Source organism: Astatotilapia calliptera, chromosome 10, assembly GCF_900246225.1.
Source record: "Astatotilapia calliptera chromosome 10, fAstCal1.2, whole genome shotgun sequence".
NCBI lineage: Eukaryota > Metazoa > Chordata > Actinopteri > Cichliformes > Cichlidae > Astatotilapia > Astatotilapia calliptera.
In genome coordinates, this window is record NC_039311.1 from 1,376,487 (window position 1) to 1,505,985 (window position 129,499).

The window sequence follows — 129,499 nt, forward strand, 5'->3', positions numbered from 1 at the left end:
TAACAACCTGTTTGATTAGATTGAATGTTAAGTTGAACTCCTCTAAATCAGAAACAATATCACAACACTTGTGGGATTGTGAAGGTTTTTTTTCTTAAGGCTTGTGTGTGTGTGTATACAGGAAATCAATCATTAACTCTTTGAACTTATATTCTTATCTCATTACCTTAGATTTAAATTGTGCACTTAAGATACTTGATTGTGCATAATCAGGATCATAATGAATGAAACAGCGGTTTTGTTTTCCACTTAAAAAATAAAATAAAGGCTTCTTGTTTGTCAAGAAAAGTGTGACCGTGTCTTGCATGTGCTGTAACAAACTCACAGTTCTGATGGGGGTGATAACAGAGTGACATATATTTTTGTCTCTACTACAACAGTAACGATCAGTGATTGCTAAATCTGAAGTCCCAAACGTGATGCAGGTGCAGTACGAAACCTTTGTTGAAGAGAGGAAATGTGTAGGAACATGTTGCGCACGTTACTGGACGACCCTGAATGTTCTTCTGTTTGTTTTGAGACATTTCGTTTTCTGTGGCTGGCTAAGTGCTCGGTTTGTACTGCTATAAATGTTCAATATGCCACCCAGCTGCGAATATATTGTCATGTTTTGCCTCTAGGGGGTGCTATAGTAAAATAAAGCTCTATGCAAGTCATTTCAGCTATTATACACTAAAACCGGCACTGCTTAAAAAATACTAAGGGACCACTGCACCATCTAAAGGTCTGGCAGGCAGTCTCAGAGGTACATGCCTGTAGCTAACAGCAGTCAGGGTACCGCTGGCCAGCAAGTCTGGTCTGTTTGGCCATCCAAGGATAAACCTCTCCAGACCATCAATGACCTTCTGCCAAATGGTCATGTTGGATATTATTGCTGCTGGCGTAACCGTTCACCATGAGATCTCCTTTGTTACAGGTGCTCAGTGTGAACCTGCAGTCATCTGTAAAGTGGAGGACCTGTTATCAGGTGAACGCCAGATGCACCGGGCTGTGAGGTCATCCCACGCTATGTCGGGATGTCACGCAATGAGTGTGTGTCCAGCAGTTCAGTCAGAAACATGCACAAGTAGGCTGCTGAAGGGGATTTTGTGGAGCTCTGCATTTACAGTGGGGCAAAAAAGTATTTAGTCAGCCACCGATTGTGCAAGTTCCCCCACTTAAAATGATGACAGAGGTCAGTAATTTGCACCAGAGGTACACTTCAACTGTGAGACACAGAATGTGAAAAACAAATCCATGAATCCACATGGTAGGATTTGTAAAGAATTTATTGGTAAATCTGGGTGGAAAATAAGTATTTGGTCACCTCAAACAAGGAAAATCTCTGGCTCTCACAGACCTGTAACGTCTTCTGTAAGAAGCTTTTCTGTCCCCCACTCGTTACCTGTATGAATGGCACCTGTTTGAACTCATCTGGTAAAGACCTATAGTAAACGTTTGACCTCTGTTATTGCCAACAAAGGTTATGTTACAAAGTATTGAGTTGTATTTTTGTTATTGACCAAATACTTATTTTCCACCCTGATTTACCAATAAATTCTTTACAAATGTGGATCATGGACGCACTTCTGTTATCCGTAAGTGGCGGGTGCATAATAGTGGTCAATTCAGTGGGGATTGCCAAGGTGGTGCTAAATATTTTTGCCCACAGACCTTGAGTAGGGATATAAGTGTCACCTTCGTTTTTTACAGTGTAGAAACATTGCTTATGATTAAAACGTGAACGTCTTTTCCCGACCCGGAAAACACGAGGTCAAGCAAAGAATCGCGGTGCTCAGACAACATGACTGCACTCACGTTAGACTACCTAATGATGTGGCAGCAGATGTTACTGTGTTTCATAAAAGTGGGCAGGCAGACGCAAAACGTTATCAGGGCTGGAATTTTTAAATACGTAGCACAACAGTGAAACATTGGTTGTATTTACACACATGGCTCTGATCTGTAGCCTTAAACTCAGTTACATGAATGTATCCAATTGTCTTTGTCACTTTTCTAAACTCACATTTCAAGTGTTTCACACTGAAACGGCTTCATACGAAGCAGATTTTAATACAGCAGCGTTACGAACACTAATAGCGTGACATCTCCTTTCTAGTCAGCGCATCTTTCTTTACCTTCTAGAGAATTTGACCAGCTCATGACTGACGTGTAGACAAAAGCTTTTCTCATTTTAAACATGTTAAAAATAAGGTGATTTTCTGAACTGCTGTTCTGTAAAACCTCCACCTCTGCTTTGTAACTGTGGCTTTCATCAGCAGCACCCCATCAATTAGTTTTCTAGTTACAAATAAAAAAAATTAAAAAAAACCCAAAACATTATTTTATAGGAAAAAATAAATGCCATTGAGTCTCAGCACCATTGTGATGTTACATTCATTTAAGCTGCTCTGCTGCTTCAGTGCAACATCACAGTATGAGTTCCTACAAATCAATCTTCTCATTAGCAGTACATAATTTGGACAAAGGTTATTAAATCATCATATTTCTGAGCGTCCCGTTGATGTGAAGAACTGCTCCGTGTCACTGAGCTATCACAGTAAAAGTACAAATGTGTCATTACTGAACTAAGCCCTGCAATAAAACTCCTGGTAGCTCAGCTGAAAGCTGGATCTCTAGTAGAGCTTCAAGTCTCCAGTGACACTGTCGATCAGATCGGCCAGGCCCGGGCCGATGCCCAGCACGGTGCGTGAGCCCGGTGCGATCTGTGTCCTTCCTGCATCCTGGATCAAGCTAACGGGAAGTCCCACTTCCTTGGCGCGGCCTAGCAGGTCAATCAGGGTGTCCTCGTCAGGCGCCTTCACCACCACTTTGGGCTGGCCACAGTATTCCCACTGTCTGAGCAGCTCAGGGTTCCTGCGTTGGACCTGCTTGTAAGCCGACACAGCAGCATGGGCACACTGGGCAGCAACTTTCCCTTTGCCCATCTTTAGGTCATTCCTGACCACCAGAATCATTTTGAACTCGCCTCCTTCTCCCATCACGCTTGCTTCTCCAGAGCCATTCCCTTTCAACAGACTTTTGGATGTTGCGCCAAAGCGGGCCCCAAGGCGCCAACCAAGAAGGAGCCCACAGCCAAGGCCAGCTGCTACACCCAAGACCAAGGGGCCATACGACAAGTCCATACTTTAAACCTGGAAAAATCAGAAACAGGTTAGGGCTACACACACACACACACACAGGAAATACACTGTAACTGCTCCAGAGGAGGTCTCTGAATAAATAAGTCTTCCCATTTTAACATAAAAAATGTCCATATTCAAATTTCCATTTTGCGCTGTAATTCGGGAACTTTGCTTCAAAGAGGTTCGAAGGCGGGTTTTTCTCACTGGTTCACGTGCTGTTCACGTGCTACACTCGCTGACTTTGAGCCTCCAGGTTACAAACACGTTTGAAAAGCAGGACTTCAGAATGACACGAACAGACGCACACGGTAGAAGAAAGGAGGAAACAGCAGGACCACACCGGTCACATTTCATACCTGTGCTCGGCAAGAAGCGTCTTCTGCCTCACTTCCCGTCGCTCTGTGATGACGTCACACAACAGCTGTTTCGTCTTTGTTAACGATGCTCCGAAGTTGCATGAAATGTACCAGCTTTATCCATCGTAATCTCTTTTAAACTATACACTGTACCTATTCAATCTCCTTGTTATATTTCATTTATTACTAATTTTTATTAAAATTATTATTTTAACTACCGTAACCAAACATTTTCCCAGGTATTTCTTATCTAGCCTGAAGTAAACTTGTGCTTTTTCTTTAATCAATAACCGAAAAAATTACGAAAACCAATTAAACAAAAACCAAACTGCGTGCATGTTCTTCAGAAACACATCTGCTGACGTCGTTAAGCCAACAGGAAGCGGTTTCGTTTGCACAGCTTTTGTTTGTTTTGTTTTTTTTTAATTTATTGAGCAATTGAAAATACAAACGCTCAAAGACGATGACAGTGATAACAATACAAATGACAAAAGTACAAAATATAGAATTAGAGGAATTATGAATAATAGAAAAAAATACAATCTAAAAACAAAACAGAAAAGATTCATATGGCAGGCATTTAAATTTTGCGTAAAGGAGAGCAATGAAAAAATAAAATAAGATAAGTCAAAATAGCAGGAGACGGGCAATGCCCTGATAAATATTTTTGGCATATTTGCTCTTAGTCTTTTTAAGCAAAGAAAAAAAAAACTTTAAATCATTAATAAAACAAAGAAGGCGTCGAGTTCCTCGATTTAGCACAATGGATATGATATTTAGCCAACAGTATGATGATGTTAATAATGTCTGAGACACCCAAAGCTAGATGATCCATATAAGAAATAATATGACATAGTACGAATGGTTCAGGATTCAAAGATTCAAAGTCTTTATTGTCACGTGTACTGAAGCATTTCTCTGTGCAATGAAATTCTTCCTCTGCTGTCCAAACACAAATGCCAGGTTAGGTTGAAGGAACAAGATAAATAAATAAGTACAAAAATAAGTAAGTGAAGACAAGTGAGGTATGCAGATGTCGATGGACGTACAAAGGAGCTTAATGTGCAGAATGAACTTAGGTGGTGGCAAAAATCCAATTTGTTATGTCATCACCAAAAACATTGTGATAGTTTGCACAGGTCTTTGATTCACTCACGCCACATAAATGAGGGAGGAAGCACACTATGAAACTCACCCATCTGAAGGGTGTGTCACAGATAATACTTTGTAAATATTTGATATTTTATTAAAGACTGAAATCACCAAATGTTCTCATGTGTTCCTCAGAAATAACGTCTTATTTCAGCTGAACTGAAGCAGCTATAAATGCTTCAGTCTAAAGCCTCGTTAGTTCAAATCAGTGTTGTGAAAGCTAGCATATTAATGGAACAAATACATGACCATATAAATATGGAAGAGTGTCCTAAAATGGTTTGAATGGTGGAGAGTTAGGATGTTATTAAGGAGAGAGGGTCTTCTTCTTTTTATAGTTGCTCCCATTATGGGCCACCATAGTAGATCCTTTGCCTCTATCTCACCCTACCCCTCCAACTGTCTTACACCAGCCCTCTGCATGTCCTCCTCTACCTCATCCATGAGCTTTCTCTGTGGTCTTCCTCTTTCTGCCTGCCTGGCAGCTCCATCTTCAACATCCTTTGCATCAAATAAATTTCCTTCCTGTTGTCGCCAAGTGGAATCCAGTGGTTTTCAGTGTTTGGAGTAACACTCGAGGGTCATCTTATTGTTGGGTTTTTTTGTTTTCTGTGTTCGCCGTATCATCGTAGGGTCTTTACATTACAATATAAATCGCCTGGAGGAAACAGTTTTGTGATGTGGTGCCATAAAATAAAACTGAACTGAACTGAACACGGCAGCACGGTGGTTAGCACTGTTGCAAAATTACAGACATTACTCAAAGTATGAAAGTGCCATTTAAAAATCATTCAAACATCAGAGAAAACACAGCCGGGGAGCCTCCTTGATCAGGATCTCAGTGCTGCGTGTCTCAACAGGCTCAGGTTCAACATACTTTTACAAAATAAATAAATGAAATCTTCAAAGTCTAAGTTTTCCAATTTTTTACTCTTTTATTTAACTTGAAAGCAACGACAGAGCGCTGCACGAAGAGAGCCACAGATGAGAGAGCCCCGTTACTGGCTGATGTTAATGCTACTGCGTTAGGTGGCGTGTAGACTCATATGAATTCCAGTTAGTTGTTAACAAACAGGATGGACGCTGTGTGCTGCACAGTCGGATTCCCGCAGGTTGGAGGCGGAGTGACGCAGACAGAGGCCACCAAAACGAGCACACCGAGGAGGAAGCCTCCTAACTTTACTCCCCACACGACCTTGACACAGTTACACCACCAACTAAGCACAAACACACAATACTCAAATCAGCAAAGCACAAGGGACCTGTTTTAGTGTGATGTGTGGTTAAGTACCTCATCTCTGTCTTTTCATTTTGTGCCCAAATGTTGTGATGTTGTATCTTATTTGTGGCATCTGTGCAAAGACAAAGGCACAAAATCAGCAGCTTGTGGCAATACGTGTTATGGTTGCGCAGGAATGTTCAGTGTCTCGTTATGAAATAGTCCCAGTCATGACCCACAGATATGAGATGTTAATTCATTACCGTTAAAATGTGAGTTTTATTGCAAAACTAAGGACTGTAAACCCCTCTGTTTGCAAACAGTCATTAAAGTGGACGCACTCAAACGCAAGGAAGCACTTCCCAAAGAGTGGAAGGCGAGGAAGAGCTAGCGGCGAAGCTGCTTTTAAATACATTTTCCATAAAGATGCTAAACAATGACGCTGTGCTATGTTTACCATAGTCTGTGTTTCTCCTGGACTCCTCTTGGAATCGCAGTGCAGCTCTGTGAAAGTGAAGAACGGACAGATGGGAGAAAAGTCAGTGTAATATAGAAACTGAGATCTGCTCATCAAAGACTGCAGCGTGCTGCAAGTAGTTTCAGTTCATGTCAGTTACTGGTTAAAGGTGTCACTGAGTAACGGAGACTTTTTTAAACCAGCATAAATGATCACGTTGCTTGCACAGGTTCATTTTCCTGCCTGGTATCCAGCTGCTTCTATAACTCTCGTTGCTCCTTTCTTAGATCCTGCAGACAAAAGATGAAACGTTTGAGCGCAGGCGGCAAACTTTATTCATATTTAAGTCTCTGACTGACTTTCCAATCAACTCGTCTCTGACAGCAAAAAGACTCGTAGCAGACGTGACATCCGAAAGATGATGAAGCTGTTCATACCTTCAGTGTTTCTTCATCCTTACTATGTAAGACTATCTCCTCCAGTTTGTGGTACAGGACACAGAAAATCTTTGCTACAGCTATCAATGTGCTATTTGGTCAAAGAAGCAATTTGAAACAAAATTACCTTCAGTTTCTGCATAGCTGACCTCATTTTCTGACCTTTCCCTCTGAGATAATACAGCTGAAAGAGGAGCAGAGCATGACTGTTTCTGACTTAGCTGGAAATTCTTTCAGCTTTTACACGACTCCAGCCGTTAGAGACAAAATGTGGTGTTACAACAAGTATACTTGGAGACCCAGACGTCGCCTCAGCAGGCAGATGTTCATTTTTCTGTCTCAGCCGCTGATTCTCTGCCTCCAATCAGTGATTTGCTTTTGACATCAATGAAATCTGCGACGTTTAACAGTGGCCAGCTGGTCACAGGGTTGTGAGCAGGCCTGAACTCTAAGGTGAAACAGCGTCTGTCCCGATGTCTTTTGGCTGAAGTCAAAAAAGGACACACTTGTGCATGCCTCTCACCATTTCTCTTATTAATGTTTTTTCATATTCCTGCTTCCAGAGTTTTCTCTTTATTTCCACCTGTTGCTGTGACCTGGATTCACAGTCAATCATCGACGATGTCATCATAGCGGTGACATAACTTATTTTGAAATGTTCCACAGAGGAGTGACGTGCACAGCGTTATTCCAGTTTGTGAGACTACAGCCCATGAACAGTGCGTATATAAAAGTCCCTTCTTTGCCATTAAGTCTAGTTTAGCTGCTAAGGTTTAATATAACAAGCTCTTTTTTTATCTTTGTTATCTTCTCTCCAGGTATCGGCCCGTCCTCCAGCAGAGCTCCTTCTCCTCTCTGCAGTTGCTTACAGCATTGGAAAGTCTTCTCCTGATCGCTTCCACTTCACTACACACACACACCAGGACACGAGCTGTTATACCAACAGGTGCCATATACTGTCAAACAAGTGCAAATATTTGCGCCCTGTTTTAGCACTCACATGCTTTCCTGCTTCTCTCCATCACTCCTGAAGAGCTCCTGCATCATCCTGCTGAATCTCCAGGTATCAGCTTTTTTAAACATGCTGGAGGTTTAACAGGTTAAAATGTAGTTTAACAAACAAACATGTCTCTGCTTTCCCACGGAGAGCTAATCAAACCGGTACATCCCACTTTCTAAGTGACATTAACTGCCGCACAGGGAATACAGACATAACATAATCCTGGGACTTCCCCAGTAAGCCCAGTGAGGTTTTTAAACTTCAAGGTAACACTGCCCCCTATTGAACAAAACAGCTAGTTTCTGTTACAAGCAGCTGTACATGATCTGACAGTAATCAGATTACATCCTGTCCACTTGCCCACATCACTGAAATCAGACTGCAAGCTGAGACGTGACAGCGTTGTGTTATGAAGGATTGTGTAACTATAAGCCTTTCATCCAGCTCGTTTGATGAGTACTAAGGAGCACAGTATTACAGGTTGATATTTTGCTTGTATTTCCCATCAGACCTTTGTAAAACAGACAATATTTCATCTCGAAGATTGTGATTTAAACACAAAGACAAATGAAGAACACAAATATGTTCCATATTAGGAAACAAAGATCGGAGGTCTACGTGTACAAATGAAATCTCCAAATACATTTCTGTGGAAAAACTTTTCATTTGAAACTATTATAATGTTTTTGTGCGTCTTTAAAATATGAACTAAATGACCTCTGACATGACTATAACTGAACTCAGAGCTACCACGTCCAGGCAGAGGCTGTACTTTGTCATTTTAACATCACATGTCGTGCGGTCGGGTGGTAAATGACACCTGCTCTGCAATCTTCCCATCATTCCGCTTTCTTAACAAGATCCCAGGAGACAGTAAACCCGGACTGTGTTCGAGCCCTCGCAGAAACACCTTCCACCTGTGGGAGAAGAGTGGACAACTTCTTCTTTTAACTCTGGCAAATGAGATGAGACAGGAACTCAGACACGCCAGCGGACAGCTGAGGGCTCTACTAATGACCTGAAAACTGCAATGTCCTTAGTTTTGGAGTTGTTTTTTTCTAATTTGACACGATGCCGTTCATGCATCCTCAATGTGAAACCTGCAGAGGACTGAGACGTGTTAGAAGTGCGCTCCAGGAAAGTGATCCACTTATTTATAGAGTCTTAATTAGACTGCCTCTCTGGAGGTTTGACCAGGCAAAAGATGAAATCTCTCCCTCTTTCTGTGTTTGTGTGTCCCCCCCAAGAAACCCAGCATCACTGCTCTATCCCTCACTGGCCCCCTTCATCACCACACCCTGCACTCGAGTTATGATGCAATTCGTGGGGACGCGTGCTCTTGCCCTACATTGCTACTGGGGCTCCACCGCAGGGTTTGTTTTCTACAAGCTCAGAGCTGATTGCAGACGAGACTCCAGCTGAACGGTGAGTTTCCTCTCTGTGCATCATGCATTTCTACAACAGACTTTGGTGTCATATTTAAGGCCTTTGTTTTTGTTTTGCACTCAGTCCATAACCCGTCTCCAGTGTGCAGCTCTCATTTGTGTCTAACAAAAGTGTGAATCGATTACGCCGTATTGGATTTCTCATCTGGAAGTGTGTGCGCTCTGTCTTGGATTTCTCATTGTCCCTCGCAGTTACTCAACAGGTCTGAGTTGTTTTGGTAGAAGCGATTGCGCAATCAGGCGCTGGAGCAGCGCTGTGCTATGAGCCTCACATAAGCAGAAGTGTCGTTATGAAACTGTTTACTGGGTGCTGGCTGTGACGCACAGTTTGCAGTTTAACTCCTGAACAAAATAGCTGTTCTGCAGAATAAAGCACACATCTGTGGCAGCAAAAGTTCATGTTTTGCACAAACAGACCGGTTTGGCACAGATTTCTATTGTCGGGATTGTTCACAGGATATGATGAATAGCATGGTTCTTGGACAAGGCTCTGTTTTCTCATGTGCAAACGAGCAAATGATTTGTTGCAGCATTGAGTGAGTGCTTCTAATGAGCACATGTCCTGAAGGTTTGAAATCTGCCACTGAGTCTATGTGCAGTTCTTTATGTATAAGAAGGACATCGTTTTTTGGTGTGCAACATCTCAGTAGCACAAAATAGCCTGCCAACTATTCACAGCTGCCAGTGTGAGCCGTTTCAGCGATCAGGAAGCGTGTTTCCAATGCTGAACATACGTTTGTGTTCAGGTCCTTGAACCTTCAGCAAGCACTGAGTGGAAGTCTCACAAACTATGTACTTCACATTCATCTGGGAAGCATGTGCTGTGCAGTTTTATTTTTGCAGATTTTAAACAGCCAGAGGTGCACAGCTAGGGCACAGAAAGAGGGATTAAGCTCTGAGAGTATGTGTGTGTCTGCAAGAGGAACTGGCAATTCCAGCAGATGGTGAGCTGCACACCTCAGTGTCAGAGTCCCCATCTTGATGCTCACTGATTCCTGAGAGACACGAGGCTCTGTAGTGACACACTTACATGCTTGCAGGCACGAGCACGGAGGTGCGTGGATCTCCTGTGAACAAACGAAGGGAGGAAGCATGAAGCACAACACCGTCTTACACCGTTAAATCTATTATTTAAACATATTGAAACCTCTCAAAAGTTGTCTGCACAGAAAAATGAACAAGATTTGCATGCGCTCCCAGTATCAGCGCTAATTAAGGTACTTATTAGGTCATGCACAGGCCTGACTGGGTTACTGGCGCTCTGCAGCTGTTTACCCCGTGTGCAAGTGTGTATGGAGACATGCTTGAGAGTGGAAAATATTCGGGGGTTCTCCGTGTTATTGAAAGCGACACTGTGTTTGTTTGGGACCAGTAGCGCTTTCAGATCTGGCGAGCAGATCAGCATGCGCGACGCTGCGCTCAATGCCCGTCTCTTGTCTCAGCAGGACGCCTTCCAGATGAATGAGATGGCAAAGTGTGGGGCCGAAGGTGAACTGCTTCAGAGGCGACTGGGTGTAAAGGAGCAGCAAAATGGGGAGCTGGGAGGTAAAGTCTAAAAATGCTTAATGACACTATAAGTGAACCAGTATATAAATGGTTCTCCTGCGCGCCCACATTTGTTTGTGTGTGTTCTTGAATGATAGAAGACTCGGGGCTCCCTGCGGATGGCGGGAGACAGACGGACTCGGATGAGCGCGAAGCCCTCGTGTTATGGAAGAAACCTCTGCTCACGCTTCACTACTTCACTCTGGAACTGCTGATCACCCTGAAAGGCTGGACGTGGAGGTGAGACTGCACTGTCTCTGATCTGTTCCTGCCTGTGGCTTCATGAGCGAGTGCTCAGTCAATAAGAGCTTTAACATTAATGATACAGTGGGGCAAAAAAGTATTTAGTCAGCCACCGATTGTGCAAGTTCCCCCACCTAAAATGATGACAGAGGTCAGTAATTTGCACCAGAGGTACACTTCAACTGTGAGAGACAGAATGTGGAAAAAAAATCCATGAATCCACATGGTAGGATTTGTAAAGAATTTATTGGTAAATCAGGGTGGAAAATAAGTATTTGGTCAATAACAAAAATACAACTCAATACTTTGTAACATAACCTTTGTTGGCAATAACAGAGGTCAAACGTTTACTATAGGTCTTTACCAGGTTTGCACACACAGTAGCTGGTATTTTGGCCCATTCCTCCATGCAGATCTTCTCGAGAGCAGTGATGTTTTGGGGCTGTCGCCGAGCAACACGGACTTTCAACTCCCGCCACAGATTTTCTATGGGGTTGAGGTCTGGAGACTGGCTAGGCCACTCCAGGACTTTCAAATGCTTCTTACGGAGCCACTCCTTTGTTGCCCGGGCGGTGTGTTTTGGATCATTGTCATGTTGGAAGACCCAGCCTCGTTTCATCTTCAAAGTTCTCACTGATGGAAGGAGGTTTTGGCTCAAAATCTCACGATACATGGCCCCATTCATTCTGTCCTTAACACGGATCAGTCGTCCTGTCCCCTTGGCAGAAAAACAGCCCCATAGCATGATGTTTCCACCCCCATGCTTCACAGTAGGTATGGTGTTCTTGGGATGCAACTCAGTATTCTTCTTCCTCCAAACACGACGAGTTGAGTTTATACCAAAAAGTTCTACTTTGGTTTCATCTGACCACATGACATTCTCCCAATCCTCTGCTGTATCATCCATGTGCTCTCTGGCAAACTTCAGACGGGCCTGGACATGCACTGGCTTCAGCAGCGGAACACGTCTGGCACTGCGGGATTTGATTCCCTGCCGTTGTAGTGTGTTACTGATGGTGACCTTTGTTACTTTGGTCCCAGCTCTCTGCAGGTCATTCACCAGGTCCCCCCGTGTGGTTCTGGGATCTTTGCTCACCGTTCTCATGATCATTTTGACCCCACGGGATGAGATCTTGCGTGGAGCCCCAGATCGCGGGAGATTATCAGTGGTCTTGTATGTCTTCCATTTTCTGATGATTGCTCCCACAGTTGATTTTTTCACACCAAGCTGCTTGCCTATTGTAGATTCACTCTTCCCAGTCTGGTGCAGGTCTACAATACTTTTCCTGGTGTCCTTCGAAAGCTCTTTGGTCTTGGCCATGGCGGCGTTTGGAGTCTGACTGTTTGAGGCTGTGGACAGGTGTCTTTTATACAGATGATGAGTTCAAACAGGTGCCATTCATACAGGTAACGAGTGGGGGACAGAAAAGCTTCTTACAGAAGACGTTACAGGTCTGTGAGAGCCAGAGATTTTCCATGTTTGAGGTGACCAAATACTTATTTTCCACCCTGATTTACAAATAAATTCTTTACAAATCCTACCATGTGGATTCATGGATTTTTTTTTCACATTCTGTCTCTCACAGTTGAAGTGTACCTCTGGTGCAAATTACTGACCTCTGTCATCATTTTAAATGGGGGAACTTGCACAATCGGTGGCTGACTAAATACTTTTTTGCCCCACTGTAATGTTAAAACAGGCAACGTGGTAACATTAGACTTTTGGTGAATTAGTAAGATACAATGCACAAACCGTTTCAGTATAGCTTCTTTGCATCTGCTCAGCTGTTAATGATGAATAAAAGGAAAAACTTGAAACATTTATGTCCTGTGAGTTTGTTTCACTGGGAAATCAGCACATAGATTTGTCCTATTTAAGCAGTAGTTTTTTCAGTATTATTTATAGTGACAGTTGCTGCTTTCATTGCACAAAAAGAGGAAGAGGCAGCACTATGCAGTCCTCACTTACACAAGAAGGATATAAACACCACCAGATCAGATGTAACGTTGATTGTCTCAGTTAACTGTTGTTCTATCTTCAGTCTTCAGCACAGTGCAACAAAAACACCACAGGATCTGTTTACATGTGTATATATTTTCACTTTGCACTCCTCTTCCTTTCTACCAAGAAAGTCTTTCCGCCACACACACTGGCATGATCCCACCAACAAAGCAACAACATCAGCTCAGACTCCGTCAGAATTTGTCTTGACAGCATGTTCCCTGTGGTGGAAAACGTGTCTTTGTACACCTAATAACAAAGAACCCAGAAGAAGGTCAGAGTGTACTCTCAGGGGGGCCTTTGCGGTTAAGCGTGTCAGGACAACGTGTTTATTTTCTAAAACTACAAGAGGATGTGGTGAGCCGCAAGCACCACGAGCAGCGCTGTGACTGAGAGAAGCTGCTACTCCCCAGCACACATGCAAACACATTAGGGCTTTAGTGCACTCGCATGCAGAGAGGTTTATCCTGGATGTTGTTAAAAGCGGTTTGTAATTTACAACATGTGGGAGTCCTCAAGGCAACAGACTGTCCTGTCTTGTGGCTATGCACTTGTTGTTCTTAATATGTAGGTAGCTTGTGAAACAATGCAGGATTAGGATAGGGGAGGGCATGTGGTGAGAAATCATTACGGTCAAATGAATGGAAATTCTGGTCTTAATAAAAACACATTTGCAGTGTTTTTTTCTATTCTTGGATGTGTGTGATTTCAAAGACGGGATATCCTCGATACTGTCATGGCACACACATAAGCCCCACCCACCTACGGTTTAAACTTCAAGGCAAATTAAATCATGCAAAGATACTCTAACACAGCCCAAGAGTAAAACCTGGACTAAATCCTAATCTCATCGTTAGATGTCACCAAATTGCAGATCACTGAATTCTGTTTTTTACCAGGTGTACGACAAACGATCACTGTTCGTCTGCAGTAAGTGTAGGCTGTCAGTTCACTGTTTACCTCAACTGTCAGTATGTTGTTTACTGTGAAGGAGGCTTTAAACTTTGTCAAATGAATCGTGTGCCGGTGGATTACTTACTTCTGACTGATGTGATCTGGAGTTGAGGTGTTGCAGCTATTCTGAGCTTTTCAGTAAATGCTGCTGTTAGCTTCGCGTTAGCTGCTGTTAGTCTCAATTAGCTGCTCTTTGAAGTGGGTGTAACACAGTTGGACATTAACTAGCCTAATGTTAGCTTGTGACCAGCTGTTGTTGTTTAGCCAGCTCACTGTCAGAGCCTTGAGTTAAAGAGATGAGGCTGGAGGTGAGTCGGAAAATGAGGGAGAAGAAAAACATAAGAAAAAGAGATGTGAAAATATACATGCACACATGTTAAATGGCTATAAATGTAGCCGGTCTTTAGTAACATACGTAAAACAGCGACATCCATCTCCGACCGCTGTATTGAAGTTGGAGAGGTATGGCTTCCACAAACAGGCAGCTGCCCCTAGGTATTTTTAATGGATTAATTCTGAGTTTATTAGAATGCTTCCAGTTCTATTCTATTCTATTTCTATTAGCTAACCTCTAATTAGCTACAAGAGCCAGTTTTCCATGTCAGTGCTAATGTGGTGTGCTCCAGTACCTGAAATAAGTGAGTGAAGCCGACAGCACATGGAGACAACTGTTTGCTCTGACCTTCTCACTGGGGGCTAATTTCATGCTACTCTGACTTTTCCTTTAATCAACCCTAATTATTTGCACCTGGGACCAGCGCGCATGCGCTTCTGTTCACTCCGTGTCAGTTTGGGCAGTAAATATGTGAAAGAAACGGTTTTAACAAACGCACAGACTGTAATGTGTCAGCTAGCCAACCTTTTCTACAGATGTGCACGTCCTGGTCACTGGGCAAACAAACAAGGTTAGCTTAGCATCAACCATAAATCTGATGATAGCATAGTTAGCTTCTGTCGTTTAGTTTTTTCATAAAACGTTTAATTCTAACATTCAAAATAAACACGTGAGCATTATCTTTTTACGGTGAGTGTACGTGATCGTCTGTACAATAACTTATTTTTCAAAGTCTATAAATGTCTTTGCGACTGTCGCGAGAGTTTCTGCTTTGGATTCATTCTGCTCTGTATTAAGTTGCTCGAATACTTTCTCCCCTCCACACATGCAGTGTTGCCAACTCCTCAGTAAGGAAAATCGCTATTGGTTGTCCTAAAAGTCTCTAGAAGGCGCCAAATGACGTCATCGCCTAATTTGCATAATTGGTCATGCTAATGTAACTGTAACCTACGCTGTTTTAGAGAGAAATAACATCGTGGAAGAGACAAAGTGAGTAAAAACGTCCTAAATGCATTTAGAATTTATTTAGAACTACGAATTTAATTTCTTTTAGCAATTATTGTTTTTTAATGTCACAATTCCAACTCTGCTCCTTTATCCAGGCCTGGACCGGCAAAAGTGACCCGAAATAGGCGCTCTGGTGGAGTTACTGTGTGTGTGTGTTTATAAGTAGTTTTAAACCTTGTGATCCACAAAACAGCACAACAGTAAAAGAACTGACTGCGTTACAGTCAGTGCGGAGCAGCGGCTTCGCTCATGCGCGATTCATTTGCCGTTTGGACGCACAGGTGTGAACGTCTCCTGCCCGGACAGCAGCTGAGGAGGACTGTCCTCCGCCCGTGAGCGCTTTGGCACGGGTGAGGTGCCCACAGCAGCACCGCTGCTTGGTGAGAGTAAGAGCGATCCGCGTTTTCACGTCAAAAAGTCGTCATAAATAAGTCTCCAATAACACCAGAAAAAGTCACCAGATTTGTCGCTAGTCGCTTTTTAGAAAAAAAGTCGCTAAGGGGTCTGAAAACTCGCTAAATATAGCGACAAAGTCGCTAAGTTGGCAACACTGCACACATGTTAACGAGGTGACAGTAACGGCACTTATGGCCGAGCACGTGCTTTTATAGGCTGCATATTACTCGGATGTGTTCACCATCTGGAAGCACGGCCTCTATGGGTGAAGACCTGCGGTGATTTGATTAGCTTCCAACAGATGTCTCTCTTGTCCAAAGTTGAAATCCTTTCCTTTCACTAAACGTGCTTGTTGACGATCCCTCTGGCGTCAAACTTTCCCTATTAAACATTGTCTTTCTGCTTTGTTTTCCACCAACTTCCGTCTCAAGTTTGTCTACCTTCACTCGCTGCTTCTTCACCCAGGCTCTGGCAGCAGAGACAGACTGTGTTTGGCCTGCTGACCCTGCTGACCCTCCTCTCCATTGCCTATCGTATTGAAGGAGCACACACCCAGGTGACTAAAACTCTGCACATATTGCATTTCTTGGCGTATCCTAACTATTCATATGCAAGGAGGTTATTAACGTAGTTGGTCCTGTGGCAGTCACTTTTTTGATGATTATATTTCCTCACCTTTAGCCCACCGCAGCACTGAATGCAACATGTATATTTGCTGCAGGGTTGTCCTGCCCGTGCATCCACATCAGCTGTAGAGTGCCTGAAATCTGTGGTTTCATCTGACAGTAGTATGTTGTTGTCTGACAGCTGATATTTGCATAAACGTGCTTGGTTGTATCTGCCAGTTTCTCATAAATATGCTTCTAAATGCCCAGATGCAGCATGCCGTGCTGTACAATCCCCCAGAGACGGCTCACATTTTTGCTGTTTTTAACGCCCCCTGGAATACGGGGGAAGAAAATCAGCGTTATTTACAGTCATGGAGTTGTGTAATCACTTCTCAGTAACTACACGTAACAATCTCCTTTGGCTGGCACTGCTTCCCCGAATCCTGCCAGTAAAGCCAGAGAGCGTATGTGCTGTTGTTGTGTTCCTGGGTTTCCTGGGAAATGGAGTCACTGGTCAGAGCCCCCACCCCACCTTCTCCCCCCTTCCCGTAATCTACACACTCCATGCTTCCCCCTGAAAACAACCTGCCCGGGCTTCCAGGAGGCGGTGTAAACAGCAGCGATAGATGGAGTGATAGTGGGGGATGAACAGAGAAGGAGAGATCTTGGCTTTCTTCTGTTTGCTTGTTGTGTAAGAGCTGGCTGCCACCAGGAAAGAATAATGGTGCTCTGTGCTGAACACTCCTACCCTACAGCTCTGTCCTTTAAACTCAACAACCTCAGGTTTCTCCCTCACTCTCCTTCCTCTCCCTCTTTCTTTCTCCCAGCCTTTAGAGGACCCTCTGTTTCACACACTCTCACCTCCTCTCACTCTGTCCCTTCCTTGCTCGCACTGTGCACACCCCCTCCCTCCCCTTCCCCTTTTCTTGTTTTCTTCACACTCTGTGCATGTGTCTCTGCCATGTGGTTGACCGTCCCTCTCTCTGGCCTCTGCAGTATGTGTGCTACATGGAGAAGAAGACGCTGTGGTGTGCCTACTGGGTCGGTCTGGGCATCCTCTCCTCTGTGGGTCTTGGCACTGGCTTGCACACTTTCCTCCTTTATCTGGTAAGACGGCATTTTGTGTGAGTGTTCACTCTTTCACGCTGCAGTTATTCACTTGTCTGTGCATGCCTGTGACAGGGCTCAGAGCCGCTGGATGATGGTGGTGCTGTGACGCAGGTATTAAAAAAGCTGGTTTTGATGCTGCTGTCAAGTAGTTGTTTTTAATAAGAGCACTGATAAAGAGATTTTGGCGTGAGTGTGCTAATGTGTGTTTGCGTGCGTCTGCGTTTCACAGTGAATAGGCGCTTTGGTAGCCACGCTGTTTTGACAGGCAGTCCAGGAACAATCGCACTCAGTGACCCCTCTGACTGAGTGCACATGAGGATAAAAACACTCTCCCTCCCCCGATCTGAGCTCTTTCTCTTTCCTTTCTCCCCACTTTCCTGCTCCCTACCGTGCCGCTCACTCTCACTTTCACTCCCTCTTCTTACTTTCTTCTTTGTGCCTCTCCTCGCCGCACACTCCCCGTTTTCTCTTCATCTCTCTTTTTAATCTAGTGCCAGGCGTGTTGGCTTTTGCGTCTCTAGCGCTGACGAGCGCAGGGTCCCCAAACATCTGCTTGTTTGACTACTCTCAGTCCATCTGTCATCAAGGAGTCCACCGTCACACTCTTGTGCCCTGACCCAGTGGAGCTGAACTGGAAACTTTGAAGTGCGTGTCCTCCATGCTGCTGTTTTTAAAAGCCAACTCTGGTGCTCTGAAATGTAATTTGAGAGGCGTTCCTCTGGTTTCTTTTAGTCCAATAGCGGTCCGGCTCACTTTCTTTGCCAGTAAGATGTCACCATCTAGTGAGCGTGGTCGTTACTGCAGGCGGTGGTGTCACCGGGTTCATGACAGAACTTGATGATCCTTGCTGGAGCGGCTCGTGCGCATTTTTATAGAGATTTGACTCATACTGTTGCTCGAGAGCTGATACTGTGATTTTTAACCAAAGAATTTCATGACTTAAAAAACAAATGTACAGAATTTCCAATAAAAATAGTTTGAACAGAATTACTTTTAAGCATTTAGTGTTTCACTGTAGGAAGGAAGTGCTGCTTACTGACAAACCTGCAATTTGTGATATGACTCCAACACTGACAAAAAACATCGTGATCAGGCAAGAATATTCAAACCAATGCAAACAGGGATTTGCCAACAGATTACTTATTTCACGTCGCATTTGTGTCATTGGCTCCTATCCAAATTTAAATTGGTGTTGGCCAATCCAAAAAGTACAAAAGTGGCCTTGGAGAATTATAATTATGCGTCTTCTTTTCTGTAGAAGCGCTGCTAAATGAGCCGCGTCGATTACTCTGTGATTTTCTAGATTTCTGGGTCCTGAAAAAATATTTTTGACAAGTGGTAAGTGAGCACTGGAGAAAGCTAGCAGGCTTCTTGTTCTGTTTTTAGGAACTGGGTCAGTGATAGTAAGTGGGTCAAGTGCAAAGCACTCGCTAAGATGCCTCCACAAACTTTTAAGTCCAACACATGCTGCGTGACCTTTCTGGGCCTAGTTTCCATTGTGTTTATAAGCAGGAATGACAATTTGAAAAGGCAGAACTGGAGTTCATGTGAGCTCTCAGTGTTGATCACTACCAACAACATTTGGGAAAGACGCCACCGCTTGTAACGGAGGTGCTTCCTGTGACGAGCTGATAGATCAACGATTTTATGAAAGGATATTGATGGATATTAAACGTAGCCTTATTTAAAGAAAAACAATGACAAATATGTATTCAGCTTGTAAAAAGTGTGATGTTTACTCGAGTGGTGCTCTGACACATTTAAATTGTTGTCTAAAAAGACGAAATCAAGGATGATGCCACTTAAGGAATTTTAGACATTTTTAGATCTTTTCTGTCCTTTTATAGATTAAAATGATTCAGTAATTAAATCGTTGTTAGATGCAGATGATAAAAGTAATTGTATGCCAGCAGCTCTGCCTGAGAGCTGAGGTTATTTTAGTTCAAATTTAAATCTAAACATTAAAATTCAAATTTTTTTACAAACAATACTTTCCTGCTGTTTCAAAACAGCGCTGGGGGAACTACGGTGTGACTTTGTTTTTATTAAGTGTCAGTAGGTGGTGCAAGCGGCCTTAACATGTCTGTAATGCAGGAAAAGTCACACACATTCAGAATAGAGTTGTAATTTTGTATCCAGTTTTGCGGTTGTAAAAAAACATATTGTAAAACATTGTAGCTTCCTCACATATTCACATGAATGATGAGAAGTGTAATGTTAATGTAAAAAACGGTCTCTATAAAGAATAAACTGGACACTGATCTATTTATTTACTTAACAAATGTTTAACGGTGTCGTGTATATGAGCAGCCAGCGGGTAAAAATCACAGGACTGTAAAAGGTGCATCTTTATGTGAATTTGTAGAAAAATGTGCCTCCTTCAAAGTTTAAATGCCACCGAGGTCCCTTTCAGCACTGCTTTCATGTGACCCCACACATGACACTGTGGTTTCTATAACTTTTCTTTTTTACAAGTATTTCTCCTGCAGTAACTGTTACATTTTCCCATCAGCCACAGTGTTTACTCTGATGTAGGAAGTCGAAGAGGCAAGCTTTCGGTTGATATGCCGGTCCTATACTGCTAATAGATTAGCTGGAAATAAAACACCACATCATATATTATTAGGCTACTTCCTTCGAAATTGGCGAGAGGCAGTCAACATTGTGAAAACAGCACGGAGGCTCCAGCAGGGGGGGGGTACTGAGCCTGTATAGGCAAACCAACCCAGTCAATGAAACCAGAACAGAAGTGGCAGCTCCTCTGTTCTCTGACATGGCCAATTGCTACCCCGTGTCTCCACTCTGTTTGCATCCTGCTGAGACTGTGGGAGATCATTGTGCGTGGTTCAGCACTGGTTAATGGAGAAAGATAAAAAGCTGCAACTCAGCCGTAGAAAAGGGGGAAAGGCACACTTGGCACATCATCAAGTGTACTTTATCCAGCTGCTCTGAGAAAGGAGGTCGTGGGTGGGTGCTCACAATGCAGACTATGAAAGCGGCCGCAAAGGCGTTACAAAAATGCACGTGTGTGTACACTTTAAGTCCTGCACCTGTGCACACGTCCACCGAAACGACTGTGGCGATCGCTGTGACGAGCGGGACCAGCTTTCGTCCCGGCTCACTTTTTAAAGTTATGAGTGACGAGTCTTGTCACTGCTGTGTGAGTTCTCACTGAGACGGGGTTCACATAGAAAGCTGGGGAACGTCGTAAATACTTTAGAAGAGAGCTCATCTGAGTCATCCACCATTAAATTACCTTCAGTAATGACTGTTGCCATTAAGTCATTATGGGCAGCATGAAAATGATTGCGCTCGATGTTAAGTCAACAGAAACAATGAATTAAAGTCATTATAATCGAAGCACATTTCTGTTTTCATAATAACAACTCGGGTCGTCTTTTTTTTGCAGCTTCTGTCTTTACTTTGTGACTGAGAGGTGCAAACACGTGCACACATTTGAGCAGTTAGGAGGAGAAACGAGTCGACAACAAAAAATACATGTTTGTATACGACTTATCATTTGTTTTCCAAACAATGTGAATAAATAAAACCAGCGGATCGTCTAAATAAATGAACATTGTGTAGTTTTCTATATTGAGATTCTTCTAGGATTGCTAAATTATAGGTTGCACAGGAGGTTTGTGCAGAATATACAGAGTTTCCCCAGCAACCCTCCTAAAATTAAGTTTTGTCTGTGGGCAATTACCAGGAGCAAAGCTTTAATTAGTGCCAACTATCACTGAGTGCTGAGCAGGTCTGCGAGCGTGGCTTCCACACACTGGCCCGAGTTGTCGTCGCTGCCACTGTCGCACAGTTTTATGGATCAGCTGCTGTTGTATAGTTAAGTGCGGTCCGCTAATAAAGCCAGTGTACTGAGCTAATAACTGGGTCGTGTGTTCCTGAGATACCGTAGCGCTCACTCTCCTGGCCACTGTGGAGCTGGTGCATGATGCGAGTCCTGCTGTCATCCAGCAAACAATAGGAAACCTTCACCTTCACCTAGACAGAAACCTGGGTGCTTTGTTTGAGCTGTGATTCACGCTGCTCGGCAGTCGGACCTGGTCTAAATTTTCCACTGCTTGTTTTTTTTTTTCCCGTGTGTGTGTGTGTGTGTGTGTGTGTGTGTGTGTGAAGCTGTTTGAGAGCTGATTAGCTGAGGGAGCTCCTGGGACAGCTGTAAAGGTAACCTTCTAATTCGTGGGGTTTAATTTGTATGTAAAAGTTGCCATGAAAGAAGTTGCTTGGCTCTACCCACACATGTTCAAACATGACCGGCACATTATTTCTCTGTTCGCCAAAGAGACGACTGATACGTTGCATACTCATGAACCAGAACATGGGTGACACATCAGGATCGAGTTCAGTTTCTTGAAAAGGTGCTGTTGACTCACTGCTGCTCTGAAGTAATGGATCTTTCCCTTTAATTGCAACGCCTCTTAAATTTAGTTTAAAGCCATTCATTTTTAACTACATCTCGATAGTGTGTACACTGCAGCTGTTACAGAAATGACTGAAACTGGAATATAACTGCAAACAAGACTTTTACTTCCTGTGGGGAAAAAACGGGAAAAATTTGTGAGAAGTACGCAGCACAATTGCTTTCATTCATGACTTTTAAGTAATTCGTTTCCTTCATTAGTTTGGAGACATAAATATGCCCAAACATCTTGTGACTTACTCATCTTCACCAAAGTTTTTCAAAAATGAATACCAGAGAGGGGTGGGTGGGTGTGTGTGTGTGTGTGTGTGTGTGTGTGTGTGGTATTTCTAATGGCTTCTCTGTCCTAACTGTCTCACCTCAGCTATCTAAAGCATGCGTCTCTCTGTGTCTTAGAGGCCCCAGGAGTCCTGGTAATACTAAGTACAACAACTATTCGTTCTGAAACGCACACACACGCACCCACACACAGTCGCACCCACACACAGCCACAGGAAGCAAACCCTGGGCCAAAGTGGGCTTAGTGTGTAGCCAGTCTGGAATGGCACCAACAAACCCCAGAACAAGCCAAACCTGACCAGACCAAACCAGAGCTCTGCTGGCAGACTGGTTGTTGAGCTTTTTTCAAGCATAGTTTTGTTATGAAATTCTTTCATAAAGGTCACTCGGTGCTTTTCATTCGTGCACCCTCAGGTGGATCTGTTGGGCCGGCGCTCACTCGTACTCCATGTTCTGCAGATAAGGACTCTCTCTGGGTACCAGGAGTCTGTCTTCCTGCGTTAGTGATATTTGTACATCGTGCTTTAATTATAAATGACAATGAAAGATACATTTTAGTTGGTGTTGGTGTGGAGAGTAACCTTCAGTAATAGTAATAAATCACACAGCAATAGTTCATTCATGTAGCTGTAAAAAGCATGGTAATATGTTAAGTAATCCAAAGTGTTCAGAATAGTTACTCTCACTGAATAACGTAACAGAATACGTTACAAAATACATTTTGGGGCATGTAATCTGTAGTGGAATACATTTTAAAGTAACCTTCCCAACACTGGATTATATAAACAAATAATTACAATTTCTCCACTATCAGTGATACTTGTGATATGGGCCAATTAAAATCTTTCCAAATTAAAAAACGCTTTCATTGGACTCTAAACTTGGTTACTTTCGGTCAGATTTAATATTTAATTTAATCAATTTTAATGTGATTTAATTTCAAGTGCAAAAGCAAAAATGCAGCAAACTTGTTCTTCATTCTGAACATTTGTTTTGCTGCTCAGACGTTAGAAGAACAAACTCCTTCAACCGTAATCGATTTAAAACAACAAATCTGGATCCTGGTAAAAATATTGAATCCAGCGTATTAACTATAAATTTAGTCTAAAAGCATTTGAATTGATTGAAGCTGATTCTGTTTAAACTTTGTTTCTGTGAGTGTTTCTCAACACAGAGTCCTGTGGTTGGATGTGTGTGTGTACTCCCCCCCTCCCTGCTCCATCACTGGCCTCTCTCCCGAGCTCTCTTGCCTCCCTCAGAGATCCCGACCACGGCTTCTTCAGAACGAACTAACCTCTAATGTTTGTCCTGCGCTGCCTCCAGCAGTCTCCACTGTAAGAAGCGGTGAGCAGGTTATGCTGGCTGGACCATGTCTAATGTTGTTAAATGGCCCTCAACAACCACAGTGACCTGTTAATAACTGGACTATCGTGCGGTCGTGGTCACTGAAAAGTGCTCAGTTTATGGTCACCCATTAATGTCCTGTTTGGGCCACGAAAGCGTCTGCATTTGCCACTATAGACCAACAAGGAGTCGGCTCTGTGACTGGTGGCTGGAACAGTGATTTGACATTTGATTTGTGAGAAGAAAATATGCGATTTTTATTAGTGAACAATTTTAAAATACCAAAAATGGAGGAGAAGGAGAATAATGTGTGTTTATATATGATCTGCAAATGTGCTGGTCGTGTGTCGCTGCGTGCTAATGGGAACACAGTGTTGTCATGCACTGTGACGAATAATGAAACTTATAATAATGTACCGTTCGCTTATGAATGAATAAAACGTAGAGTCCACTACATTCTCACATGAAGTCATCATGTTAGGCTCTCTGCATACATTCTTCTATGTATATATCTGTGAACCACAGACTACATATAACAGATATCAGCCATTGTTTATGGGATGCTACACTTTGCTGCCTACATTTTGTTTTTCTAACTCCAGAAATATTTAGGTTTAACGTAGCAGGAGGCAAACTGAATGACTGACCACACCTGTGCAGGTTGGTTTCCAGGCAGGCTCAGAGTTTGATGCTCTGAATTCCACAAAAACATGACACTAAGCTGAGTTACAGTTACAGAACTGGTGTCTGTGCTCAGACTGTCTGTGTCATCGTTCTCTGGCTGTCGGTTTATGTTATTTGTACAGTTATATTATTGTAATGACAATAAAAACTTTCAATTCAATTAAAACAAACAAAGGGCTCCTAAAAATATCCAAGTCTCCACTTAGAATGATGTTTGTGTCTTTGTTACCAGCATCAGGGGTAAAAAGGGTCTGCGGCTCACACTGACTTTAGATTTTAAAAATCCCACACTGATATATTTTGTTTCATTTGACACTTGCTCTATGTTTGGACCGTGCACTCCCACTCCCTCTATATTTATGATATGGTCACCACGCATTCAGACACACACCCCAGATCCAAAGCGAGTCCAGTCTCATACCCAGGAGTGGGGATCCCAGGCACTGGTTTCTGCACGTCACCACAGGAATGCCAGCAATGCTCCAGTATGGATCCCATTGTGTCAGAAAGGAGCTTTGTCAGAACCGATGTGTAATATGGTGGCTGCAAACGTCTTCAGCACTGGGCAGATGTCAAAACAAACATGGAGGTAGAAGAGTGACTTGGGTAGAATTATTTGTTTAGTGTTATCATTGTTAACCTGCTGAGACCTGAACTCTTTCGTGGCATTTTGACTTTCTCTTTGCTGTTTGGGCTGATTGGGGCCTGATTCACGTAAAAACAAAGAATTACCTGATTTCTTTTTTTTAACTTGATTTTTGTTTCTGAGAGAAATGAGATCCACATACATTCACTTTAACTTTTGATCGCACAGGGGCAGGATAACGTCCTCGTAAGTGGATATCAGGCCCTTGTAGAGCAAGATTTAGTATTTTGGTCTGAACAACCCAAAATGTGACGTCCACATACGTGGACGCAGGTCCTAGGAGGTTAATAGTGATCGGCACAGAAGAACGCTTTCTTGGGAAAATTCCTGTGTATTTACTACTATCGGCATATTTGTTCATATGTGTCATCGAGTCAAAGGCCAAACGAGACGGAGAGCAGCTCCCTGACAGTCGTGGGTTGGGCCGTAGATTAATATTGAATCACCTGGACAACATGAGAGGACTGGACTTTTGTGTAAGCTGAGAAGCGGTGACACAGCAACGGCTGAGAGCGAGAGACTTCTCGCAGTCACTCCGTTGGCAGGCTCTCTGTGTGTGTTTGGTAAACAAACGTTACCCAAGATAGAGCAGGGAGGTGTGAACAAGAGGAATTTTTTCTTTCCTGTCCACAAAAACATCTTGCTTGATGACTTTGTCTGCACACATGAGTTGTGTTAAGTATCTGAGGCTGGAGAGTCGGTGAGGCAGGAAATGAGCCAGGGGAGGATCCAGGCTGACTGGGTCAGTGCTGGGAGTTTCTAGGCTTCTCTTTCTGGGTCACTAAAGATTTTCCTCATTTGTCTTGTGCTTTGGTAACCAGTGCATGAGCATCCATTTTCCCCTGCAGGTCCTGGGAGGCTGATATGAAGTGTTAGTGTGACTAACATTTGTGTCATCTAAGAGGGCACAGTTCCTAGAGAAGACATGGCAGCTTCCTGTTGCCTCACACACGCCGCTCTCCTGCCCTCCCACGTTCCACTCTGTCCTGTCCTGCCTTGTCCCATGCAGCTTCGGAAGTTCCACCCCCACCCTGGGCTTGCCAGATTGCTTTTGTGCTGCATTGCGTGATGCCAAACTGCCCCTGTGCGTCACTGGGAGCACCCTTCCTACACACACACACATACATTGTAAATACATGCTGCTTTGTCACACCGTCCTACTCGTGGGCTTGTCTTTATTTGTATTAGAGAGACGGTTGGGTAGTAACTGGTAATGCAAAGGTTTTGCTTTATATCACATGTGCATATATTAGTGGGAATTTTTTTTTTAAGTTCACTTGGTGACCTACAAAGTAACTGACTGCATTTTTTAAAGTTAGCCGTCCTCTCCTGTTTGTAGAAAACTGGATCAAGATGATCTTATCATCCTGTACAGAATAACCACCAACCCTTTGTTTCCGTGTCATTTTCAGATAGCAAACTTTAAAAAGCGGATTTCTTTCACACTTTTTGTCTTCAGCCAGCAGAGCCTCGGCAGAACAGCACGTCGATTCAAACAGTAACAAAGTCAAATGAATCCTTTTTATTAAGAGCTCTTTGCCTTAAATTGCTTCTGTCTAAGTCAAATGTCATCATGACAGAAATGTGGTGAATGTTTGTTTTGATATTACCGAGTTTAAGTCTCAGTCTCCACAGGAGCATTCTGGGGGGGGCAGGAGCATTCTGGGGGGGGCAGGAGCATTCTGGGGGGGGCAGGAGCATTCTGGGGGGGGCAGGAGCATTCTGGGTGCTGGGGCAGGAGCATGCACACGTCTCTATACTCCTGGAAGCCTCACTGAGGCAGAAATGGAAACCAGAGCAAAGACGGCAGGTCGCTCCTGTCGGGCAGCAGCACATCCAGAACGTGGGACGATTTTCTTTTTCCTTCATTATTATTACTTAATTATTGTAATTGCGCGTGTACAGGTATGGCTACACGTTACTGGATGTATTGATCAGTGGGAAACGCTGGTCACCAGCTTAGAAACTGTTGTGTTAATGAAACACACCAGAGCTGCTCTCTTTTTGTTTCTTTGAATACCACAAAGCAAACCCTGTAAAAGTTACTGGAACAAATAAATAAAAAAGTGTTTTTTGTTTTGTTTTTTAATGTTGTTTATTTTGTCCAATGAGCTGTTTTTTGTTTTTTTTCCAAAGCAATACTTTGATCTTATTGGCGTTTTTTCATTTTTGTGTTTTTCTGGATCCAAAGTTGAACCCGTGCACCACCAAACTCATATAGTTGGCCACATACAGCCCACTTTAATCTTTAGTGAGCAGACCAGTGAAAATCATCTTTCTTTCACTGTACAGACGTTTATTTGCACATTTAATACCGAAGATATTTTAATATTAGAAAAAGACGTGCAAATGTGTGCTATTTCTGTACACGGCAGAGAAATGCTGCTGTAGTTCATACATTGTAAGAAATGTGTGAAACTGCAGACATGTTTACATATTGACTGTCATAAATAATTATGAAACTGAAAGTTTTTATTAAAAATAACTCTCCCAGTAAAACCACATTTTTCTGCCTTTAATTGTTCATCTATTATCTACCTCCTGTGGTTTGGTATGAATGAGCTCTTTGTTTATCAGAAAAGCTGTAAAAATGATGAAAATACAGTTAGAAGAGCAAAATGACTCGATTGGACGAGTCAGGCTGACCTCGGGGTTTTTTACACGTCACCCTGAACTGTTCCCAAAATCGTTCATCTTTTTTTGCGCTGCCAAACTTGGTGGGTGAGTAAGTACAGAGATGTCGAGTGTGTGCGCACCAAACGGTTTCTCAGCTTTGGTTTCCACCTTTGATCGTTTCCATGTGGGGCCCTCCACTCTGGTGCTGACACTTTTAGTTTGAAAGGGCAACTCAAACGTGATCATAGCTTTGCTTTTCAACATTTCCTACTGGCATCACACAGCAAGGAAAGACGGAAGAGTCACTCGTCATGCTAGTTTGCAGTCAAACGTTCTCCATCTTTATAAAACACAGGAGCGATACTGGCCCACGGATAACTGCCTTTCTGTTCCTCAGTATTTGACTCAATCTATCAGTCTATGCTAATAACAAAGGGGTCTTCCTCTCTGACTCAGGTAGACTTACTCCCACTCTTTTTTCCCTTTTCACTTTATCTTCCTTTCTTCTCCGCCTCTATCTCTGTCTTTCTCTTTTTCCAGGGACCACACATAGCATCGGTGACCCTGGCGGCCTACGAGTGCGGCTCTGTGGATTTCCCCGAGCCACCGTATCCAGAACAAATAGTTTGTCCCCAACAGGAAGCACCAGCATCAGATTCTGGTGCTGAGCAGGTGGGTGTGGAAGCTGTGGGGTCAGAGACGCTCCAGGGAAAAGTCTCACTGTGGACCATCCTCTCTAAAGTCCGTCTGGAAGCTTGTATGTGGGTGAGTGTGTGTTACATGTCAGGCACCGTCAGCTGTGGACATTACAGATGAGAACATTTTAAAAACCTGCAGAGTTTGGCTCCTTTCGTTCCGTTTCAGTCACAGTTTGCAGCAACCTTTCATATTAGCCACAGCTCGTAGCAGTGTTCAGTGTTTGTGATGCTTACAGGGGGATATCTCATGTCTGCTAAATGTCAGTTTCTCATGAACTAAGAAAAAACCATCTTTGTAGACGTATTCAGTGGGTGTCGTTACGCAGAATCGCACCAAAACCTGAAGGACAGCACGCTCAAAACTTGGTGAAGATCGAATCCTAATACAGACTATTTAAACTCTTTGGCGCCATTCTGGCCATATCAAAGGTTATGCTAATTTATGCTAATTAACTTGCATTTTTTTACCTTTCACACTCAAAGCAGAAACGACACAAAGGTGCATTAAAACTGGGTGCAAATGTATTCATTGATAACTGGTCTGCTTGGAAAACCCCTGCTCCTTCCTGTGAATTTCCCCTAACCAGCATCGATGGTTTCACACCTCTAACCAACCCTGCGGCTGCAAAGACCAACATCTCTTTTTTTCAATCGATGAGGTTTTTTTCAGACGTGCGTCAGAAACATTTTTATCTCTTTATATGAAAACAGCTGCTTTTCAAACACTTGGAGGTCTCGTATTAGCAGCGTCCACTTCCAGAGCGCGTGGGTCTGCGTGAGTTTTTATAAAGTCACTGACGATAACTTGCACACAAAAACACAACAGTCACGCTCGATTATGTGCGCTTTTGTTTACGTTTTCTCAGTGACGTGTGGACCTGCTGAACATTCGGAGAATAGAGAACTTGGCGTCTGACACATTAGATGACTTTGATCATTGTTGTCCATTTCCCTTTTCCTCTTAATGTGGAAGGTTCAGAGATGAGGGGGAAATGCATGTTATCAGCTACGAGGCTTTACTGGAACTGGGCTCCCTGCTCAGACCGGCGTTCGTTACGTAACTTTATTTTATATAATTATGCAGTTATGGTCCTTTGACTTGATCTTTATTTGATCCGTTTTCACTTTAAACGTCCCCTCCAACCTTCCACTTTGTGTTACCATATATGTGTACACACACCGATCCAGCATGTAAAAAAAAAAGGTGTGCATGTTTTATTAATTGGTGCAGCACGGTCGTTTCTCTGCTTTCAAAATGGAGTCGCATTTTTCTCCCAGTCGAGCTGCAGCATCGTGTTACGAGCAGCGATATCCAAGTGTGTGTTGGCGGGGGGGGGGTGCTATCCAATCCCCTCGGATGCATAACCACCCACTACCAACCAACCACTGCCCCTTTGTAACCTCAGCCTGGCACGACCTCGGCCGAGGCTTGTCGGCGATTCAGTTGGAAACACCTGTCGCACCCACGGCTTCAAAGCGCCCACGTCAACATTTCCCCTCCTCCTCCCACCTTGTGGATACGTCGCTGATGAGACACGTGTGATTCCCCTCCTACCTTCTCTGTCCTCTTTGTTGTCTCTTCTTCTCTGTGCTCGGTGGACAGAGAAGCTCAGAGGTCCGCTTTAAGAGCGGCGCCGTGCAGGTAGACGCGTTTCGCTGCCCCCCACACAAACCCACACGGCCACAATGCTCACACACAGAGGCAGAGCTGCTGAATGGAGCAGCTGCCAGGGAGATTAAGACACATCTCCATTATGAGGAAAAAAACTGGCACATTTCATCAAAGACTCCAGTGTTAACAAGAGAACAGGGTGTCCAGATTAAAGATCGAGTTTGCCAGGTTTGGGGATAGCACCGCCTCCCGAGAATGATTGTTTGGGCTTGTTGTTGCTGCCATGGTTGCTAACTACCTACTAATCATCTTCTGGCTCCAGCCATCCAGCAACATACAAGTAATGTGCCTGCGATTAGTCAGTTATATCCTTCTGGGGGAGAAGTTGTTTTGTGTTCCAACGAGACGACTGAAGTGCAAAAGGATTTTTTCTTCTTTTCGTTGCTGTCGGTGCATCGAAGGGTGTCGGGATGTGGTAAATCTCGAAATCACCCATTTGTCATCTGAAACTTAAACTAACTGTATCTTCTTGTCCCCGGCTTTGCGCATACTTTTCCTTTGTGCCTGGAAACATTAAAGTAATGAGCTGTGAGCAACTCCAAAAACGCAGCATTTCTTGGCGGCTGTTTTCATTGTGTTAATTAAGTCTGTAACCCTCACCCGCTCTCTCCCCCCTCCGAACTCCTGCCCTGTTCTCATGTTTTGGTGGATGAACTTGGTGAACCGACTGAAGTGCTGAGGATTTATTTCCCCCCCAAATCACTTCCGCTTTCTTCCTGTTAAGCCCCCTACAATCACACAATCATATGGCTACAAGCTCATTGTCGCTGTCGGACTTGGATGTTCTGGTTGCTTGGACGAGCTCCCTCTCCCCCAGATTTGTTAGCGCATCTTAAATTTTCTTGAAAAGGTTGCAGATTGGAGAGGAGGAGCCAGGAGTTTCACACACCCTGGACCCGTGTTTAACGTATCCATGATTGTTTAATAATCTGCCGGATTTATTTCTTGTAAATCTTTTCCGTTTTATTCCCATTAAGCGCACTGATCTCAAATCCCCGACCTCAAGCATCGCAAGCTGCTTTGCATAGTGGATATTGATATTTCATGTCTATTAACCGTCTGAAGGCAAGAAAAACATGGAATGATTTAGCGTAGCAAAAAGTCATTTCACAGCCAGATGTCTTGAGGCATAATTAATATTTAAAGCTGTGGCATCACTTAACCGCAGATCTTGGATACAGTATAAGTGTTTTTAATAACTGCGCTCTACATCTGAGATATCTGTCCAGAAGCTCTGTCGATTGCAGATTTTGACATAACAGAAGTGTGTGTTATATATGAAATCACACGATGAGTATAAACATGAATGAAACGTGTGTGAACAGGGTGTGGGCACAGCCATCGGAGAGCTGCCTCCGTACTTCATGGCGCGAGCGGCTCGGCTGTCTGGCACTGAACCCGATGATGAGGATTACCAGGAGTTTGAGGAAATGCTGGACCAGGCAGAGGCCACGCAGGTGACACGCTGCTCATCTCAGACTCATCATCTTCATCATCATTCTCTGTAATCAAACTTCCCCTCTCCTACCTCCTTCTTTCCTGCATCGCACATCTTTCTGTCGTTTCCTCTCCGCTCGTTTGCCTTCATCACTCCATCACATTTTTTTTGCTCTATACCAAAAGTCACGTCTGATGTGGCAAATTTGCTTTTGTAACCTGCGTGTGTTTGTGTTTGAACCTCCCCTCGGTGTCTCAAGACTGCAGCGCTTTCACAATGCTGTGACTAAGGGAACAGCAATGATGCACTAGAGTAAAATGTTCCCGCGATATCCGGGCCCTCGTTGAGTAATTTCCTGTTTGACTTTGGGTTTTTTGGGTTCTCATGTCTAACATCTCTGCAAATGTTTCAACAATGCCTAACAACTCTGTCTAAATATTTATTTTTCCACCCTCTTGCGATTATGAATAGAGGGAGAGGAATGAACAGAAACATGCATGTGGATTTCCAAAGGCTTGTCATGTGTATGTCCATCGTCAGTCAAAGGCTGCGGTAGGTCAGGTGGATAAAACGACCAGCAGCTGAAGCGAGCTGCAGCCGACTCACTCATTTTCTCTGCTTTGAGCTGCGAGCAATAACTTTATTTTTTAATGAGGGTGTCTCAGATATTAAAGGACTGCTACGTGTTCAGTGTCCGTTTCATCTTTTGAAGCATGCGTGTAGGATCTGTGACTTGTTCAGCCACAGTTGCATTCTGGGTAATTAAATAAGTAAGTAAAGTTTATTTATTAAGCACTTTTCATAGACAGGTAGTCACAAAGCGCTGCACACAGAGATGAAAATAAACAGTACGATAAATAGAAAAATGCACAATATAGAGTTTAAATGTAAATTAAAAATATAAAAATGTAAAAAGCGTTGGTCAACAGAAAGCTTGTTTAAACAGTAAAGTTTTAACTGCTTTTTAAAGGATTCCACAGAGTCAACCAAACGTAGTTGTAGAGGCAGACTGGTCCACAGCCCTGGTGCCACAGACTGAAAGGCTCCGCCCCCTTTCCTCTTCAGACGAGCACTGGATTTAATTGTAACATGGCCGACATACGGACCTCTGGCCATAACTGACAAAATGCTTTTTAGCACTTTTTTTTTTTTTTTTAGCACATTTTAATGAATTATTTTTCATCTGTATTTACAAAAATATATTTTCAAAGGTCACCATATTTTTTTCTGTAAGGTATAGAGTAATTGTTTTAAAATAAAAGGTTAACCTCCTAAGACCCGAACTCTTCCACAGCAGCATTTTTAATTTCTCTCTGATATTTGGGCTGATTGGGACCTGATGAATGTAAAAACATGAATAAAAAAAATTAATGTAACCTCATTTTTGTTTCTAACAGAGCCACATCCGAGGATATTCGTTTAAAATTTCGATAGAACAGTAGCAGGATAACGTCCTTGTTAGTGGATATCAGGCCCTTGTAGAGCAAAATTGAGTATTTTGGTCTAAATAACCCAAAATGTGACGTTTTTTTTTTTTTTTTTTAAATGAGTGTACGTGATGTGTTGGTTGTATGTTTGTTGTTTGTTTTGACATACTGCGAATCAATTTCCCATCAGGGACAATAAAGTTACCATTGACATATGTGGACGCAGGTCCTTGGAGGTTAAAAATTGTTATTTCCACCTTATTGAATTTAAATCAGGGCCAATTTGTTGTAGTTAAACACAAGTTGTTTTTGTTTTTTTTAAATGAGCAATTTAAAAATGTAATTTTTTTCTTTTATATCAATTTAATAAGTAATAAGTTGCAGCTTTCAGCACTATTGTAACACAGAGGAGCTACGCAGGTTTGAACTTTGATCTTTCTTTTTCTTCTCGTTCTACCTGATCAGCTTAAACCACGTTGTACCTGTTACGCCTTCAGCTGGCTGAAGTAGTAATCGGTGATTAGTTGTCACAAATGAACTTTGAAGTCAATAATTACAACATATTTAACGACGTGTGGTTCCTGAGACGAGCCGCTGTTTCCATTATCAGCGACTTCAACAAATGTGGACGAGGGCTGCGCTGACACAGACATCAAATTCGTAAAGCTCTGAATATTCACAGATATGTACATGTGCTTTCTTTTCATGAGCTTTATCATTCAGATTTGTGGTTTTTATGAACTCAGTGCTTTTCCTTGGGCATAAATATATTTAGACTGGAGTCATTTAGCATATAAATCAAAGTTTGTTGTCAGTGCAACAACGGCGCAGCAGCACGCTTTGATCGAATGCTGAATTTTGCCGTTAAAACAGAGAAAAGCAAAACAGCAACTTCAAAATATTTTGATATTACAATGAAATGTGTTTCAGTCATGAAAGCATCCAGTCTGCATGTGGATGCACTCGTTAGGTCAATGTGAGCTCAGGAGTTTCCTTTTGCACCACGTCAGGCTGTTCTCCTCACTTTGCATCTCTCTCTCCCCTCCTCTCTTTCTCTCTCGCTCGCTCTGTTCTGTGATATGTGGTAACTGTGTGTTTGTGTATATATGTAATGTGCACTTTGATAGCAGCTGGAGGCGGGTTGCTTGCACCAGCACAGACCTGCTGCATACGGAAACGTTTTTTCCCTCACCGGGGCTTTTACTGTTGCTCGGATGTTCTTGGGATTCCCTCTTTGGCTCACGGACATCCCACAACACGTCTCTTTTTTTTCTTTTTCCTCGTCCACCATTTAGCCTTTTATTAACTGATGTCGTTTTATTGTGGACGTTGGCGTTCATCTGCTGTGGAATAGCTTTTTTAAATGATATATTACCAGCTGAGCATTAACGGCAGCGGTGGAAACCGACTCCACTGCGACTGGAAGGGACAAACTATCACTGCATTGTTTATGAGACAGGAAGTGGTTAAATTTTTCATGAAGGAAGTGACCCCCTCTAACCCTTACCCCGTTCCACATACGTACCCCCCCACCCGCCTCCCAAAAACCCCAAACACACACAATAGCACACGCTCCCCCCTGTGGCAGCAGAGTCGGACTAAGATGCTTTGTACCCCCCATCAGTAAGACAGGTTTCTCAGGTGCCAGCATTTTGACTCAAACCCGCTGGTATTTCTCCCACCCTGCACGTGCCAACTTCCTGCCACAAGTGCACGTGATGCGCAGCAACAAAGCACTCTGGGTTTTTCCTCATTCATTCAACAGAAGAATAATGAAGTCATGCCTTTTCTAACGGCTCCAGACGCTGATGTCATGAACATCAGTTTTTTCCCTGCTTAAATCAAGCTCCGTGTGAGTGAGAGCACCAGAGAGGAATCCTCAGCACTGACACGGACCGTAGCAGAACATCCTGCTGGGCTTGGATCTCTTATAACTTCATTAGAAATGACTTCCTGTTGAAGGGCTTTTTTTCCTTCGTCTGGCATTGAAAGCGTTAACAGGCTGCGAATTCTTGATTGCCAACTCCCAGGATCCTATCTCCTGTAACTCAAATCAGGGCCATCTGCGCTGGGCGTATGCCTGCCTTCCCCCCTGGCCTACTGCACTCAAAGGCTCTCTGTGCTGTGGTTTGCCCAGCCTTGTCACGTGACTTCTCTGAAAGTGCCCCCTCCCTCCTCCTCCCTCTTTATTTCCAGTAAACTGTTTGAAAGGAGGGGGGTGAGTCAGAGTAAAACCAGCTTCCCTTTAACCACAGCTTGTTAAAGAATTTGTCAACGTGGACTCAGGGTGTGTGTTTGTGCGTGTGTGTGTGTGTGTTGTGCCATTGGACAGATTTGAATTTGTACCTCTTGGTTTTTTTGTTTTTTTTGAAAGGCGACTATAGCTTCGATTGCATCAAGAGTCCTTAATCACTTCACTTCCTGTGCCAGACAGAGCGGGCGCAGGCTTGTCAGGAGTTAATGAGATGAACTTTAGCCGTCTTCATGTCGGGGGGCTCGCGAGCGCTCTGGAGATGTCTTCTATGTAGAAGAAAAAAATGTGCGTGGGTGTTGACTTGTGTATAGGCTATGCATAGATTTTTCCTTGTGTGACACTTTGATTTTCCACATGGAGCAGATTGCCTGGTCACTGCCTGCTTTTTGTCCATCTGAACTCTGTCCCTCAAAAGTCAAAACAAAGTGATCGCTTCGTCGACTTTTCCACAATGAAAAGTCCGCAGGACGTCAGACCATGTTCACTAAAAACAATGGAGCGATCCAGTATATTATAATATTATTCTTATTATATAATGCTCTCTCCTTTCGATATCTAATTCAAAAAAGTAAACAGACTCAAACCAGCTTGAACTGAGTGCAGCTGAGTCCTTACGTTTGAGGAGTTTCTTTTTATTTGGCCACCTGCTTGAATTATCTGCAAATCATCCACAATATATTCACTGGTCAAATCATCTTAAGGCTGTAAAATGTAAATGTTCATAAAACATTACAGACCGAAACCTGTGAAAAGAGGCGTCTGACTCGCCTATAATTTGGTTCTTAAACGAGGACTTGACTGGTCGGATCATCTCGAGTAACAAATCAAATGTGGTTTTGTGTCCTTGTGTGGTGACTGAAGGTTGCTGAGTAAAGATTTGTGCTGAGCAGCCAAAGCTGGAACCAAAGCTCCCTCCTTTCATGACGCTGCACCCTGACACCATCTCAGCAGATGTCACCGCTGCTAAGCCAGCCTGGCAGGTCGGAGGACGCTGTATGTGTTGTTAATAAGCTGCCAACAACAAAGACGGGCACTTCCCTGGTCCAGAAACAGAGTTGTGTCCATAGTTGTGCTACAGTAAATCAGTGTCACAGCCTCTCCTCACCTCCTAAGGGACCCTCTGTTCACACTGATATATACTCTGGTAGTGCACACCTAACACCTAACAGCACCTAATGTAAACAATGCGTGCGTCAAGATATGGTGAATGAACGGGACTCGAGGCTGCGTGTGTGCGGCGCCCAGCGGCACTGTAGGATGCATTAACAGCCACAGATGTCAGGTATCCAGACACGGTCGTCAGCAGTTCAGCTATAAACCAGCCGTACACATTCCTTCCTTCCCTGTCTCCCACCAGCTGAGCATTTCTCTCTCTCTCTCTCTCTCACTCACACACACACACACACACACACACACACACACACACACACACACACACACACACACACAGGCTAGAATTAAAACTCCGGGGTTCATGATTGGACATCAGCAGAGGCAGAAATTCAAACTGTGAACCAATCAGATTGCGTGTCCGTTCGCTCCCCCCTCCACCACCTTATTAGGCGACCTCCCATGTCTCTCAAATTTCCCGTCTGTTGGGTTGCACCCAGTAAAGAATGTCATCAGCACTGTACTGGTTTTGTTGACCATATTAGGTATGATCATCTATTGCAGGCCCCCCCACCCCTCAATTTTGAAGCTGCTGTGTTTCACAAACTGAGGCCTTGCTTTCAAAAAATAAACCCAATTTTTAGCCTTTTCATCTGATAAAATTCCTCTTTTCAGATAAATTTGGTTGATTTTTGTTTTGTTTTTTTCAGGTGAGGAAAAAATGTTTTTGCTAAAAGAAAATAAAGTTCACAAACATTTAACACAGATCGAATGAAAATTTGACTGTGAAATATGCATTTAATAACCTGAGGAAGGTTCTAAATGTGTCATTTGTTTTGTTCAGGAATTATTTGTCTTTACAGGAATTAGTGGTTTGAAACCAAAATAATTTTGTCCACACGAGCAGATCGAGGGCTCGCTCACTGTAAAGAAGTGTTTTTAATTTTTTGCATGAAAATATTCCCACAGATATCAAAGGAGTTGAATCTAAAAATCACAAAGACAACCTCTGTGACACACACACACATTTATATATAACACACAGCAGCCTGATATTTCAAACTAATCAAATACTCTTAGAAAAAATATCTATTTACATCCATATCGCTCTCAGCCAGTAATTGACATAATTAATATATGTAGAGCCTGTAAGTGTTACATGTTTACATCCCCCATCTATGACAACAATTACACTGATTTATAAACAAATATTATTTTGTTTGAGAAGCTGAGAAAATGTGGAAATAATAAAGACAGAAAGCAGACTTTATTTTCTAAAACCAAAAGATGAAAATATTAAAAATCGACTTAAAAGCAGTAATTTTACCAGCTGTTATATTGCTGTTTGTGTTTGGCTGTCAGTCGCAATTTCTTTTGAAAATGTAAATTTTCACAGATGTGGATGTTGTAGAAATGCTGATTGTAGTAACGTTTAGCTGCATATTATTGTGCCGTCCTGCATCTGAGGTTTCCTTTTAAATTCACAGTTTTCCCAGAAGTAGTTCAAGTAAAATCCAAACAGAGCTTCTCTTCCCAGAAAACACATCGAGGTCAAACCTGTCTCATTGCTGTGAAAAGAGGCTTTTGTGGAGATGTCAGTGGTGCCGAGCGAGACCAGCAGCAACGAAGAATTAGTCACTGGAATAACACGTCTGTTGTCTTCTCACATTTTCACAAAGGAATTAATAAGTTGTGCTGTAGGTAAAGTGCAAGCACGACAAACCAGTTTATTCAGTTTTGTAATTAAATGAATTTTCATATGATAAAAATCCATGTTTACAGCAGCCAAAGCTCATCTAAATCTTTAAACCCACCTTTCCCCAGTCAAGCTTTTAAATAAGCAATACAACAAAATTCTCCTTTGTAGAGTTTTTACATTTATTTTGATTAAAGTGTATGAGTGAGAATTATGCTCATGGAAATATTAAATATAAAACCATCCTAAGTGCAGGTTTTAGAAGGCTCTGTGATTTTTGAGTGTTTGGAAACTAAAAACTGATTTGAGAGGTAAAGACAGCTCCGAGCATTAAGTCTGCTCTACTAAAATCCTAATTTTGGAGGATTTGCTGTGTTTCTGTAGAAACACATTTGCAGCAGGTAGAAAATGTTCCTGTTGCAGCTGCAGCTTGTTTGAACTCGTGTAGAAATCAGCAGAGACGAGAAAAATCAGGAATTATCTCATTTTTCGTTTCGCTGGACGCTGTTTTTGTTTTTAGATTAAAAAAAGGCAGAAGGTTGATCTCTGCTGCACCAACACTGAATTATAAAGAGGAGAAATGACTAAAGCAAGGCTCTGATTTTAAGATCTAAATGCATCCGTTTTTTAAATGTGACATTTGAACAGTTTTCCGAGCAGTTGTTAAAAAGCTCGTTGGAAGCAGCGCTGCAGCCGTTTGTTTCTCACAACTGTGAAATTTGTTCTGCTTCAAAAACAAATTCCCTGAAACTTCAGCTTCTTCTCATTTCAAATGAATTTTACCAGCAAGTAAAAGGCAACTGAAGAAAGCAGCAGTGATCAGGATGATTATCACTGAATCGGAATGAAGTATTTTAAAGACATTGTGAGATCTGATTTTTAAAATCAACGCTGATAATTAGGAAATGATTTAATTTGACTGTTTTACCTTTGAGTTAAAAGAAACTGGCCTGTAGATCTGACATCAGCCTTCGGTTCATTAACAGTGTGTAAATGAACAAATCTGTGGAGGTGATTTATTTGCACATTTTTCTCTTTTTTTTTTTTTAGGACTTCTCCTCCCGGGCGAAAGTCGGCGTACAGAAACTGATCCAGAAAGTGGGATTCTTTGGGATTTTAGCCTGCGCCTCTGTAAGTCCCACACAAGCTTATTTCGATTCTTTCTGTAATAAAACGCCATAAAATAATCCTCCTTATTCTGCAGACGTCCACACTAAACACACACGGATGCTTTTCTTGACTTTGATCGTGCTTCTGATTCCCCTCAGATTCCCAATCCCCTGTTCGACCTGGCAGGAATAACATGCGGACACTTTTTGGTCCCCTTCTGGACTTTTTTTGGTGCAACACTGATCGGAAAGGCGCTCATCAAAATGCACATTCAGGTAAGCGACATTAAAAAGCCCCGTGGATCTCTGTGGCTCATAGAAATAGAATAATAGAAGAGAGCTGTGTGAATGCGCAGCGTCACATCTGTGTGTGTGAAATGTTCGATTCTGTGCTGAAACAAAGCGTCGCAGAGATGCAAGTGCGTCTTTAATGGGGACAAATGCATGAGATAGTCGCACTGATGCAGTGACTGCTCTGGAGTCGGCTCCGGAGTGAGGAGGCCATTTTGTGCAGCCAAGCAGGGGGGAGTCAACCATTTTGTGAGTGCAGCTGCAGCAGCACAGAGCCTGTAGTGTGTGTAGATGGTCCAAAGCTATAGGGGGAAGCAGCTTCGTCCTGCTTTGTTGAATAAGGAGCTGTAGGTAGGAGACTTCCCAAATACTTGTTCTAATCCTGGAAAATCCTCAGTTTGCGTCCAGGAATTTGTGGCATGTCTGCGATCACCGTCGGGGGATCGACTTGTTTTCTAACCAAACGCAGGAATTTGCTCACTGTGACACAGACGGGTTAAAAACACGGGAAGCATTTCCACAGCAGCTGTGTGACTCGGTGAGCACCAGCAGATAAACATCTGTGGGGGGTAAAGGAGGGCACGGCAGGAACACTCACACACAGAGTGCTAGATTACACCCGGCTCCCAGGGGCCCCCCGCTGACAGAGGTGTGGCCCTCTGTGTCACGTAAAGAAGGACCCCCCCCCTCTGCAGGCCCCCCTGGAGCTGCTCGCTTTAATTGTTCTGAAAGTTTGTTTCTCATGCAAATGATCTGAGTTTAACGTCTTTGTGCAGAAAACAAGAAGTGTTACGAGACGGCCGAGCAGGTGACAAAGGGGGATTTTAAGGCTCTGTGTGTGTGTGTGTGTGCGTGTGTGTGTGTGTGTGTGTGTGCGTGTGTGTGTGTGTGTGTGTGTGTGTGTGTGTGTGTGTGTGTGTGTGTGCGTGTGTGTGTGCGTGTGTGTGCGCGTGTGTGTGTGTGTGTGTGTGTGTGTGTGTGTGTGTGTGTGCGCGCTTCAAAATCTGGGGTTGTACCTGTGCTCAGGTGTGTTCTCTTCATTCGCGTCTTATTTCTGCTTCCTGCTCATTGAGCTTCAGGTGTGAGAGGTTAGCGTCGGTGGCTGTGGGACGCAGCGGAGGAACGTGTGTTTGTGATGGTCACATGGCAAATATTAAAGTATTCTGAAAACAGTTGTCAGAACATGCATGTACGTGAAACATGGCTGCTTCCCATCAGACGAGCTGCTTGTCCCATGTTTGTGTGCCTGTAAGGTTCATTTGCACTGGAACGGGCAGAGTTCAGCGTTTCAGGCGTGTGAGAGCAGACGTCACTCAGCTTTCCTGTGTGTGTGTGTGTGTGTGTGTGTGTGTGTGTGTGTGTGTGTGTGTGTGCGCTCATCAATGCTTTGTGTGGGAGAACAGATCAACTGTCAGCTGTGGGGGCACAAACGCCTCAGTTCAGGTTAAATAATTTCTGTAACTGTCACAAACTCCAGATCTTACCAAGTCTATTTGTCTCATTTCTAGTCAAAAAAATCTGCCAATGAAACAAGTGATCCAAGCGGCAGTGTGGAAAAAACACGAGTGGACATATCTGAGTGAAACGTTACTCTGTAGCTGAGAAATGAGACAAATTTACTTGGTAAGATTTTGAGTTTTTGCTGTTTGTTTTGTGTCAGATACAAAGTTTCAGTTTATACATAGTTGTGTATTTATTTTTGCAACATGTAACATTTTGACTGCGAGCCTGTCATTTGTTCAGTTTCTCCTCCTGTGATGCTCCGAGCTGAGCACTGAGTCTAAGTGCAGCCGGCTCAGCTGATCACGTTTTTAAAAAATTGTATTCACCTATCAAATGTTTGCACTTTGTGTATTTCCCGTGGTTTTGTCAGCACATTTATATTTTCCAAATGGTGTTGGAGGTGAATAGTGCGATTTCCAAGTGTTGTGTTGGTCAGCACACTTTACATCACTGCAAATTGTGACTGTGTTTTTTAAATTGTTCTTATTTAAATTGACGGCGCTGTTCTTGCCCCTGATATAGAAAATGCTGGTGTATTTCTCTATAATTTTCAGTATATATTTAGTGTCTTCTGCAAACTGTTTCTGTGGGTTTGAACGATCCTTTGCTGCACAACACGAGTTTGTAATGACGGCTCGGCTGCTGTAGTCTTCCTCATGGTGAAGGCAGGCGAGAGGTTCGTGGATCAAACAAACACATGCGCTTTTAGAAGAACACACTAACAGACAATAACTGAAGGACCTTGAAAAATTAGTGGTCAATTATTGTCTGCATGCCCCTCCCACCAGCACCAAAGCTGGAATGACCGGCAGTCGCCTGTTTGTCGCCTCTGTGCTGGTGACTAAGCAGGACCTGGACAGGAGCCGGATGCAGGCCCCTGTGGAGCCATGACACATCTGATTCTCCATGTCTCTGTCAGTGTGCACGTTACACACCGGCTGTTCTAACGGCAGCCGAGGTGATACGCTGACGTGTGTCGCGGGCTCTGATTTCTTGCCCTTTGTTTCTGCTTTCACACCAAACCTTTTTGGTTGTGTGACACACATGACTGGGGAAACTGAGTAGTGAGTGTTTGTGTGAGAAAGGAGGTATTAAAGGATCACCGGTCAAACTATAATGTTTTACTGCTTTTCCCGCTATTGCTGACCTCACGCTTCAACGACTAACGTGTTCTTCCTCCGTGTGCTTCTTTGTCATACAGAAACTGTTTGTGATCATCACCTTCAGTAAGCACATAGTGGAGCAGATGGTCTCCCTAATCGGGTGAGTAACCCTCACCGGGTGTGTGTGTGTGTGTGTGTGTGTGTGTGTGTGTGTGTGTGTGTGTGTGTGTGTGTGTGTGTGTGTGTGTGTGTGTGTGTGTGTGTGCGCGGCTGTTTGGTCACCAAAAGTACTACTACGCACCAAAGAGTGAATGCAGAGCGTGATGAATGAGGGACTTTTTGGGTGGCGATGGGGCATTTAGGCCCCACTGTGTCAAGTGGGCCTCCTGCTCTCGGAGGTCCTGACAGACGCTGTGTACAGTGGCTCTGAGGGACTCGCTCCTCGCCCCTCGCTCCTCGCTCTGCTCTGACAGTCTGTGTGCTGATTAAGGGCCTGGATTTTTCCACTGGATGATGACTATGAGCATGAACATGTTCTGACTGCTTCACAATGAGCTCTTGACTATGGCAGAAACCTCGTCCCTGGTTTATCACATGTTTTGCTTCCCGTGTGTCTGCGTGATCATAGAGAGCTGCTGCTGGTACGAGGAGGCCTTTCATGTGCGAGCTGACGGTGCCAGGGGTTGATTGACCTGCAACCCTGTGTGGAGGAAATGCTGAGTTTCTGGAGGAGGTTGGAGAGACAGGTTTTATCTGTGCAGTGGACATCCTGTAAAAATGAACCACACAGTAAATACGGGCTTCTTGAAATTAAGGCCACGATGAAGCTGAAAGATCCTTGAGTTGGGAGTGGGTGCTGGCGGGGGCCGTGATGGGTGTCCTTGTAGCGATACGGGGGCTTGCAGCTGGAAACCGACACACCTGCTGGTGGGAGTGCCATTTATATTACACGCACACACCCGTAGGTGCACTCACACACATGCTGAAAGGAGGAGGTCAGGTTGCATCAGCTCTCTTCCTCACTCTTATTGTTGTTTTGTACATTTACTGTGTGTCTGCTGTGAGCCTGGACGTCTGCAGTCAAAGTGTTTTTTCACTGTGTTTTTAGTTTTTATACAGACTAATTAAGTGTGTGTGTGTGTGTGTGTGTGTGTGTGTGTGTGTGTGTGTGTGTGTGTGTGTGTGTGTGTGTAATTTGTAGCGTGAATTGTGAAAGACATGTGGCTGCTAGCAGTCACTGTTCATTGAACTGCAGACTGAAGGCAGCAGATCATTGGTTCCTGACCGGTTTCAGTCTGACTCGCTTCTTCTCTAAAGGAAGTTTCACTCATTACAACTTGTCAACCGTCGGCTTCCTTCCTCGCCGAGCCCTTTCTATCCTCACCTCTGATTCTCGATGCTGCTCTCGCTCTCAGTCACACGTCACCTTATGAATGGGTGACAGCGTTTCCAATTGAACCCTTTCTGCACCAGCGCTCTGCCACGTTAACTGTGGAGGTGCTTTCAAATAACTGTGCACCTTTCCACGCACCAAATCTGCAGTTGCCCCCACCTGCTGTGCGCTTGCACGGTGTGCACACACTCACACAAACTCAACCATTTATCCTCTGGATGCCCTTTTTCTCAAAACAAAACAAAGTCACACTACTCCATGTGTCGCGTTCAGTATCTGGTGGTCGGCAGACAGACCTGAGCTCCTACATAACACTATTTACATATTTACTTTTTTTATTTGGACCTTTTATATATTATTTGCACTGCTTTGGAGATGCTCTGTATCTCATTGTACAACTGTATAGTGACAATAATAGCATTCTATTCTATTCTATTCTATTCTATTCTCCAAAATTTCCTCCCCCTGCTAATATTGAATCTTTCAAAGCTGACCTGTTGCTCTGAAAGCTGATTTCTTACATTTCTTTTCTGTTCATGTAAACAGTGAAATTCTGACTTGACATGATCAGACTTCAAAAGTTGATTGACAGCCACGTCCCCAAAATACTTTCAGTGAAACGCACTCTGGACGTGGGGTTCGCCGTCGTTCGCGTCGTGATTTTGGATTCTTAATATGTGTCTTTGTTTTGGTTTGACTCCGGTGCCAGCCTTAGTGGGTGAATGACCGTTGGACTTTGGCTCTAGTGATTTCATCCTCACATGACATAATACAATACAAGTCATTTCCTGCTCTAGGTGAGCTCGCTGGCATGTGCACACAGACGACGCAGAATCAGTGGCTGCAGTCTCTCTGGGTGCAGCACCTCAAGCCTTTTTGTACACGTCACTTATTTTATTTTTACACCTGGTAAACTGATTTTATTGCCACGTATCAGAGTGTTTTATTTGACCTCTTCTTTTGGATTTATACTGAAGTTGATAAAGGTTCAATTCCAGTATTTAGCTTTCTGACAGAGTGGAACATTTTTCAGTGCCGGTGAATCCGAGCATGGCTGTTATTAAAATAACAATGAACCAGGTGAATTCCCTGAAACATTTACTGCAGTGCGAAAAAGCCTCTAGTTTCACAATAGTCAAAATGTGCATTTTTGGTGATAAGAACAAAAGTGTGTGTGTGTGTGTGTGTGTGTGTGTGTGTGTGTGTGTGTGTGTGTGTGTGTGTGTGTGTGTGTGTGTGTGTGTGTGTGTGTGTGTGTGTGCACCTCTTTTTGTTTGTAAAATGTGTTTGAAGACGAGAGTTTTGGCGTGCTCTCTGCTGACCGTCATAATCGAGTTTTGAATGAGCTTCTTTTTAAAGATGTTTTAGTTTTCGGTCGTCTGCGATCAGTTTAAAACAGGGAAGTCGTTTTTCTGTGAATGACAAATGGAAAGTGTTGAAATTCATTGACTGAAATTCAGTTTCATAAGAGGATCACGAGGCTCTAAAACTGTCAACAGGAATTTTTATTACCTCTCAACCAAAAAATGACCAACTTCAGTTTTTCCTTCGTTTATCTACCGGCTAGAAATAAAATGTGCCTTTATTTATTTATTTATTTATTTATTTATTTATTTATTTATTTATTTGTCTATTTATTTATTTATTTATTTGTCTATTTATTTATTTATTTATTTATTTATTTATTTATTTATTTGTAAGATAAGATAAGACTTTATTGATCCCACAACAGGGAAATTTTTGCGTCACCTCAGCTCAGGTACAGATATATGAAGGAAATACAAAAATACAATTAAGTACAAATAAAGTACAGTTGTCTATTTATTTATTTATCTATCTATTTATTTATTTATTTATCTATTTATTTATTTATTTGTCTATCTATTTATTTATTTTTAAGAATGTGCACAAAATATAAATGATTAAAATGCCATTACACGTTTGCTTTTCTGCTGTTCCTTTTGAGTATTTACGTTTGTTGGAAAAATAATTTTTCATTTCAACTATTCAGTGAATTTCTTTCTTTTTCAGCCGTTTCTCTAACTGCTGTTTGGGGAAAAGGTCAGACAGGTCAAACCTGGTCTATTACTCCTTCATTATTGTTGAAACAGTTTTCTGGCAGATAGTTTTCACTCTTATCCTGCTGAGCCGAGCATTCAAGGCTACATCCACAGGTTTCTGTCAGTAGCAGCAGGGTAATGATGAAGATAGTTTTGCTTTGAAGTGCAACAGAGTCAGAATAAAACCCTCCTCAGATGCCTTCAGGGCTGATAAAAGAAGCAGATAACCAGGTCAGACAGGCTGAGGGCCTGATCAGACTTGCTAGGTTTCTTTCATCCTGTGACTAATGTTCAGATGTCTGCTCTGCACGATGAGCCGTGTGGACAGTCGTTTAGGTCAGGAGGAAATTCTGCAGACTCACGTTAAGTACATAGTGCTCCTGTTCTTAATTAAAAGGCTCATTTTTCACATCCTTGCACATTTTTTGCAGATTTTCTGATGTCAAAATTTTCCTAATTCAGGAGTTTTTTGTTTGTTTGTTTTAAACTTGCTAGAAGTGACTTTCTGACAGAGTGGGAAACACCCTGATTCTAGGCTTCGTGTAACACCTGGACTCTGTGTCTGTTCCTCCTTTTCTCCGTTCTCTTATCTCAGCAGCAGCTCAAAATCACCCAGCACATGTGGCAGTGGAACAGGGAGCTTTCCTGTGTTTGAATCCAAGTTTTCCATCCTCTCGTTGATCTTTTGTAAGTGTTCGGTGAACAGTTTACTCTGATTCGTGCCATTTCTTCATCAACAATTTGTAACCGATAACTGGACAGGACGTAAAAGACGCTTTCTCTAATTGGAAGACAAACTGCAGCGATCCAGTTGTGTTTATGCTTGTCACTGGTCCCTGTGGTGGAACTGGATGAACTTTCTCTAAACGCCAGATGAGAAATTTGTTTCATATTATCTCATCTTCTGACTTCACACCCTGTTCTTCACAAAGTCAGCAGTAGGTTGTTTTGTATGGAGCTCGACAATTCCTTCATAGCCATGGATGAAGGGAAGGGTAGTCTTTGTCAGACTCTGAGAGAAAACCATTGACATGCAGAGAGGAGTCGAGACCTGAATAGGTTGTGCTGTAGAAACCGGTGTGCTGAGGCCACGGGGAACCCCAGCACGTCTTCATAAGAATGCACCTATTTCCATGCGAGTCCATCTCTAAGACATGAGTCGATTACCAGCACAATGGGCCTCCACATGGCTGTTTCTGCTGCATAAGGCATTGGGAGATCCCAGCATGCAGCCCTGCTCGGGAGGAGGAGGCACAGGTCAGAGCAGGCCGGTGGGTGATAGTGGGAACCACTGGTTGAATCATAGAGGAGCATTTCAAGTTAGGCTTTGCATTTACATGCAGTGTTGTGCTACGATTGTAATGTATTAGGTACTCCTGGTGGAATAACAATGAGTCGGTAAACTCAGCTGGATTATGTCTCAGATTATTTTCAGCATTTACTTTTTGTTTTGTGACAAAAAAAATCCTTCTAAGCAAACACGACCAACGTATTTGAAAATGGCAAAGTGATGGAAGTGAGACTCAGTCGCTTGTGAGGAACCGTTTAGATTCAGTTTCCTCTTGAGTGCAGGGTCAGCGCAGCTTCCCGTGGACGTTAACTATAAAACAACCAAGCTGTGGCTGCTGGAGAAGTTACTGAGAACCATGCAAATCAAACTATTCTGGGTGTTCACAGAAGGGCAGTTATTTATGCACACATACTCAACTTCTGGTGTTTAAGGTCTGTTACTGCTTGTTTCCACTGAATTTCACTTGCGTTGAACACTCGCGCCTCGTTCATATAGAAACTAGGTTTGTGTGGTTTCGTACTGAATGACGGGGTGTCTGGCGTAAAGGTAGCTATGGTGCACTCGCAGGCAGGAAGGGATTGAATCATCTGGCACCGCATTAGTCTGATTGAAGCAGAAGGTATCCAATTGTGGCAGTGAGATTTCTTGCAATTTTAGAAAGAAGAGCGCATTGAACTGCATGTTTTGCTGTGATGTTTTGGACCTTGAACGTGTAGAAAATGGTGAACTGTCATCTCACCTCACTGCACCTATAAATAGCCCTTATTGAGCATATGAGCAAAGTCTTCCTGTTAACCCAAAGTGCAGGAAGGGAGTATTTTCAATACTATGAGTCACTGGCTCTGTTGGTCACCTGAGAACTGTACTGACAAAGATGGCATTGATCAGTCTTTCCACTGCCAGGCCTATTCACCCAAACGCATTCATGATGCGATCAGCCGGGGCGAGACAGCGAGACTGAGCGGTGGTGTGGTGGCAACTGTCCTTTTATACGCCATCATTAAATTTGATGTGTGGCTCAGCAGAGTGTACTTTTTTTTATTTATTTTTTTAATCTTCACTTCTGATTACCCAGATTTGCACCTGACAGGGAAACAGCGGCAGGAGCAGAGAAGTCCAAAGGTCTTAGTACAGCCATGTAAAATAATAATCTGTCGCTCAAGACTGTAGGTCCTGCAGGCCGGTTTGTGTGTGTGTGTGTGTGTGTGTGTGTGTGTGTGTGTGTGTGTGTGTGTGTGTGTGTGTGTGTGTGTGTGTGTGTGTGTGTGTGTGTGTGTGTGTGTGGGGAGAGGTCATATGTGCTGCAGGTCTGGTGTCATATTATGAGCCTCTGAGGCATCATGTGTGTGTGTGGCAGGACTTCCTGCTCCGTTCGGCTGATTCTTTTAATGCCGAGTCGTTCACCGCACATGCTCCACACTCACCAAATCATCCCTACTATTACTAATGTATTCATCAGGGTGGCAAGTGGCCCGCATGTTGTTTTAGGAAACAGTACGCCATTGATTCACTTTTAGAGCGGCTCATTTATCAGGGGAACACAACGTGACCTCCAGCTCTTAATCAGCATCGTCTACTGGGAAGTGTATTGTTTTGTAAATCCTGTAAACATTTTAATGTGTGCTGTAATTTCACCATGTCATGTCATGAGGATGTGTCTGTGAAAGGAGTCATGCCAGACAGGACCTGAGTCAGAGGCCAGCTGAGCAGACGTCCAGGACCCTCGTACTCCCAGCCGCTCATCCGTCACACCTCAGTCAAAACAGACGCATCATCTCACATCAGCCTAAGTAATGGGAGGACAGACTGCAGAGGGTTGTTTCTGATAGTTCTATCTGAACGATCACCGCTGTGAAAAATAGCTTTATTGTCCAGGTTTGGGTGTTTTTAAGACCTCAGACTGAAAACCAGGGAAACGACTCATTTTAAATGTGACAACACAAATAAATATGTACAATCAAATTTCAAGTATACCAAAAATGCACTTGTACAGTGTCATTTTTGCAAATCTGGGGACTAAATTACAGTCACATTCAACGTTAATGTAGTGTGCGTGTGTTTGTTCAAGAATAGAAAAGCGTGGCAAACGTTCATAAGAGCTTCACTTTCCGTCTCTGACCACAACCTCGAGGGCGCATCGTCATAAAATAATGATCTGGATGCTTTCACGGTGCTTTTTCCTGTTTTGCTGGTGATGTCGTTTGTCTTGTACAAACATCATTGGCTCCTTAACTAACACGTCTAGAGTGGTTCATAGAGGGGATCGGACATTTGCGGTTGTGGCGCCGAAAATGTGGAGCGATCTACCTCTCCACGTTTTTCCCTTTCTATACCGTACGAGAGTTACCAACTTTTTATTTGAATTTTCTTACCTGTTTGATGTTGCTAAAGTTATTGTTTAGTTCTCTGTTGTTATTAAATGTACTTTATAAATAAATGAAATGAAACATTGTTACAAAAACACTCCATCTTCTCAAACTTTTGGGATTTCCTTACCTGGATGACAACAATACATCTCATTTGCTAAAACTTTCACTCTCGCAACGTATAGTTTTGAAGCGGAAGCTATATAGCATCCTGTGGCTTTTAGCAGGTAGCTACTAACCTGTGTGGTTACAAACTACTAGCATTTCACATATATGACACACCACAGAGGCACTGTATAGTTCCCCAGTGTACTGTACACACATATACCTTGCTACTCAGCGACTGATGAGCTGCTTTGACTGATGATTGTCTCATAAATATGTGACCTTGGAGAGTTTCTGTTCTTCACGTAAACCTAGCGCGGTGTGACAGATTCATTTCCCCACTCTGGTATTTTTGAGGGTTTTCTTAAACAGAGTTTCCCATTTGTAACTCACTTGTAAGAGCTAGGTGTCGTCTCATAGGAAATAATGTCATTATAGATCCCGCTACACAACCGTCCCCACAAGCCTGACATCACAGGTTAGATGGAGACACCTACATCTCTCATCTTCTCATGCATCTGCTGCTGTAGCCTGAACAGTTTGACTTGTCTGGATGCGTCTCAGTCAAGTCTGACTCACTGAATAACACCGGGTAACCAGGCGGTCCAGGCCTGGTTACCCGGTGCCCCAGCAACTCCATACATCCCCAACACCAAGAGAGTTTGTGTAGGCACGCTGACCTGAACCTGGGGTGGGTGGGTGGTCACAGGGACTACAGCAGTGTTTCATGTGGGAGGAATAATAGAAAGCTATAACTGGTCCCCCTAATTTCCTGGCAGCTCTGCGGAGAGGAGAACACGAGTCTATGCTTCTGTATATGTAGGTGTATGTATGTGTGCTGGCTGCCACAGATGGCTGCAGAGCAGGGATGTGATAAACACCCTGGGCAGGGGGATCTCCGTCCAGGAGTGGGCTCCATGCTTTAGTGGTGAAGTCATTGGGAAAAAGCCCGGTCGAACTGGAGGAGGAATAGACACGCACCCACAGGCACACACAGATTGCCTTACAACATTTGCACGTGAATCGAAATTTTCCCGACTATTAAATGAATCGCACTCCTCCCCTAATTCCGTTATTCCAACACTTAATAAAGTTCAGTTGGAACAGTAGCAATTTATTGAGGCGTGTAAGCCACGAAAGCCGATTTAACGAGAAATTTGCAGTGTCAGTGTTTCGAAGAGAGACGAAGAGGTCAGAGTGCCTCAGGTTAGCGCACCACCTATCCACGCTGTGCTTCTCGCAGCGTCGGCGCTGTTATGTTAGGTGTGAACTGTGGCCCTGTGCAGCATTGGGTAACACCAGCGATTGCCTAAGCCAGTTGTTGTGCTGGTGTTGTAACCCGTTGGACCTGGCCAGGGTTTGGCTGTCATGTGAGCCCTTGTTCTCTATCTTCCTCTTCCTGGACGCCGGGCACGTGTGTGCCTGCTTGTCATTGTGTGTGTGCTTGGAATTAAATTAGCATTAAGAACACAAATTGTACATTTTAAGAGGATCTGTGTTCAACTGCCTTTGGAGGTGGCGGCCTATGGAAGGGGCATACATGTCAAAGGTCACCTGTGACTCACTGCCAGTGGAATGTGGGTGTGGGGAGGGGGGGTTGTTTCTCTTTCTTTTGTCAGTTTTTGTCTCTTTTCCCTTTGCAGCATTAGAACATATTGCTCTTTGAACAGAAGGAGTAAATGATAGTTTATTAAAGACAATTTAAAAGAGGCTGAGATTGGGCTGCTAAAATGAACCCAGCAGAATGAATCGGCTGCAGGAAGCTTGAGAGATGTGGGGGTTTCCTTGTTTTCTCAGAGCCTCTTTCCCCCCCATCCTTTCTTTCCTGATTATTGATCAGGCTGCACCTTGTTCACAGTTAAAGAACAGACACGTCGCAGGTTGTTACAGGTTTAGTGCAACTGAAAGTGATGACATAAATTTCTGTATGTTTTAACTTTTATCTTCTATTTTTATCATTGTGTATATTTCCAGTTTTTATCTGTTGTACAGTGTCCTTGGGTGCTTTGAAAGGCGCTATTTAAATAAAATGTATTATTATTATTATTATTAGCACACATGTGGTTTTTTGTTAAATTTGCATATTTGATGCGATGAATAATTTCAATGTTCATGTAATCCAGCAAACAAGTTTTGTGCGTCACCCACATTCCTTCGTTTTTCCAGGTGTGAGGATTAAATAAAGATTTTCTTGATGCACTTCAGAGACAGAAAACGTTATTCTGTTTTCTTTTACTCTCCATTATTTTTCTAACATTTAGCATTAATATAATTTTTACCTGCTTCAGCAGAATTATAAAAATGTTCTTTTTAAGTCATTGAATTTTTAAATCATTGAAACAGATGAAGAAGTGTGTGTGGACGGTGATGGCAGTGGCTTTTCCCCCAGAATGAAATTGGTACCTCGACTGGTGTTTGATGTTCTAACCTAAAACTGAGTTTGTAAAGGGCAGCACTGTTGGATTTTACCAAACACTCTGATTGTCAGTGTTTTGCCTTTTGTCCATGTGTTTATTTTACACAGATGCACAGTGTGACCGCACTCACAAGTATTTGGAAAAATGGAAAAAGTGATTTGGTTTAGTGGTTTTGTGAGAGGATGGCGGTGCCCTGGTTTCTCCTGTATCTCTGGACGAGCTCTTCACGGTCAGAAATACCGATCAGCTTGTGCACAGCTTGATTAAAAGCATTCTTGAAATAAAGGCAGCAAAGTAATAGTTTTGTTTAAACTCGTATCATATAAGAGCTCCAAACATTTAAGTCTTGAACTCTGATCGCATGCAGGACATTTCCAAATGTGGATTTTCTTTCAGCTGATGAATAAAATATTGTACAGTGGAGCTTTCATGCATTCCTCCTGCTGCGCCTCTTATTGTCAAAAGTTCACAACACAGATGATAATAAATGAATTTAATTCTTTTACATATTTAGTATTTACTGCTGTATTATAATAACTTATGAAAGGATGTATTTACTCAGTTGACTAAATGGAAACTGTTTGATGCTGATTGTTAATAAGCTGATGATTTAGATATAAGAATACTCTGCCTTCATTTGTGCTGGTGTATGAACAGCAGCTGCTGTGTGAATATATCCACATAACACACAAAACAAACTTTAAATTTAAAGCCCAAATTACTGAAAGCCTTTATTTTTTATTTTTTTGAAGGGAAACAATTTAATTCTAATTATTGTTGCTGGTGTTCATGCATGGAGCCTTCTATGATTGAAAAAGCACCTACATTTTAGGACTTAATAATACACAATTTTTCTTTAGAAGAATAAAGTAACAAAAGTGCCGTCTTCTGTTTCATTTTTGTTTTGTTCGTTTTATAAACGTGTCACTGCTGTTCGATGTCTCTGAACGTGAACACACAGATGATTTTCATGTGAAATACACAAAACTTCTGCTCCAGTTTTTATCATTACATGATGACAAGCTGATGGACAAATCTGTCATTTTATTGTTCACATGTTAAAGCTGATTATTTGAATAAAATACAACAACTTGAGGTATTTTATAGTTTAATGAGCTGAATTATTGCTGACATGCAGTTTTACTAATATTTTTACTAAATAAAGGTGACCAGAAAATGTAGACATGGCCAACAGTTTTAATGAGCATTTTCTACTCGATATAATAAATTGACAGGAGCTTTTAATGTAAAACTGAGACTCATAAAAAAGTCTATTAGGTAGTTGTTTTTTTTTTAATTACATTATTTGCTCATTGTTCGAGGCCTCAGTGCTTCTGAGTTTTCTTTTACTCTTCACTGCTCGCAGAATTTCAGCAAAGCTGCTGCTAAAGTTTGTTCAGGCTCATTCTTTGCCACATTTAATCCTTTTGCTGTTTTTCGCCAATTTAACTCATTTAAACATCTCTAAATGCAACTTTCACAACTTTGGCTAACATGTATATAATTCATGCACAGGTGACACAAATCTTTCATTTATTTTAGGTATCAGAAGGTCATTAATCTTCTACACTTGTTGCACACACTCACACACACTCACAGGTAAATTACAAACACACTTACAGTAGGAATTCTTAAATCCAACAATTTCTCAGCACCTTGTGTCGGAAAGTGAAAATATATTCCCCAAAAAACACAAAGTCACTTGATATTTAATGGGAAGACGAAGAGAGCGTCCTCACTCTGGCATTAAATTCTTGTTTTAGACTGAAGCTTTGAGCTTCTTTGTTGGTGGATTTGCCCTGGCTCATGACTCAGTGTTGCTCATCGTGTAGGAGATGATTCGCCCGCCATTTCTGAAAACTGTTTCTTTCCTTCTTTGTTCTTGCGTGTTTACTTTTATTTGCTTTTAACTCCTGTGTTTTCTAGTTGTTGTGCTCAGATTCAGCGTCTCAACCAGGTTTTATGTTTTAAATAAGTTTGGTAAGATTGTGTGTGTGTGTGTGTGTGTGTGTGTGTGTGTGTGTGTGTGTGTGTGTGTGTGTGTGTGTGTGTGTGTGTGTGAGTGAGAGAGAGTGAGAATGTAAGAGGAATTTTGTGACATGGGGGATGGGAATAGCAGAGGCTTTGTTTCCCTCCAAAAAGATTTTTGATAGTGTGTGTCCTTTGCATTTTCTGTTGTGTAATTTAAAGCGTGATCCATCTGTTAGACTTCCTGTCTGCTTTGTAACCATTCACGTGTAGGATATCCATTACCCGTTATAAAGTTAATCATTACTAAAAGGCTTCCTCGTTGTTAACTCAATCATTTAACACAATCTTTTCTCTTTTTTTCTCACCCTCAGATAGCAGATAGGTGTGTGTAGATTGTGTGCGTTTGTACGTGCGTGGAGGTAGGGAGGGACGGAAATGACAAGCCTCCTTCAGAGAAAGTTATCAGCGATAAACTCAACCGTATGTGACATGACTGCCCACGTAAACCTGTCTGAAAATCTTTGATGGGTCTCTGAGCTTTGAAGATGCCTTCCCAGTACGAACAAAAGACAGAAGTGGAGCAGAGGGAATGCTTTGAAACGAAAGCTCAGAGGATGTAGCTGACGGTGTGTAGCTACAAAACAGAAGAAGTAAAGGTCTTTAGTATGTATTTGTTCAGTGATTAATCACTAACTCCAGCCAAGGGATGGGCCACTGATTTGCTATTCTAGGGCATTCTCTGCAGCCTCTCACGTCTTTTTTTTCTTTTCGTGTGTGTGTGTGTGTGTGTGTGTGTGTGTGTGTGTGTGTGTGTGTGTGTGACAAAGAGAGAGGGAAGGGGGTTCAGTAGTATCTTGTAGTTGGTGGCTAAACCTTGTAAAGGGTTTTCCTAATATGGGCCGTCTTACTGGAGTTCCCTCCCCCTGTGGGCCATCCCCCAGGTCTCAGCCAGTGATGACACAGCGTGGGTACGACTCACTTCCTCATTAATTGGCTGAAACCAGTTCTTACAGGAACCGCCTGCGATAAATGTGAGAGTTCTGAGAAGTCATTCATTTCTCCTCGCTGCAGCGGCAGAGGAGGCACTGCAGGGGAGTTGAACGAGTTCACCGATGTGTGTGTGTGTGTGAGCGAGAGGAGGGGAAGTGTGTGTGTGAGGAGAGAGACAGCGGAGTGGGAGAATGTGGGTGACTACTGCTGCCGCAGCTGCCGACTGCGAGCCGGCCAACTTTACTTCAGCTGTTTTAATCTGTTTTTTTCCTTTTGTTTTGATTTTTAAAATTTTCAGTTTGTTTCCGAGTGCTGCTGTTTTTTGGGGTTTTTATTTTCTTTTTACAGCTGTGGTAGTCTGTTTTTCTCTGTGTGGGGGGGGGATGAGCAATGAAGGGATCGCACTCGCTGCTCTCCGTCTTTCTCTCTTCTCGGAGAGAGGAAGCAGGCGAGGCCGACACTGTACAGGAGACAGGACAGCGTGCCTCCCTTTGTTGCTGCCCTTGGGCTGGTGAGTAACAATGATGTGATGTGATTTGTGCCCCGCAACCCCACCCCCTCCCTGTTCTTTCCCCAATGCATCCCCCCTCCACCCTCTACCTCTGTCTTTCTCTCTCTACACCCCCCTCCCCCCACTCTTTTTCCTCCTCCTCCTCCTCCTCCTCCACCAACACCACCAACCCCCACACCCCTGTTGGTGGAAACAGATCTGTTCCACTGCTGGGTGCGGCACTGCAGAAGCCCTTCAGGGAGTACTTGGAGGCCCAGAAGGCCAAGCTGCACCATCTCACTGGAGAGGGGATCCCAGCTGTAAGTACAAGGGGCCTCAGTGCCCAGCTTCTATTCATTCATGTTTGCAGCCTAACAAAAAGTGGAACGCACCCCACTTTCTCCAACCTTTTTTGTTCCCTTTCCCTCCACTTATGCCTAACCCATTTTCTCTAATGTGCGCACCTGTTTTACTTGACTTTTTATTCGTTTAAAAAATCATTATTTCATAATCCAAAGTTGTGTGTGCATTGTAATCTGTAGAAATGACACGGGCCTGTTTAGGGCTAGAATGACAAAGTAGCTTAGGGCGGGCTGGGCGGGCTTGAGTTCAGGGAGGAGAAAGAGGGGGGAGAGGGGCCAGTTTGGGGTCTGGCTTCACTTGCTGTATTGAAGTGTACTACTGTAGCACTGCTGACTCATGCTCGATCTTACCAATTGGGAGAGTGCGTCCGAGCGTGGTCCCTCCCCTATGTGTCACACACAAACACTTGCACTCAGTGCCCCGCCTGAACCCGGCACTGACTGTGGAGCGGGGCGCCCACCCCCTCCACTAGTGACAATCCATCAAAACCCCCATCTGGGGGAAAAAAGAGCCAGTTGTAGCTTATTTGTCTTTGAAAACTTTGTTCCTCCGGCTCTTTATTTCCCACTTTTGTCCCGTTCTGTGTGATTCAAGTGATTGAGTGAAAATATTTTTCCTTTGAATTCTAGGAAGGAGGAGGAAAGGATCGACGTTGAGTTGCACAAGGACAGATTAAGGCATTTCTAGAACAATGTTCCTTTTTTCTTGTAACTTGAGCCTTCAGCAGTTACAGGGTAGAAACGAGGCAATTTAGCTTGGTGGAGGCAGGCTGCAGGCTGGGGTCAGCGGGGGCGTTAAGAGGGAGGACGGTGGGGGCTGCCGCGTGTTTTATTACCCCCGATCTCTATCTGTCCTGCACATGGAGCTGGATCCCCACCTAGCCTACAGCATCAGGAGCAGAAGGGAGAGCAGTGTGTGGGGCAAAGAGGGGCTTGTTCTGGAGCTTACTGACAGAGCTCCTCTCTCTTCTGTTCTCTCTGTGGTTCCTGGCAGGAGGAGAGCTGGCTGTCGTGGCTCTTTGAGAAGGTTGTGGTCATCATGGTATGCTTCTTTGTCTGCTCCATTGTCAACTCCATGGCTCAGAGCTACGCCAAGCGCAAACGGCAGGAGAAGTATTCGGAGAGCAAGGCGGAGTGAAGGCTGGCTCGAGATCAAATCGGTCCATCACCTCCAGGCTGCTACCACTCCTTCCCTCCTATCTGCTCTTCCTCCTGGCTGATCCCCCGCTGTGTATTTAGGGAAATATGAGCCCCATCTGGTTTCTCTCTTGTGGTATTAGTGACTTGGACTTCTATTTGCTTGTTTTTAAAAGCTTTGCATTTGGTAGGTGTTTGCTGGGCTGCATGTGAGCGCGTGGAAACTGCATTAATGTTGGTGCTTTTAGGAGCTCCACGTGATAATTCTCGCCAGTAGGCCTTAAGCTGCACTGTTTATTCCACTGGTGTTTATTCCACTGGATTTGTCTAATCTGAATAAGCTAGCATCGTTGCAATGGTATCTTATAAAACCAGCACAGAGTTTGTTTTATTTGGTTAAGAAACAATGACTTATTGTGTATCTCTGCCAGCCTCGTAGGAATCCTGTATTTATGCTGGACTGTAGCTCGGTGTCAGGCAATGGTAACTCTTCTTATTTCTAAATATTGTTGAGCTCCAAGTTAATTGTAGTAGAGATGTTAATAGATGGTTCCAGTTGTAAATGGTGCTTTAGACAACTACTTCTTTTGTGTGTACAGTAAAGCGCTCTGTAGTACTTTTGGAGAGAAATGATAAATCAGCCATGAATCACCCGCTGGTCCCTTTGTCTGCCCTTATTGTTCTGCTTCCAGGAAGAGAGCGCATGACTCAGCCCGGGGCTACTTTACCAGATGCAGCCGTATATTGAATCAGATCTACAACTGTGCGCGTGCCTGTGTGTGAGACTGAGAGCAAGACGGAGATAGTAGGTCGTGTTGGCATGGCTGCCACATTTGTTGCTCTCCTTTTTTGTTTTTTTCTTTTATGGATTAAAGCAGACTGCGCTCCACTCACAGCCGGGGAGTCGGAGCGATAGCCGCCGATCCCTCACACTTAGAGACGATCTCTGTTGTGATGTCAGATGTTCTTCTTTGTCTTCTTTTTTAAAGCCCTCTTCTCCCGCACGAGGACGCCAGGCTCGTGTTTGATATTACGCGAGCAGCTCTTAAAGCAAAAGCGCTTCCATCACATTTTTCTCTTTCTTTCTTTTTTTACTCGCTGGATAACGACAGTTGGCTCTCGGTGTCCGCGGTATCTTCCTTTTTTCAGTAATTGCCAGTGAAATGTGCTATTTCTTCTCTGTACCGCTGTTGTGCTACGCTGGACTGAGCGCAGCGGGTGCTAGAGCAGGCACAAGCAGCGGGGGAAAAAAAACCCTCAAGTGCACAGTGAAAAGCGTCTGTGCCGTTACCTCAGCTGAACCCTCGAATGAACTCGTTGCACTGCCCGAGTCACGGAGCCAGGAGACGAATCACTCGAGTAGATTCGAAACAGAGGGGCACTGTTGAGCAAGCTGAAGCCTGCGCTCTGCACCGGCTCCAGTCAGAACATTCACATCTCCTTTCTCCTGTCGTGGTAAGTAGCATTAGGGCTCTTTCTCTTTTCCTTTTTTTTCTCCCCCCCCTTTCATTGTTGTCGTTCTGTACATGCATACGTCTCAGGCATGTCCGTCACACTCTCGGCCTGTCAGATAGCTTATCAGACTGGTGTTGGCTGTTAAGATTGCAAGGCGACAACAGTCTGTAGGCTGTCTGACATTTCGGGCTCTTTCATCTGACCAGCATCCTGTTTTGTCCTCCTTCTGTTATTGTCATTGTTTCAGTTAGCATCAGTTCCCATTTAGAGGTGTGTGCCACGATGTCACTTCCCTTTATCCCAACCGCTTGTGAAACGTCGGCGATACGGGTCTGTTATTTATTTCCTCCGTGCTGACGTCTGTGAGGGTTTTTCTGTCGGTCTGTGTGAGGAACTGTGAATTCACATGTTTGCAAATGCACACGTAATGATGTCAGCGATGTACTTCTATGTGCACGTCTGTGTGAGTGTGAGAGTTGGCTCTTTCCTCTTGAATTTCCAGAGAATCCAGACAGCGTACACCTTATTGCAACACATCATATTGTGACACTCGGTGCTAGGTATGGTACATGCAGTGCTTACCCAGCTTTCCTTCCCTTTCACACTTCCCTGTTCTGTTTTACTGAGAACTTTCTTCTGTTGCTCAATATGTACTTTTTCTTTTGTGCCGAGCTGCATTTTATTGGAACAGCTCTTTGAGGGGGTGTTTTTTTTGTTTTGTTTTTTCCAACAGCCACACATCGGTAATTACGCAAAGCTGAAAATCATTGCTTGACCAGTGAATGCTTGTGCTGCACAGACACATTTTATTTTAGGTTCGTCTTTTTCGAGAATAGAGCAAAAGCTGCAAACGTACTCCCGGTGAAGCAAAATCACGCTGGAATGGCTCGCTGGCTTAAAAAGTGCTTTTCTTGGCACATTCAGGACGTCCTGTTCCATAAGGGAGCCCCCTTTTGGCAAATACAGTGTGCGTGTGCATGTTTGTCTAGAAATGCTATTTCTACGTGGAAGTGCCTGTATTTCTTGTTGAATATGTCTGTACCTGTGCTATTTTTAAAGGTGTACACACTGTTTTTTATTCTACTTTTTCTAAATAAAGTCTATTAAAAGGAGGATTTGTATTCGGTTCATTATTCGATAAGTCTCGACTGCCCAGGTTGGCGTTTACCTTCAGGCCTCCGAAGAATCTCACGTGTCAGCCAAGAAACTGGGACTGGGAGGATACAGAGTCCATCACAACTCCGATTTCCACGTCTGATGTTTCAGATCCAAACTGTTATCACATTACTGATTTGCCCTCTACACTGACATCATCTCCATTTCAGATTCCAAGCTAAGCTTTTGCTGAGTTTGGGCTCTCGTCACAAATGAAGTCTACTTAATCTGAACAGCCTCTCCATGAAGTAGTAAAATAATACTGCATCAGTTTTAAATTATTATTAACACTCATAACCCTATACTGCATACTAAATACATTATACCCTGTGCTTTGGAACAGACAGCTGCAGGATTTTAAAGCCATAAATAATATTTATGAAATGTCACATGACTTCTGTGTGGTTATGAAAAAATAAGAACCCAGTGTTGGTGGGTGTGTTTGAACACAGCGTGATCTTGTGTCCTGAGGTCAGGCGTGTGACCTGTGCCGAGTCCTGTCCCGTTCCCAGAGCAGCCACACCCAGAGCACCATGAAGATGACTATTTCCACCCACCCCACCCTTCCCCTGGGCTCTGTCTGAAAACCTAACATGCAAATCGTGCCTGTCTAAACAGGTTGGGGGACTGATAGTTAAGCAGTGACACTGCTTTTGTCCTCTCGCTGGTCTCCCCATATGCTGTATAAACTATATTACAGTTAAATCTGGTGGCGCTGCTTCTTTCCAGCACCCTCCTGCCTGCCTATGGCTCGCCACCCCCTCGCTGTCTCTAGCTCTCCAGTTTGTGCCCCTCCTTTCAGCACGCTGAACACCCAGGGATGCTGAAATATCACTGACTTCATCCAACACCCGCCCACCCGCAAGCCCACTCTGCATTTGGTTATCCACTTAGTTCCTTTCACATTCTGTCTCATTACATTATGCTGACAATGTGGATTTCTTTTCATTCTTTCTTTCTTTTTCTAATTCAGACTCACATTAAGGTCCTTCGTTTTTGTCAGCAGCGGTCACGGGATCGTGTCAGACCACAGTGGAGTGAGCAGGCGGACCAAATGGTACAAAGATGCCTTGCAAAGAAAAGTCACCCCGTTAAAACATGGAAAAGCCGAACGAGCTCCAAACCCTATCGTCAGATCGCAAGAGAAGGATTTAGTGACATAATGCCCTGTTTAGGACGACAGCTGTGCTACAATATGCCGTTTATAGACAGAATGTGATGTCAAACTTAAACCTGGAGAAGATGTGTCCTTCCTGCCAGGAAGTAGGAGACATCCTGTGTTCGATAGTTAACTGTTTTAATTTAATACTTTTAATAATTGAGATGATTTTTCTTTTTTTTGGACATAAATTATTATTCAGTGCAGAGTATTTTACATCTCACAGATAAGCATGTTGATGATGTTTGGCAATATTAGATTACAAAAATATAAATGTTACGCAGGTTCGGTGTTGGATATATGAAGTTTTAAACTAGATAAATATTAGCATACATATTAATACAGCTACATTTAAACAAAATGCAACTGGACTCATTTGCAGACCTTGTGCCTGCTTACACACACACATAAAGGCAAATGTAGAAACAAAAGACACACAGCAACCACCCAAACTTTTTCATTTTCCAACTTGTTGCATTCAGAAGCCTCGGTGGTCTGACTGCACCAGCATATTCATTTCGAGGACTGACCAGTTCAACACCGTCTCCTTAACCCTGCCGTACACGTTTCTAAAGGCCTTTGTTGTGCTTTGGTATGCCAGGATCAAACGGGCTTATCAGCAGCTTCAGACTCCTCATAATTCACTCAGAGGAGAGATATGGGCCTCGACTGGTCGAGGCGGAGCGTCTAGCTGAAGTATCAACACTTGCTCGGCTGGCCCCTGGTGTTAATGATTTACAATTACCTAAATAAAATGGCTCAAACAATTACCACGTGATGATGTATTGTTTCTCAGATGGAACAAAACACATCTCCGTGCCCCGAGCTGAACCTAAATCATGTGTGGGTATTTTAACAGAGCATAATTTGGCAGAAGCGTCTGCTTTTCCTGCCCACACAGTGCCAACGGAGCAGACAGCCTAATGGCTGACGCCAGGTGGCCACCGTGACGAAACACACATCCTCTGCTCTTCCGCCTGCCTTTTCCTCAAGCCTTTCAAACCTCAGGACGGACTTCAAGTCAGTGCAACGTTTTAAAAGGATCTGAACTTTTATATTGATCGGTGAATTTCATTGCGCGCTCTCTACTTATATGCAAGTAAAAAGTAAAGAATAAACTTTGTTTTTATTACACTGTTAAAGGATCTTCAGAGCAATTTGGCACTGATCGGTCTTTTGTGTACCACTGTGCCAAGGCTGCTCTCGCAAATGTGCCTACTGTGGTAAGAGGGCAGAGAGGACTCGTAGTAAACCTGCATGAATGGCTCGTCACGTTTTTCACAGTTTGTCCTACCTTCATGTCCCAGGAATTCTGCCAAGGAAACTGCGTCATTCAGGTGTGGCATACGTACAAAGCGGACGTGAGCGCCGTGTTAAGATTAGGAAACACAATAAGGCAGAGCATGCCTGAGAGTAGAATGGGCGTAAAATCGCCGAAATGTACCACACAGCCCAGCACACACTGTTCGAAACTGCACACCCCCTTTGATGCGAGTATCACTGAGTCAACCTTTGGAATGCCGGAAATCTGACGGCACGGACTCTCCTCCGCACGGGGTCTGATCCGAGGGCTGCTTAAGCTCAGCTTTACGCGTACGTGCAGGTGTCTGTCATGACATGATGCCATCTAAGGAATATTACAGGAATGCCTCACAGTGCCTTCCGAGCATACCATTCATGCTGTCCTTTTTCATTTCAAATTAGGCAACGCTGGAAAAGAACCAGAAAAACCGCCAGTAGCTGATTTTGAAGAAAGTGCTGTAGGGTGAGGCGACACGTTCACTTACTGGGACGGTAACGGAGACAGGTAACGATCCTGGATGGGTTTATCAGAACCACCTTTACTGGTGGCGCTACAGAGGAGGTCAACAGTCCTGGATGTTAGCAGGATTACCTCCTCACTATGGCACTGCTGTCAGGGCCTGTGTGCAGGCTGCTGTGTGCATTACAGGCAGAAAGCCCGCCTGCTGTGAAAGACTGTTCTGTCAGAGGCTTTTGTTCAAATCTAAAGATCGGTTTAACATGTTACACACTAGCTACTGCTGGCAATTTAAAAAGGAGCTTCTGTTGATGTGTCAGGAGCCAAAAACATGTGACACCACAGCCCCGGTGCCTAGATTTTGACATTAAAATCACGATATTACTCTCTAAAACCTAAACTCTCATCTTTTGTGCCATTCTGCTCAGAGCTAATTTTAGTCTTGCCCTCATTCTCTGTATGTGGCCTCTTTACGCATGCGATGTGGTTATATGAATCGTGCCCGTTCTGCAATCAACCACACACAGCAAACTAAACCGGACACACACATGTCAGACTCCACCACTCCAATGTGCTGTGTGCCCACATTCATGTAGATCTCTCAGCGATATTCCACTAAAATAGCTTTCCGTGGCCTGTCTGCCAGTCTCACCTCCAGATGCTTTCCTCTTGGGTTCCTTCGTAGTTTCAACACTGAGCCCCGCAGTATTTATCACTATAACTCCCCTTTATCTCTGAACAAGGACCATGGAGCTTAACTTTAGGCGGTCTAGTTAATAAATTTGACAGGAAGTTCTCAATTATTTGCTTATGCCAGTGTTTGACTGTAGTCTATCTTGTAATACAATCAGTATCTTGGGGGAAATTACATTTCTTCAAGGAAATTAAACATTTATCGTCTGACTACTTTTTGCATGTTCCACCAAATATTTGGTCTGTGGGAGCCCATTGTTAGGAAAAACACTTCTGATTACAAAATCCCAAATTTTTGGTTGGATTTTATTTTTTTGGGAGGGTACAAATAATCTTGCATAAAGCCTCCACATTTGCAATAAAAACCTATTTGTTTATAATAAAAATGCTAATATTTCAAATTAGCCATCTCTAAATTGCTTTTTTGTTTGTTTTCATCCTGATGAATCACAAAGTCAGAATAACATTTAAATATAGTTTATCTTGATTTTAATTTCAAAGAAGGAACAAAAAAGCCCCATTTTGATTGCAGTTATCAGCAGGTACTATACAGTTATAGGGGAATGCCTGCCATTATAATAAGAAGTCTTTAAAGGGCAACTGTTAGTTAAATTAGTATTGCACTGGTGTTTTTGGCTTCTATGACTCTGACTTTCATCAGCGACGGCGCTAACCTGACGCAAACACTGTGCTTGAACCCACACTAGTGACTGGTGGCCCTTTGCTTTGCTGCAGGTGCGCAGATGCATAGATAGCTGACTTTTCAACGTTCACTTTGCAGTCTGGACTTTCTTTTGGAAAATAAACTTCCCCACCCTCTTTTGTGCGTCAGTGTGTCGGTTTTGCTGTCACCTTTTCACACAGCTTAGTCACAATATGAAAAATTGGCGTCAATGACAGGGCTACTGCCTGGTTATAGGGGAACACCTGCCATTTAAACGAGAATCAGAAAAACGACACAGTTTTCTCGTGTTGCAGCCGTTTATTGTTCACATAAAACACATTCAGACTGGAGTAGAGCCCCCGCCCCCCTCGAGCTTCTCAGTAAACCACAGGTGTATGCATTCAGCAAAAAAAGAAAAATGAAGACGCTGACAGCTTTAACCTTCAGTTTTTAAATTAATGGCCTTCCATATTGACAAAGTCCAAACACGAGAGCACAACCCAGTCAGTTGATATGCTAAGTGATTTTGAACAAACACAATCCCGACCTCAAGTCACCACGCAGACCCACAACAGAGCGCCGTGACTTTCTACCAGTGTCTCTTCTGTTCTTTTGTAAACATAAACAAAGCTAAACAATAGAGAGAACACACACACAGAAATCCTATTTTGTTACCCGGTGCAGCTGGTTTTGATCACTGGGTAAAGCAAAACAAACTATCAGATGGATTTGAGGCAGCGCTCAGAGTAACGCTACCCTGCGAGGGGCATTTCCTCAACCCCGCAAACCGCTCCGGCAAATAAAAGAAGGCTGACCTTGTGGCTCCTAAAGTGAAAGACATGCTGGGAATTTCGTCTGTAATCATTGTCACTTTTCCTGTACTATGCAGGAGGTCACGCATAGTTGAAGCGTTCAAAGACGCACTGTCTTGCAAGAGGGAGCACATTTATGCTAACTGCTTTCACTTTGTCTGAGCAAAAGTGACCGACTGATATAAAGTGTATATTTTTAGCCCTTTATCAGAGAAATAGGTTGAAAATCCACTTTTACCATCCACTGTTTAATTTGCGATATGTGATCCTAATAGTTTTGCTGTCACAGCAGATGCATGTGGGTGGATTAACTTTCAGTCTTCCCTTTCTTGCTGTAAGTGCACCGTTTGACACTGGAGCGACTTTTTCCTGTCTTCACCTCATATTTAACACTGGGAAAGTAATTATGAGCCAATACAGGATACAGAACATACATTAAAGAGGCAGATGTTTTCCTCTACCCTGTAGTGCTAATTATTCTATTAGACTGTTGTGGTGTGGGTTTCCCAGTTGTACAGCTACTGGTTGTAGAACTTCTCTTGACTAAACTAAAAGCAAATGGCGCTTTCCTTACGCTGTTCAAATCACCCAAAACTCAGCAGCAGTGTCTCTTTCTGCTAATAAAAATGAACTTTTCCTGAGCCCTTTAGGCAGGAACTGTTTTTTTTAAACCAAACTACACCTGTCAACCACATTACCACAAAGGAGGAAGTGTGCATCTACCTGTGACGGTGTGACAGAGTGCAAACTCTGGTATTGTTCCTCTCAGCTGGCTGAAGGCACCTGTTGGTTGGCCAGTGTAAAAAGGAGAAAGAAAATAGTTCCCACATAATACTTCTCACAAAGTTTGGGTTTTTCTTTACCTATTCATGTGGTTCTGTCATATCCCAGAAAAGGAAGACGTCTCTACAGCTGATATCTCCCAAACCAGGTTGTTCACACCAAAGTATTTTTCATAGATAGCCAGGGTGAAAACACAACAGATGAACTGTCTCTTTAAGAGTGAATCTGTGCGGTCCTCAGTAAATCTGATCATTATGGATTTATTGAGCTTTAGTTTTGATACCTGGCTGACACTGAAACAGGTGAAGATAAACACACCATATATTCATGCATTTTACTGTATATTTACTGCTGTGACAGATCAGACAGGGCTGAATAAACCGCTACGTACTGTTAGCCTTTGCTTCCAAAAATGTTGTCGACATTAAATTTATTTTTTTTAACCGCTTCCCCGACACACACACACACACACACACACACACACACACACACACACACACACACACACACACACACACACACACACACACACACACACAAAAAATCCTTTCAAGGACAACATGATGATGACTCACGATGAAGACATGGAACAGTGTGACACTTCTCACCAAAAGGACAAAAGCAGAAGTGTAGTAGGCTTCTAAATACAATGTGAGGAAATAGCAACAAGTTCTCATTCCGCTTCTTTCTACAGGTACCGCAGACATCACAGGGTAGCATGCAAGCTTCTCTCAATATAGCGTCGACAGCATGGCCATAAACGGCCTCAGGCACAGATGCTCGTGTGCTACCTCTGTGTGAGCTAAAACACCACAGGGTTTCCTGTCTGTGTACTCACAACAGGAAGGTACACTTACCTGTACTGCTTTGATATCTCTGTATCAGTGTAGACAAATTCTAGAAGACATCCTGAAGCTCTAAGCCAAAGGCGGCACAACATGTTTCCTCATCAGTACGATACCAAGAAATTCAAATATATATTAGCATTTGGTGCATTTTGTAATGGTTTTGGATTGGATGAAAGCGCGGCAATACAGCATGAATAAACAGGCATTTTTCAGGATGAATGAATGAGGAGAGAAGAAAAAAAGGTTGCCTTTTTCTTGCTGCCACCTACTGGTAAGAAAAAAGGGGGATTGTATACAAACCCTGATGTGAAATACCTGAAGAAGTCGCAAAGAGCAGAACATGAGCGTCTTATACTTGGGAGCCTTTACAACAGCAGATATTTTGACTCAGACGAGCAATGATGACTCATGTAAAAAACAAGTGTGTCAGTCCGACAGAATGATACTGAATCGTCTGGATGGAAGTCATCATCATCATCATCATCATCATCATTATTATTATTATTCACACCCCTGCCCAAAAACCTGTGCAGGCTAAACACGCGGTGCTGAGCAAGTTTATTAAACCACAGCCCAATGGATGCTTCATGCCCCAGCTGTCCTCAATTAGGAATAATTAATAAAATGACTTTTAAAAAATATTTCTGTATTGGTTAATCCAGGAGTTTGTGCAAACTCATTAATCTAAATGATATTTTTATCTGTTAGCTGTGAACGTTCAAATTTACTGTTATACACAAAAGCTGGTTTTAAATTGGAAAGCATTATATATATATATATATATATATATATGTGTGTGTGTGTGTGTGTGTGTGTGTGTGTGTGTGTGTGTGTGTGTGTGTGTGTGTGTGTGACTCATTCACACCTCCAGCCCTTTTTCCTGTGTCAGTCTATTTAAGTGCTTTCTGTGTAACATTCACATGCATCTCCGTACTCTGATGGATGCATTGGAGGGCAGCTTGGGGTCAGTTGGCAGACTGGAGCTGGGAGCACACAGGGATCGACCCATAGACCGTCGGTGACCTGCTCTACCCCCTGAGCTATGTCACCAGCTGAGCTACACCACCTGGTGGTCAACCACCACTAGTTTTAGTGGTTGAATTTTATGTTTGGTCAATTTCTGATTTCTCAGAGAAGTCCAGTGTCACTGGACTGCATGACTCGTTTACATGATCAGATTATGATGAATATGACTGTCTGTACTGCAAGTTTGGAAAGCAGCAAAAGGAAGATCTGTTAAGTCGAGGACTGCAAATTCTTACAATCTGCTGTTGTGAGTAGGCTAAAATAAAAGAGGAGCTTACATTATACATCTGACCTTTGTTTGATGAATATATAAAGTTAGTGTTAGATTATGACTTGGGTTCGGCATGGAGCACTACTGTGTCACATGACACAATTTCTGATTTTTGTTCTGACCCAAGTCTAAAACTATCATCTATATTTTTGGAAAAAACACAGGAAATGAAATACATTCTCTCATAAACATGTACTATAAATACGTTTTTATGCAAATCTTTAAATACAATTCAAATGTAATTTGCACAGACTGGGAAATAAATCATCCACCTATATTTATTCGTTCATTTATTTATTTTTCTTATTAGTGTGTGTTTGTTTGTTTATGTTGGCACATCTGACCACTTTCCCTCTTTCAGTTACTGGATTTATTTTCCTGATCTGCCGTTACTGGAACTCTTTCCTGATGTTTTCGTCCAGCCTGAGCAGAGTAGTGCCGCCGGCCGACGCTAGAGGCTCTTTTTGTTGCTGCTGTTCGATTCCTGTGTTGTTTTGGTTGGTGAGCCCATGCTTTCTGCTGTAGCCGGTTGTAACGGTGATGGCTCTCACATGAGGTGACGGATCGGGCCTGTGTTTTGTCATTTAACGCCAAGTAAGGTGTCGCGGCCATGGCCGCGGTTTTTGACATCGATTTGGATCAACCGGATGAGAATGTCTCTGACGAAGAATTTGAGGATGGGGTGAGTTGATGCTAACGCTAAGGCTAATGTCCCTGCTGTTAGCCAGTTAGCTAGAACTAAGCAGCTCCGAGGCCTAAGTTGCTAACACCGGTGCCCATGTATCCATTATCGGACACGTCATCTTTCACTCTTTTCCCGCGTATTAATGTGCTTTCACATACAACGTTAGCTACAATGAAATTAAACATTACAGTTACATTTTCTGGATTTTACTTAAAGTTTTGGACGATGGGTGGCTTAAGTTAAGGTGGCCAGCCCTCAAGTACAAGTAAGGTTATTCTTCAGTTGAAAGTGTACAAGCAGAGAAGATATCAACGCCAGAGGGTAAAGAAATCAAAAATAAGGTAAAATGTCAGGTTAGAAATAAAGCATAACGAAAGCTAAACAATAGCAATTGACGGTGTAGTAGCTAGGGCGTAAGGGGTTGTCCGATTATGGAGCTATGAGCGGCAACGCTATTAATCGGTATTTTCGGAGGGATGCTCTTATTGCCGTGTAACTAGCTACATTAGCTGCACATGAATGCTATATCTGCGGTTTGTTAGCTACTTTAATTTAATCAGTAGTGTATCCCTTTCTGACCGTTTTTAGAAAATAATAATAATACAAATAAATTATACTCCAGCCGACCAACAACAGGCTGAAATGCTACCGGTGCTAGCATCACTGCAGGTAAGAGGATCACACTTTTGCTAGCCTTCCCACCGCGGCGTAACGTTAACGCGAGGCTACGAGTCTGCTGTCGTCGCTGCGTTCCTGGTTATCAGTTTCGTTTAAAACTGATAGTGTTAGACATACAGCACGTCCCTGCTTAACTATATTGGTTAGCCGTGAGGCTGTCCTAACTTTGAGTGAACTAGGCTAATAAAAATATATCGCTAGAAAATGAAAAGGTCTGTAATGTACCTCCGATTGATTCAGACTCCCTAGTAAAGAACAGTTCTCCCTCGCATTCCTGTGTGCCTAAATGTTGTGTCCCGGTGTCCCCTTTTGTTTCCAGGGGCAGCTCAGTGAGTACATGGAGCAGTGCAGTAGCTTTGATTTGTGAGTATAAGCGATGTTGTGATTCACTGTGTTTCGAAAAAGGGAACAAACCATTTTTCTTAATTGGATGCGTGGGAGTCAACATTTCAGGATCTGGGAAAAACCTAAATCCCGTCATAGCTGTTTTTAAATTGGTAAAAGAACTAACCAATTTTAAGCGAACTTGATTGTACTTCTGAGCCATAAGAAATTTGCAACTAAACTTAATGGAAAACTAACATACGTTATGTAGTGCCAGACCATAACAACCCTCTGTAGCAGGGTTGTTTTGTTTTCTAATGCTGGGTTGCCCATTAAAGTGAACTGAAACCTGGTAGCTTTGAGAGCCGTTCATGCATCCAGGTGGAGACCTGTGGTGCTGTGTGAAGCACCATTTAGCAGGTAAAACAATCATTGTAATCTGTGATAATCCTGTTTGGCTTCTTTGTTCTCACTTGGAAATATCTGAGGGATCTTTGTGTGGAAGTGCTTTAGCAGTGGGCACTGATCTCACTCAGCCAGTCCCCCCACCCCAAACAAAATACATAAAAATAAATAAATAAAATAAAACTAGCATCAGAAAAAGTCCAGCCATTACCCAATGTTGTCACGGTGCTCAAGTGTTTGTGGCACTCATCCTAAAATGCTAACAGTGTTGTGCAAAATATTCTGAACCTGTGTTTCATCTTTACTTTCTTATCTTCTTTATTTATTTTTTTGCTTTGTTTTGCCAGTAACATGGATGACTGTGAGAAGTTTGAAATTTCAGAGAACAGCGTGAACAAAGGAACAGAGCAGATCAGGCCCGAATGCTTTGAGCTGCTGAAAGTTTTGGGAAAAGGTGGCTATGGGAAGGTGAGGACTCAAGACTCTCAAATCGACATTTCTCTCTGACACGTTTTCCCTCCTCCTTTTATTGACCCCTCTTGACTTGAAAGTTAGGGTTTGAAAAGGCTTAACTTACATCTTCATATTCATATGCATTTGATGCAGAGTTAATTTAAAAACAAAAAAAACCTTTGTTTTTAAAATCGTGTAAAATGCAACTTATATTTCTTAGCCTGGGACCTGGTGTCAGTATGTGTGGGAGGCATTGCAGATGTCTTGAAATTCCAGTGGGTGGAATGGGAAATTTGGCAATAGTTTACAGTGTCATTGTTGTTTATCAACAGCCCTCCAATTCCCACAAATATCTAGCAATATTTTTCCTGTGGTAGGAAGAAAGAAATCCTGTTTCACCTTTACCGTAAGCTCTTGAAGCAAAGAAGTAGAAGCCTTTCTTTGCATAGACATAAAGCATCAAAGTAATCCGTCTGCAGCTGCTTGTATCAAATCTTAGGACAAATGGAGATTTTAAAGATGAGTGCACATTGTAGGTTCTGCCTTATTTTTGTGGATGTAGAGCTCTGGAACTTCCCTGATGTTTCGTTGCTAAACTTGACAATGACAGAGCACATTAGTTATTTTGGAAACATTTTTCACTTAGCAAGCAGATGCATGACTTGCTCTGTCTGAAGTGGTTTTGACGGAGATGACAACAAAGTCATTTTCCGTAACTTGGGACTTACTTAGAATTATGAGATAACACAATCGTATTAAGAAAAAAGAAGAAGAAAAATGTAGCACATTGGCAGCTGTTTTGATATCGTCGTCATGTTGCATAATTTGGCAAAAGTTTCTCTGTATTTTTAACTGAGGGTCAGAACTCAAGCCTTTCCTTATACGAAGTAAGAACAGATGATTTTAGTCTTATTTTTTAAGAGTAAAGACAATGATTTTCAAATTCATACCTGAGCGATTGAATTTGTGTCTCGAATGTATAATTTTTCCAATTCAAAATATCTGGACCCCACAGCCAAAGGATAGGTGACGGTACATTCATCGTAGTTTTTGAAAAGGTGGTATTAAAAAGTCTTAAATAAGCTACAAAAGTCACATGCTTAAGCAATAATGTTAGCTATAAAATCATCTTATATCTCTCTGGAAGCTGTCAGCCGAAGTTCAAGATATTCAAACTAACATATAGATACAGTCAGTAAGACCCAGAGGCAAGCATTGGCATTACGTTCACCTGCTCTCACTGCGCAGAGTGAGAGCAGCGTTTCATTATGGGCGTTATGACCTTAGCTCCATGCCAGAGTGCGAGGGAGTGCTGCACATATTTGATGTTACATTAAAAAAATCTGTGTTGTATCACTGCTGCTTGTCTTTCAGGAAATGCATTTCTTTCTTTGTGCGCTTTAGTCTTAGATAAAATTTGATGAACCTTGTAGCACTCCTCCTTAAATGTCTTTATACAAATGTAAATTATTTTTGCAGGTGTTCCAGGTTCGGAAGGTATCGGGTGCCACCTCTGGGAAGATATTTGCTATGAAGGTTTTAAAGAAGGTGAGTAAATCTGCTTGCATGTACTCGAGTCGGGTTCATTCGTAGAAACTGGCCCGTGTCTGAATACACAATCAGTCTGGTGTTGCAGAGTTGATGTCCGAGTTCTCCGTATCAATAGCTACGAGCCGGAGCAGGTGATCTGAATATGATATCCTCTTACGCTGAGCTACGAAGCCAGAAGGACAAACCGACCTAAAATAATGGCACCAGGCGTTTTTCTCATGACACCTCAGAGCTGCTGCTTCTGTTCAGCTTGCCTCCTCTCTGCTGTCGACACAGAGCTCATGTCTGGCTCTCCTTGAAAAACCAGCTCATATTCCCCGAAGCCTGAGGTTTCGCTTAATGACTGTTTATTAGCTTAATGAGACTTAGCTGTAGCTACCATCTTGGCGTCCCGGTTCCCGCTCTGCCTCTGCAGCTGATGTTTTAAAGGTTTCGTGCCAGCTAATGGGGTAAGATTTATTGCCCAAATAGTTTCACACCCCTGCACTGTGCTTTTCTGTCCAGGCCATGATTGTGCGTAACGCAAAGGACACCGCCCACACCAAAGCCGAGAGGAACATATTGGAGGAGGTTAAACATCCGTTCATTGTTGACCTGATCTATGCCTTCCAGACGGGGGGAAAGTTGTACCTCATCCTTGAGTATCTGAGCGGTGAGAAGGAATTCCCAGTCATTCTATCAGTGCAGCTCCTCATTCCCAGTGTGAATACATTTGAACGATGAGTTTTCGTATGTGGTAACTAGGCGGGGAGCTGTTCATGCAGCTGGAAAGAGAGGGAATCTTCATGGAGGACACAGCATGGTGAGTTGGTCTGTTGCTGGTAAAACCTCGATCGTCTTCTTTTTTTGGTTGAGTTCAGTTTACTGCGCTCACAGTAAGCGCAGCTGCAAGCTTTCATTATCACGAACAAAGCCAGTGTCCAATGAAAACAGGGACAAATGTAAATATCATCCCTAAGAATCCTTACGTACCACGTGTGACAAACAAATACATCTGACATGTTGTGCACACACCGTACGCAAACATGAGTAGGTGGAAGTTGGCACTTATTAATATCCACTTTCACCAAAAACAGAGATGACCATCTGAGTGACACCACTGAGAGGAACGTTATCTACATTCATACAATTTGTTGTTTTTGACCAGACGTGTGAAGTTGTGTGTTTTGTTTGTTGCACACACTAACTCCTGTGACTGTGATGTTTCACATTAGTCCTTCCTACCAGCTTGCTGAACAGATTGATTTGCTGCTTTATACAGTAGTTGCATCTTTACATTAACTTGCATGTTTGCATATTACATGATCAGCACCATGCATTTAGGATGTTAACCCACAGAAGAGGCATCTTAACACCCAGTGATGTGACTTTATGATTCACATTCAGTCAAAAACAGGTTCTCCAAAATATTTCTAGGAATACAACAAAGAGACAAACAGTAGCTGCTTGTGTTCTGATTGGAGCAGACGGACATATTTAAACTGGAGCCCCAAAAAGCATCACGAGGAAAAACAATCACATCGAGGAAATTGGCACACGGGGGAGTTTAAAGTTTGAGGAACTGACTTACGTGAAGGGAGGCACGTAGGTGACTCTGTCTCTCAGACACTGAGCTGGAACAGTAGGACTGTTCAGCTGGAGCAGGGACTGAATGCTTGCAGTATGAGTCCTTTTGTCTTATAAACACAGTCTGTAGATGGAGACTCCATGAACCAAAGTGCTGAACAAATAAGGGTTAGTAGTGTTCCTAGAATAATGAGAGACACTGAGTGCAGAAAGGCACAGGAGTGTAAACATTACATCATAACGTGGGCAAGAAATGTGCGTAAACATAGAAGAGTAACGAGGAAAAATGGATAGAAATGTCAATGCATTCGACTAAATATGGGACCTGCGTTGTGTTTTTCTGTTGACAGTTTCTACCTGGCCGAGATCTCAATGGCGCTGGGTCACCTGCACCAAAAAGGCATCATCTACAGGGACTTAAAACCTGAGAACATCATGCTCAATAACAACGGTACTGAAACACTAGGAGCTGCTTACTAAACGTCCGACCTAGATACATGTCCTTCACCAACTGAGATTTTCTTGCAAATATCTTCTGCTTGTTTTGCATTCAACTATTAAAACACAACCTTGAACCTTCTAACGTGTCCTCTGTACGCATCCACCTTCTAGGACACGTGAAGCTGACGGATTTCGGCCTATGCAAAGAGTCCATCCATGATGGAACAGTCACCCACACCTTCTGCGGCACTATCGAGTACATGTATGGCAAACAGTCTGATGATTTGCATACACATCAGCACATTCATGCCTCTGGTTTGACACGCCTTCTCCTCTGCCTCTTCTTCTTCAGGGCTCCAGAGATCCTGATGAGGAGTGGACATAATCGTGCTGTGGACTGGTGGAGTCTGGGAGCGCTCATGTACGACATGCTGACAGGAGCAGTAAGTACAAACCAGTCAACATCTTAATAACTAACTAATACAAGTAACCGGAACCGTTACTCACAGCGTCCTTATCCAGTGTGTGAATGTGTGTGTGAATGGGTGGATGACTGGATATGTAAAGCGCTTTGGGGTCCTTAGGGACTAGAAAGGCGCTATATAAATACAGGCCATTTTATCGTGCTGCTCAGCTAATGTTTCCAATCTGCTGCTGTCCCTCAGCCTCCGTTCACCGGTGAAAACCGAAAGAAGACCATAGACAAAATCTTAAAATGTAAACTCAGCCTTCCACCTTACCTCACGCAAGAAGCCAGGGACCTTCTGAAAAAGGTGAGCTGTTAAAGCCTTGCTCCTCCCCACGCGCTTCACACGCCTGTCTCGTTAAAAAGCACTGATCTGCTGTCAAAAATACGAATATTTATGTTTTTTCTAGTTGCTGAAGAGAAATGCCTCGTTGCGACTCGGGGGCGGTCCAGGAGATGCAGCTGAAGTCCAGGTAGGCATCGCTTTTCAGATGGAGCTTGAAAAATATGTTTTTAAAAAACCACGCAGACACAAAATGGCTGTCATGTTTCCTAGGCCCATACGTTCTTCCGCCTTATAAATTGGGACGAACTCCTTGCTCGCAAAGTAGAGCCTCCATTTAAACCATTTCTGGTGAGTTTGTCTTCCACACAGAGATGTCCTGTGTAATGTGGCCATGAAGGTCATTAACTAACCTGATTACTATTGTATTTTTACAGCAATCAGCTGATGATGTCAGCCAGTTTGATTCCAAGTTCACCAGTCAGACTCCAGTGGACAGCCCCGATGACTCCATGCTCAGTGAAAGTGCCAATCAAGTCTTCCTGGTGTGTAACTGGTGCCTCACTCACCGGCCACTTCATTAGTTACACCTTGCAAGTGTTAGTGAACCTTCTGAACTGACTGGTAACTCAACAAGGTGCCGGCCCACATTGACAGGATAGCATCACACAGCTGCTGCGTCCGTGATGCGACTCTCGTTTCGACACGTCCCAAAGTGCTCTGTTGGGTCGAGTCTGGCCAGCCTTCTCCGGCATTAGCAGAGAATGGCTGCTTACTGGATTATTTTCTGTTTTGGACCACTCTCTGTAAACTCTGGAGATGATGGTGTGGGAAAATCCCAGCAGATCAGCAGTTTCTCAGATATACTCGGACCAGCCCATCTGGCACCGGCAACCACATTCAGAGTCGCTTAAATCACCTTTCTGCCCCATTCTGAACCTCACACGTCATCTTGACCATGTGTATGAGTTTAGCGTGAATGAGCGAGTCGCTGCTCTGCCATTGGCTGATTAGTTATGTGCACTAATTAGCAGTTGGGACAGGTATACCTGACAGAGTGGTGGGTGAGCGTATAATAATGTTGCAGGGTAAGATCTATGGAAGACGACTCATAACCTGCGTGTCAGTGTTTTGTAGAGTTTCGTTCGGTCATCGTTTGTGGTCAGATGATGTGAGGTAGGAAAACGCTAAATATCTGGTGCAAAGCTGATGTTGCTAAACTTACGCAGAGTTTTTAATAGAAAACGGTGCACTGACTGTTTGTGTTGTCTGAAAACATGCAAACAGCAGCTAGTTCTGGACATACTGGGTTTTTTTCGTGTTTTGTTTTTGTTCCCTTTTCTTACGAGAACCAGTTAATGCGTCCCATCTGGTTTAATCCTGTTGGTTTTCCTGGAAGCTTCACTCACTTTTCCACCGCATTGCATGATATGGTTTACTCAGCATTTCATTGCTCATCATCAGCTGTGGGTTGTTTTTGGAAAGATGGTCTTTGAAGTGGGCTGAGATCTTTCTGTTTTTGTCCTCCACCCCTTCCCCAGGGTTTCACATATGTAGCCCCATCTGTGCTTGAAAACGTCAAAGAGAAGTTCTCCTTTGAGCCAAAGGTCCGCTCGCCGCGAAAGTTCCCGGGAAGCCCGAGAACACCTGTGAGGTAACGGCATGTTGTTTTTCTCTGCAGATCTGTCCGATTTCACTGGTCATTTAAAAAATTTCCCAAAACAAGTCTTCATCCTGATGACTCACTCGCTGACCTTGTGAATAGCTTAAATTTTCTTGGCTAACAGTAAGGCATATAAAGTCATTAAAGCTTAAATGAATTGAATAAAAACATGGATAGGGAAGGTGAGGGGTGTTTTGGGGGTAATTGTACGCATCCCTTGTACGGAAGGTTTCATGAATAAGAACATTAAATAAAAAAACAACCTCAGATGAACAACAACACAAAATAATTTGAAGCCAGAATGCAGAATCAGTGGATCACAAGACCATTTCCAAATAATTTCAAGTGAATCGTTCTACTGTGGGAACGATTATTCCCAAGCAGGAAATGTTCAGCACAACTGTCATTGTACCCAGGAAAGCCACGTCAGTCCGTGCACTCCCTAAGAGCCACATCTCAGACTCGACAGGGAAAGTTCATAATAGTACAATTAGAAAAAGGCAAAGGTTGCAAGGACAAGGCTCTTTTCTCTAAAGAAGAACACGGCAGCACGGCTTAGATTGCAAAGTCGTATCTGTACACGCCACAAAACCTCTGGAACAATGTTCCAAAATGAAGATGTCTGGCAATAACGCCATAAACCACCGGCCGAGCGTGGTGGTAGAGGGATAATGATCTGGGCTCGTTTTGCAGCAAATGTGGAACTCCTGTGTACCAAAGTATCCTTGAGCCAAATATGCAGCTTTCTATCTGACAGCTAAAGCTTGGCCTAAATGGATCCTTTCATAGGACACATCAGGGAACCTACATCCAAGTGTCTCAAAAAGAAAACACTAAATGTGGTTTAATGACCCGGTCAAAGTCCAGACCTCTGACTGAAGAGAGCTGGAAGTCTTACTGAACCGAAGCAACGTTGTTGTTGTGTTGTTTATTCTCAGGTTGTATTTAAATAAACAAGTTTTCTTCGTAAGTCCTGGTGTGTGATGGTGTGCTTTGGTGTACTTTTTCACGACTGTAGCCGTGTGGTGCACATAACAGCCTTTGAGCCTAATCAAAGTATGTCATATCTTCTTACTCAGTCCGGTGAAGTTTGCAGGGGGGGGCAACTGGCACCGGGGACCTTTGATGACTGGCAGCCCATCTCTGCTTTCACCCAGCAGCTCGATGGACCAGCCCATGGAGGTTTCAGCAGTGGAGCAAATGGACACGAGCGGCAGCGGCTTCACCGAGGCTTCTGCGCCGCTTCCCATCAGGCACCCTTCAGGCATCAGTGTAGGGCCCTACAAGAAGCAGGCGTACCCCATGAACTCCAAGCGGCCCGAACACCTACGAATGAACCTATGACGCTCGGCTCGCCTATGAACGCCGGCCCTCTTTGAGTGTCCCTTCCTTTTCCTTTTGTCCTTTCAAAGAGACTTGTAGGATTTCTTTTTTACTTTGACTGACGCTGTCAACGCCGATCACCAGCTCTTCCAGCAGCGCCTTCCCCTCCTTAACCGCCTGAAACCTCCTGACTTAGCCTGGGCCTTTTTTTTTTTTTGTAACTCGCCACAGCTAATCAGCAGTTTATAAATTAGCAGAGCGGTGTGAGAGGTGCTCTTTGACAAACTCTGTTCGAACGTGTGCTGAAAAACGCCAGCTGACGAGTGGGCTCAGGTGATTGAGATGTACTCAACTGGCATTACTGTAGGATTTACTGGTGCTCTTTTATCTTCGAGTCTAGGGTAACGTTACTTGTAGTGTTTACGGCGAGTCTACTCCATCACAGTGAGAAAAGGATCTCTAATAAGGAGCGTTTGTTTCTTCCTCATCGTGACATTTTATCTGAACAGTCACTCTGTGAAATTTCGGATCGCGCTGTCAGTCAGTGGATTTATTGGATCATAGTTTCACAGGGTTAGGTCCTTTATATTTAAAGGACAGAGTCAGATCGCCTTCGTCACTAGAGCTGAGAGCAGGTGAAGAGCGCGCCTGAAGGAAAGCAGCTATAAAAAGACAAGTGAAATTTCAGCCAAGTGCATCACTTCCACCACAGTCGATACCAAATGCTGGCACTGCTTTGTGTGACTGGAAGGCTTCCTGCGGGACGCCGATCCAGAAACACTGATCGTTTTCTTTGTGTTGAATGTAAACAGACTCCAAAAGCCTTTGTGTGTCACTTAAATCTCCTGCTCTTATTTTTTAACTCATGCAGTCTCATTGCCACTGGCATGGTTGGAAACCAACAAGCATGTTGACCCAAAATACTCTGAGCCAGATTGGTATCACTGCCTTTTTTACTGACATGGGCTGCATTCATGTCTAAGGTACTGTGAGTGTGCTTTTTGTGCATTGTAACATGGCTTTAAGCGTAAGGGCGTATTAACACACACCTGTGTGAATAGACCATCTATTAAGAGTGCGATGTTTGGGATGTTTGTGCGACGTAAAGCTGCTAGATGAGCCTTTGGAGTCAAGCCATTGAACCCTGTCATCCTAAAAATGACCAAAGGTCGGATTCCGATTCCCATAATGCTAATGAAAGCTAAACGAGTGACTTCTGTTGTTGTTTTTGAAATTGTTCCCTGCAATCCACAAATGCTGACTTTAACGTTTGGCCAAAACGAGCTGAAGCTTTGGGGATTTTTCTGGTAATCATAAAAATGAAAACACAGGAAGTTTGCGCCTTTTTCTACAAATGAACTGTGTAGGAACTTCTTTTGGTTCATGTTTTAGGTTTTACTGACTGAGCCGATGTATTTGGATCATTCCTGTAAAGCAGCTGTGTTTAACAGCCGTCACTCCACTCGCTTACTTTGTTTATATTTATTTCAAGTGCCATTGTGGTTCCACTTCGTTGTCTACACTATGCAAACTATGTATTTATTATGTAGTATTATTCACATAGGGCAGCAGAATGTGTAAAAAGTTGATTTGACTTCTGTTGCAATTATAATCGTGTACAGTGTAATTTTATTTCCATAGAAAGTCTTACAAGAACCTCAGATGCAGCTTTTTTTAATGTTTCAAAGGCCCGACGTCTTACAGTATTTATTTCGAGGCATAGTTTCACTTTGAAACCTTTTTTTTCTTCATTTTAGACTTTCCTTGCCAAAAACTTGAAGTGTAGTTTTTCTTTTGCAGTGGAAAGATAGATGATGTTATGATGCAAAAACCAATGGGAATGGCACTGTGCCTTTGCTGACAGAGTACATCATGTATGTACAGTTTGCTGTATATTGTAGTTGTGTGAGTGCGTGTGCGCGTGTAAGGCTGGGATTGATTACCACCGCTGACGTCATGCCTTTCTAGGATGTGTACATCTTTGATCGTGGTCTGAGTGGGAGGTTTGGTGTGACTGTTGTGTCTGAGACACGGTGATGTAAAAGTGGTGCATTTTGCTTCTGTTCAGGTATGTTTAAGGAGCATTTTACACACAGATGTTTGAACCATACTTTATCAAGCTTACTTGATAACATGTCTCGAGTTGAAAAGGATATTTTAGTCACTGGTGACATTTGTTGTGTCGATCCTTCACCTGAACTGTATCATGTACATAATGAAGTTGAAATAAAACATAAATGAACAGAGCCTGTCTGAGTCCTGCTGGTGCAACAGAACATTTCAGCGTATCTCAGTGATAACGTCCAAGTTTTTTCCCATAAACTGGAAGCTGTTCACCAGGGAACTGGTCCCAGTTTGCTCCACAAATCAAGCCAAGAACTCTTAACTTAAATGTAGATCTTTAATCAGAGTTCATGGGTCAGAGCGGATAAAAATAACAGTGAAATGATTTTTGTACATAAAATAGATGTTTCTCCCAGTCTTTGGTTTTTACAAAAACGGGGCAACGTCAGCCCTGTAAAAAAATAATTTGTGTAAATCAGTATCACAATCTGCAGTCCCCCAAAAAAGCTGAAAGCAAGAAGTTTACTGTGTGCACATTAATGAGCAATTATACCTATGAGTTGTTCCAGAAGGTCAGCTCTGCAGCCTGATTTCAAACTGAACGATACAACTGAAGCAGATGCTTTTATTTGGCGCATTCGTTTGGATGAATCGGAATAGTTGCGATCAGAAATTAGGTAACACTAGACAAGACGGGGGATCAGGTGCTGTGTGTAATTCTCTTATGCTCCTATATTCACAAAACATTAAAAAAAAAACGTGGAAGTAATGAAATTTTCATTCTCGAGGAAAGTTTCAAAGACTAAAGGTGAGGAAAAGCAACACAAAGCAAAACTACTTAAATCAAAAAAAATACTCGAGGGTGAGAAAATAATTTCTGTGAGAAGAAGAAATTCTTTGCTGGAGATTTAACAAGAGAAGCCAGAAACGTGCCTATGGTTGTGTACCTTCACTGGCCCCGGCCAGCAAGGAGCCCAGCCTTTAACTGACTAATGAAACAGTGTGTACGACGTTATCTGTCAGTGGGGCTTGACAGCCATGAAAAGTCACATATTACATACAAAATAATACCAATATCCCACACCTGAACCATTAATAAATCTGCAGGTGTGGAGACGTGGCTCCATCTCTCCACTTGTAGACCTTCTCTGTGATGACTGTGCGGCAGAGGGGGCAGCTCTTCTCCCGGTTGAACCACATAGCGATGCATTCGTCACAGAATATGTGCTGCACAGCGGAGAAGTGAAAGCACATCAACACATTTTACACTCAAAAGTGCCTGAAAAGGGCTACTGAACTTCTTCAAGTTTGTTTTAGCTCCTTCGTCACTCTTTACACCAGCTTTGTCCTGATTGGCCGCCCCTTGCAGACATTTTTCAACAGCAGGTGGGGCGCACTTCTATGCTCAAGACTCCATAAATAGGCGGTTGTAGCTTTTGTAAAGTAAATAAAGCCGATATAAAGGTACCCTAAATTTGCATTCCTCTAACGCAGGGGTGGGAAACTCCAGGCCTCGAGGGCCGGTGTCCTGCAGGTTTTAGACGTGTCCTTGATCCAGCACAGCTGATTTAAATGGCTAAACGACCTCCTCAACATGTCCTGAAGTTCTCCAGAGGCCTGGTAATGAACTAATCATGTGATTCAGGTGTGTTGACCCAGGGTGAGATCTAAACCCTGCAGGACACAGAGTTCCCCACCCCTGGTTTATATACAGTCTATGTCACAGAGCTGTGTGCCTGATATAAAATCTGACAGGGAACATTTGTACACACTCTGACCTCACCATTTAAAAGTGTTTTACAGAAGCATCGAACACTGAGGCAGCAAATACAGGACTGTACTCAAGTCCTGAGCCACCCCTCATTACTTGATTTTCTATGAACAAGTAAACTTTTTATAGATTCAGCTAAAGAAATGGGAACAAATGTTTTGAGACAGGCTGGCAGCAACAAAGTCCCAACAGAAACCATTTCAGCTGGTTCACTGTCGGGGTGTCTGTCATGTGAAGACTTAACACTGATTCACTGGGCCTTGAGTTGGGTGCCTTCTTATGCTTGAATGACTTAGAGTTCAGCCTTAAATTGCTTAATAAACAAAAGAAATTTAAAAAAAGCATTCCTCTGAAAATGATCAGGTACAAGAACAGGACTGAAGATGAGTAAAAAGCAGCCAGTGTTCAAAGAAAAGTCTGGCTCCTTTGGAGCAAATCATAAAGAAATGAGGGGGGACTCAACACTTTTGTGGCAGCGTACAGCAGGCCCTGGAAGTGTGCACGTGTCGTTTTACCTGACAGAGAAGTGCACGTGGCTCCCTGTACTCTCCCTGACAGATGGGGCAGACATCTCCAGCCTCGTTACACTGACTCCTCGTGGCTGCTGTGCCTGTGCACTGAGAAATAACATGGAAACACACTTCAATACGGACACTTCAGCACAATCTGCATTTACCTTTAATTCACAATTTAAAGATAAAGCTGTTTAACACTGACCTCGACTCGTAGGAACAGCCTCCCAGTTTTCATTAAAGACGTCCACTGACCATACAATCCTAAAAGCTAAAAGGGAGAGAAAACAACAGTTTTCGATGTAATTGTCAACAGGAAACAGAACCCTTTTAGCATTTATACTACAAAAATATATAAGCTGTAGGATCACACCTTTAGTATGAGGTAGAGCAAAGCCAACAGGACCCCGAGTGTAAGTCCAGGGGTGCCTTCTGTCTCCTGGTAGGTGACTAGGTAGCGGAACCACAGTGGAACAGGCGCTATAGTCTGGTGGACTTGACCCAGCTCCTCAGTCAACATGAGCCACCGGCCCTGGAGAAATAAACTTAAGCTACTGAACCAGCCCTGCCAACAGGGCTTTGGTTTTCTTCATTAAGTCAACAATGTCGAGAATAAATCCACAAATCAAACCTGAGTTCGATAGGACACCAGTGAAGAGGGCAGCAGCAGAATAAGGCACTTGATTCCCATGCAGAGGAACTTTATTACAAAGTTGGTGACGCCGACTGCCCAGAGTGTCTCCCAGAAACCCAGCCGCTCAATGGTTGGACTGAGCAGGATGAGGCTACGAGGAAGGGTGACAGTCGGGTTAAACGGCATAATGCTCTTCAACAAATCTGATCACACTCCACTTTTAGGTCGGACACTATATTTCTAGTGATAAGTGAGGTGACACAATGGATCGTGCCTTACCAATGATAAAGTGTCTCTGTGAGAAAGGTGTAGTAAAGCAGTAAGGTGCAGGAGATCAGGAAGAGCAGCAGCCATATGCACTGCAGCTTTGAGTGACGATCCTGCACACAGACAACGTGTCGTATCAGGGACTTAATTAATATTCATAAACGCATCACAAATCAACAGTTTTTCAGCTGCTGACTCACCTGAAGAAAGACTTGAGTTTGAATGTTTTTATTCACATACAGAAAGGTCGTGAAGAGGCCGATCCCAACTGCTAAACCTGGTAAAGGAAGAGAGACACGATGACATGCGTTCTTGTGTTCACAGCTGTGGTGACACTGTTTTCTTCACTCCTGCTTACCCAGAGCATGTTGGATCACCAGCTTAGCGCACAGTATGACCAGGAAAGGAAGACTCTTTTGGAGCCAGCGGAAGAGACAGCGTAGCTCAGAAAGAGAGGCGCTGGGTTCTCCAGAGTCCAGATCAGGGTCGGGCGGGTCAAGCTCGGGCTCTGAACTGGAAGGGGGCGCCCGATTATGTGCGTGTGAATGCGTGTGGCTGTGGGAGTTGATCCTGCATCTCCTGGATGACGCACCTCCACTGGACTCTCCGGGACCACCGGTCATGGGTACTCGTACCTCACTGCTCTCAGGGCTGGAGGCAGCAGCACCACTGACAGGTGCCCTGGTGAAAAGCTCTGGCTGCAGAGTTAGGGATAAACCATTTCCCGCGTGACCTCCCCGCTCAGTTGAATTAGGCTGCATTACAGTAGGAGACTCCCTCAGTTTCAGTACTCTTCTGGAATCAGTCCTAAGACACAAGAGCCTCGGTCAGAGTGTGTCCCGCTGCAGCTACGATCACGGCCATGTTTACGTGTCAACTGACAGAGAGAACCGACGTAAAGACGTTAATAAAGTGTTAAGAAGTAATGAAGGGTTTAGCACTGTTTATGCTAAAACAGCCGAGACTCCTCTCTGACAGTACTGTGGTACTTTGGGGCACGAATGCGACTGGAGATCTGCTTTTTTAGGTTGGCTAAAGTTCACAAAAGTGAATTACTCTGACATTATTTCCATATAACTCATTTCATTATACCAACGTAACTACCGTTAGGTAAACCCCCCAGACATTTTCAAGTAATAGTAATAAAAAAAGGTCCAAAGCAGCTTAGTGACCGCTAACAGGTAAACTGAGCGTTTCCTACACACAGCTAGCCGTTAGCATTAGCAGCTAGCATGTTTCTTCTTAGGCCCCGTTTAAACTTCAGCTCACCTGTCATTCTGGACCCGGAGTTTCATGGTAGGCTCTGGGTCTCCATCTAGAACAAAAGCCGACCCGCCAAACGAAACAAAAACAAAAAAAAACAAAAATAAGATGTTAGCTTTTAGGCTAAGCCATAAGCTGCTTGTACAGACATGACGTTGTTTTACGACTGCACACGTCACGACGTTTTTTTCTAGTTCAGGCGGTTTTTTTTGTTTTTGTTTTGGTAAAATGACGCAACACCTCCACCTACTGGGATGTCCCAGAACTGCAGTCACATGACAGGCATAAACCCTTTAGAGAAAACACACATGTGTCGTTATGTAGGCGGCTCAGTTTCCAGAGCAGGTTTTAGTTGCTCACAGAAATTGAGATGGTGAATAAAACGTTTGCAGCTGAACCAGAGGATTTAGCCCCTGATGTGTCTTTGAGACTGCAGCTCCAGTGTTGCTGCTGATTCTGCTGCTGTAGCCTTGGTATCTCTTCATAATCGGATGTCTTTAAAGCACTTTGCATTTTGTTGTTAGAGCCTGAGTGGTTGCAGTACTCTTTTCCTGATCTCAGCTGCATCACTGATCTGATCACGGATTTTTATCACAGTCACAAGTAAAAAGTCGACCAATATAGAGGTTTATCATTTCATCTTGGCTCATGATCTGGATTTCAGATCACAACGTGGAAGAGTGGATCCAGCAGATTCCAAGCACAGCATCCGAGGTCTCTCTCCGGAAGAATTCAATCCTAGGAACAGCTAAGATACAAAGATACAAACGTACACCTATCTGGAATAACCCTGACATATTACAAAACAATAATATGATTAGTTTCCCTGAATGGAGTTGTAAAGGAATTAAATACTTAGAACATATATTAGAGGGAACAGAATTTATTCCATTTGACAGACTAGTTACACAATATGGGATCAACAAGAAAAGATTTTTAGAATATCAACAAATTAAATCCATAGTAAAAAAGAAATTTAACCTCAGTCAAGTTGAATTACAAACACCACTAAGTGCGGCACATTTTCTTACTCTTAAATCCCCCAAATTATTATCTAAAATATACAGAACACTTTCTAAATTAGATGAATCAATATCCCTTCCTATTGCAAAATGGGAAGCGGATTTATCAGTTAACTTAGACCAAAACTTCTGGTCTCAGATTTGCTTAAAAACCTTTCATCTAATTAGAAATCCCAGTCTGCAATTAATTCAATACAAAATACTACATAGAGTGCACTATACAGGTCATCGGATGTTCAAGATGGGCTTTACGTCTACCAACAACTGCTCACACTGTCAAGGCAATTCACCGGACAATTATATCCACGCTCTTTGGTTCTGTCCACCAGTTCAGAAGTTTTGGCGTGAGATATGTGAAGACTTATCAAAGTGTCTGAAATGTAACATTCCAACTTCCCCCTTAGTGTGTTTGTTGGGCAGCTTAGATAATGTCACTTCAGAAAAGAATATCGCCCATATGGTTTTCACTGCCCTATGCATAGCCAAGAAAACAGTCCTCATGAACTGGAAAAATAAAAATAATCTTAATTCTAACCAATATAGAAATTATCTATTAGATTACATTAGTCTTGATACAGCCTCGGCCACCACATCAGATCAATTGCTCTGGGCTCCTTTGATCAGCTGCATCACCTAGTGGGGGTGGGGGGTTGTGTGTTGCCGGGGTTGTGGGCGGGTGGGTGCATGGGGGCCCATTCCTGGCGCAGGGTGCCGCCGGTGCATCGAGCCACCTGGGGGGCTCTTCAACTGGTGGGGGAGATTGTCACACCTTGCAGGAGCTTTCCTCTCTTCAGGAACTCTCTGCAGGAGGGGGAGATACAGGAGAGGTGGAGGAAGATCTCAGCCTGGGCGTCTATTGTCTTGTGTAGTCTGGAAGATGAGTGGATGGTGGGGTGGGTGCAGTTTTCTCTGTGGTGGGGTTGGGTGGACTGTCCCGGGCTCTGTTGGGCCGGGGGGGGCGCTGCTGCACTGGGCCCCGGTCTGGATGGGCCTGGGCCCCCTTTCCCTGGCGGGTCGCGGAGTATGGGGGTGCCTACTGGGGTCAGCGGGGGAGCTGGCCCCAGGGAGGGGTCACTTGCCCCTCCCTTACTTCCCTCCCCATCTCCAGCTGCCTCCCTCTTCCCGCTCCACCACAACCACCCACACATGCAGGGCCTTGGAGTAGGGGTATGTCACCAGGGTGCAGAGGAGGCTACCCCCCCCCCCCCCCCCCCCCTCCGTCCCCTTCTGGCTGCCTCTGCCTCAATTTTATCCCACAACTTAGACATTCACATTACTCACACTCTCATTACACATACATATAGGATCTTGGGGGTGGGCACGATACACGGAATCCAAAGTACCATCAGGGTGTACACCTCACCCCTGGCGTCGTTGCCCACCTCTCAATTTTAAATACACGTAGACATTGAGGGCTAGCAGGAGGGACCATGCGCTTACCTGCTGCTCTCTGGTAGGTAGCTCCATGCCCTCCTGGGTTTTAAATGCACCTTAGAACACACATGCATCAACACTACAATGAGCGGGTGGAGGGAGGTTTGGAGTCTTCTCTCACCCCCATTCTCTGCGGCCTGCTGGAGCGGGGGGGCTAGGAGGAGGAGTTGGCCGTCCGACTGCGGTCTGGGGTGTGGGGCCTCCCTGCTGCTGCGGAGTCGGGGCGGTCTGCCTCTCCCCACCGCAGGGAAAAGGGAAACACCACCTGGGTCTGGGTGCAGTTCCCCCTCCAGGGGCAAGGGTACCTAGACCCGGTTTGTAGAGTACGCTTGGGGAGTGTGATCGTGTGTACAGCGTCTCTTTATGTCTGTCTCCACGTTGGTTGAGTGTGGAGTGAGTGCATATGAGAGCATGAGGGTGGGAATGGATGTTTGTATCTGTGTGTGCCTGTATGTCTGTGTCTATATGTCAGGTTGGGTATCAGACGCCACCTCTCTGGGGACATCTCAGGCCCTCCAAGGTTTGGAGGCCTATCTCCACCCACCACCACTTCCCCTGCCGGTGGCGGACTCCCTCAGACATCGGTGCGTTGGTGGTTCTTTGTGTCCGGGGATGGGCGTCCAGGTACACACCGGCTCACTCCTTGGCGGCCGCTTATCGGGGCCTGGAGCCTGGGGCTCGCTCGGGCCACTTCGGAGGTGGGGTGCCCTCGGCCTCTCGGCCTGGGGCTCGGTCACTCAGGCACGGCTGGCTGCCGGCGGAGCTCACGGGCGCGTCATTGCAACTCCCCCTGGCTTCTGCTCCGCGGCTGCTGAGTGAGCCCTCATCTGGGACTCTCCTCAGCTCTTACTGGGACAGTGGCGCGGCTGCCCCTCTGTTGGTCTTCCTTGGTCTCTTGTGTTCTGGGGGCCTCTGGATGTCTGGAGTTTTGATCTCCTCCACACCTGCTTCATACCCTGGAGGACGGGGCTGTGGCCCCCCCACACTCCCTAGCAGATCGTTACATGGAGAAACCTTTGGAATGCAAGCATGCTGATCCACACAGGTGTGCACACAGGTATTCACAGACGCGGACTACAGCTTTCTTGGCTGCTGCCTCAAAGCACATTATGCGCTGTCTATCTTGCGTGCTGCACAATATCGTTTAATATTTAGTATCTACTGATATCTACTGCTAGCTAGTTTATTGTGATGGTGCCGTTTTTTTTATTATGTTGCTCTTTGTTGTTGGTGACCCAGGTGTTTTTTTTTTCTTTCCTCCCCCCTTCTCACCGTCTCTTCTCCCCTTTGGTTTTCTTTCTCTCCCTCTCTTTCTTTCATTCTTTCTCCCTGTCCTATCCCCCAGTCATGTTTGTCCCGTTTGTAGCAACTGAAAATAAAATAAATTCATAATTATAATAAAGGTCAATCAAGTGGACCAATATGGCAAGGCCATGATGATCCACTTGGTAAAATAAATCCGCTTGGCATCTTTCTTGGCCTTAAGACAACAATTCTGATGCTAAAGATCCAAACGGGACACAAAAAAAAAAAAAAAAAAAAAGGAACAGCTAAGATAATGTGCAGAACACTCCCAGAAAACTCCCAGGCATCTGGTAGTGTCCCCAAACTTGAAAAACACACATACCCCTCAGGGGGTGAGAGAGAGATTTTTATAGATATGCAGTAGAATGAAAAGCAATTTTCCAGGATTATGGAGCAAATGCAAAAATGTGAGATGAGTGCAACACAAAGAGATTACACCGAACAATAAATAGACTGAACATAAACTGTGAATTGTATTTTATTCCCCCAAGAATGTCCCATTCAGTTAGGTCCATATGTTTAGATACAATTTGTCTCTGTATGTCATTACAGTGGATTTTAAACAGTAAATATGTGACTAAAATGCAGGCATTAAACTTTAATTCAGTGAGTTTAACACTGAAACTGTTTCAGAACCACTGTCATTTTTATACAGTATTTCATTTTCAGGGGCTGAAAGGTAATGGAACTACTGACTGACGAGCCATTTCATGAGAAGATAAAAAAATCTGGAGTCTGGAGTTGGACCTAGCTGTTCACTGCGGCTCTAAGTAAGAGAGATGACAAAACCAACAATCTGGTACATCCTTAAAAAGAATGAATGCACTGGCTATCTCAGGAACATCAAAACACCCGAAAGACCGTGTAGGAAAAAAGACACCTTCATGAAGTACAGAAGGTTTGTGATCCACAGTCAAGAACAGCAAGGCCTGAGATTAGACTGTCAGCAAACAGCAACGTTGTAGAACCAGTTCTACAGCTGCCAGTAAGACCAGGTCACTAGCGTTGAGTGATGATGGGATTGCTGATAGAAACAGCAGGATGAATTCTGAAGTGTACACTGCTCGGATAAATGCTGATTAGCCCTTTAAACCCTAACCCAGGGGTGTCAAACTCCAGGCCTCGAGGGCCGGTGTCCTGCAGGTTTTAGATCTCACCCTGGGTCAACACACCTGAATCAAATGATTAGTTCATTACCAGGCCTCTGGAGAACTTCAGGACATGTTGAGGTCATTTAGCCATTTAAATCAGCTGTGTTGGATCAAGGACACATCTAAAACCTGCAGGACTGGCTCTTAAATCTTAACTCACGCATCAGTGCAGCCACAACATCAGGCTTCCTTTGCCACCTCTACCTTCATCTAATAGTCAAAATAAAATCACTTTGATCTATTCTCCTGTCCTTCTGTCTGCACCTGTTTGTAGTTCCTGTAACATATGAAGATGAACCCAGGTGCAGTGTAGAACTCATAAAGACACAGGGGGAAAATGTGTGCATGTAAATCAGTTTAATGGAGGCCAGCCTCTTCGTCTCGTTCTGCCCAGAGGTTCTCATCAACAAAAACAAGGATCTGACATGTAACTGCTCACTTGCAGTTATACGATATCTGTATGTAGCATATCCTGATACATAAGGCAAAGACAGTGTCTTTCAGATATTGGAAAGTACATTAATGAAAAAGGGGGATTTAGAAAGGAAGCACGTGAACTCAACAGTCGCATGCATGAACCAATGCATGTCTGCATTTTTAACAGCTTTTCTGTAAGCTGGTTCATCAGAGCTCTACAGGGCCGTGCTGCGGCTGCACCAACAGCATGAAGACCTACAGCATGATAATACAGGATAGCTTCTGTATAGCTCAGTTTGTAGAGTGGTCGCCCCGTGATCGGAAGGTTGGGGGTTTGAATCCACCGAGCCGCTACCCTGAGGTACCCTTGAGCAAGGTACTGTCTCTACACACACACTGCTCCCTGGGTGCTGGATTGGTAGCTGCCCACTGCTTCACTGAGTGAATGGCTTAAATGCAGAGGACAAAATATGCCATATAAGGGCTTTGGAAATAAATAAATAATAAACATGAACATGTGCTGAAACAGATTTTGATACTGTTAATAATCGTGTGTGTTTTTTATTTTTGGCTTAAATAAGTGTAATAGAACAGACACAAAGTTTCAAACTTCATCCATCCATCCATTCGCTTCCGCTTCTCCTTTTCAGGGTCGCGGGGGGCGCTGGAGCCTATCCCAGCTGTCATAGGGCGAAAGGCGGGGTACACCCTGGACAGGTCGCCAGTCTGTCGCAGGGCCAACACACAGGGACAGACAACCATTCACACTCACATTCACACCTATGGGCAATTTGGATTATCCAATTAACCTATCCCCACAAGCTGCATGTCTTTGGACGGTGGGAGGAAGCTGGAGTACCCGGAGAGAACCCACGCAAACACGGGGAGAACATGCAAACTCCACACAGAAAGACCCCGGCCTGATGGTGGAATTGAACTCAGGACCTTCTTGCTGTGCGGCAACAGTGCTAACCACCGTGCCACCGTGCTGCCCAGTTTCAAGCTTTCAAAGTTTTATTTTCATATGGACAATACAGAAACACTTTCCCTGTACAATGAAATTCTGTATATGTACACAAAAGTCCACATTTTTCACTCCCGTTTCAAAATCCTCTGCATTTACACTTTGTGTAATCTGGGTTTTATTTTGCCAAGTTTTTGAACCTTTGGATCTCTAATTTGATATTCTAATGATGACTTTAATTCCTCGTGTCTCATCTGTTTGTCTGATGATATTCTTGTTTCTCTGTTACTTTGAAAGGTGGCTTTCTCTCATGTCCAGTGTCGGTTTTACTTCCTTCTCTGTGGTCACAGGTGATCGTCTTCACCTGTGTGGGGCTCAGAAGGACACAAAGAAAAAATGTGTATGTAAATGAGTTTAGGCACAATGACCAATGGTTCTCATTAAGCCCTCGGTGTATAAATTGTCCTGTCTCACGCTTTGTTATTGTCAGATTGTTTGTTATGATCCCCATTTGTATTTGTTACACTTCTGGACTTTGTTCCTGTTCAAAGGTTATCATCAACCTACATAAAGTGGCTCGCCTTTTTTATCCGGTTTTATCCCCATGCTCTGAGTTTGGAGAATAACTATCCAACACTCATAAACTGTGATGCTGAATACAAACACCAAAAAATTGCTTTCCAGTGCTTAGATAGTAATTTAGGCACAACATCTTGCACACACCTCGATTAACAGTCTTCCACCTTTAACATTGTTTAAAAAAAATAGATAAAATCACGTTTAAATATACAAATAAATGATGCTGTATACCTGTGCAAAAACTGCAAAACAATTGATATAGATGGAACTTTTGTAAGTGTCAGGGACCAAGCAGTAAGGCATAAAGGACACAGGTGTTTAATTCAAAAAAGGGGTTTGAATGACCCAAAAGTATGAAAAGATATTTAACAAACACAGAAAAACAGGCAGACCAATAAAAGAGGTCAACTCAATAAACTAAACTCAAGATAACAATTACCAAATCCTCAAACAAACACAAGACAAACTGACACAGGGGGGAACTTAAATACTGGTTTAGCTAAACCGAAGGATGCACCAGGGGGTGTGTCACATGACCAACTAATACAAAACAATTAAACAAACTTGAAACACCCCCCAGGCAATGAAGCATGTGGTATCATCCAATTAGGCTGTTAGTGGTACTTCAGCTCTCACAACCTTTTGCCAGACAGGAGGAGAAGCCACACCCCGTAACTCAAACAAAGATGTATGAATATATCATAAAACAGAACTTTGATCTTGCAGTGTTAAGATGTGTGCATAAACACTGGAAGGTGTGATGGAAAAATAAATAAATAAACAATATTCAAAGATTCAAGGAGCTTCATTCACATGTTAGCATGAGGTGGAACGAAATTAAGTACACACGAGTGAAAAGAAGATTTTTTTTGAAGTAATAAACAAATAGTTGTTTTTTTTGTTTTGTTTTGTTTTTTTTAACAAAAAGACAATTGGACAATAAGTAGGATATATTTAAAGTAAAGTGAATCCAATAATGATGAGGTGTGGAGCTTACCATGTGTGGCTTTGCCATCACAGCAAGCTAAGATAAAGATTTAGTTTTTCGAAATTTGGGAAATTCTTTTGCAACAGCAATTTATTTATTTATTTACAGTTTTTGTCTGAAGTGCTTTTTTTTAACAAAGCAAAGGATTTTCATTGCATTTCTAAACATACCAGTTTTCTTGAAAATAAAATATTCTAAATTAGCTCTCCAAACAACGAACCTTTTTATTGAGCCATAGCACGAACCACTGCTGTGCGATGATGTGCTTTAACTCTGGAAAGCTCAAAACTTGTAAAATAAAGTTAAACTAAAAGTTACCTTCCAATTTCCACACAGTAAAAACAAAAAAGCAAAACAAAAAACGTCACAGTTATCACAGCATTTCTAAATATGAAGAACTGGAGCGAGAAGTATCGTCAGGAAATTCAAAGAGAGCCACACAGGACAGAACAAGCCTGGCAGAGGTAGGAAGATTTCAAAGACTGGAAAAAAACTAGTGTCAAGATACTGATGACTTAGCCATGCTGGGACTTGTAGCCTCGAAGAAGACAGTCACTGGAACCAGGACAGGATTGGTCTGTGAGGTTGCAGAAAAGACAAACACTTATGTAGAAGAGACAACTTCAAGCTGAAGTATGCTAAAGGCAACCCGGAGAAAGAGTATGCATACTGGAAGTGTGCCCTTTGGCCTTAGAGGCGCTGTCTATATTATATAGTACAACCCACAGTGAAACTCAGTGGTGGGAGTATTATGCTGGGTGGGTGCTTCTGTGTCTCTGGAATTGGGAAACTCATCGAGGTGGAAAGAATCTGTGATTATGGAAGAAAAGCTCAAGCAGTCGGCAGCAAATCTTGGCCTGATTTGTCTTTCAACACGACAACAATCCAAAACTTACACACATGCAAACATCGATCTTGGTGAAGAGCTACCTCCAGAAGACTAATGGGAATGTTACTCACGTGCACACCTGACCTCCTAACCTGACCTGAATCCCACTGAAAGTCTGTGGGGAGAACCGGAGACCAACGTCCATGTCAGGAGACATTCTGTAAATGCTAAGGTGTTCAAGGCATTTGCATGAAAAATGTAATGGTGTAGACGCACAAAGCAGCATAATATAGAAATAGAGAGCTCTACTGAAAGCCACAGCTGAACAGTGACATGTGTCTGTACAGAGCATAGACAGTGGCGAACCTTTGTCTCTTTTCAGCATATGATTACATTAAACTAACTTATTTAGCAGCTAAAGCTGGAAAGAGCAATAACTTCTGACAACAAAAAATCAGCATTATTGTGATTTCATTAATCAATCCACTTCTGATTGTGTTTCATGGTAATTAATTTCAGCTAAATATAACCGTGGGCAGCAAAGTTCAATTCCACCATCAGGTCTTTCTGTGTGGAGTTTGCATGTTCTCCCCGTGTTTGCGTGGGTTCCCCCGGGTACTGCGGCTTCCTCCCACCGTCCAAAGACATGCAGCTTGTGGGGATAGGTTAATTGATTAATCCAAATTGCCCATAGGTGTGAATGTGAGTGTGAATGGTTGTCTGTCCCTGTGTGTTGGCCCTGTGACAGACTGGCGACCTGTCCAGGATGTACCCCGCCTCTCGCCCTATGACAGCTGGGATAGGCTCCAGTGACCTCCGCGACCCTGAAAAGGATAAGCGAATGGATGGATGATATAAAGGTGGTCTATAAGTTGCTTACCTGCAATTCAAATGTGTGATATTTGACATAATGTGTTTTAAACAGAGCAACCAAATGCATACATCTGAAACCTGAACACTGAAATATTCATCAGGAAAGACCTGTTGTGGCAACCAAGACATCCACACTCGATCCCGGGGAAATAAAGGCCTTGAAAAGAAATCATTTAACCAATTTTATTTGATTTTAAAGCACCGAAGCACAAAGTCAGTCATCTCGTGGTGCTTTGTGTTGTAAGATAAACCTGCCCTGCAATAACACAGAGAACACCCCAACAGTCAGGTGACCTGCATTGTGCAAGCACTTGGTGACAGTGGGAAGGAAAAACTCCTTTTCAGCAGGAAGAAATCTCCAGCAGAACCAGTCTCAGGGAGGGGCAGCAGCACCCGCGACCAGTTGGGGTGAGGGAAGGACGACACGACAAAAAACACACTGTGGAATTAAACACAGCGTGGTGTGTAGGCACAGAGGAAGTGTAAAAAAGGTGCTGTAGGATCTACCTTACAATATAAAGCACCGGGAGGCGACTGTTGTTGTGATTTGGCGCTTTATAAATCAAATTGAATTGAATCGAAAGTGACTGAAACCCGCCCACTGAATGAACAATGGCCTATGAGGTCAGTTGTCATGACCTTTGACCCTGCATCCAGATGAACAGAATTAACTTTTTGGGAAGATCTGGTGTTGTAACCTTCAGGTAGGCACATTCACATTTGGACAATAATAAAAACAATCTATACTAAATATTCAAGTTACACTTGTGTAGTGAATACTGACTAGTCTTGATTAGTGGCTTTAACTTGACCCTTCAAATAGCAAATGACAACTGAAACCAGGCCTGACAAACAGGAAAGGTAAGTAAGTACAATTTTATTTATACAGCACATTTCTAGATAAAAAGATCACAAAGTGCTTCAGAAAGTATAAAACAAAAACAGTCAAAAGTTAACAAAATGCAATTCTAAAAAGATGTGTTTTAGTTGTTTTTTCAAAGTGACCATTGAGTCCACAGTGAGTCCACAGTGAGTCCACAGTGAGTCCACAGTGGCAAAAGCTGCGTCTCCCTTGGTTTTCAGTCTTGTGTGCTGAATAACAAGTAGGCCCTGATCACATGACCTCAGGGACCTCCTACATAGGGCTGTAAAGGTTCAATGGTGTAGGCTGGTGCTTGTCCTTGAAGAGCTTTAAAGGTCAGAACCAGCATCTTAAAATGGACTCTGACTTCAACGGGGAGCCAGTGCAGCTGTATAAGCAACGGTGTTACATGAGAGTACTTAGACGTTTTAGTCAGAAGCCTTGCTGCAGCATTTTTAACAATCTGCAGGCGCTCCAGGGAGTTTTTGTTTAGACATGTAAACAGTGAATTACAGTAGTTCAATCGTGATGAAATGAATGCATGAATAACAAACTCCAGTTCAGTATGAGAAGCTGCAGGGCTCAATTTAGAGATGTTTCTTCAATGATAGAAGCAGGACCTTTGGTGATGTCCATGAGGTACCTACAAGTATTGACCTCAAAGGATTCTCAAGTATTAAAAAAGAAGTGTTTTATTTCTGATTTCATTTGTCTGCTTTGAGCTCAGTTGGGTTTGTTGCATGATTCAGGTTATATTTCGTCACCAAACTGTGTTTCAATTTCAGTCACATTCTGTCTTTTAGTAAAGTCACAATTAGTAAATGTGATACTGTTGTGGTAGCCAGCAGAATCCCTCCTTCAGCAAAATGTTGACAATTGTATCATTGTCCAAATATTTAGAGATTTCACCGTGCTAAAACAGATACTGTTAACCAAGGTGTGTGTGTGTGTGTGTGTGTGTGTGTGTGTGTGGTGTGTGTGTGCGCGCGTGTGTGTGTGTGTGTGTGTGTGTGTGTGTGTGTGTGTGTGTGTGTGTGTGCGTGTGCGTGCAGAAATGCTGGTTTGCAGTCAGCAGAGCCATCCTAAATATCATTACTTGTAGCCGTGCACGACTCATTTTGACTGTGCTGTTGCTAATAGTTTTGTTGTGTTGTGGCTTATGCAACAACTCTTTGTTGAAATTAAGGAATATGAGCTTAATCGCAAACAGTTGTGTAAAAATAATTTTGCCCTGGAAGGACATCAGAGACCTGATCTGAGCCCATTCTGCTGCGGGTTGAGTAACCACGGTGTGGTTGGGATAACTGTGTGCCAGGTTTTATCAGCCTAACATCAGTGGCTATTCTCTCTGGTGCTCTGATGCTGGCTTGGAGCTGATCTCAGCCATTAAATTATAAAGCCTAGTTAAAAGTACTCCCAGGAAAGAACAGGAAAGAGGCAGAATGAAAGCAGAGAGGCAGAGCTTTTAGTGTCTGAAATGACTCAATTCCAAAAACACTGTATAGTAACCTTCTTATCAGAGCAGCTTTTATCATCCCACATCTGTCAAACTCCCCAATGTACATCTGGCTTTTGAGGGGAAATAATAGGTTGCTAAAGCAATTCCCTTCCTACAGTGAGAGAACTTTAATATATATGCTGTTAATCTTGTTCTTCTGCCTGGTGCTTCGGGGCCACTGGGCAGCCATTAGTTTATTCACAGCTGTGGCTGCTTCTGTTCACCTGCAGCTTAAGGCAACAGATATGATCTACAGTTTGATGAATTAGGAAAACCAAAGCCAACGAGGAAAGTGCTGCTGAAGTTCTCATAGTGGATTTTACTGCACTTACATCCCTTCGGTTCCTTAGCCTGAGATTTCACTTCAGATATCAGGATTAAAGGCCAGGACCGTAAAAGTACAACACATGTACCTATTTCGATTGAGCAGTGATTCAAGGAGTGATCAGACACCTAAACAGCAGGAGGAACGCGTTCTGCTTTTACTAGCATCAGCAAAGTCCTTGCATAAAGATCTACCATTAAATTTAGCAGCTGTCCTCTTCAAGGTTGGCTCCTCGTGAAGTGTTTATGTGTGTTTAGTTATTTAGCTAGTTAGTATATTGTATATTGCAAAGCCGGGAGAAGCTTTGTTGTAATCCTTGTTTGCTGTGACACAGAGGGTCATTTTGCTTCTTTATGCCCTAAATAAATAAAAAATATAGCAAATATTAAAATGGGTCAGAGAATAAAATTGCCTTTGGTGTAGCTGCTAGTAATTCAGAGTAATCTGAAAGGGGACATTAAGGACCAAGAAGATGCTGTGAGGGACTCCTGCTGGGTGAGGGCCTGATCGCTAATAATGTTTATAGATATTCGTGTTATGAAAATGCGTAAGGAATAGGACACCTCCAGGTTCTGTTTGTTGTCTGAGTGCTATTGGCCCATTAGCATTTTGTTAGCTTCTTAACATGCCCCTGCATTCAAACAGTGATTGATAGACAGAATAAACTATCTGTTCTTCCTATTTCCTTAGCCCGAGGAAGTCATGCGTCTTCAGTAATGCGTGGTAAGCTTTTATATTTCTGTGCTAATGTGACCATAAACCTGAAGAGGAAGTAGTCTATGTAAAGATGAAGGTTACACTTGCACTCTATGAATATTTGTTCAAATAACCTTGATTCACCTCTTTTTTAATGGGTATTGGATAGTAAGTCTTACATTATAAAGCTGTTTGTTAATAACAACACTACATACTGAGCTGACGGAGATTCCTGCACCTGAGCCCTGCACAGATAGCGCTGCTTTTCCTGTTAAAGAGCTTTTGTCTCCTCTAAAGTCTGCCTTGACGCTGTACAAGCATGAAGTCAGCCATTGTGGTAAAAGGAGGTTAATGTAGTGCGGCTGTGAGAGCTGTTCCCCAGCTCTGTCGTGCTCTCTGTAATTGTGTTATTGCACTATGAAATTGTCAGAGGACTTGTACTGCTCCAGTCAAGACATCTGAGCCAAGTCTATGGAGGGAGGTTAACTTGACATATAAATTGCTATCTGCCAAGATGAATGGGGCTCGCCAGAGAGCAGATGAGGAGAGCAGTGACCTGACATTGCTTCTGACAGACTCCGTATATCCCCAGTCATCTTTCTCCCCTCCTTTCTCTGTACACGGTGCTGCTGCTGCTTCCTCTGATGTCTTACTGCAGCTGCCAGAGATTCTGTGGTAGTGCAGTCCTCCCATGCATGCTATTTATGCATGTGTGCATGCACAGCAGCATACCTGCACGCCTTGAAGTGACTGTGACTTTTATATTACGAAATAAAAGGTTTTTCGCACAAGTCACATGCAAAACATTAAAATTAATGGAATGTGGTCAAACTAAATGTACTTTATTCAGTTTATACCAAGCATAATTTCCTTAATGATTAATTATTTTCAACAAATAAACCTTTAATTTGACATGTTTCTCTTTTTCATAATTATTGCTTCATTTTATGAGGGCAAAGGATCATTTTGTAGAGTGAAAAGCACCAAATATATTTACTGTGAGATATCTTGATGAGATCTGTTCCCTTTAGCAAAGATGAGCTTAGTTATGACTCTGGTCGAGTTGTGTTATACTTGTTGCCTGCATGCATCAATAATACTGAACATTACTCCACTGCAATACTGAAAACATCGTGGAGTAATGGGCTGATTAATGGCTTGATGGTTAAATGCTGAGGTTGAGACTCACACTCCTGAATTTGTGGCATTTGGGAAACAAAAATGTTGATTTTATTGTCTGTAAAGAAAAAAAGATCAATAAATAAATAATATATAAATAACAATTTGACAGTAAACATATGGCAACTTCCATCCAACTGGGATATTATTATCAGGTTTTTAAGACTAAATGACAGCGGGATGCTATTATTATTATTATTATTATTATTATTATTATTATTATCATTGAGAAAGCTCTGCTAAAATCCTGTCATGTTGTTGTGGCCACCCGTTTGTTTTTTGATGTCTTTATCCTGAACTCTTCCACAGCATTTTTAATTTCTCTTTGATATTTGGGCATATTGGGGCCCGATGATTGTAAAAACAAAGAATTACCTTTTTTTTTTTTACCTGATTTTTGTTTCTAAGAAAAATGAGAGCCATATATGAGGATATTTGTTTAAAATGTTGATAGAACAGTAGCAGCAGAACATCCTCGTAAGTGGATATCAGGCACTTGTAGACCAAAATTGAGTATTTTGGTCTAAATAACCCAAAATGTGACGTCCACATATGTGGACGCAGGTCCTAGGAGGTTAAACTATCCTAAAGATAAAAATGTGGAGCTTAGAGGTGAATAGAGTTTACCCTTACCTTTAGATGTCCTGCCAACAAGTTTTTTCAAAAAGGTCTCAAAGACTTTAGAGTCAGACCTGTTACAGATCGTCAACTTTTCTTTATTATCAGGTGTGTTTCCAGAATCACTAAAAACTGCTGTAATCAAACCTATACTGAAAAAGGACAATCTTGACAAGACACAAATGAACAACTACAGGCCGATCTCAAATCTCCCGTTTTTAAGTAAGATCATTGAAAAAGCAGTTTCTCAACAGCTCAGTTACTTCTTAAAACAGAATAATTGCTACGATGCCTTCCAGTCAGGTTTTAGACAGAACCACAGCACTGAAACCGCTCTGACCAAAGTGTTTAATGACATATGTCTGAATACAGACAGTGGAAAAATGTCAGTCCTAGTTTTACTGGATCTCAGTGCAGCATTTGATACAGTTGACCACAACATATTACTCAAACGACTGGAGAACTGGACAGGTCTTTCAGGAACTGTACTAAACTGGTTCAAAACATACGTAGAAAACAGGAAATACTTTGTATCAATAGGTAACTTCACATCTGAGCAGACAAGTATCACATGTGGAGTTCCCCAAGGTTCCATCTTGGGACCCCTTCTGTTTAACATCTACATGCTCCCACTGGCACAGATTATAAAGAACAACAAAATAAACTACCACAGCTATGCAGATGACACACAAATATATATCACAATGTCACCAGGAGACCGAGGCCCTGTACAGACTCTTGGTAAATGCATTGAGGAAATCAATGACTGGTTGTACCACAATTTTCTCCAGCTAAACAAAAACAAAACTGAGGTAATAGTCTTTGGCGCCAAAGAAAAACGATTACAGGTCACCAGAGAACTTCAATCTATACATCTAAAAACCACAAACCAGGCGAGAAATGTGGGTGTAGTGATGGATGCAGACCTAAACTTAGAAAAACACATTAAGACAATAACAAAGTCAGCTTACTATCACCTCAAGAATATATCAAGGATAAAAGATCTGATGTCTCAACAGGACCTGGAAAAACTAGTCCATGCATTCATCTTTAGTAGGCTTGATTACTGTAACAGCATCTTTACAGGTCTACCTAAAAAATCAGTCAGACAACTACAGCTCATTCAGAACTCTGCTGCTCGAGTCCTCACTAAGACCAAAAAAGTGGACCACATCAGTCCAGCTCTGAGGTCCTTACACTGGCTGCCTGTCCGTCAGAGGATAGACTTTAAAGTTCTGATGCTTGTCTATAAAGCTCTGAATGGTTTAGGACCAAAATACATCAATGACCTCCTGACCCAGTATGAACCATCCAGATCCCTCAGGTCATCTGGATCCGGTCTTTTATCAGTTCCCAGAGTCAGAACCAGACACGGAGAAGCTGCATTCAGCTTTTATGCTCCTTATATCTGGAACAAACTCCCAGAAAGCCTCAGATCAGCTGAAACACTCAGTTTATTTAAATCCAGGTTGAAGACTCACCTGTTCTCAGCTGCATTTGAATAAAACACCAAATCCACACTTTAAGCTTAAATTTCAAAACTTACATTTAACTACTGATTTTATCTACTGTTCTGATTTTATCTGTTTTGATTTTATATACTGTTGTTTGTTTGTTTGTTTGTTTGTTAATTAGTTAGTTAGTTTATTTGCTTGTTTTATTCAATTTTAAATCATGCTTTTTATTTGTTCTTGTTTCTAATGTCTCTGTAAAGCACTTTGAATCACCTTGTTGTTGAATTGTGCTATACAAATAAACTTGCCTTGCCTTGCCTTAAACTACTGATAATTTCTTTGTAGTTGCTACATGTATCCACACACCTTACATAAACTACATTTTAATAAAACGCGACTGACCAAATTGTATTTACTACTTATTCTAGTAGGAGCTTGGAAAGAAAGGCGTCTGGACTTCTTTAAGTTGCTTGACGACGATTCATCTCATCCGAGAAGTTTCTTCAGTTCGAGGGTCTGAGTACTGAGTGGTGCATTCCTTTACCCAGAGATCTCCTAAAGAGTTGTAATCATTTACATCCTTCCATGTGGACATAAAAGTGAATATTATATTAAATGCAGAGCATTCAAAGACACTGGAGGACAGACCTACCCTCCTACCTTACAACAGCTTCTGTTTCGTTACTGTTTTCTTTCATGTCCAGCAGGTGGCGCTGTATGATAAGTGATGAAAGGAAGCCTGGGCCCAGCGCTGATGTATGACTGTTTTTGCAACACAATGCAAGACGAGGCAAAGACACACAGTAGATACTAAGAGAGCATGTGTGTTTATGAATCCCATACGTGTCTAACTGCTTATTGAAGCTCAACATTAACTACAGTAATGCCGTTTGGTCAATATGAGCATGTGTCTGATGCGAGGACAGCAGATTCTTATTATGATGAGCTGTCCTGAACAAGCATCACAACACTTGGAGTGATTTACTGGTCTGCGGAGTACCTGGAGTGAGTCCTGTGCTCCCAGTACACCTCCAGCCCACGCTGGCAGCCACTAAGGTTAAAGAGTCATTCCACATTGACCTCTGCGTCACTGCTTCTTCAGAACATCCACCTGTCCTCCACCTCCTCCTCTTTAGGTCTGGTAGGCACTGGCACAGCTTTGTCCCTGTGCCCGTGGCACAGCTGCACACTTTCTGTTCTGTACCTCTTTCATCTTAATAGATGAGCTTCTGCCCAGCGACTACAGGAAAATAAATAAATAAATAAAACACCCTTATCGGCCGCGACACGGCTCCTCAATTGTCAATCTGATCGATGTGTGCAGCTCGGATCTAGGCCACTGCATTAGTTGCAGAGGCTCCTGGCCGCTCGCCGCGGATGCACATCACTGCTCACATCTTGTTGCTGTTGTGTTGTAATTGTTTTGTTATTGCGGCTCACACTGGCTATAGCACGCTGTCCATTTAAATGTTCGAATAGCACCAGACAGCCTAATGCTCACGACCTGGTACATTTCTTCAATGTCATCGTGGAACATCCGCCTACAAAGTATTTATCTGTACTTACTGAAATGGTTTATTAAGCTTTCGTAAACACCCTGTCTAACATCTCTCTTCGGCCTAACATTTATCAGCTATTTATAAGCTGTCAGAGTTAAGAAAGTGACCTGAAGCAGGCATCACAATGAGCTCAACGCAGACTAAAGCTGCTGCAGTCCTTTAAGAGGCACCATGATGTTTTCTATCAATGGCATGTACAGTCTCAGCAGAGGTCCTCCTCCTCCTCCTTTCTCTGTTTTCTCGGGGGCAAAAGCCTGAGTCGCCACGCCAGTCCCAATAAATCCTCAGCTGAGAGTGGCAGCAGCAGCAGCAGCAGCAGCAGGCCTGCATTCTTCAGGAGCTAGCACTTCCCCTAATCTGCCCTGGAGTGTTGGAGCAACAGTTGGCCTGCCTGGCAGGGATAGAGGGAAAGGGATAGAAGAGGAGAGGAGGGGGCTCCCTGGTGACAAGAGCGTGATGTGTTTGTGAAAACACTGGGAATGTTGGAATTGGATATGTTCAGACTCTCCCCTAAGTGGGCCTGGAGAGATGCAGAGGCTTATTTTTGGCAGATGTGTTCATTTGCTGTCCTAAACTAAAGCACTAAAGCACTTCTGGATGGATGCAAACTGCATTTCGTTGCCCTGTACCTGTGCATGTGCAATGACAATAAAGTTGAATTCTATTCTATTCTATTCTAAACACAGAGACAAACAGAGCGCTTTAGCCTACCTGCCACACTTTCCTTTTTTTTCATGATGCGTGACACTTTGACCCCACTCTGGTGTGTGTTTGTGTTGGAGAAAGCAGAAGAAGGAAAGAGATGACGGGGAGAGGCATTGGACTACAAAATGCCTTGCAGATGTGTGCAGCAAGCCAGGAGACTTTGTTGGCAACGGGCAGATCGTAACTCTGTGCCGTGAACGAGTTTGAAAGGTTTCGTATAAAACACGCAATTCGTGAAACGTATTTGCACGTCTTTAAGCGCATCCTTGCTGAGAAGGCGATCAACAGACTGATTGTGCGACAGACCTGGTCGATGCAAGGTTTGGATAGCTGACACAGCCCGTGCAGCCTTTATAGAGGAGAACAGGCCCCCGTGAATGAATTCCTCTCTGCTGGTCTCTAGTTTCAATTGATTGCTTTAATTTGGCCTATAATGAGTGGGAGGCCTCCCGCCTGCAATTAATGCATGAGTATATGTGTGTGAGTGTGTGAGTGTGTATACTTGTAGGTTGTGTTTAATTACTGCAGTGGATGGATGCTGTGTGGCCCAGCAGGATCCTGCAGGAATGGAAAGATCCACAACTGTGTTGGCATCCACTGACACCTCAGCCCACATTGCATCGGTGCCAGGTCTTAATGCCTTCCAGTCTGACGGAGGAAGCCAGGTTTTTTCATTAGCGCCACGAATCCCTGTGTTTGACCTTGTCAACTGAGCTCTGAAAAATCCGGGGACAAAGATTTTTCAGAGGAACTCGGGGATAAGGTGTGTGGTCACGAAAATTCTACACGACCGACTGAAAACAAGCAATTTTGGTTTAGCAGGCGACGATCGATAGATAAAGAGCTTTTCCACAGGACTCGTTCACCCGTTCATTTATGGGTGAATGAAGTGCGTTAAATCTTGAAACTCAGGATTCAGTATCTTACCCGAAGATACTTTGGTGATTCGAGCAGCCAGGGATCAAACTATCAATACTTCGATTAGTAGACAACCTGCTGTGCCTCTCGAGTCACGGGCATCCCAAGATCTGTAGCATGTTTATCAAAGTAAAAGGAAAAGAGAAAAAGTACAGAGTATTTCGAGGTAGTACTCTACTACTTTAAGTGTTCGCTGTTCCCTTTGAACATTAATCCTGCAGCAAGCGTTTTAGGTATGTGAAAATATAGTGGAGTAAAGGTGTGCTTGCCTGTGTTTGTCGTAATGCAAGCTTTTCCTTCCTATGGTTTGGTGGAGTGCATGCGAGTGCATGTGAGTGCATGTGTTTCAGAAACTGTCGTCCGGGATCTAGAAAGAAACTAAGAGCGCCACCTCCTGCACTAAGTTGTAAAAACGGCGTGGGTCTGTTTATGTGGACTTTTATTTTATTCCAGCTGCAGAGTCTGTGCTCTACATTTGCTCGTCTCTGTTTTACACCCGAGCGTCTCGTTCAGAGACATGCGAACAGACGCGTGCAGAGCAGAGCAGAGGAATTTGAGGTGAAGACAAGTGTTCTTCAGAGTAAGACCTCTCAACGCCAAGTTTTATCATCCGTGTTTTTGAAATACAAACCAGGAGGAAGCAGCATGTGGATCAACCTCAGCGTGTCATAGCCAATCACTGCATTTCACAGCTCTAGCAAGGGCTAATATTTGTGGCTGGGTTTGTTCTGTTGGCTCTATACTATACACAGCTTCTAAATGAAAAGGAAGAGAAAGGACGATGAAATGGATCCCATACAACCCATTTAATACTTGCACTCTGCTACATTTGAACTGGAAATGTGCTGTAGGTCACAGTTTTTAATCTGAAAGCGCCGTTGAGTTTATTTTTATATTCGGATGGTTGTGTCATTGTCCCAATAATTAAGAACCTCTCTTTATGACACAACAGTGGGCACATGATAACATTATAGAGATTAAAGCAAAAACAAATAAACACCCTTGTCACCCTCCCTCTGCCTCTCATTTGTCTCCCCATCTCTGTGTTTATGTTTTAATACAATCATGCTTGCTCATCAGCAGTGGAGGCCAGACATCTCTTCTCTCTGGGCAACAGCAGTGGCGGCAGCTCCCCTGGGGCACAGCGGGGGCGGCGGTGGGCTTGGTTTGTTGTGTGCCGCCGCTGTCAGTCTGTAGTGAATGCAAATGAGACTGCTCTCTCTGATAAACTCTCTGTGTACTCCCAGACGCTAACTCGAACTCTCGCTATCGCCCTCTCCCTCTGCATTTCTTGTCCCGTCTATCTCAAGGTCCTCGGGCTGCGCACGGCGTCCTCCACCTTTGTTTAAATCACGATAACAAGATGCACTTAGCACTCAACTGTCACACACGCACATCCAGTTCACGGTGGCTTTGTTACACTGCAGGCATGCTGATTGCTAAAAGATCATTTTGAAAGTTTCTGGTTTTTGTTGCAGGTGACTCTTTAAAGCAGGGATCCCAGTATGCAGTGCACCTTTTGTTCTTATCACTATTGATTATAAGATACAAGGGGTGCTTCTGGTTCAAGGGCTGGAGGGTCCGCTTATAGATAACAGGAGTAAGACCATTACCACCACACCACGCCTCTTTACCTTCAAATGAGTCTTTGATTGGATCTGAATTTGAATTTAAATGCTCCGATTAGCTGAGAGAGAGAGTCTCAAGCACCAATATCCTGTGGTTGTATGTGGAAAATACATTCAGTTTATTTATGCTTCATTAATAACAGAGTGTAATTATTTGTCAAAATCTCCAGTAGGACTAACCTCAACCTCAGCTTAATTATGTTTGATTTGTTTCATGCTAATTTGAAGTATGAAGCGAACTTCTTAATGGTGTTTCGTGTTTGATTGTGCTCAAGCTCCTGATGGATGCCATTTGTTTTTTCCCCAAGTCATTAAGCAAATAATCTTCTGTTGATTGCCCCACGCTAATTATACTCGCCAATGCTGGAGGCTTCCGCGCAGTATTGAACAAAACAGCTGCACAGGTACGTCTGAAGAGGCTTTAGCTCAGCTGTCTGCCTCTCCATATTTTTGGCATTGTTCATAAAGGTGACTTATTGTTTCCAGCAAAAGCGGGAATCATACAGCATCTTTTATTCACGGCTCCTCAGCACTGGTGACACGACTGACCTTGCATCCTAATGTATAAGCTGATCCCAGCAGACCAGCGTGTCTGGAAAGACTTCAAAAAGAAACAGACGCAACAGTATTATCAACTATTTATGTGCCGCACAGACCCCCAAATACAACGTGAGACAAGAAAACAGCGGTGGAGATGAAAAAACGTTGTTTTCCCTCAGCTGCTGGTTATTGAAAGCATACATCATAAAATGTGAAAAAGTACAGAAGCAGCGTTTTCACTGAGGCTACGCACATTTCTCTGAATATGTTAAATGTGGATGAATTACATGTACAGTATGTCTGTGTGTCACTCTAAACGTCTGTCAGCTCTTAACTCTGAAAGCCGAGTGATTTGAACCCTTCAGTAAAGGAAAAGATCCGCTGTGCTTCCCAAGAAGTTGAGTCAGCTTTAAAATCTGATCCCATCCTTGTACCGAGTGTGTTCCTCCACACTGTTCTCACAGGCCTGCAAAATGCTAGTATTAAGAGTGAGAATACCTGCAGCTGCTTCTGGAGACCTTTCGCATTTGCAAAATGAAACGGAGACGGAATAAAAAGAACGGTTGTGAAGCAGCATTCAGGTCAGTGAAGTTGTAAACTCAGTGCTAGAAATAACTAGACTGCTGTAGAGCTGAGGACTGCATGATAACAGTGGTGTCAAAATACAGGTTTGTCAAAGCACACACAGCAGCTACTTTACTAGGTACACCTGCCCAGCTGCTTGTTAACACACATCGCACAGCATCGTCTCAGTACGTGGTCAAGACAACCTCCTGAAGATCAACCCGAGCATCAGAAGGGGGAACGGCGAATTAAAGGACTTTGAACGTGGCATGGTTGTCAGTGCCTGACAGGCTGATCTGAGTATTTCAGCAACTGCTGAATTTCCCCACACAACCATCTCTGGGGTTCACAGAGATCTGAGTGGGTAAAATGCCTCGTTGATGCCAGACAGCAGAGCAGCACGTCCTCAGTGCTTTGACTTGGTCCACGTTTTGCTGACCTGTATCCATCGTTTGATAGCTGCTCACTCACCGTGCTGTCGTCTCTCCATCGCTCCACTCATTTGCACAGATTGAATAGTTAATTTGTTATCACGCTAGGTTTCACGTGGTTTTCCAGTGTACTGAAAATAATGAGTTCTTTGTGCTCAAGTTACACACCTCAGAGTGAAATCCTTCAAAGAGAGAATCGGTGACATCGAGGGAAATAATTTGGCTCGCGGTGAAATCATTTTCAGTCAGAATCAGCTGTGACGTGTCTCCTGTGTCGTCATAGCGACATCACAGCGCCTTTACATCGGGTCTATGGGATTAGCCTGAAATATTCAAACACATTAACACCCAGTGTAAAACACTCAGCATCTTTTTGTAGGGATGGGTATCGTTTAGGTTTTATCCGATACCGGTGCCAAATCGGTACTTTTGAAACGGTGCCGGTGCTCAAACGGTGCTCAAACCGGTGCTTAAAGAATGGAGAACACAAAATTGGTCCAAAAACCTCTCATATTCAGCTGGTTTTTTGTAAAAAGATAACAATGTTAGCCTTTTCTGCAGCTATGGGGCATATATGGTATCACTCTTGGCTGGAAGCAGTGCTTAAACAATGGAAAAAACACAAACTTTGTCCAAAAACCTCTCATGTTTAGCTGTTTTTTGTAAAAATATAACAATGTTAGCCTTTTCTGCAGCTATGGGGCATATATGGTATCACTCTTGGCTGGAAGCAGTGCTTAAACAATGGAAAAAACACAAACTTTGTCCAAAACCTCTCATGTTTAGCTGTTTTCCACTTTTTCTTTGGTCATTTTAGCCTTTTTGGCCAGGGTGAAGGGAGTATCTGCCATCAAACAAGAAGACAGCAGCATGTAGCTATGATGATGTTTGCTAGTTCACCTTACATGCATTAATGTAATAACGTGGTTAGCCTACTCAACGTAAATTACACACGAACAACATTAAGCTACTCACGCAGAGAAGAACGGCTGCTGCTGCATCATCATCCTCATCATTTCTGCTACACTGGCAGGGCTAGGGGCCAGGACTCTCCTCTTCGGGGTTTTTGGGGGATGTTGCTAACTCCGGGTCAGATAACAGGCAACCCACGCACAGTAGATGTGCTCGGTGTGAGGTCTCGCAGCAAGCTATCAAATACGGCGCATTTCTGGGCTTTTAAAAAAACGCTATGCGTCGCCAGGTGTTTCATCAGATTTGATGTGTTACCTCCTTTGACAGTATCACAGTATCAGCTTAAAGCACTTGTTGCTGCTGAGTTTGCATCTTTTGCTGTGAAGTAAAGCCAGACTTTTGACCGCTTCGCCTTGGACATTTTTAATCTGTAGCTCTGCTCTAAAAGAACGTACGTACCTGGCCCCGCCTACTATCCTGGGAAACGTAAAATTATTGGCTAGAAGTGTATCACAGCTCAGGGAAAAAAAGCACCGAAATAAAGCACCGAAATGTGCGCTGCTTTTCGGTCTGGTTACTACCGTTTATGTCAGAACCGGTGCCGTCATGGCACCGGACACCGGTACCCATCCCTATCTTTTTGTGTGTCTGTGGTTATTTCAGCACACTTACTGGCAGCCAATTATCTTCTTTCATACAGTTCACACTAAAGGCAGACATATCAAACATTATACATGCGCCACACTTCATACATATGTCCACTGCTCTGTGGCTATAGCGTTACTTCTGTAAGAATGCTTGTTATTGCCCTTGGCCTCAGCTGTGGCGGTAGATATCAGAGATAACAGCTTTCTCTCTCCTCCACAGTCCTCGGGGACAAACACAGACTGATGAGCCTGGCCCTGGAGAACAGTGGCTACCAGGATAGTTAACATTCCTGTTAGTGTAGCTTACCTCTGTTTCAGATAAGCACTACTTAGTGTATTTATATTGTAAGATGAATCACATGCACTGGAATGGATTTGGAATGCATCCCAAAGACTGAGGATAATGCCTCCATGCAGATTAACTTGTTGTGCAAAAGGATGCAGGCATCTACAGCACTCCTGCACTGCTTTATAAATAGTCCGAGGTTGTGCATATGTTTGCAAATGAGCCCGCACAGCAAAAATTGAGCAAATTAAGTGTGTGTGTGTGGTATGTGTGTGTTCCAGTGAACTTGTGCCTGCACGTTTGTCTGTGCACCTGTGTGTGTGTATATGTATGCATGTGTGTGGATGATTCTTCTTGCCCGGCTGGGTTTGTTTAACTGAATGTTGTTTCCTCTGAGACCTGGCCCATCCAGCGCCTCCAGCTATGGGCTTTAACCCAAGTTGCTGTGAGCTGTGTGACCCACCACATCAAATGCAGCACACACACACGTATCTCTGAACACACATCCTCAGCTTTAATTTATGCAATCAGCGCTCTCGATTTACATACATTACCATGGATCATACATGTTGAGGCTTCTTGCAAGGTCACTGCTGCAAAGCTCACCTGTGTGAACGGATGATACCATGTATGATAGCTGCAACAGTATATCACCAGTTTATCTCAGGAGCTGCAATGAGATTTGACACTGCACTGCGCTATATGCTACTATCCCTGCGCTGTCCCCGCTGCCTGCTGTAAACGCTGAAGACACGTGACATGCATAGACCTCATTATCATATAATTGCAGGGCACAGCAGCGAGGATGTCTCTTTTTGCACAAGAGCCCTTAATAGGCCTCAATAGGCCCTCTGTTTCCTCTGTGGACGTATGTAATGACATATGTGCTGGTGAGTGCTCGTGAGAGTGGGCTGGACCCAGTGATGTCTCTCTCATCTACCTCTCTCCTTTCCTTATCCCTCCCTCTCTCTGAAGTGGTTAATATGCATGTCCGTGGACATGTTCCTTTGGCTTCTGGCTTCCACTCTCAGCACGGCTCCCTGCAGGATTGGACATAGTGATAGCAGCAGGTCCAGCCCCACTTTCCTCTTTGTATCAGGCCACTGGAAAAGCTATGGATAATTCACCTCTCCTCACTCCCCTGTCTCTAACTGAGATGGATGCAGATGAGCCTTTCTGTACCTCTCGGTGTGTATGTGCATGCTCGTGCAGGAGGCGGTGCGCCTTAAGCAAGAAATGGATTGGTCTGTGTCTTTAGACTGGGCCCTGGTGAGGCAGGCGGAGAGTATAATCTGATTTAAAGCATGTCAAGGATTGTGAATAATTTCCTCATTACCCCCACCCCTCCCGTCATTTTCAGGGCATATTTAATTTAACAAGAAGAGGGCGGTTTGCACTCATGTGGTTTTGTGTGTGTGTGTGTGTGTATTTGTGCGTGTGCCACATCTGCTGAAGATTCTCTCATATCGTCCTGCTCAAGGAGGAAAGAATCACTCGCTCTTTCTCTCTCCGTCTCTCACTTTGCCTCCCTCTCCGACCCCCTGAGAGCTACAGCTGTCACAGTGTCACTTTTCCCATCCATAATTGAGGACTGTGCACTGCACAAAGCCCATGAAACCATGTCAACCACTTCCAGTTGCTCCTGTTAAATAATCAGGCAGAACCAAAAGTGCCAGGGGGAAATATGCACATGCAGCTGCCTGTATCGCTGACTTGTGTAATCAGTTCTCAACTTACTCCTCCTCCCCCCCCCCAAAACCAAGATTGTTCGCTCACCTCTGAGGCAAATCCTGTTCTAGACTCGTCCAATACAAGAGCCTGAACACCAGCATTCATTGGTTCTCAGGGTTGAAGGTGGGCGTGGCTTACTATGAGCACTGTTTTATGTAATGTGTTTCCTCGATTTACCCTCTACATGTCTACACTTTCTTTTCCTTTGCATCCAACTCACCCGTGCGTCACACCCAAGCAGCTCCCCTGCTTACATAACTGTCTGCTGCCTTACCTGCCTTTGTTGTCACCCTGCTGTGGTAAACTATTGTTTTTTCCAGCCATTTCCAACTATTTGTATCTGGTTAAACTCTGGATTTGGATCCTCCTCCTTCTGTTTTGTTCTACACCACATGACCATGACGGAGTCTAGGTTGAGCTTGACAACAGCCTAAGAGACACTAAGAGAAATGTTTTGTGTAAGAAACATGTGAAAAACTGAGGCTACATGCTGTTAGTTAAATGCGCTCAGCGACAGATCATCAGAATTCCTGTATCAAAGCAGAAATTCTCGCATTTTGTGTCTACACTGCCTTGTGTGTCTGCACCGTCTTGTGTCTGCACCGTCTTGTGTCTGCACTGCCTTGTGTGTCTGCGCTGCCTTGTGTGTCTGCACTGCCCTGTGTGTCTGCACTGCCTTGTGCTGCACTGCCTTGTGTGTCTGCGCTGCCTTGTGTGTCTGCGCTGCCTTGTGTGTCTGCGCTGCCTTGGGCTGCACCGCCTTGTGTGTCTGCACTGCCGTGTGTCTGCACCGCCTTGTGTGTCTGCACCGCCTTGTGTGTCTGCACTGCCTTGTGCTGCACTGCATTGTGTGTCTGCACTGCCTTGTGTGTCTGCACCGCCTTGTGTGTCTGCGCTGCCTTGTGTGTCTGCGCTGCCTTGGGCTGCACCGCCTTGTGTGTCTGCACTGCCTTGTGCTGCACTGCCTTGTGCTGCACTGCCTTGTGTGTCTGCACCGCCTTGTGTGTCTGCACTGCCTTGTGCTGCACTGCATTGTGTGTCTGCACTGCCTTGTGCTGCACTGCCTTGTGCTGCACTGCATTGTGTGTCTGCACTGCCTTGTGCTGCACTGCCTTGTGCTGCACTGCCTTGTGTGTCTGCACTGCCTTGTGTGTCTGCACTGCATTGTGTGTCTGCACTGCCTTGTGTGTCTGCACCGCCTTGTGTGTCTGTACTGCCTTGTGCTGCACTACATTGTGTGTCTGCACTGTCTTGTGTGTCTGCACCGCCTTGTGTGTCTGCACTGCCTTGTGTGTCTGCACTGCCTTGTGCTGCACTGCCTTGTGTGTCTGCACTGCCTTGTGTGTCTGCACCGCCTTGTGTGTCTGCACTGCCTTGTGCTGCACTGCATTGTGTGTCTGCACTGCCTTGTGCTGCACCGCTTTGTGTGTCTGCGCTGCCTTGTGTGTCTGCACCGCCTTGTGTGTCTGCACTGCATTGCGTGTCTGGGTTGCCTTGTGTGTCTGCACCGCCTTGTGTGTCTGCACTGCATTGTGTGTCTGGGTTGCCTTGTGTGTCTGCACTGCCTTGTGTGTCTGTACTGCCTTGTGCTGCACTACATTGTGTGTCTGCACTGTCTTGTGTGTCTGCACCGCCTTGTGTGTCTGCACTGCATTGTGTGTCTCCACTGCCTTGTGCTGCACCGCTTTGTGTGTCTGCGCTGCCTTGTGTGTCTGCACCGCCTTGTGTGTCTGGGTTGCCTTGTGCTGCACTGCCTTGTGTGTCTGCACCATCTTGTGTCTGCACCGCCTTGTGCTGCACTGTCTTGTGTGTCTGCACTGCCTTGTGTGTCTGCACCGCCTTGTGCTGTACTGCCTTGTGCTGCACTGTCTTGTATGTCTGCACCGCCTTGTGTGTCTGCACTGCCTTGTGTCTGCACTGCCTTGTGTGTCTGCACTGCATTGTGTGTCTGCACCATCTTGTGTCTGCGCTGCCTTGTGTCTGCACTGCCTTGTATGTCTGCACCGCCTTGTGTGTCTGCACTGCCTTGTGTCTGCACTGCCTTGTGTCTGCACTGTCTTGTGTGTCTGCACTGCATTGTTCAATTCAATTCAATTCAATTTTATCTATATAGCGCCAAATCACAACATAAGTCGCCTCAAGGCGCTTCATAGATACAGAGAAAAACCCAACAATCATATGACCCCCTGTGAGCAAGCACTTTAGCGACAGTGGGAAGGAAAAACTCCCTTTTAACAGGAAGAAACCTCAGACAGAACCAGGCTCAGGGAGGGGCGGGGCCATCTGCTGCGACCGGTTGGGGTGAGAGAAGGAAGACAGGATAAATACATGCTGTGGAAGAGAGACAGAGGTTAATAACAGATATGATTCAATGCAGAGAGGTCTGTTAATACATAGTGAGTGAGAAAGGTGACTGGAAAGGAAAAACTCAATGCATCATGGGAGTCCCCCGGCAGCCTACGTCTATTGCAGCATAACTAAGGGAGGATTCAGGGTCACATGGTCCAGCCCTAACTATATGCTTTAGCAAAAAGGAAAGTTTGAAGCCTAATCTTGAAAGTAGAGATAGTGTCTGTCTCCTGAATCCAAACTGGAAGCTGGTTCCACAGAAGAGGGGCCTGAAAACTGAAGGCTGTGCCTCCCATTCTACTTTTAAATACTCTAGGAACAACAAGTAGGCCTGCAGAGCGAGAGCGAAGTGCTCTAATAGGGTGATATGGTACTACAAGGTCATTAAGATAAGATGGGGCCTGATTATTTAAGACCTTGTATGTGAGGAGCAGGATTTTGAATTCAATTCTGGATTTAACAGGAAGCCAAAACAGGAGAAATATGCTCTCTCTTTCTAGTCCCTGTCAGGACTCTTGCTGCAGCATTTTGGATTAGCTGAAGGCTTTTCAGTGAGTTTTTTGGACTTCCTGATAATAATGAATTACAGTCGTCCAGCCTGGAAGTAATAAATGCATGAACTAGTTTTTCAGCGTCACTCTGAGACAGGATATTTCTAATATTAGAGATGCTGCGCAAATGGAAGAACGCAGTCTTACATATTTGTTTAATATGTGCATTGAAGGACATGTCCTGGTCAAAAATGACTCCAAGGTTCCTCACAGCATTACTGGAGGCCAAGGTAATGCCATCCAGAGGAAGAATCTGGTTAGAGACCATATTTCTAAGCTTTTCAGGGCCGAGTACAATAACCTCAGTTTGATCTGAATTAAGAAGCAGAAAGTTAGCGGCCATCCAGGTCTTTATGTCTTTAAGACATTCCTGCAGTTTAACTAATTGGTGTGTGTTATCTGGCTTCATGGACAGATAGAGCTGGGTGTCATCAGCATAGCAGTGTAAATGTATGCTATGTCTTCTAATGATACTGCCTAAGGGAAGCATGTACAGTGGGGCAAAAAAGTATTTAGTCAGCCACCGATTGTGCAAGTTCCCCCACCTAAAATGATGACAGAGGTCAGTAATTTGCACCAGAGGTACACTTCAACTGTGAGAGACAGAATGTGAAAAAAAAATCCATGAATCCACATGGTAGGATTTGTAAAGAATTTATTCGTAAATCAGGGTGGAAAATAAGTATTTGGTCAATAACAAAAATACAACTCAATACTTTGTAACATAACCTTTGTTGGCAATAACAGAGGTCAAACGTTTACTATAGGTCTTTACCAGGTTTGCACACACAGTAGCTGGTATTTTGGCCCATTCCTCCATGCAGATCTTCTCGAGAGCAGTGATGTTTTGGGGCTGTCGCCGAGCAACACGGACTTTCAACTCCCGCCACAGATTTTCTATGGGGTTGAGGTCTGGAGACTGGCTAGGCCACTCCAGGACTTTCAAATGCTTCTTACGGAGCCACTCCTTTGTTGCCCGGGCGGTGTGTTTTGGATCATTGTCATGTTGGAAGACCCAGCCTCGTTTCATCTTCAAAGTTCTCACTGATGGAAGGAGGTTTTGGCTCAAAATCTCACGATACATGGCCCCATTCATTCTGTCCTTAACACGGCTCAGTCGTCCTGTCCCCTTGGCAGAAAAACAGCCCCGTAGTATGATGTTTCCACCCCCATGCTTCACAGTAGGTATGGTGTTCTTGGGATGCAACTCAGTATTCTTCTTCCTCCAAACACGACGAGTTGAGTTTATACCAAAAAGTTCTACTTTGGTTTCATCTGACCACATGACATTCTCCCAATCCTCTGCTGTATCATCCATGTGCTCTCTGGCAAACTTCAGACGGGCCTGGACATGCACTGGCTTCAGCAGCGGAACACGTCTGGCACTGCGGGATTTGATTCCCTGCCGTTGTAGTGTGTTACTGATGGTGACCTTTGTTACTTTTGACCCCACGGGATGAGATCTTGCGTGGAGCCCCAGATCGAGGGAGATTATCAGTGGTCTTGTATGTCTTCCATTTTCTGATGATTGCTCCCACAGTTGATTTTTTCACACCAAGCTGCTTGCCTATTGTAGATTCACTCTTCCCAGTCTGGTGCAGGTCTACAATACTTTTCCTGGTGTCCTTCCAAAGCTCTTTGGTCTTGGCCATGGCGGAGTTTGGAGTCTGACTGTTTGAGGCTGTGGACAGGTGTCTTTTATACAGATGATGAGTTCAAACAGGTGCCATTCATACAGGTAACGAGTGGGGGACAGAAAAGCTTCTTACAGAAGACGTTACAGGTCTGTGAGAGCCAGAGATTTTCCTTGTTTGAGGTGACCAAATACTTATTTTCCACCCTGATTTACGAATAAATTCTTTACAAATCCTACCATGTGGATTCATGGATTTTTTTTTCACATTCTGTCTCTCACAGTTGAAGTGTACCTCTGGTGCAAATTACTGACCTCTGTCATCATTTTAAGTGGGGGAACTTGCACAATCGGTGGCTGACTAAATACTTTTTTGCCCCACTGTATAATGTAAACAGAATTGGTCCTAGCACTGAACCCTGTGGAACTCCATAATTAACCTCAGTGTGTAAAGAGGACTCTCCATTTACATGCACAAACTGGAGTCTATTAGATAGATATGATACAAACCACTGCAGTGCAGTACCTGTAATACCTACAGCATGTTCTAATCGCTCTAATAGGATATTATGGTCGACAGTATCGAATGCTGCACTGAGGTCTAGCAGGACAAGCACAGAGATGAGTCCACTGTCAGAGGCCATAAGAAGATCATTTGTAACCTTCACTAAAGCTGTTTCTGTGCTGTGATGAGCTCTGAAACCTGACTGAAACTCTTCAAATAAGCCATTCCTCTGCAGATGATCTGTTAGCTGTTTGACAACTACTCTTTCAAGGATTTTTGATATGAAAGGAAGGTTGGAGATTGGCCTATAATTAGCTAAGACTGCTGGGTCTAGAGATGCTTTTTGAGTAAAGGTTTAACTACAGCCAGCTTGAAGGCCTGTGGTACATAGCTGATTATTAGAGATAGTTGATCATATTTAAGATCAAAGAATTAATTAATGGCAGGACTTCTTTGAGCAGTTTTGTAGGAATGGGGTCTAAAAGACACGTTGATGGTTTGGAGGAAGTAATTATTGAAGTTAACTCAGAAAGATCAATTAGAGAAAAAGAGTCTAACTTAACATCAATGGTACTAAGAGTAGCTGTAGATAATATTACATCTGTGGGATGATTACTGGTAATTTTTCCTCTAATGATAAAAATGTTATTTGTGAAGAAGTTCATGAAGTCATTACTAGTTAACGTTAAAGGGATTGTTGGCTCAACAGAGCTCTGACTCTTTTGTCAGCCTGGCTACAGAGCTGAAGAGAAACCTGGGGTTGTTCTTATTTACTTCAATCAGTGATGAATAGTAAGATGTTCTGGCTTTGCGGAGGGCTTTCTTATAAAGCAGCAAACTATTTCTCCAGGCTAAATGATGATCCTCTAAATTTGTGACACGCCATTTCCTCTCCAGATTACGAGTCATCTGCTTTAGGCTACGTGTTTGAGAATTATACCACGGAGTCAGGTACTTCTGATTTGAGACCTTAGTTTTCACTGGAGCTACAGTATCCAGAGTCGTACGTAGTGAGGAGGTGAAATTATTAACAAGATAATCGACCTCTGTTGGGGTAGCGTTCAGATAGCTGCTCTGCTCTGTGTTGGTACAGGGCATTGAAGATGATAACAGTGGGTGGATTATATTCTTAAACTTAGTTACAGCGCTTTCAGAAAGACATCTACTTTGATAAAGTCTACTCTCCACCGCTGTGTAATCAATTATTGTAAATGTAAATGTTATCAGGAAATGATCAGACAGGAGAGGGTTTTCAGGAAACACTGTTAAATGTTCAGTTTCTATGCCATATGTTAACACAAGATCTAGAGTGTGATTAAAGTGGTGGGTGGGTTCTTTTACATTTTGAGAGAAGCCAATTGAGTCTAATAACAGACTAAATGCCATGTTGAGGCTGTCATTTTTAGCATCTACATGGATGTTAAAATCACCCACAATAATTATTTTATCTGAGCTCAGAACTAAATTAGATATAAAGTCTGAGAAATCAGACAGAAACTCTGTGTAAGGCCCAGGTGGACGATAGATGATAACAAGTAAGACTGGTTTCTGAGTTTCACAGCTGGGGTGGACGAGGCTAAGCATCAGGCTTTCAAATGAATTAAAAGTCTGTCTTGGTCTTTCATTAATTAATAGGCTGGTGTGAAAAATTGCTGCCACACCTCCCCCTCGGCCTGTGCTTCGAGGTTTCTGGTAGTTAGAATGACTCGGGGGTGTTGATTAATTTAAACTAACACAATCATCCTGCTGCAACCAGGTTTCTGTAAGGCAGAGTAAATCGATTTGTTGATCAATTATTAAGTCATGTACTAACAGAGACTTGGAGGAGAGAGACCTAATATTTAATAATCCACATTTCACTGTTTTACTCTTTGGTTCAGATGTGGATGCTGTATTGTTCTTTCTTTGTAATTGTTTATGTTTAAGTTGTTTGTTGCTGGTTTTTAGTTTGTTTTTTGTCTTTTTGGAAGCTGACACAGTCTCTATGGAGATGGGTTTTTGGGGGGGTAGCAGGAGGAGAGAAGCTGCAGAGAGGCGTGTAAGACTGCAGCTCTGCTTCCTGGTCCCAACTCTGGATAGTCATATTTTGGGGGGGTTTAATAAATTTGTCCATATTTCTAGAAATGAGAGCTGCTCCATCCAAAGTGGGATGGATGCCGTCTCTCCTAACAAGACCAGGTTTCCTCCAGAAGGTTTGCCAATTATCTATGAAGCCCACATCGTTTCTGGGACACCACTCAGACAGCCAGCAATTTAAGGAGAACATGCGGCTAAACATGTCGCTCCTGGTCTGATTGGGGAGGGGACCAGAGAAAACTACAGAGTCCGACATTGTTTTGGCAAAGTTGCACACCGATTCAATATTGATTTTAGTGACCTCCGATTGGCGTAACCGGGTGTCATTACTGCCGACGTGAATTATGATTTTACTGAATTTACATTTACCCTTAGCCAGCAGTCTTAAATTTCCTTCAATGTCGCCTGCTCTGGCCCCTGGAAGACAATTGACTATGGTTGCTGGTGTCTCTAGCTTCACATGTCTGAGAACAGAATCACCAATTACCAGAGTTTGACCCCCGGCGGGTGTGTCGCCGAGTGGGGAAAAACGGTTAGACACATGAACGGGTTGGTGGTGTACCTGGGGCTTCTGTTTAGGACTATGCTTCCTCCTCACCGTGACCCAGCCGCCCTCTTTCCCCAGCTTCTTGGGATCTGCCGGTGAACAGCTAGCAGGGCCTACGCTATCTTCGGCTGCACCAGTTACAGGGGCTTGGCTAGCTACGGGTGAATGAAGGGTGCGAAGCTGAGTCTCCAATTCAGTAATCCTGGCCTCCAGAGCTGCAAATATGCTACATTTGTTACAGATATCATTACTGCTAAAGGAGGCCGAGGAGTAACTAAACATCTGACACAATGAGCAAGAAAGTGCAGGAGGGAGAGGTGAAGTAGCCATGGTGCTAACGAGTCGGCTACGAGCTAAGCTAAGCTAGCGAAACAGTACAGAGACAGTGAGTGAATACTTTGGCTATAAATTAGGTAGTGAGTACACAGAGAGTGTGCTTCGGATGAAGCACATGAAGATTATACTATGAAAAAGAATGTATTTAAAAGTTGTTAATTTAAATTGCTAAGCAAATAAGCTACTCAGAAGCACCACTGTGTTTGAGCAGGAACAGGAAGTGATACTCTACCACAGAGCGAGCGAACACCAAGTGACAGCGCCACCAAGAGCAGTGTGTCTGCACTGCCTTGTGCTGCAGTGTCTTTTGTGTCTGCACTGCCTTGTGTGTCTGCACTGCATTGTGTGTCTGCACTGCCTTGTGTCTGCACTGCCTTGTGTGTCTGCACTGCCTTTTTGTTTTTTGCTCTTTGTCTTGGATGGTCTTGGAGGAACGCTGTGCTCTACCACTGCACGTGGCTGACATGAAAACAAAGCCACCTGGATGGCCCTTAAAAATGCATCCCTTTAGAGCCCTGGGGACCAAAAATGGTCTCGCCCCAAAAGTGCAATAAAAAGATTATATATTCATATTTTTTTCCACTTTAAATTGGTCAGTCTTTTAAAACTACTTCTCCCTGAAATATTCATATAAAGTTTTAATTATATTTTCGTTGTTTTAACCCTTTAAATCCCAGTTTTATTACATGAGCGCTCTGTTTTTTAGCCCCAAAAAACAAAAAACTAAATATTTTCCAAAAAAAACATTTGAAGTAATATTTGTTTGTTATTATAATTAGGCCTTTAGATGGACTAAAGATTGGCACCAACAGTCATTTCGATCGCCTTTTTTTTTTTTTTCAGGACCAGAAAATGGTCTCCAGGCGGCAAATGCTCCTCCTCTAGGCCGAAATAAGTGCATGTTGCCGGGGTAAGTCGCGACGATCACCGGGGCACGATCACCGGGGACTGCTTTTTCCAGCCCACACGTCCGATACCACGTGACAACAAATACGTCATTTCCTGTTGACTAAAAAAAAAAATGCACCCTCTCATGGTCCTAGGGACCAAAAAATGGTCCCGCCCGATCAGCGGGCGAAGCCGCTGCTGCACGCCGGAAATGAGGCTTCATTTCCGGCAGGTCTGTCCAAGCAGCCCGCTGTTTTCCAGCAGGGATCAAATGTGGAGCAAGGGCGCCACCCGGTGGACAAATAAAAAAATTACAACTCTAAGGCTCATAGACCAAAACGAAACGGAAACATAAGTAATCACCAAGACATTAACGGTAATAATTCTGCAGTGAAAAATAGCGTTTATAATGGAAGTCAATGGGGACCAAAAATGGTCCCCAGGGCTCGGAGAGGATGTGTATTGTTAGCTTAGCCACTGAAGCTAATTTAAGGAAGTCAGACTTGAATTTTGAAATGAAATTATGCCAAGTTTTTTTTTTAGAGGATTTGGCTATATTCCATTCAACACAGTGCAAATGGCTTGTACCTGAAAACCTAAAGGGACCATTTATGGTCCCAGGGCCACACAGGGGTTTTAACTTGAAAATGTCTAAAAAAAAAATGCTGCTGGTTAAGTCAGTTTATTGCAAACTATTTAAGACTTTCTTGGGCCAAACAACCAATACTATCCTCCATTAAGCCATATAACCAGCACTGCTAAATATGAGCAAGGGATGGAATCTGTGTTCAACATCAAATGTCTTCACTGTGACAGCACGAACAGAAATGAAAGTGGGAGTAGATTAGATAGAATTTTCCTTCAGACTAGAGCACCAACACAGGCGTTTGTCATGTTTCAAATGAACCCTGTGATAATTAGATCACTTTCATTAGTGGCACACATGGACAAGGCCTTTTTCCATTTCTTTTTTGTCTCTGTGTCTTCTCTCCCTGTCTGCATCCCTTTTGATTTCTGTGTTCCTATTTTCTCCACCGCCCCTCTTCTCTCACCTGACCCCTCCTCTCTTTCTGTTCTCTGATGGCAGGTTTTTCACCAGCATCTCCCCGTGTCAGGAATCAAAGCAGGCGCGAAGATCTCAGGAAGGTATACGGCATGCTGTGAAACAGGCGCCAAGCTTCCACTTCCCTAACCACCACCCATTCCTGGATTCTAGTTTAATTGAGCATCACCACCTTTACTGTGGAACTCCAGTGACTCACACAGCTCATAGGATACAGCATCCATTAACACCCACCCCGATGATTATTAGACACACACTTTACTCTCATAGTGAGGTATGTTATTAAAGTGCATGTGGAGACAGGAGTGTGTGTGTGTGTGTGTGTGGTAGTGATGGGAGGGGGTTGGCTAAGATACAGTGCAGTGTAGTTTGACATGAAAGCAAAATCCCCAACCACTTCAAAACTACAGAGAACAGCTTACATTTAGAAAATAGGCAGTGCTACAGGACAGGAATTAAAACGATACCATAGCCCGCATGCAGAAATTACCCTGTGTGTCTGCATTGTGTGATCAAAAGAGTCATCTGGAACTGTACACCTTCTACAGCAATATAGTAAGCCTTTGTAATGAAAGAGCTGTAATTACGGTGTAGTGAAGAGTCGTGGTAACCTCCCACTCTCCAGGCTTTGACAGCTGGGCAACACGGATTTCTTTATATAACATAGCGCTCTGATTCAAGCTCCTTATAGGCTGTGAGATATAGTGTGCACGGCCCAATCAAGAATTACAATCGGTGGGCTGAACACTGGAAAAGCATGGCGTGGGGATGCCTCTTCATTGTGCCTGAGAAAACCAGTAGTCAGCCACAGGAATATTGACTATAATTGATATAATTTTCAAAAAAGTCTAAAAAAAAAAAAAGATTAGCATGCATGACCGGTGTCTTTGGCTGCTGCTTTACCCCTGCTGAAGTATTTGTCTTTTTCAAACAGGTTTAATTTAAACCATAAACTCTATATAAAACTTAAAGGAAGCCACCATGATGCCTGTGACTGGTTAGTGAAGTCCTGCTATGAAGCACCAAGCTGAGTTTTTCCACATTTTTTTGATATCTTAGTGTTTTGAAATTAGATATAACAAGGAAGCAGTGGCTCTAACTGGGAAACCAAGAAACACTGTAGGGACACATAGTGAGGCCACTCGACATTATACCCTGCTTTAGCCTTTTTTGATCAGTGAAGACTATAATTTACAAAATGATCCTCATGTTGAATACAAGAGACTTCAAACAGGAGCTTGAGACTTGAGGTCTTAGATCAAGAGAGCCAAAGGCTGTTTTCCTGTAGACTTCCATGTTCTGATTTACCTTATTTTTATTCTGTAGTTTGCAAACATTTATTATCCCGGATTTGTTTGTTTTGCACTTTTACAGATTACGTAATATAACATCTTAGTTTAAATCAACGCTGACAAGTTTAAGTTAACCTTTTATTTATTCCAACTGTTTACTTGGTTTAAACACACCTGATTTACCTTTGTTCCAGGAACAAAAAGAAGAAGGACCAGGTCAGTGTAGCTGAGTGCTCTTGACATTCATTTTTGTTGGTTTATGTTCAGTTATGTTTATTTGTACCAAGTTAGCTTTGGAGTTATTGAGGGGTTTTTGTTTTTACATTTTGTAAATATGTTTGGTCACAATGATGGCAAATAAATCACTTGCTACACTGGACAGCATCTGTCTCCTGCCTTTCTTCAGCCACTTTGGTCAAGCTATCTCACAACCAGAATAACTTGCAACCCCAATGACCTCTCTGCACTGAATCATATCTGTTATTAACCTCTGTCTCTCTTCCACAGCTTGTCTTTATCCTGTCTTCCTTCTCTCCCCCCAACCAATCACAGCAGATGGCCCCGCCCCTCCCTGAGCTCATTTTGAGATGAGATGAGATATTCAACATCTTTCCACTGAGAAACATTATTCTGACATTATTCCTCAACGTGTAGACACAGTTTTTGGCAGATTGGTGAATCTGAGAAAGATGCTCTTTTTATGCCCATACATGTTACTGACCTGTTCCCAGTTAGCTGTTTCTTTTTAATATCACTATACACCCATGCAGGCAAGATAGGCTCTTTCCAGTACAACAATAAAAAAAGAACAATAAATAGTATTTTAGTGACTTCACGTATAAGTTAGAAAATGCTCAATAAACTTAAAATGATTAATCATCAAATTAACGTTAGTATTTGTATGAACTAGGAAAAAAGAATGAATCTAAAGTGAAAATTAAACCTGCTTTGGGTCAGTGGCAGATTTTGTCTCACAAAATAAATCGAATACTACCTGTTATGCTTCACAAGCTCAGTATTTGTCAGTAACATGGCTGCCTTTGTTTATCAGACTCACCTGGAAGTTTCTGTCACAGCCCCACGAGGGGGGGACTTTTTCAGAGGAATTGAAGGCGGTGCTTTCATGCACCTTTTCTGTGAGTCATTATTCATGCACCACAGCAGCTCCTCAAAACTGAATCAGCAGACTGTTTGCTGTATGAAGCTTCTTCTCTCAACCACAGGCTGCAGTGCAGAACATCTATCTGAGCTTTCCTGATGCTTTAATAACAACTTTGACCTCACTGCTTCTTTTGACATTACTAAAAGGTGCTGCTGTCCTTGTGCAGTGAATTCCTCTATGATCTACTTCAGCATGTAACCTGAATGATGATGGGTTCCTGGGTCACACTGCCTCGCTGCCTCGCTAGTGCTTTTTCGTTGTTTGTGTTGACACATGTGGGACTGGAAAAGGTCAACGTCTTCTCCCGTAGAGAGAAACAAGCGAACCTCTGGATCATAACTCCTGCATATCTATGAGCTATAGAGAGCGGCAGCGAGTCGCTTCTGTGGATTTATTGACTAGCTTACGAGTCTAAATGGGGTGTCGTAATTGTGTGGAGATGAAGGAATCCAAGCCAGCTGTAATATGTTAATGCGGTGGGAGAGAGGCAGAAGAAAAGACTGTTGAGTCGTATTTGTGTTTTCCTGCAGCACTGTATGAAAGCAGTGAGCTTCAGAGTTTTGACTCTGTGCGTGTACTAACGAGAACCTTCCACAGCTTTGATTGCCTCTGAGCACAGCTTTGTCTGTGTGACTGATTAGCAGACTCCACAAGCACTACGTCGTTGGACTGACTGCGTTTGAGGTTTTTTAAAGAATCTTAATTCTTTCATTTTTTGCATTTCTGGAGTCACGTTTGTTCGACTCTGCAGGACAGAGGGAGCTTTCTATTAAGCTGATGAATCTGTACAGAACAGGGCCCCTTTAAAGCAGCAGGCTCCACTGAGTCAGGCTCTCTTTGTGAATGCCGCCCTACCTTCCCCGCTCAGACCTCAGAATTTTTGTTCTTTCAGCAATGGCTCGAAAGCAGCAGCTGTCTTCAAGCCTGCCAGTCTTCATTACCGGCTGAAATGGAGTAAATTGATTGGAAAGATTTTGTTATTTTTCTCCGAGTGAAAGAGCTTACTCCCTTGGAACTGATCTCAGTCTGTTCATACGTGTTTGAATGAAGTATATATTGTGTAATTGTGCATGCACATGTGCAGAGAGTGGATAAAACAATAAGACCAATTGAGAATAAAGGCCAATGCAATAAAGCAGCTCTGAAATAAAACCAGTTGGTACACCGTTTAGCTTTAGGCATAGAGAAAGCAATAGTAAAAAAGCCACGTGTTTGTTGGTGAAAGAATATAAAAACCTCCATGGGGGTTCATATCAGCAGAAAATACGTGAATCTGGACTTTTTGTGCAGACACCAACCAGTATGGCCTTGTTTGAATAACCCTGGTAGCTCTGTGAGGACATATTTGTGGAGATGCTTGTGCTCCTCCAAAGACATTTTTTTAGCTTGATAAAGGAGGAACATATGCACACAGAGTCTGTGCAAACCTGCCAGTCCTCTTACAATACAAAACCTGTTGCTACAGTAAAAATCTGAAAAATGCATAAAGTCCACGAGAACACCATGCTTTGTTGGTCCTCTATAGACGCACATTACAGGTTAAAGCCCTGGAAATGTCAGCATCACATTGGCCCGTCTCTGTGTGGAGTCTGGTGTGCTCTGCACTGCAGGGTGGATTGAATGTAGCATTGATTAAGAGAAGCAGACTGCGTGGTGCGTCACATGCTGCGCTCGGAGACAAATATGTGCACAGAGCATGAACAAATATTCTCCTTCACCGAACATTGCTTCACAACCAAGCCATTGCCGTGTTCAGCGTGTGGGACTGCACGGAGCCGATGCTGTGGTGCTTCCGTCTGCGTCGTGTTGCAGATCGCTGTAGATCAGGAGGCTGCGGAGCTCATACGTAAGTGTTATTTAGAGGTCAAACTGCACATCAGGAGTGGTGCCGCGGGGGCCTTGCATGGCACGATTATAATCTGACTCAAGTGTTTATTCAGACCGTGGGGATAATATGTGAATATCACATAACAACGTCCAGCGCTTGCTTTTTTACAGCTTATTCTGTGCTCGTGCAGCACCCCTGGGTGAACATTTCTCATCGTAACAAGGCAGTTTATGGGGGATTATTTTGCCTCACACGGGGATGCTTTCTAGCCGCGATGTGTGTCAGGATTGTTCTTAATGACTTCCTTGTGTTTTCAATGGCCCGCCAGTCAGTGTGTCCTTGACTTTGTCAGCTGTTTAGTTGCCTGGAGCACATAAAGAGAATGGGATCGCTGGTGTGTGTGCCTGTGCGTGTGTGAGTCTGTCATGTGAGGTCTTAACAACAAATACAGAGGGCAGCCTATAGGAAGTGTGTATGCATGCATAGTGTACACACAGGTCTGTTTTTGTGTGCAGCAAGCCTGTCCTCCACCACAGCACGGGCCCCGGCTCTGTTCTTCAGACATCTTGTGCATCTCTGGTGAGTAATCAGGTAATTGATCATAGAGACAGGTAATTATTCCTGTGCCAAGCTCACTGGCAAATGAAAAGTCTGACAAAAAAAAGCATCCGTCTCTCCCAGCGCCGCCTGCAGGAAGAGGACAAGGGAAGAGTAAAAATGGGAGTCTGGGAGGATAGATGGCCAAACGAAAAGGCTTTAAATCACAAGGAAGGGCTTTTTCCCCTTTCTTTTTTAAGGCCTTTTAGTTTTGGTGTATTAGAGAGGTGTGTGTTCCAGATGTTCCTGACCCACAACCCAAGATACAGTGTCAAACATGGAGATTAAAGAGGTGAATTCCAATGTGACTCAGAAGGGATTCCTTTTAGGTCAGTTGAAAATACATTTTCTTTCCAACAAGTTCCCGTGGTCACGCTTTACAAGTTTGAATGGAAGCCTGAAATCGCAATGGCAGCAATCCATTCACCACTGCGATTGGAACATTTATGTATTGTAAGTTCCTCGGGCCGGCACGCTGTGGGTTATAAAAGGTGAGCTGCTGTTGGCATGACAAAGTGCTTAGAGGCAGAATTTGATGTCCTCGCTCCCTACATCTGTGATCTAGATCGCTTGCTTCATTGGTGTCATTTAGGTTTGTTCTGGAGCAGTGAGTAAACCAATCTTCTTACATACACCCCTGTCTGCAGTTTGTCTTGATTTATGAACAGGGAATAACCCAACCGAACTTGAGGCTCATTTGTCAGCTGTCATTAAGATGTACTGGTAAGGTGTTTTCCTGTTACAAATACCCCCTCCTCAGTCACTTTGCTGCTGCCGCTGCCCGTGGGCCGTGCTGTGGAGGAAGAAGAACAGAAGAGTCTTGCTGGCTCTCCAGCTGCGTGTTGCTCACAAAGAAGAGAAGGCTATTATGTCCAGTTTTTCTGCCTACACCAGAAGATCTTGCTCCCTGCACGGCAATCACTCATTCTTATTTTTCATCTCTGCGAGTGAGCATGCAGTGGGTTCCCTGCGCCAAATCCTTGCTTCACTCCTTGCTTCCACCCCTCTAGTGCTCACAGACGTGGTTGCGCTCTTGTGGGCTGAAACTCCCACCGGAGGCAGACACCGATTTGGCTCCAGGATGAATCTCGATGTACGCGGATTTAAAACGCCAAGTCTAGCATGAAACTCTAGGGCCATGGGAGACTAATCAGTTGTTGAAAAGTAAATCAATCAATCAATCAATAAAGGCACATGTCTGACGTCTGACCTGCTACTAAGAGCTTAGCTGCAAAACAGAAAAGTCCCTGAATTCTTTTGTTATGAATCTCTTTGGTTGAAGGTTGGAGAGAAGTGGAGGAAGAAACATTGCCACCAGTGAAGGGAAGGAAGCACGAATGAGGCTGACTGAGCCGGCGAGCCTGAGAGAGACACATTTGCTGGTCTGTCATTAAATATGCATTTCCTTTAGTGAAAGTCCATCTAAACACACTCCCTGAAGTGACATTTAGCTGCAATCCTCCAAGCTGCTAGACACTAGACACATGCAGACGGAGAAGAAGAGATGGGAGTGCAGGTTTCACAGGAATAAGCAGCAGAGGCTTTGAAAAAGCCGTCCAGAGGGGAAAACCGGAGCACACAATCCCAATAACGCAGCTTCAGTTCGATGTGTTAATGTTAAATATTCAAAAAGTAAAAAGTGACTGAAAACCCGAAATATGAAAGAGAGCATTGTTAACCATACACAGTCGGCTTTTCCATGAAAGCAAAACTGAAAGTACTGTTTCAGTAAGTGAAGCACAGGTGACTGCTAAGACTGTGCACACCCACAAAGCTAGCTGTCATTAAAGCACGAGTCTAATTATAGTGTTCAAATTAAACCCGTGCTCAAACGTCAGTGTATCAGAGGCTCTTAGTGGGTTCATTTACCCTCTGAGGTCCAGTCAGAATATGTAATTTAGTTTTTTAATAAAGTGCTTTCCCACGTCTTGGCAAACAGCCGTTCTTTGATGTATTTTGACAGCAGTATTTCTGAGGCCATAGAAACTCAAACCTCTTTCAGGAGCAGAGATGGGCAGTAACGCGTTACTTGTAACGCGTTACTGTAATCTGATTACTTTTTTCAAGTAACGAGCAAAGTAAGGGATTACTATTGCAAAATCGGTAATTAGATTACCGTTACTTTCCCGTAGGAACGCTGCGTTACTGCGTTACTAAAACCGTGATTTTTTTTGCGAGAATGTCTCATGACAGTGACATAAGCAAGTGCGACGTTGGTGACAGCAGCTGTGTGCAGATCAACAATGGATCATATATCGAGTGCGGGAGAGAGTATGAGCGTGCAGCGTTTAAAGCGTGGAAGTACTGACCTTACTTTGAGTTTGATTCCATAAAAAGTGACAAAAACATTAGTGTCCGCTGTGCGTGGGAAGAAAACTTCTTTTTACAGCGAAAAAACCCCTAAACTTCCAAACAAGCACCGAGTAGCTACGACGTGATGGGAAACTCACAGAGAAACTCGCGGATTCTTCCACTGACCGCGGCACACCTGCACCAGGGTAAACCTCCGCCTGCCCCACTCCTGCTTTACAGGTGAAAATAGAGCAAAAGGACCGCTGAGTCTTTGACTTTATTTATTTTCTGCTGTGTTTTACTTGCATCTGTTTGAAAGAGTGAGTGAAAACACAAAAAATATTTTATTTTATGTGCTGGAATGTGCAGAAAATAGGTTTAAATGTTAAACTAATTTATTCAACTCAGAGAATGTTGCATATAATTAAATGTTTTGCTTGATGCATAAAGTTAAAAGATTAAAACTAATAAAACAAGTTAAAAAAAGAGACTTTTCCATTTGATTACATTTTGTATGATGGATTATGCAGAAAAAGTAGAATTGGGCTGAAAGATCTATCGCTTTATCACCTCTTCAGGTTGTAAATCGTGTTTTTAAAAAGTAACTAAGTAACTAAGTAATTAATTACTTTTGAAAATAAGTAATCAGTAAAGTAACGGGATTACTTTTTGGGGGGAGTAATCAGTAATTAATTACTGATTACTTTTTTCAAGTAACTTGACCAACACTGTTCAGGAGTCATCATTTTCAAGAGCCACGTACACGAAGCACACCATAGAAAATGCAGAGAGAGAAAAATCTCCTCCAGCATCACTCTCAGAAGCCTGAGGGAAGAAACTAGAAGAGATGCTGTTTTGAGAAACAAGCACGACTCTGTTATCCTTGTTCTGCTGCTCTCTATGCACGAAACAGCAACAGGTTGAAATCAGCTTTTTGGGGAATTACAAAATACAAATCTTTGTTTTCTTTTGTTCATAAAATAAATATATTTCATTTTGGGGAACATTGATTTGCCAGGAAGTGCTAGATTGGCCAGCTAGACCCAGAAGGGTTCATAAAGAAAAGACGATTAACCATACTACATACCACATGATTAACCCCGACCAGTCCTTACTGACTGCGCCCCGTTTGGCAAATAATCTTCACTTTCAGGTCCTCGTGAGGAGAGCGGTGGAAGAAGACTGTAAACCCTAAGAAGACTGAGGAATCAATCCCAGTCACTGACACATCTAATCTCTGTCTTATCTCATGTGAAGAGTGTCAGTGCTGCTGCTTAAGGCTAAAGCTAGCACAAAGAGAGCAGACGGGTTTTTGTCAGAGCAATGAGACTCAGCATTAAGTAGTGGAAAAGCACCGGGTGCCATTCAGTGCCAATAACAACAAATTACTAACACAGCAGTTAGAGGACTTTGCTGGATTTCACACTGGAGAACAGCACAGATGATTCACTATTCATTTCTTAAACTCATAGTAGCAAAAGGGAATGTCCTCCTAATATTTCAACCGAGTCTCTTCTTATTTCAGCATTAATGAGAAGTGCACAACTATGAAAACCAGGTTTGGACACATTGCTTCATCGAACCAGTAAACGTAAAATGTTGCTTTTCTTTAAGTAACTTTAATAAACAGCTGCAGGGTATCTTCACAGGTTTCAGTGAGATCATACATAGGCTCCCTCTCTCAGCTGATTGGTGGAGGTTTGCGCCCTTCTTGTTTTTAATCATTGACGCGTGCTCAAAGTGAACCCACGGAGTTTTTCTCTTACCAGAATCATCATATTTTTTTTCTTAACTGCTTATACAGTTTAAACTGTGGGGCAACTGGAGGCTTTCCCAGCTGTCACAGGGCAAGAGGCGGGGTTCACCCGGCAGCTAGCCTATCAGAGGGCTAACAGAAAGAGAGAAGGACACAGTGATTAACATTACATCTACAGCCAATTTAACCCACGCAGACACAGGGAGACAAACTGCCAAGCTTTCCTCATCACAGCAATGCCAGCGTCTACTGAACTATGAATTAAATGCAAAAATAATGAGATTATTATTATTAGGAATCATTCGAAATAAAAGAATCTTTCCCACTGCACTATATTTGGGTACAGGTTTGTCTGTTTTGGGTGATATATTACAGCTGTTTGTATGTTGTTTCTGTTGTACAGAAATCGTACATAGATAATAAAACAATAATAGATTTTTCTGCTTTTCTGGCTGTTTGACTTCAATTGAACTGACAAAATCTTACTTTAATACTTTCATATCTGTGCAGAGCGTTACAAGCTGTGTAGCTGGCCAACCTGGTGAAACTTTGACCGACTAAATGTTTGTTATTAACGGTTTAGTGTCATTTCCAAATGATTGTTCTTAACCTACAAAACTGCAAGTGCAAGTTGATTTTGTGCTGCATTGATTTTGAGTGTAACCCATTTAAAAGTGATTACATGCAAAATAATTGAATAATGTCCACTTGACCTAAAAAAGAAAGAAAGAAAGAAAGAAAGAAAGAAAGAAAGAAAGAAAGAAAGAAAGAAAGAAAGAAAGAAAGAAAGAAAGAAAGAAAAGCCTTCGTAGAGCTCCAGGAACACATGTTGTAAAATATTTAAAGCTCTCGGCTCCCACTTCTGATTCTGCTTACAGCCACACACTCCTGCAGTGTTCCTCACTTTTCCCTGTCTTAATTTAATGCCTGGATATATGGGAATGGTCTGTGCACTTGTCTGCTCTGTTTAGTGCATGATGTGTTGTATATGTTTGATCTAATTATCTTTTTTCTGAAGAATTTGGCGAAATACAGCAACTTATAATAAATCTGCCAGTATCTCAAAAAGGGGTCACAGAGGTTTTTAAATGTGGTCTCATGGTCGGGTCCTGTCTGACTCTCAGAGGGAGCTCAGGCAGTGGCCGTCCACTGAGCTGCTTGCTTCCCTTCTGTGACTGACGGCTGAGAGAAACTCTTTTCTTTTACAAATGCACAGAGCACCCATCTTTTGTCTGATCCCACAAGCTTTTCAAA

The 129,499-nt window shown here is 43.4% G+C and overlaps 4 protein-coding genes across 19 annotated transcripts; 2 read left to right on the forward strand and 2 right to left on the reverse strand.

The window, feature by feature from the left end:
• Window positions 1-1,853: 1,853 nt before the first annotated feature.
• On the reverse strand, window positions 1,854-3,823 carry ptrh2 (peptidyl-tRNA hydrolase 2). 2 transcript variants are annotated; one of them, XM_026181993.1, is made up of 2 exons: window positions 3,482-3,823; window positions 1,854-3,134 (listed from the first exon to the last, which is right to left on the reverse strand). In XM_026181993.1, the coding sequence occupies exon 2, from the start codon at window positions 3,123-3,125 to the stop codon at window positions 2,616-2,618; it is 510 nt and encodes a 169-aa protein (XP_026037778.1). In that variant the 5' UTR covers window positions 3,126-3,134; window positions 3,482-3,823; the 3' UTR covers window positions 1,854-2,615. The 2 variants fall into 2 exon arrangements, with proteins under 2 accessions (XP_026037778.1, XP_026037779.1); XM_026181994.1 differs by lacking the exon at window positions 3,482-3,823 and adding an exon at window positions 3,330-3,460.
• A 4,958-nt stretch (window positions 3,824-8,781) lies between these two features.
• On the forward strand, window positions 8,782-58,848 carry LOC113030764 (vacuole membrane protein 1). 8 transcript variants are annotated; one of them, XM_026182454.1, is made up of 12 exons: window positions 8,792-9,171; window positions 10,637-10,736; window positions 10,835-10,976; window positions 16,139-16,229; window positions 17,278-17,388; window positions 27,939-28,163; window positions 31,094-31,225; window positions 38,744-38,824; window positions 38,962-39,078; window positions 41,798-41,859; window positions 55,000-55,102; window positions 56,139-58,848. In XM_026182454.1, the coding sequence occupies exons 2-12, from the start codon at window positions 10,649-10,651 to the stop codon at window positions 56,280-56,282; spliced, it is 1,296 nt and encodes a 431-aa protein (XP_026038239.1). In that variant the 5' UTR covers window positions 8,792-9,171; window positions 10,637-10,648; the 3' UTR covers window positions 56,283-58,848. The 8 variants fall into 8 exon arrangements, with proteins under 8 accessions (XP_026038242.1, XP_026038239.1, XP_026038240.1 ...); XM_026182457.1 differs by lacking the exons at window positions 55,000-55,102; window positions 56,139-58,848 and adding an exon at window positions 42,328-42,838 and having other exon boundaries at window positions 8,782-9,171; XM_026182455.1 differs by lacking the exon at window positions 31,094-31,225.
• Window positions 58,849-67,274: 8,426 nt separating this feature from the next.
• On the forward strand, window positions 67,275-78,990 carry rps6kb1a (ribosomal protein S6 kinase b, polypeptide 1a). Of its 7 annotated transcripts, none has more exons than XM_026181767.1 (15): window positions 67,275-67,588; window positions 68,589-68,632; window positions 69,346-69,466; window positions 70,931-70,999; window positions 71,507-71,654; window positions 71,747-71,804; window positions 72,919-73,019; window positions 73,181-73,271; window positions 73,362-73,452; window positions 73,675-73,782; window positions 73,886-73,948; window positions 74,032-74,109; window positions 74,196-74,303; window positions 75,300-75,412; window positions 76,501-78,990. In XM_026181767.1, the coding sequence occupies exons 1-15, from the start codon at window positions 67,517-67,519 to the stop codon at window positions 76,763-76,765; spliced, it is 1,530 nt and encodes a 509-aa protein (XP_026037552.1). In that variant the 5' UTR covers window positions 67,275-67,516; the 3' UTR covers window positions 76,766-78,990. The 7 variants fall into 7 exon arrangements, with proteins under 7 accessions (XP_026037552.1, XP_026037555.1, XP_026037554.1 ...); XM_026181770.1 differs by having other exon boundaries at window positions 76,582-78,990; XM_026181769.1 differs by having other exon boundaries at window positions 68,589-68,598; window positions 69,381-69,466.
• A 136-nt stretch (window positions 78,991-79,126) lies between these two features.
• On the reverse strand, window positions 79,127-83,464 carry rnft1 (ring finger protein, transmembrane 1). Of its 2 annotated transcripts, XM_026181776.1 has the most exons (10): window positions 83,262-83,464; window positions 82,351-82,799; window positions 82,193-82,269; window positions 82,005-82,105; window positions 81,723-81,876; window positions 81,465-81,623; window positions 81,297-81,362; window positions 81,095-81,196; window positions 79,893-80,035; window positions 79,127-79,259 (listed from the first exon to the last, which is right to left on the reverse strand). In XM_026181776.1, exons 1-9 carry the CDS (start codon window positions 83,285-83,287, stop codon window positions 79,901-79,903), a joined length of 1,269 nt encoding a protein of 422 aa, XP_026037561.1. In that variant the 5' UTR covers window positions 83,288-83,464; the 3' UTR covers window positions 79,127-79,259; window positions 79,893-79,900. The 2 variants fall into 2 exon arrangements, with proteins under 2 accessions (XP_026037561.1, XP_026037560.1); XM_026181775.1 differs by having other exon boundaries at window positions 79,127-80,035.
• Window positions 83,465-129,499: the final 46,035 nt, after the last annotated feature.

What these genes read in the sequence shown, in the direction of transcription:
- ptrh2 (XM_026181993.1), bottom strand. Translation starts at nt 3,125, where the DNA reads ATGGACTTGTCGTATGGCCCCTTGGTCTTGGGTGTAGCAGCTGGCCTT.
- LOC113030764 (XM_026182454.1), top strand. Translation starts at nt 10,649, where the DNA reads ATGAATGAGATGGCAAAGTGTGGGGCCGAAGGTGAACTGCTTCAGAGG. An exon ending in TTGAAGGAGCACACACCCAG is followed by an intron (nt 16,230 to 17,277) that starts GTGACTAAAACT and finishes TGGCCTCTGCAG; the next exon opens with TATGTGTGCTACATGGAGAA. An exon ending in GTCTGGAAGCTTGTATGTGG is followed by an intron (nt 28,164 to 31,093) that starts GTGAGTGTGTGT and finishes GTGTGTGAACAG; the next exon opens with GGTGTGGGCACAGCCATCGG.
- rps6kb1a (XM_026181767.1), top strand. Translation starts at nt 67,517, where the DNA reads ATGGCCGCGGTTTTTGACATCGATTTGGATCAACCGGATGAGAATGTC. An exon ending in GAAAAGGTGGCTATGGGAAG is followed by an intron (nt 69,467 to 70,930) that starts GTGAGGACTCAA and finishes TTATTTTTGCAG; the next exon opens with GTGTTCCAGGTTCGGAAGGT. An exon ending in CTCCATTTAAACCATTTCTG is followed by an intron (nt 74,110 to 74,195) that starts GTGAGTTTGTCT and finishes GTATTTTTACAG; the next exon opens with CAATCAGCTGATGATGTCAG.
- rnft1 (XM_026181776.1), bottom strand. Translation starts at nt 83,287, where the DNA reads ATGAAACTCCGGGTCCAGAATGACAG. An exon ending in AAACTCAAGTCTTTCTTCAG is followed by an intron (nt 82,106 to 82,192) that starts GTGAGTCAGCAG and finishes GTCTGTGTGCAG; the next exon opens with GATCGTCACTCAAAGCTGCA. An exon ending in ACAGAGACACTTTATCATTG is followed by an intron (nt 81,877 to 82,004) that starts GTAAGGCACGAT and finishes CCTTCCTCGTAG; the next exon opens with CCTCATCCTGCTCAGTCCAA.